Source organism: Kogia breviceps, chromosome 9, assembly GCF_026419965.1.
Source record: "Kogia breviceps isolate mKogBre1 chromosome 9, mKogBre1 haplotype 1, whole genome shotgun sequence".
Classification (NCBI taxonomy): Eukaryota; Metazoa; Chordata; class Mammalia; order Artiodactyla; family Physeteridae; genus Kogia; species Kogia breviceps.
Window position 1 is genome coordinate 84,980,542 of NC_081318.1, and position 144,179 is coordinate 85,124,720.

General features: G+C 37.9%; 1 protein-coding gene across 2 annotated transcripts; it reads right to left on the minus strand.

The window, feature by feature from the left end:
- Positions 1-8,095: 8,095 nt before the first annotated feature.
- On the minus strand, positions 8,096-100,070 carry GNAI1 (G protein subunit alpha i1). 2 transcript variants are annotated; one of them, XM_067042750.1, is made up of 9 exons: positions 99,935-100,070; positions 99,265-99,433; positions 44,046-44,088; positions 43,810-43,951; positions 34,109-34,266; positions 30,463-30,591; positions 23,874-24,003; positions 22,677-22,830; positions 8,096-10,176 (listed from the first exon to the last, which is right to left on the minus strand). In XM_067042750.1, the coding sequence occupies exons 2-9, from the start codon at positions 99,380-99,382 to the stop codon at positions 9,986-9,988; spliced, it is 1,065 nt and encodes a 354-aa protein (XP_066898851.1). In that variant the 5' UTR covers positions 99,383-99,433; positions 99,935-100,070; the 3' UTR covers positions 8,096-9,985. The 2 variants fall into 2 exon arrangements, with proteins under 2 accessions (XP_066898851.1, XP_058930743.1); XM_059074760.2 differs by lacking the exon at positions 99,935-100,070 and having other exon boundaries at positions 99,265-99,748.
- Between the last annotated feature and the right edge of the window lie 44,109 nt (positions 100,071-144,179).

The window sequence follows — 144,179 nt, forward strand, 5'->3', positions numbered from 1 at the left end:
CAATTTGTTTTAAAAACGGAATGTTGTCATTACATTTAAGTAGAGAATCGCATATGGAAATATGGTCAAGAAGGTTTTTTTTTGCTTAACTTACGTGGAACCCAAATATCAAAGCGATGAACATAACGAAGCTGGTGCAAATGATTTTCAACACTTGATTTGCATATTTTGAGCATGTCGGCTCTCTCCCGTGCGGTATAACGCTGATTGTTCTCACTTAATGTCTCAGTTTGATCGCTATCAACTTCAACTGGTCTACCCGACCGTGGAGCATTTCCAGCAAGAAACCTCCAGCATGTAACTTCACAAACCACTTTTGACATGTTCGATCAGTCACAGCACCTTCTCCATACACTGCACAAATCTTTTTTTGCATTTCGGTTGCATTCTCTTACCTTTCTTGAAATAAAAAAGCATAATATGCCGGAAGTGTTACTTTTTTTCTTCCATCTTCAGTATTAAAATAGATACACAAAAATTCACCAATTTTGATGTGTTTTTTTACGTGCACGCTGATATGACAGCTGTCGCATACAGTCTAACAAAATTGTTTCGAATGAAGCTAAAGACAACTAAGTGCTACTAGAGCCATCTTATGGAAAAAAACAAATGAACATTTTTGGCCAACCCAATATTTTTTTTTCCTTGAATGAGTACATTTCTATTCATAGACAAATAGAATTTTAAAGGTGGAAGAACATTAGGCATTTATTCCTTATTCTACTTATTTTTATTTAGATATAATTGACATTGTTTTCCACAGTGGTTGCACTTATTTACATTTCTACCAAATGAACAAGGATTCCCTTTTCTCCACGTCCTTACTAATGCTTGTTGTTTCTTGTCTTTTTTATAATACCCATTCAACAGGTATGAGGTGATAGTTCATTCTGGTTTTGACTTGAATTTCCCTGATGATTAATGACTTTGAGCACCTTTTCATGGACCTGTTGTCCATCTATATGTCTTCCTTTGAAAAATGTCTACTCAGATCCTCTGCCCATTTTAAAATCAGATCGTGTGTATTTTTTTGCTAATGACTTGTAATGAGTTCTTTATATATTTGGTCTTTATATATTTGGATATTATCCCCTTATCAGATTACATGGCTTACAAAATTTTCTCCCATTCTGTAGGTTGCCTTTCCAGTTTGTTTATGGTTTCCTTTGCCATGCAGAATCTTTTTTAGTTTGATGTAGTCCCACTTGTCTATTTTTGTTTTGTTGCCTTTGCTTTTGGTGTCAATTCTAAAATATCACCACCAAGACAGCTGTCACGTAGCTTACTGCATATGTTTTTTTCTAAGAGTTTTATGGTTTCAGTCTTATGTTCAAGTCTTTAATCTATTTGTAGTTAATTCTTTTGTTTGGTGTAAGATAGTGGTCTAGTTTCATTCTTTTGCATGTGGCTGTTCAGTTTTCCCAACACCGTTAATTGAAGAGTCTGTCCTTTTGTCACTGTATATTCTGGGATCCTCTGTCATAAATTAATTGACCATGTATGTGTAGATTTATTTCTGGACTCTCGATTGTTCCTCAGATCTATGTGTCTGTTTTTAATGCCAATATCATACTTTTTGATTACTATAGCTTTGTATTATAGTTTGAAATCAGGGAGTGTGCCTCCAGGTTTGTTCTTGCTCAAGATAGCTTTAGCTGTCTGAGGTCTTTTGTGGTTCCATACAAAATGTAGGATTGTTTGTTCTATTTCTGTGAAAGACATCATTGGAATTGTGATAGGGATTGTATTGACTCTTTAGATTGCTTTGTGTTGTATGGATACTTGAACAATATTAATTCTTCCAATCCATGAGCATGGAATATCTTTCCATTTGTGTCTTCTTCAATTTGTTTTATCAGCGTCTTGTAGTTTTTAGTGTACACCCTTTTGGTTCAATTTATTCCTAGGTATTTTATTCTTTTTTGTTAATTTCTCTTTCTGATTGTTATTAGTGATAGAAAGGCAACAGATTTTTGTTGACATTTATATTGACTTTATATCCTGCAACTTTACTGAATTTGCTTATTCTAATAGGCAGCAGCTTTTAAAATATGAAAATATACATAGTCCTGTGGGACCACAAGCATAAATCTTACTGGCCATCAGAGCCAGGCGATCTGGAGCCATCTTCTGGAAAGCAGTTGCAAAAATTGGGGCATGAGGTGTGTGCAAGCCTCTTTCCAGGAGATGCTGGCAACCTGGAGTGAGGCAGAGGGAAGCACACAGATGGTGTCTGCTTGGCCTCCCTCCCCAGAGAACACTTCAGTAGACCTCTAGATGTATGCGAAGTCAGAAGCCTGCCCCTTAGGTTGCAGCTCCAGGACAAGCAAATAGGCCTCTTTTCCATAAAGACTGGGGGTGTGTTTCAGTCTGCTGTCTGCGCTGTTCCCTGGTGGTGGTAACCAGCTAAGAACTGTCTCTCCATTTGTTACAGTCCCATGAAACCCATGAATGAAAGCCCCATTTGCTACCAGAGACAGGCAGTCAAGGGGCATCCCCTGGTTGACAGACAGAAAAACTGGGCCACCAGACACGGGTACAAGCTCCCCTCTGGCAGGTACTGTCACTCAGGAGCTCAGCAGAGGGAGAGCGAAAAGTGAGTGCCAGCTTCTGAAGTCTCTGGAGAGGATTAGAGTTGGTCCTTAGATGTGTGTTTAACAAGCAGCCTGCACCTCTGGCTGCAGCTATGAAGATGAGCTAATGTAGCACTTTCACAGAAAGACGGGGCACAGCAGTCTCTGGTCTCTTACTGGGCCCTGGGGATGGTAGCCCGTTAAGAACTCTTTCTCTGTTTGTGACAGTCTCTTGGGAATGGTTAGTGTAAGCCCCACTGGCCACCAGCACCAGGCGTTCTAGAGGTGTCCCCTGGGCAGCAGCTGCAAAAATTGGAGTACCAGATGAGGGTGAAATTTCCTTTCCAGGAGATACATGTGACCTGGAGCAAGGCAAAGGGAGCCCACTGTCCTCTGTCCCTGGAGAGTATTTCAATAGGTCCCTAGATGTTTGTTACGTTAGATGCCTGTCTCTCAGGTCCATGCTTTAAGATAAGCATAAAAGCCTCTTTCACAGAAAGTTTGGGTGCTTTTCAGTCAGCTGCCCCCGTGGATGGGCCCTGGCGTGGGTGCGTCTGTGCTCCATCCTCTGAGAAGTGTTTCTGTTTGCTATAATCTTGTGGGTCTCATGGACGTGAGCCTGTTAGCTTCAAAGCTAGATGTTTTAGGTGCTCATCTCTGAGGTGCAGGCCTTAAAAGTTGGGGTGCCCAGTGTGGGGTTCAAACCCTTTGGTCGTCAGGGAGAAGCCTGGGGTTTTGAGTTCTCTTCTGATTGTGGGTTGCCATGCCGTGGCTGGGTTTTATGACAAGATTGTGTCTCAGTTTCTCTTACCTGTTTTGATGTGGGTTTTTTTTCTCATTTGCCCAGTGTGTAGGAGTTGCTCAGCTAGTCTTTCCAGAAGAAATTTTTCCACATGGAGCTGTAAATTCAGTGTGTCCATGTGAGGCGGCAAGTTCACGACCTTCCTATATTACCCTCTTGAACCAGAACCCAGGATTATTTCATTCAATGAAAATTAAAGACAGAATTGTTTAGAAGTAGCTTTGACTTCACTCATTTTTGATTTTCAAAAGTAAGGAAAAGGATCAAAGTTGAAATGACTGTGATATTTTCACAGAAAATAAAATTCAAGAGGGCATGACAGAAAATTCCAGGTAATATCCGGTCTTCATAGTGGCTTATTTGTAAGACTAGCTTTACAATGAAATTGTACAAATATGTCAATTTAGTAAAAATTAACTGCAAAATTGTACACCTGTGTTGGAAAAGGAATTTCTTTGGCTTGGATTCTTAGGTTTTCAAGAGGCCTACTCCATGTACTTTCTTTCAGGTGAGGCACTATGCAATTCAGAAGGATATGGTACCTCCTTTTGCTAAAAGTGGCACTACCACCTGCTGAAATAGTAGTTAAAATCTGCTTTGACTTATCTTCTATGCATGGTTTCCTAAATACTAGCATCTCATTTTTAATGTTACAATGCATTCTTAATTTGAACAACTATCCCTTGGCAATGTTTCCATTCAGTTTGTTGGTATGGAGATCCAGGAAGATGGCCAGTAAATCAAAGAAGTTGAAAATATTTGATCTTATATATGGTGCTCGAGATTTATAACATGGTAGGCCTGTCCCAGTTCAGGCCTCCTCAGCCCTGGCCTGCTAGATTGCAGCAGATTCCTGCCTGGGCATATTTGGGTGTTTATGGACTTGATGAAATGTGTTTCATAACCTTTAAAGTAACTAAAAAATCCAAGTAAATAATAGAACACATCACAACAGACACCAAAGCAAGCAGTTATTGGTTAAGGGAAAAATGCCTAGGAAACAGGCCAATGGAGTTGTAAAATATAAAAGTTTTGATATCAAGCCATTTTAATTATTAAGATGGGGGTTTTCAGAAGCAAGAGAAAATTTCCCAAACTTTAAAGTAACATAAATCTCCCATATTTTTGGTTACGTTAAATAGTCATAATAAATAACGTAAATAATAAAAAAATAAAGATAACAGAAGTGTCCTGAAGTTAAGCAGATGCATTTTTTTTCTTCTCACATTTTTCCAATATCATTATCAATGTGAGACACTGAAGTTTTAACTATAAAGATGAATTATGATAGTTATCTTGTTTGGAGACATTTCATTCAAAGCTCATAACAACAGCTGCTGGTTAAGCACTTATTATGACTTTAAAGGCACCCCCAAATTAAATAGTTTTTATAGTCAAATAGCAATAATACTTACTGAATGTTTACCACATGCCAGGCTCACTTCCAAGTAATTAACATGCATGTGAACTTAATTTTAATGGTCTGATTATTTAATCCCTGTTTTTTCAGATGATAAAAAGGAGGCCAAGAAAAATTAAATAACTTGCCCAGGTTTACCCAATTAGTAAGAGATAGAGCCAGGGTTTGAACTCAGACTGAATGCCAGGGCCTAGGCCACCCCCACTACTTTCAGCTTCTCTCTAAAATAACACATTAAGCAATGACAATGCTAACATCTGTAATATAGATTACATTATTAAACTCCTTTACACAAGGCACCATGGGTGGTTCTGTAGATAATAAGTGATGTAAAAATGCCCATCACTGTTTGTCCCCTAAGTGCCTTCAAATCTATTGGGTGTTGATAACATAAATAGCTTTGATACAAGATATAAGTATCATGTATATTGTTTGAAGTTTTTATGTATTTTTATTGATATATTTGACATATAACATTATATTAGTTCAACATAATGATTTGCTATTTGTATAGATGGCAGAACGGTCACAATAAGTCTAGTTAACAGCCATCACCATATAGTTACAAATTTTTTTTCTTGTGATGGATGAGAACTTTTAAAATTTACTCTTAGCAACTCCCAAATATGCTACCCAGTGTTTAACTATAGTCACCATGCTGTACATTATATGCCCATGACTTATTTCATAGCTGGAATTTTGTAGTTTTGACTTTCTTCACACAGTTTGCCCACCCACACACCGCCTCTGGCAACCACCAATCTATTCCCTGCATCTATGAGCTGAATTTTTATTTTTGATTCATAAACAGGTGGTATTACATGATATTTTTCTTTCTCCGATTTATTTCACCTAGCATAATGTCCTCTTCAAGGTCCATCCATGTTGCCGAAAATGGCAAGATTTCATTTTGTTTTATGGCCGATATTCCTCTGTATATGTGTGTATCATGTTTTCTTTATCCATTCATCCATGGATAGACACTTAGGTTGTCTCCCTGTCTTGGTTATTGTAAATAACGCTGCCATGAACACGAGGGTTCATGTCTTTTTAAGTCAGTGTTTTTACTTTCTTTGGATAAATACCCAGAAGTACAATTTCTGAATCATATGGTAGTTCTATTTTTAATATTTTGGGGAACCTTCATCCTGTTTTCCATAGTGACTGCCCCAATTTACATTCTCACCAATAGGGCACAAGCGTTCCCGTTGCACCACATCCTTAGCAACACTTACTTCTTGTCTTTTGAGGATAGCCATTCTAACAGGTGTGAGGTGACAGTTCATTGTGGTTTTAGTTTGCAGTTCCCTGATACTTAGTGATGTTGGCCGTCTTTATATCTTTTTTGGAAAAAATACCTTCATATTCTCAGGCCGTTCTGTAATCAGGTTGTTTTTTTGCTTTTGAGTTGTATATTTTGGATATTAACTAACCCCACATAAGATACATGATTTGCAGTTTTCTCCCATTCCACAGGCTGCTTTTTCAGTTTGCTGATGGGTTCCTTTGCTGTGCAGAAGCAGCTTCTCGGTTTGATGAGGTCCCACTTACTTTTGCTTTTATTGCCTTTGGTTTTGGTGTCAAATCAATTATCACCAAGACCAATGTCAAGGAGCTTACTGCCTATGTTTTCTTCTAGGAGTTTTATGGTTTCAGGTCTTACATTCAAGCCCCTAATCCATTTTGGGTTTTATTTTTGTGTGTGGTGTAAGATAAGGATCCAGTTTCATTCTTTTGCATGTGCTGTCCAGTTCTCCCAACACCATTTGTTGAAGCGACTGTCCTTTCCCCATTGTGTATTCTTGGCTCCTTTGCCATAAATTAATAGACCACATATGCCTGGGTTTATCTTTGGGCTCTCTATTCTGTTTCTCAGATCTGTGTGTATGTTTTTATGCCAATACAACACTGCTTTACTCTCGTTTTCTAATATAGTTTCAAATTATGGAGAATGATGTGTACAGCTTTGTTCTATCTTATGTATTTTTATTCTAAAAATATTATGATTCAGATAAACTCAGAAGGTGAGAGTGGGAATGGTTAAAAGACTACTTTGCAATTTTCTGGAAATAAGGTAGCATTATTTGGAGTTCTCTGATAGACGTGAAGTCAGAAGTCATAGGTTTGAAATCTTGCTCGGTAATTAACCTCTCTGAGCCTTTTCTGATACATCTCACTGTTACGGTTGGCATTCAGTAAGAACATACGCATTTTATAGTATGGATTTTTTGGGGGGGAAAAGATTGAAACTGAATGAATGAGATGAAACATGAAAGTATTTTTTAGAAGCGTACTGAAATAGATGTAAGGGGATTTTAGAAACCAGAACAGCTTTAGGAACCTTAGGAATGGGAACTAGAACTATTGGTTCAGCTGGGGTGCTTGCCCAGTGATGGGGACGAGGAATGGTCCAGGGAGGTGAGAACTGTGATTGGCAGCCCTATCAGAACCATGCAGTTCCCAGGAGGGCAGACTGAAGAACAGATACCAGTTGATCTAAAAAAGAGACCACAAACAAAAGTGCTAAGAAATAAAAGTAACAACATTAACAGACGTGAATGAACATTTCCCATGTTCCAGGCATTGTTTTAAGCATATTTCAGGTAGTGTGTAGTACAATATTTGAAGGAAAGCCCAGGCTATGCACAAAGTATTCTTAGAATGTGAAGGAGAGAGAGGGGACGTAGTAAAGTGGGCTCAGATGATGAAGAGCATGGAATGGAAGGCTAAGTTAGATTTCACTTTATTGACAAGTCAGAGCCAATGCACAGAAAATAACACAGCCAGAGTTCTAGATTAGGATAAGTAACATGGATTAAAGAAGGGAGAAACTGGAAGTGGAGAATGTAATAAGCCATTTTAAGTGGAAGTTAAGCAAAGACCCGAATTCAGTAGGTGGTAGTGGGAATGGAAAAGAGAAATAAACAAGCAACACATGTGAGGCACTGGGAAAGTAGACTTGTGAGCAAACGGTGACTTATATGGCTGAAAAATTCCCCACTGAGGGATTAAATGAATGATGGTGCAATGGCAAAGTCAGAGGGTGAGAACTGGTTGACAGGGAAAATGATGAATTTGGTTTGCACATACTGAATTGGAGCAGGCAATCACTTCTCAGAAGGGGATATCAAACAGGCAATTCCAAATGTGGCACCACATCTCATGACGAAACTTGGGGCAGGGAAAACTCAAGCTTCTAGAGTAGATGAAATTGCAGAAGAACAACACAGATAAAGAAGAAATGAACACACAACAGACTGATACTTAAATGCTAATGCAAAACATGTATTAGCCAACAGGTTTGTAAAATTTTAAAAATTCAAATTTATTAGGTTTTATTAGTAACACAATTACACAGACTAAAGTTCAGGAATTCATCAATTATGGTCACCAATATGTGCTTCTTGTGGCATTTTAAACTTATTTCTCACGATTCAAATTGATTTACAGGATAGTTGAACTTCATACATAGCTTCATAATATGAATACAACAGTCTTCCATCCATAAAATTAATGAAAACGTATCTTTCATGAAAGGCACATAAAGAATCTAAACTAACACATTTGAAGAATTTTGTTAAGAAATTTTTGAATTGCTCTACATTACAAAGAAGAAAAACAAATCCCCAAAATGAAACAGTTATACACACACGTGCGCGCGCACACACACACACACACACACAACCACAAAGAGAGACTTCAACAAAATGACAGCACACAACTAAATTTAGAAACTACTTACCCATGAAGCTTACTGAAAGACTAACTTTTTCAAGATGAGTAAAAATGAGAAATAGGGTATGGAATGCTGTTCACTTTGCTGAAATGAGGTCATAGAGACACACCATGAATAATTAAAAATGACTATCAAAATACAGTATCTAGCAGAAATGTAACACTACTTGAGGATACACACAATCACTGAATTAAATACTGTTACTCATTTTCTAAGTGTAATTGCCCATTTCATTCTCAGAAATAATAGCACAGTTTAGAAAGAAATAATACAAACTCAAGCAAGTGGAGGAAATTTGAATAATCTAAGGGAAAAATGTAATTTTAACATAGCGTGATAATTAAATTTGAAACTAGTTACTTACATATATGTATTTAAAGCTTGCATTTTATCATCATCAGAATATTCAAAGATCTTTCTTGTTATCTTCTAAACAAGGAGCTATCATGTATAGTAGGTACAAGGGATTTCCCAAAGGAAATACGCAAATGAATGTCTCAAAATTCATTATGCTAACTTATTTTTTACCCACAAAAATGCTCTCACACCCACCTAAACTTAGTTATAAATAAAAATGTAGTTATTTAAAGTGTATAAAAATCTGGCATCACCTTTAAGGCAATGCATGAATACCATCCAAATATTAAAATTCAAAGTGAAAACAAACCAACCAAATAAAAATTAAGAATTTATAATAAGTCTGTAAGTATATCCTCGAAAATCTGAAATTTGTTTTCAAACCAAATCTAATGTAGAATCAGATTAGCATGCATTCTTAAAAGAAAAACTGAAATGCATACAATGTTTAACTGATCCAAAGGCAGGTATACTCATCCACTTCAAGAACGTTTCAATAAAACACGTTAAATTTAAAGAACAAATCATGTTATTAAAATAGTCTGTGCAATGTTTGTACAAATAACATTTTTATGATTACAAGTATACATATAATCAAGACAAGGGCTGCAATGTGTCTTAATATTAATTACCGTACTTAAAAATTTACAGGACATGAACATAAATAAAGCTGTTTAAAACTGGCAAACATAATAGTCTGTCATTCAGTACAAAGTACTTAGTATTTGTTAATTCCCAAGCCATCACGCTAAAATCATAAGTTGCCGCTCTTAATACCTAAAAGTAATGTGGAAAACTAAAGTCATAAATACATGTATACATACATTTGCATATTTACACTTACACAGAAGTCATCAATACACTAGAGTCCAGCTTTAACACTGCCCTTAGTTTGACACTGCAGGACCACCTCTCACATTTAAGAAAGGACCTTCCATTATTTTCAGTTAAAAAAAAAAAAAAGAACAATTTTGGTCAGGTCCCAGATGCATTTCCCATATACTACATTCTGTGTTGCTGCAAGACTCTAGTGTAGAGAGATCCACATATAAGTACTCATTTGGTTTGAAAATGCATTTTACCATTTACTGTAAAACTCAGAAGAGACCACAATCTTTTAGATTATTTTTTATGATGACATCTGTGACAGCATCAAAGACAAACTGCACATTCTTGGTATCTGTGGCACATGTGAAGTGGGTGTATATTTCCTTCGTGTCCTTTCTTTTATTGAGGTCTTCAAACTGACATTGAATATATGCAGCTGCCTCTTCATATGTGTTTGAGCCTGATATGGGAAAAGGAAAGAAACATAAGGCGAAGTTAAAATGAGTATACCACTAAGCAACATGGACCTTAAAATACTGAAATCAGTTTCTTATGTGTAAAGTATGTGGACTCTATCTTATTCTTGAAGGGCAAAGACGATTATAAACTATTCCTTCTAAGTGAAAAATACCCAATGTTAATCACGCTGTAATGATGATAAGTTACCATTAAAAAAGACACAAAACAACAAAAAGCACAGTATTCCATGTTCCCCATGATCTTTGTTCCTGCCTCAATCTCCAATTGTCAGAGTCTCTTTTTTTCTAACCCCTTATACTCTACATCCTAACACGGAACCACTCAGTTTCCTGATGGTGGCACGCTATTTCACTTCTAGCCTAGTGGCTGGATCAAGAAATGTTGGCCGATGCTGATCGGTATTTTTTATTGCCATTCCTATGTATACATTAATCAGCATTTCTCAATTTTTGTATTCAAAAACTGTACAAGGGTCTACAATGTGGTTTATGCCTATGAGGTTACAAAAAAGTGAATGACACACTTCTGCTTTCAAGTGACTGACTGAAGACTCCTGAGTACAACACTTTGATACTTGGCAGTATCTAAAGATAATCACACATACTCTGTGACCCAAGAGTTGTTTTCCAAGTGTGTCTTTGACAGAACTATATACATATGTTCACCAGAAGACATATAAAGACTGTTAACAGCAGAACTTCTACTTTAGGAAACAACCCAAAAGTTCATTAACTGTTGACTGGCTAATAAATCCTGGTATATATTCATACAATGAGCTGCCACAGAGAAATGAGAATAAAAAAATGACTGCTACCCACAATACTATAGATGAGCTTTATAAACATACTGTTGAACAAATGAAGGCAGACACAAAACAGTATATACTGTAACAACTGATGTTTAGAAAACAAGTTTGGAAACAATCAAAATTAACTGATGAAGACAGAAGTCATAATAGTGGTTACTCTTTGTGTGAGTAGGTGGGTGGATGGAAGTTGATCATTTACGACTGGGACGGGGCATGACAGGGTTTCTGGGGACCTGGAAATGTTCTATTTCTTGACCTGAATGGTGCATATATCAGTGTTTTCACTTTTTAAAATTCAGAAGTTTCACATTTGTGGTAAGCAAGTGATTATCTATATACTGTATCTATATAGTTTATATATGTATACATATGATATTTCAACAAAATGTTCCTTTGAAAAAAATTGTTAATTCTGTCTCTTGCAGTAAAAACACAAAATTATGTGCCTGGACTTCAAGGTCCTCTGTTACCCAGCCTGCTTGGTAAAGCCATTCTGAGACCCTCTGTTCCACATTTGAGGCTCACTCCATGTCAGGAGGAAACCTGTATTCAAAGTACCACCTGTGTTACTGCAGTGCTTCCCCTCCCCTGTACTTCACCGGTTGTTTTCATAGCTTGGCTACTCTAATGCTGGAGTGAACAGAGAGGTGCATGTATCTTTTTCAGAAAGTGTTTTCAGGGTTTCCCTGGTGGCGCAGTGGTTGAGAGTCCGCCTGCCGATGCAGGGGGCACGGCTTCGTGCCCCGGTCTGGGAAGATCCCGCATGCCGCGGAGCAGCTAGGCCTGTGAGCCATGGCCGCTGAGCCTGTGCTCTGCAACGGGAGAGGCCACAACAGTGAGAGGCCCGTGTACCGCAAAAGAAAAAAAAAAAAAGTTTCAAAGAAAGTGTTTTCATTTTCTTCAAATAAATACCCAGAAGTGGAATTGCTGAATCATATGGTAGTTTTATTTTTAATTTATTGAGGAATCTCCATATTGTTTTCCATAATGGCTGCACCAATTTAAATTCCCAGCAATAGGGTACAAGGGTCCCTGTTTTTCTACGTCTTTACCAACGTTTGGCATTTCTTTTCTTTATGATAACGGCCATTCTAACAGGTGTGAGGTGATAGCTCATTGTGGTTTTGATTTGCATTTCCCTGATAGTGATGTTGAGCACCTTTTCACGGACATGTCGGCCACTGGTATGTCTTCTTTGGAAAAATGTCTATTAGATCCTCTGCCCATTTTAATAGTGAAATTGTTTTTGTTACTGACTTGTATGAGTTCTTTATACAGCTAGCCCTCTGTATCTGTGGGTTTATAACCAGCAAATATGGAGGACCAACTGTACTATGCCATTTTATGTAAGGGACTTGAGCATCCATAGATTTTGGTATCTATGGCAGATCCTGAAACCAATCTCCCGAGGATACTGAGGGATGACTATACATTTTGGATATTAACCCGTTATCAGATAAATGTTTTGCAAATATTTTTTCCCTTTCCTTAGGCTGCATTTTTATTTTGTTGATGGTTTCCTTTGCTGTGCAGAAGCTTTTTAGTTTGATGATGTCACCCAACTTGTTTATTTTTGCTTTTTTTGCCTTTGCTTTTGGTGTCAGTCTTAAAAAACAATCACAACTGTCAAGCTTACTGCCTGTGTTTTCTTCTAGGAGTTTTATGGTTTCAGGTCTTACGTTCAAGGGTTTCAGATCTCACGTTAGAGTCTTTAATCTGTTTGGGTTTATTTTTGTGTATGGCAGAGAAAGCAGTCCAGTTTCATTCTTTAGCATGTGCCTGTCCAGTTTTCCTAACACCGTTTACCGAAGAGACTGTTCTTTCCCCATTGTATATTCTTGGGTCATGTGTCATAAATTACTTGATTATGTATATATGGGTTTACTTCTGGGCTCTCTGTTCTGTTCCTCAGATCTGTGTCTATTTTTTATGCCAATACCACACTGTTTTGATTACTGTAGCTGTGTAATATAGTTGGAAATCAGGGCGCATAGTGCCTCCAGATTTGTTCTTCTTTCTCAAGATTGCTTTAGCTTTTGGAGTCTTTTGTGATTCAGAATTTTAGGACTATTCTCTTTCTGTGAAAAATGCCATTAGAATTTTGAAAGGGATTGCACTGACTCTGTTGGACAACTTTAGGTAGTATGGACCTTTTTAACAATATTAATAGTCCTCCAATCCATGGGCATGGAATATCTTTCCATTTATCTGTGTATCTTCTTCAATTTCCTTCCTCTATGTTTTAGTTTTCAGTGTGCAGGCCTTTCCCCTCCTTGGTTAAATTTATTCCTAGAAATTTTCTTTTAATGCAACTGTAAATCTGACTGTTTTAGTTTTTCTTATAGTTCATTACTAGTGTTAGAGATTTTTGTACACTGATTTTTTATCCTGCAACTTTACTAAATTCACTGATTATGAGTTTTAAGTTTTTTTGTGAATCTGAGATTTTCTATGTATAATACCACGTCTTGTGCAAATAGTGACAGTTTTACTTCTTGCTTTCTGATTTGGATGTCTTTTCTTTTTCTTGCTTAAACTGCAGTGGTAGGACTTGTAAATACTATGTTGAATGAAAGTGGTGAGACTGGGAAACCTCGTCTTATTCCCTATCTTAGAGGAAAAGCTTTCAACTTTTTACTGTTGAGTAAAGTATCAGCTATAGGCCTTTATTATATTGAGGTACATTCCCTCTGTACCCATTTTGTTGTTTTTATCCCAAAGGGATGTTGAATTTTGTCAAATGCTTTTTTTTTTTTTTTTTTTTTTTTTTTTGCATCTGTTGAGATGATCATGTGATTTTTATTCTTCACTTTGTTTAGGTGGTGTGTTGCATTAATTGATTTGCAGACAGTGAACTATATGCTTGCATCCTTGGAATAAATCTCACATAGTTGTGGTGTAATGATCCTTTTAATGTACTGCTGAATTCAGTTTGCTAATATTTTGTTGAAGATTTTTGCATTTGTTTATCAGGGATATTGGCCTATAATTTTCTTTTCTTGTGGCATACTTGCCTGGATTTGGTAACAGGGTAATGGTGGCCTGGTAAAATGAGTTATAGAAAAGGAGAGAATGCTTCCAATTTTGGAAGAGTTTAAGAAGGACAAGGACTGCTAACAATTAATTCTTCTGTGTTTGGTAGAATTCACCAGTAAAGCCATTTGGTTATGAACTTTGTTTATTGGGAGGTTTTTGATTACTGATTCAATCTCCTTACTAACATAGGCTGTTCAGATTTTCTGTTTCTTCATGATTCAAACTTGGTAGGTTGTATGTTTCTATGAATTTTTCCATTTTCTCTAAGTTGTCAAAATAAGTTTAAATTTTATCTCAAGTTGCTAGCAGACAAACATATACTCTACAAATCAAATTTTAACTTATTAAATCATAATTAGGTTGGTACTCTGAAATTCTATAGCAATAAACAGTATCTTCTTGACTCACAGAAGCTAATACAACCTCTAAATTAAAAACATGTTTTGAGAAAACAGCTTGCCCTGAGTGCATGGCTCAATTTGCTGTATCTATTGGGGGTAGCTAGTTAGATTATTGAATCCTTAGAACTACAAGATACATTCCTCAACTTGATTTTAAGTTTTGGAAAAGAATGACTAGGGGAAAGGTGACAAATATTTTCTAACGTGATAGAACTGTCCTGAATAAAGGTTAAGTACAGATGATAATCTGGTTCAATACTGGAGAATTGGGTGCCTGGTGATATAATTCAAAGGGAGATAAAGGAGACTTGAATTTAAAAAAATAACATGAATTCAGTTGGAGTCTCAGGTGCTAAAAAACATGGATAGATTCAACAAGCAGTTGGAAATGCAAGCCTGAGTCTCAACAGAGAAATTAGAGGTGACAACTGAATTTATCATGCTGAGAATAAATATGACTATGAAAGAATGGAGTGCTAGAAGATTATAAGACTGCAGATGGAATCTGGTGAAATGCCAAAATGTAAATAGATAAGAGGAGAAGACAGGAGCAGAGAGAGGTAGGGGATAAACCAAGTGAGTAGTTTGGAGGCTACAATGGGTTCTCCTATAGCAAACAGTAGCCACAGGGATTAAGAGTTGAGGGTGCAACAAGAGGTGACAGCATCAATACTTAGCATGTGCAATGAAGTGTTTAATTATAGTCTTAACACTGGGACTGTGAAAGAATTATGTAATACTCTCTTTGCTCAAAGAGCCTGAGATCAGTCATTCTTATAAACTTGACAACATACAAAAAACATTGTGAACACAACACATACGTGGTAAAAAAAAAAAAAAAAAAAAGCTAACAACTATCTTCTTGGCTGCTCTAAAAATCCCTGTAAGTATGTAATATTTGAGGATTGATTTGGGTCCTCTGATAATATTAGCACAACAGGGCTACTTCAAAATAGAAAATGACAAAGATGAACTGAAAGACAGAGCAATGTAAAGGCCAAACTGAGCCACCTTGATTCTGGGTAACTTCAATCTTGGAATTAGAACTATAAATAATCTTATTCCTAACAAAGCACTAAAAATGTTTCTGAATAAGGTGACTTAGGACACTATGACTTTGAAAAAGAAAACAAAACTTTTAAAATAAGTTAATTCTGTGGAATTATTTCAAAGTATAACTTTGCAATACATTAAAAGGGCTGTAGTAATGAGTAGGAGGATCATACTGACTGGAGACCCTCCTGCTTTGCCTCCATTGAAAACATATAATTAAATGTATTCTGGTTGTTAATGTCCTGCATGCAGTAGTGCAACAGACTTGGGTCTGGATTTGGACTCTATTGCTTCATTAAATCACAGTGCTCTCACCTGCATAAGTGGGATGTAAAAGCACTGACATCATATGGTTGTTTTAACACTGCCTGTGAAAAGGCAGTGAATACTCACTGTACAATTTACTGAATACAAAATTGACAAATTTTGTTTATAATGAAACAACTTCTTGAGACTTGGGCAGCAGTGGGGGAAGCCAGATTCCACGACAGCAACAGCAGGGATCATGGCAAGAATCATGGCTTGAAGGCTGCCCCGGGTGGTCTCATCTTCCTGCAGCTTCTAGACCCTCAAGCTTAGCGGAGCTGTTAACAGAGGCAGCGGTCACTCGGAGCAGCAAGAGTAGCACCACCAAGCTCCTTCCCCTGGAACTACGCTCAGCATCACAGCATCAAGATGCCATATGTCTCCATGAGGCTGACAGGGACTGGGTGCCTGGGCCTCGAGTCAGGCCTGAGCTGCTGAGGTGAGAGAGCCGAGTTCAGGACACTGGACCACCAGAGACCTCCTGGCCCCATGTAATGTCAATCAGCGAGACGTCTCCCAGAGATCTCCATCTCAACTCCACCCAACGGCCAGCAAGTTCCAGTGCTGGATGACCCATGCCAATCAACTGGCAAGCCAGGAACACAACCCCACCTGTTAGCAGACAGGCTGCCTAAAATCTAAGTTCACAGATACCCCAAAACACACCACCGGATGCTGCCCCTCCCACCAGAACAAAGGCACCAGTCCCCTCCACCAGGAAGCCTACACAACCCACTGAACCAACCTTACCCAGTGGGGGCAGACACCAAAAACAACGGGAACTACGAACCTGCAGTCTGCGAAAAGGAGACCCCCTAAACACAGTAAGTTACGCAAAATGAGAAGACAGAGAAACACATAGCAGATGAAGCAGCGAGGTAAAAACCCACCAGACCAAACAAATGAAGAGGAAACAGGCAGTCTACATGAAAAAGAATTCAGAGAAATGATAGTTAAGATGATCCAAAAGCTTGGAAATAGAATGGAGAAAATACAGGAAATGTTTAACAAGGACCTAGAAGAACTAAAGAGCAAACAAACAGAGATGAACAACACAATAAATGAAATTAAAAATTCTCTGGATGGAATCAATAGCAGAATAATTGAGGCAGAAGAACAGATAAGTGACCTGGAAGATAACATAGTGGAAATAACTACTGCAGAGCAGAATAAAGAGATAAGAATGAAGAGAATTGAGGACAGTCTCAGAGACCTCTGGAACAACATTAAATGCACCAACATACAAATTACAGGGGTCCCAGAAGAAGAAAAGAAAAAGAAAGGATCTGAGAAAATATTTGAAGAGTGATATTTGAAAACTTCCCTAACGTGGGAAAGGAAATAGTCAATCAAGTCCAGGAAGCACAGAGAGTCCCATACAGGATAAATCCAAGTAGAAACATGCCAAGACACATATTAATCAAACTATATCAAAAATTAAATACAAAGAAAAAATATTGAAAGCATCAAGGGAAGAGCAACAAGTAACATACAAAGGAATCCCCATAAGTTTAACAGCTGATCTTTCAGCAGAAACTCTGCAAGCCAGAAGGGAGTGTCAAGACATATTTAAAGTGATGAAAGGGAAAAACCTACAACCAAGATTACTCTAGCCAGCTCGGATCTCATTCAGATTCCATGGAGAAATTAAAACCTTTACAGACAAGCAAAAGCTAAGAGAATTCACAACCAAACCAGCTTTAAAACAAATGCTAAAGGAACTTCTCTAAGTGGGAAACACAAGAGAAGGAAAACATCTACAATAACAAACCCAAAACAAATAACAAAATGCTAATAGGAACATACATATCAATAATTACCTTAAATGTAAGCAGATTCGATGCCCCAACCAAAAGGCACAGAATGGCTGAATGGATACAAAAACAAGACCCGTATATATGTTGTCTACAAGAGACCCACTTCAGACCTGGGGATACATACAGACTGAAAGTGAGGGGATGGAAAAGGATATTCCTTGCAAATGGAAATCAAAAGAAAGCTGGAGTAGCAATTCTCTTAACAGACAACATAGACTTTAAAATAAAGACTAATACAAGAGACAAACAAGGACACTACAGAATGACCAAGGGATCAATCCAAGAAGAAGATGTAACAATTATAAATATATATGCACCCAACATAGGAGCACCTCAATACATAAGGCAAATGCTTAACAGCCATAAAAGGGGAAATTGACGGTAACACAATCATAGTAGGGGACTTCAACACCCCACTTTCACCAATGGCCAGATCATCCAAAATGAAAATACAGAAACATAAGCTTTAAATGACACATTAAACAAGATGGACTTAATTGATATTTCTAGGACATTCCATCCAAAAACAACAGAATACATTTTCTTCTCAAGTGCTCATGGAACATTTTCCAGGATAGATCATAATCTGGGTCACAAATCAAGCCTGGGTAAATTTAAGAAAATTGAAATCGTATCAAGTATCTTTTCCAACCACATGCCATGAGACTATCAATTACAGGAAAAAATCAGTAAAAAATATAAATACATGGAGGCTAAACAGTACACTACTAAATAACCAAGAGATCACTGAAATCAAAAAACACCTAGAAACAAATGGCAGTGAAAACACGACGACCCAAAACATATGGGATGCAGCAAAAGCAGTTCTAAGAGAGAAGCTTATAGCAATACAATCCTACCTCAAGAAACAATAAACATCTCAAATAAACCTAACCTTATACCTAAAGCAATCAGAGAAAGAAGAACAAAAAAACCCCAAAGTTAGCAGAAGGAAAGAAATCATGAAGATCAGATTTAAATGAAAAAGAAATGAAACAGAAAGATCAATAAAACTAAAAGCTGGTTCTTTGAAAAGAAAAACAAAATTGATAAACCATTAGCCAGACTCATCAAGAAAACAAGGGAGAAGACAATAGAATTAGAAAGGAAAAAGGAGAAGTAACAATTGACACTGCAGAAATACAAAGGATCATGAGAGATTACTACAAGCAACTACATGCCAATAAAAGAGACAACCTAGAAGAAATGGACACATTCTTAGAAAAGCACAACCTTCTGAGACAACCAGAAAGAGAAAATAAAAACAGACCAATCACAAGCACTGAAATTGAAACTGTGATTAAAAATCTTCCAACAAACAAAAGCCCAGGATCAGATGGCTTCACAGGCAAGTTCTATTAAGCATTTAGAGAAGAGCTAACACATATCCTCTCAAACTCTTCCAAAATATAGCAAGGGGAGGACCACTCCCAAACTCATTCTATGAGGCCACCATCACCCTGATACCAAAACCAGACAAAGATGTCATGAAAAAAGTTAATTACAGGCCAATATCACTAATGAACATAAATGCAAAAATCCTCAACAAAATACTAGCAAACAGAATCGAGCAGCACATTAAAAGGATCATACACCATGATCAAGTGGGGTTTATCCCAGAGATGCAAGGATTCTTCAATATATGCAAGTCAATCAATGTGATACACCATATTAACAAATTGAAGGAGAAAAACCATATGATAATCTCTATAGATGCAGAAAAAGCTTTGGACAAAATTCAATACCCAGTTATGATAAAAACTCTCCAGAAAGTAGGCATAGTGGGAACCTACCTCAACATAATAAAAGCCATATATGACAAACCCACAGCCAACATCGTTCTCAATGGTGAAAAACTGAAACCATTTCCTCTAAGATGAGGAACAAGACAAGGTTGCCCACTCTCACCACTATTATTCAACATAGTTTTGGAAGTTTTAGCCACAGCAATCAGCGAAGAAAAAGAAATAAAAGGAATCCAGATCAGAAAAGAAGTAAAACTGTCCCTGTTTGCAGATGACATGATAATATACATAGAGAATCCTAAAGATGCTACCAGAAAACTACTAGAGCTAATCAATTAATTTGGTAAAGTAGCAGGATACAAAATTAATGCACAGAAATCTCTTGCATGCCTATACACTAATGATGAAAAATCTGAAAGAGAAATTAAGGAAACACTCCCATTTACTACTGCGACAAAAAGAATAAAATACCTAGGAATAAACCTACCTAAGGAGACAAAAGACCTGTATGCAGAAAATTATAAGACACTGATGAAAGAAATTAAAGATGATACAAACAGAGTGATATACCATGTTCGTGGATTGGAAGAATCAACACTGTGAAAATGACTACGCTACCCAAAGCAATCAAAAGATTCAGTACAATCCCTATCAAACTACCAACGGCATTTTTCACAGAAGTAGAACAAAAAATTTCACAATTTGTATGGAAACACAAAAGATCCCGAAATACCCCTTCCCTAAGTGTAAGGCTAGACACTATAAAACTCTTAGAGGAAAGCACAGGTGGAACCCTCTATTACATAAATCACAGCAAGATCCTTTTTGACCCACCTCCTAGAGAAATGGAAATAAAAACAAAAATAAACAAATGGGACCTAATGAAACTTAAAAGCTTTTTTTGCACAGCAAAGGAAACCATAACCAAGACCAAAAGACAACCCTCAGAATGGGAGAAAATATTTGCAAATGAAACAACTGACAAAGGATTAATCCCCAAAATATACAAGCAGCTCAATATCTAAAAAACAAACAACCCAATCCAAAAATGGGCAAAAGACCTAAACAGACATTTCTCCAAAGAAAATATACAGATTGCCAACAAACACATAAAAAGATGCTCAACATCACTAATCATTACAGAAACGCAAATCGAAACTACAATGAGGTATCACCTCACACTAGTCAGAATGGCCATCATCAAAAAATCTACAAACAATAAATGCTGGAGAGGGTGTGGAGAAAAGGGAACCCTCTTGCACTGTTGGTGGGAATGTAATTTGATACAGCCACTATGGAGAACAGTATGGAGGTTCCTTAAAAAACTAAAAATAGGACTACCATACGACCCAGCAATCCCACTACTGGGCATATACCCTAAGAAAACCCATAATTCAAAGAGTCATGTACCACAGTGTTCACTGCGGCTGTACTTAGAATAGCCAAGACATGGAAGCTACCTAAGTGTCCATTGACAGATGAATGGAGAAAGAAGATGTGGTACATATATACAATGGACTATTACTCAGCCATAAAAAGAAATGAAACTGAGTTATCTGTAATGAGGTGGGTGGACCTAGAGCCTGTCATGCAGAATGAAGTAAGTCAGGAAGTGAAATACAAATACTGTATACCAACACATATATATGGAATCTAAAAATTAAAAAAAGAAAAAGTGGTTCTGAAGAACCTGGGGACAGGACAGGAATAAGACGCAGATGGGGCTTCCCTGGTGGCGCAGTGGTTGAGTCTGCCTGCAGGGGATGTGGGTTCGTGCCCCAGTCCAGGAGGATCCCACATGCTGCGGAGCGGCTGGGCCTGTGAGCCATGGCCACTGAGCTTGTGCGTCCGGAGCCTGTGCTCCACAATGGGAGAGGCCACAACAGTGAGAGGCCCACGTACCGAAAAAAAAAAAAAAAAAGACACAGATGTAGAGAATGGACTAGAGGACACAGGTAGGGGGAGGGGTAAGCTTGGACAAAGTGAGAGAGTGGCATGGACATATATAGACTACCAAATGTAAAATAGGTAGCTAGTGGGAAGCAGCTGCATAGCACAGGGAGATCAGCTCGGTGCTTTGTGTCCACTAGTGGGGTGGGATAGGGAGGATTGGAAGGAGATGCAAGAGGGAGGGGATATGGGGATATATGTAACACAAATAGCTGATTCACTCTGTTACACAGCAGCAACTAACACAACATTGTAAAGCAATTATACTCCAATAAGGATGTTAAAAAAATAATGCAATAAATATAATATTTCACTTTCACATTTTTCAACCAAAAAATATTCTTGAGACTTTTTTTTTTTTTTATAACAATGAGGATGGAGTGAGGGTAACTTGTATCAATTAGCTAAATTAACCAAGCTTCATAATGTTTAGATTTAGAGATCAGATAAACTATTGGTAGTCAAACTCTTTTTTTTAGGCATCAAACTTTCTTCATTAAAATAAAATAAAGCATTATTCAGAAACCCAATATGCAAAACAGATGAAAGCTAAATTACTCTGCCTTAGGGAGGGAGATGTTGAGTGTGGAGGGGGGCGGGGGTGAGGGGTATCACTGTTCCTTGCACCCACTTTCAATAGCAGCCAAGAAAGTGTTCCAAGGAACTAAACTTAACCAATGTTTTAGCCCAACTTCTGATTTCACAGATGGGGTAGTGAGACCCCATTAACTGCCTTGTTCAAGATCAAAGAGCTAATTATGGAAAAGCCAGGACTGCACCTCAGGTCTCCTTTTCTCACTGCAGACCATTTTACACAGTAGTAAAATTAAAGTACCACTAACAGTCTCATTACCAAAGCCTGGATTTCTTGTGAAACCTTCCCTGACTCCCCTGAGGAGTTAGCTAACTCATGGACTCCTAATTTTTTCCCCCTTCCAATCACTCTCCATGTTCCTTTGTACTCACGTGCTGCACTGCTATTGTGTATTTGTTTGTTTAGGAGTACCTCTGTCTTTGAGATTAAGTCAGTGACCAGAGACACATTTTATTTATTGTGCATCACACAATACGTGACATAAGATCTGTTAACTGGATGAACCAATCAATATCGTAAGTTTATGAAGACTTGGAGTCATCACAGAAAATTATCTAACAGCTTTTCCCTAAAATGAATGTTATCTTCAATCATCTCACTCACAACTCAAGGAACTACTTGTGCTTGAATGCAGTTTGATAAATAATTTCTCTTAAAGGTTAAGAATTACTAAGCCAAAAGATTCAAATCAACAACTGAAATCTTGCCTTAGGGGAACGTTCACTTAGAAATATACGAGCTGACAAGTTATCTACAGAAAGTAAAATACCTGCATATTCTGGATAGCATATAGTGAGAGGGCTCTTTTTGATTTTTTCTTCGAAGAGATCCTTCTTGTTTAGAAAAAGTATAATAGATGTATCTGTAAACCATTTGTTGTTACATATGCTGTCAAACAACTTCATGCTTTCATGCATTCGGTTCTGTAATAGAATAGAGCCAGTTTGTCATAATGTTAAGGATTTTGAGAAATATTACCTTAAAAAAATGAGCGTGGAAAAAAAAAGTATGGTAATACAATAGAACTTAGCTGAAAAATAGGTAACGTCTCACAAAAACATATTTTTGCCATTTAAGAACAAGCACACACTTTGATTTTACACAAGATGAGTGTCTACATCACTCATCACTTTTTTGCATTCGAGCAGTACTTGCTGAGTGCTGGCAGTGTGTCACTGTGCTGCAGGACCCTGCAATCTAGAAATGCGAAGTGCAAACGTTTCAAAGGAGATCTCATTATTACAGAGTGAATTGAAGTTTCCATTCAAAGATAAATAAAGGTTTTTAAAGATTAATAAATTAAACTGAAAAAGCTGAAACACAATTAGCCCAATACCCTAAATATAATGGTATATTAGGCAAGGAAACTTCCAGTTCCTGTTTCCTGCCCTTCCAGTATTTGTGGTTTCAAAAAGGGCACTAATGTATCTTATAGTGCCAGAATGACAGGAATGAACATGTGCACTACATCTACTGCATGATAATTGTATATAACTTATTTTAATAAAATGATACTTATAGCTTTTTTCAAATTAAAAATATTTCTCCCAGATTAATGGTGCACTGAAACACATCTGAAAATTACATGACAGTAGCAAAGTATAACAGAGATCAAGGATTACTGAGCTGGCAGAAGTAATAAGTTAAGAAAAATAAGCCTTGGACTATAATGGAACTAACTTTATTTTCATTTAGTATGTAGATACCAGATCTCAGAAACGCCTAGTTAAGCAACTAGGGTTGAGGTGAGATCAACTTTTTGTCTTTTCCTTTTTTTCAGGATCCATCTGTTCTTTTTGCATTCTAAAAGGGAAATATACTAAACAGAAAAGTTAGAGAAAAGAGCCTGAACTTTCAATTAATTTAGGCATTAGCAAGAATTCAAGAATTTTTCACAGGAAAATTCTTGGCAACATCTCCAGCTCTTCATATGTCATGCTCAATCTTTAAAAGTGGTTCTACTTGCCATTTCTTCATCTTCAGCTAGAACCAGGTCATAGTCACTCAGTGCCACACAGAAGATGATGGCGGTCACTCCTTCAAAGCAATGAATCCATTTCTTCCTCTCAGATCTCTGTCCTCCCACATCAAACATTCTGTAAGAAGAAAAATAATGAGTTTGACATCACGCTGAATGTTCAGAGGCTCTGAGGAGTTCTATAAAAATCAACAAAAAAACTTCCAAATCACATAGGGAATGTGGGATGGAAAGAAAGGAGAAAAGGATTTTATGGGAGGAAAATAATGTCACAAATTGATTTTCACAAAGGAAAAAATGTCTGCTGGTTTTTAAACCATTTTGTTTTATCTCACAGTAAAACAAAACAAAAAACCCAAAATACCTTAAAAAAAAATAACACATTCATTAACATGAGAACACTTTAGAACAGAACATGAAAACAAATACAAAAGAAGGGGCAGCACTATAAGAATGCGGAGATAATAGAATATATTCAATTTGCTAAAGTCACAGAACATTAGAGGCAGAGAACATGGTCCCCTCATCCAACTACAAAATGTTTTCTCTCAGAAGCAATACAGCAGAACTTCGATGTAAAGGACAAACCATCCCAGGTAAGAAAAGCTGAGCAAGCAAGTCATATTTAAACAGGGGAAAACAGGCTGCCTAAATTAGAAAGTAAAACCATGGTATAGAAAAAAAAAAAAAAATGAGATGAGATAAATGGATGGCCTACTGAATAGTCTGAAAATTAGGATCGAAAAAACTCAATTTTTATATGATACACAACAGTAGACCATTGTAGGTTACTGTACAGGGTAGTAACACAAACAGTATAAAAACAATAATCTTTTCCTCTTTTCCTTTTAAGAGTTTAAGTTAAGCACAAGTTGAAATTCACAAAGATTACATTATGCAACCTAGAAATAACCACTTACATAATGGAAACACTATGCAAACTGGTACATTTTTAAAGGCTCCATTTATCTAGATACTGCACTAATTAAAATAGTCCCTATTTAATTCTCAGGCAAAAAGAATTTTCCCTGTAGAATAGTTCTGGCCTATAAACCAAACCCAAGTACATAAGATCTGTACTCATTACAAAAATAACTAGTATTGTTACTTTTATCATCATTTAAGTGCCCTTCTATTAGTTTAGCTAGTAAATTGTTCATTAAGTTTAAGTATGCTATATAACAAAATGATTTTACTAGACACTAAAATGGGTACGATATAAAAAGGACAGCTGGTAATAAAGATCAAACAAGAACAAAAGAAATTAAAATGATTACCCATCTGTTAAATTGCCAAGGAACACAATTTGAAGACAACTTTACCAAAAAGATAGTATATTTTATCTATCTTCTCCGATCAAATGTCACATATTTCCTGACCACTCCATGTAAAATAACAACAAAACCTACCCTGTCCCATATTATCCCTCTGTTGATGGCTGGTTTTATGTGTCAATTTGGCTAGGCTATCATACGCAGCTATTTAATCAAACACTAATCTTGGTGCCGCTGTGAAGGTATTTTTCTGGTTATGGTTAACATCCATAGTCAGTTGATTTCCAGTAAAGGAGATTATCCTTGATAATGTGCGCAGACCTCATGCAATGAGTTGAAAGGCCTTCAGAGCAAAAACTGATGTTTCCCAGAAGAAGAAAAAATTCTGCCTCAATACTGTAACATCGGGCTTCCCTGGTGGCGCAGTGGTTGAGAGCCCGCCTGCCGATGCAGGGGACACGGGTTCGTGCCCTGGTCCGGGAAGGGCCCACATGCCGCGGAGCGGCTGGGCCCGTGAGCCATGGCCGCTGAGCCTGTGCTTCGCAACGGGAGAGGCCACAACAGTGAGAGACTCGCGTACCGCAAAAAAAAAATACTGTAACATCAGTTTCTATCTGAGCCTGCTGTCCTGCACTACAAACTTCCAATTTGCTGGCACCTACAGTCACGTTAAGCCAGTTCCTTGAAATACACAGAACCTACTGGTTCTGCTGCTTGCGAGAACCCTGAATGACACAAATTTTAGTACCCAAAGTGGGGTAATGATGTAAAACAAACTCCCAAAACTGTGCAAGTATATTTGGAAGTGGGTAATAGGGAAAGGCTGGAAGAATTTTGAGTTACTTGACAGAAAAAGCCCAGAATGCCTTCAAAGATGGTTGGTTAGAAATACGGTGATTTTGATGAGACTTAGATGGAAGTGAAGAGGATGGTAGAAAAGCTTCTATCTTAGAGAATGAATACATATGATCATGAACACAATGTTGAAAGATATATGAATGTTAAAGATGTTTTTGTTGAGGTCTCAGAAGGAAATGAGAAGTATATTATTGGACACTGCAGAAAAGGTAATCTTTCTTTTAAAGTGGCAAAAACTTGGCTTAACTATTCTAGTGCTAGGTGTAAGGTAGGACTTGTAAGGGATGAACCTCGCTACTTAGATTTAGCTGAGAAAATTTTCAAGCAAAGAATGCAAGGTACAGCCTTGGATCTCCTTGCTGCTAAAGTAAAATGCAAGATGAAGGAAAGAAACTGACGAGTGAACCAATAAGCAAAGAGGAACCAGACCCACACAGGGAAGAAGGCCAAGGACTGGAGTAATATGGCCATAAGGCAGGGAACACCAAGGACTTCTGACAACCACCAGAAGCTAAAGAGGATTCTTTATTCGAGCCTTCAGAAGGAGCATAGTCCTGCTGACAAACTGATTTTAAACTTCTAGCTTCAACTATCAAAGAATAAATTTCCATTGTTATATGCCACTGGTTTGTGGTAATTTGTTACAGCAGCTTTAGGAAACTAGAATATCCCCCTCCCATCTTGCTTTATTTCTCTTTGTAGCAATTATGACCCCTTGAATACTAAATAGTTATTTCATCTCCTCTCCTCCCCCATCCCTAAAACAACATAAAGGCAAAGACTTTGTTTTGGCCATGTTATATCCCCTCCACTGGACAAACACATGCACTTCATAAACATCTGCTGAATGAAAGAATCAACTGTGTCTACAGAATATTTTAAAACACTGTCAAGCAATATGACTATTTTTTACCAATGGCATTTTTCACAGAACTAGACCAAAAAACTTTAAAATTTATCTGGAAACATGTAAGACCCCGAACTGCCAAAGCAATCTTGAGAAACAAAAACAGAGCTGGAGGAATCAGACTCCCTGACTTCAGACTATACTACAAAGCTACAGTAATCAAAACAGTATGGCACTGCCCCCCAAACAGAACTATAGATCAATGGACTAGGATAGAAAGCCCAGAGATAAACCCATGCACCTATGGTCAATTAATCGATGACAAGGGAGGTAAGAATATACAATGAAGAAAAGACTGTCTCTTCAATAAGTGACGCTGGGAAAACTGGACAGCTACATGTAAAAGAATGAAATTACAACATTGTCTAACACCATACACAAAAATAAACCCTAAATGGATCAATAACAGGTTTTACCATGTTGAAGATCTAGACCTTCCAGTTATGCTGTGGGAATGTTAAATATAAAAGTGCTTTAACTTGATAATCAAGTAATATGAATACAGAAGAAATCTTCAATTTATTTAATTTAGAAATGAATGAGGGTCATTCATATACTGGTCATAAAGAACCTTTAATCTAAGCCACTGCTTCTCAAACTTTAGTGTGCATTAGAATCACCAGGTGGGTAAGTTGATGCTGCTGATCTGGGGACCACACTTTGAGAATCACTGGCCTAATTCATAAGGAGCAAAAATGACTAAGAACTAACAAGACAAAGGATCAGACTGTGCACAGAGCATTTTCATTATTTCACAAATACAGGAGAATTATCTTCAGATTCTGAACTTCTATTTCTTTAACCCAAAACAAAGCAAGATTATAGTATCTTTTCCTTCATATGAAAAGATGAAACTTTTGACTAGTATCAAATAGGGAGTGAAATTGAGTTTTCTTAGGTTTCTCTTTTTAGAGGGAGCAGGGGGAGGGAGGGAAGATGGAAGGGGATATATTGGCTATCCTGAGCTATGCTGACTTACCCTCAGACTGTCATCTAATTCCACTGTGGCCAAGACTGAGACAATGCTAGTTGACCATATATGAATACCAACCCCATAAATGACATTCCACCCCAAAACCAATTACACATTACATTACTAAAGGAAAGGAATAGAAACATGTTATGATGATTTTCTAATAGAAGGGATGCTTTAACTCTATATTCAGCAAAAATATAACAAGATAAAACTGTTAATTCTTTAAAGCAAAATAATCCTCATAGACACTTTCCATAAATGCCCACAGAGGTGATACTATATATTAAGTTATAATGCTTCATTGCCTCATTTTGAATTTGTTAATTCCCATACAAAATAAGTGAAACAGTTAAAAATCAGACAATGAATTTATACCACGAAACACACAAAATGGTAAGCACACTTGAGTTTCCAGTAAAATTATTCTAAGTATATTTTTGCCCTCAGTCTTCTGAGGCTCACTTAACATATAAAAAGCAAAATTGGAAACATATGTTAGCAATGATAGTAATTTAACAGAATTCAAATCCAAAATAAGACAAAGTTTATTTGAAGTTCCTGACAGACCTATGTTTACCTATAAGTCAGCAAGTAAAAACAGTAACTAAAAACATCCTGTGAAATTTTACCTCACCCAAGGAGACTAAATAGAGCAAGATAAGTGGACTTCCTGGAAGGATCATGATGACAGACAACTCCTGATGCTGAAATGGCAACTTTGAGAAACCTAGGCTGGAAGTGAAGTGTATGGTCTGGAAGCGAATGTTTAGGGCACACCTACCGAAGAATGAAACTGAATTTTGCACAGTTAGATTGTCCAAAGCACCAAATAATTGATGTGACATCTACCTTTGCCGTCTCTCATCATTTACAGAGCTCACACCTCTACGTTTCCTTTTATATACAGTAACCATTTTATGTATAAACCTCTGACAATGAGCAAGATTGGAAAAGTCTGTTAAGAATCTTAAACAAGTTTGTCCTTACCTAACCAGGGGCCTACATCCAGAATCCTTACTTGCTAACCCTAACCCCATGCATTTTCTCCTGAAACTTCATGGTTAGAATAAAGTCATCATCTGAACATAACAATTTGTTTGCTATAGAATATGGTCTTAAAGCAAGGTAAATAGAAAGCAAAAAAGTCAGAATTTAAGGTATACTAGGATTAAAAAAAGACCCAATAAAGCTTAAAATCTAACAGTGAATTTCCTTATAATTAAAATCGCTTTATAATTTTTAAATACATCTGGCAATAGTTATCAAATAAGACAAATCAGATTATTTAAAATAATACTATTTTAATATTCCTGAGTTTGGTTATTTAATATTCTCCAAATAGTAAGCAAACTATAAGAAGGTAAATGATTTCAATAAGAGATCATACCAGCAGGGAAAGGAAAAAAAAAAAAAAAGTGAAAACAGAAAAAAAAACAGAAAAAACTTAAAAGCAAATGCAAAACAGTACGTTACAGTACCAAAAGTTACACGGTCAGATAAACTAATTATGATCTATATCTCTGTTTAAGAAAGCAGAGCAATGTTTGTTGTTTTGGAGGGAAACTGCCAGGGAAAACTGAAATTGAATTTTAGTTTTCCGGAAAACTTAATTACGTTTATCACTGAATGTGGGATAATGTAGTGATAAATGATAGTAACAAAAGTATTATTTTTAAAATACTTATGGAGAGAATCAGAGGTATAGTTGCATATATTTAGCTGTGCTCCCCACAACTTGTAATATTGAGCTTCTTTTGAGCTGATGAATATTTGTTTTTAATCTTTCACTAGGAGCCTTTCTTTAAGATGGTTTCAGAAATTCTGCTTTATTATCATACTGTTTCAGAGCACTGGAGTTAACTGAAGCAAAATTCAGCAGTTTTTCTCATACTTTGAAAACGGTTACTTATTGGAAAAAGAAAAACATAGTTCTGTAAATCTGAATGTGATGTTTAAGTGAACTTCCCTGAGCCCAGTTCATTACACAATGAGCTGACTAGACAAAATGAACTCCAGATTCCCTTTCATTCTAAAGGCTACCACTTAGTGCTTCTCTGTTCAGATTTCAGTAAAGTTATAGTATCACTGTAAACTAAATGAACATTTTTCATCATGAGATAGTACTAACATGAGTTTGCATAAATAAAAATCTTCGTGAAAAATTTTTAAAAGGTAACTTTAAAAAATATTTCCATAAATAAGCATATATTCTATCAGTAAAACCTAAAACTGGATGGCAACACTTTCCCCAAAATATAACATATTAGAGCAGTATTTTCTTTTAAATATAAAAGCCAAAAACTATTTTTATTTAAGTCACTGTGAAAAACATAGGCAAAAGGAATTTGCATGGCTATTTTTTCTTAAATAAAAATATAAATATTCCTTCTGAATGTTTCTTGACCTCTTTCAGCCCCAAATTCTTTTGTCCAATCAGCTGTGAAACATTTTTTGTAATTTCAAACTCTAAAAATTGTAAAACTTTTATTAGTATAACATTTTTTCCTTAAACAATGTGTTCTGTATCTAAATTCATAAATCATATGTTTTGAAGATACTCACTTAAAATGAAGATCTTTGAAAGTAAAATGGGTTTCAACAATTCCTGTAGTTTTCACTCGGGTTCTGAGAACATCTTGTTGAGTTGGGATATAATTTGGCTGTGCAATTCTGTCCAAGTCATTCAAATAGCTGAAAAAATAAACAACAGTATGCTAATAGTTAACACTGTCAATAAAGATCATCTAAACCAAAGAGTAAAACATTCTGATGCATGCAATACTCCAGATTACTGAAGTTTTTATATTTCTGTGGAATGATGTAATTTTAAGTCTATATCTTACACAACTCTCACAGAAATGAAAATGTTTATACTTCTCCAGCCACAAAGTTTCTTAAATATTTCAGTAATTCTCCTTGTTGGAAAAGAAAACAAAGTAATAACTTCATAAACGTCCAAACTCACGGCACACCATGAATTTGTCCCTTAAAACTCTTTATTACACTTCTTTGATGTAGCACTGTGTTTATGTTCCAGACATTATTCGTTTGTTGAGAAATTAGAAAGCCTTCCTAAGTAGTGAGGAAACCTCTGGCCAAAGGCTGAATTCAGTATTGTTCCTTTTCAACCAACCTTAAGTAATATACAGGAATACACGACACATGCTCCTGTACTCTACATTTTACTGCCTCTATGAATCAATATTCATATTTTACTTCTGATTTCAGTCACTCATTCAACACTTTCTGCCAATGATGCAAAATATGTGTGCTATAAAAATGTAGTGGTGTCATACCATGCAATTCTTTTATTTTGTGTCCACTTACGTAGTAGAATCACTAATGTTACAGTGCAGGTATGGAGAGATTAAGGTGAAGCTGAGTGGTTCAAGAGGGCTTCATGGATAATGAAGGGCATAAATAGAAATCTGACAGGTGCAACAGATAAAAGGGAATGTCATTCACATCAGGAAAAGCAGTAGAACAGTATGGAGGTAGGAAGAGTCACATCTTGTATCTCAGAAAGTAAGTCCACTAGTAGGCTACGCATGGAATTAATCCTAAGGTCAGTTGCATGTGGAGAGCATCAGTGAAGTGTTTTCTAATACTAGAGTGGAAGAGTCCAAGATAATTTAGACGATACATCTAGGTGTATTACAGAGAGGTACCAATTTTTGCAACTTTAATTGATGTTATCCTCTGAAACTGTTCCTTAGCCATTTAGAATGGGGTCTTACAAACAAAAGGAGCTCAATAAATATTTGATTTCTGGAGATGGGGTTGGAAAGCCATCCCATGAATTAGTAATCAAAATGTTTTTTAGACAGTTAAGTCTATGTATGTGATGCTGATACCAGAATACATGGAGAGGATAGCTTGAGTTATCTGTATTATATTTACTGAATTTAAAATAATCAATTTATTACTGCATTGGTGATAATCCCCTAGTACTTCATCTGTGTTTTCAGTTCCATATATATAACGTTCACCTTAGTGTAAGAAAACCTGACTTAAAAAACAAACAGGCCATGGCTAGATTTTACTAATTGTCCCTTTGAAATAGTGAGTTATTCTTATTTAAAATTTACTCTGATTACTCCTATATACATTTCTTTGCTTAAAACTGCTATAGTTTTATTAGCCTCTAAAAATAATGCACATTTATATTTCAACAAGACAAAAAACAAAAACAGGCATAGTGAAAAACTCCAATTGTTAAAAACAAAAACCAAAAAAACCCCAATTGTTTTAAAAGATCACAAATTTAAAATGTAAATTGGTGGTTAGATGGTCTTAATGGGCAGCTTGGCAGCATCCCCTATCTCCTGTCAAGAATTCAGAAATCAAGATAGCTTGTAACTACCACGGAGAAAAAAGATTTTGATGATTTCCTTCATGCTTGAAAAATGGCTCCATTATTGCCATCTTAAGATCAGAACTGCTCAAACGGGGAGCCAAAGCGACATGTCTTTCAGAGCGTGTCCAAGCATTGTGCACAGGACAAAGGGTCTTGGTAACTATACTGAGGGGGGTCCAGAAAAGTAGGGGGAAAGGAACTTCAATCTATTGTCCCTAAGAAGCACCCCTTAATTATTCAAATAGTTCCCCTTGCTGGGCTCCGCTCAGAGAAACCTTCTCACCGTGAGTGATTTCCACTTAGATCTTTCTTCAGGTTCTGGTGGTGCCAAAGCAAGTACAGTGGACTAAAAGCTGTGTCCTTGCCCTAAGAAGTTTTTTTCTAATTTTCTAGCTTCTGTAAAGTCTGGTTTAGTAATTTAAGGGCATATTGAGTGATGACCATGTATCAGGCAATGGAGATATAACACTGGGCAAAAACAGACCTTACTGAATTTACAGTGCAGTGGCAGAGATAAAAAAAGAATCAAACAGTCTCAATATAAGTCAAATCACCTCAAAATAAATGTAAATCTGTGTGTAGTATGGAAAAAAATACATCACGTTATGAATACCTAACAGGGAGTCAAAGGCATACTCATTGAGTCGAAGAGTATTTCCTTGTAGAAGTGAGGACACCAGTTGGAGAGATGGGCTACACAGCAATAAGATGATGTTATATATACATATATAAACTATGTATGTAATAATTTATGTTTATACACTTGTAAAACACTAAAAATACATATTGAGAAATATAGCATTATGAAAATTGTGACAGGCTACACAGTAATGTGTATTACTTATTCATTCACACTAAATCATTTACCTAACACTGAGTACTCCGACGTGCAATACATGACATGCTATACGATAATAAGGTCCTCAGGAGCCATACCCGTTGGTTTTCCACTGTGGCAAAGTATGTGTATTTACCTGGACCTTCTAATACCTGTCATCTTCTATTTAATCCTCACCTGTGTTCCTAAGAGCCAATAGCTCTGTCAAGAAAACTGAGTAATTTTGGAAAGTAGAATGAGTGCAAGGCACATGTTTCTAGTCATTATCATCTTTGACATTTCTGAGTATGTGTGCCAAGTAACGGAAACAAATCCTTGATTTTTTTTTTTTTAATTCTATGCAGATCATCAAACAGAAAGCTCCCTGATTAGGTTTTATCAAAACTTGCTTTATAGACTTTCTGGGGCCACCACCTGAAAAATCAGGGCAGATTTTTCTTCTAAAAAACTAGACTTAGAAATCTGTAAACAATGTCCAATGCAACAGGGCACATACAGTTGACAACTTTCAACTGTACAGCTATTTTATTTTCATAAGTGAGAAAATATCTTGGGATCACCATGCACCCCTTTAAACGGGGTGCCTGTCACTCAAGGTGCCTGTCACTGGACAAGTAACTTCTCAGGCACTTAGTAAACAAAAAGCACACAAATCAGTTACCCTCCCCCACTTTGGCTAGCCCCAGGTAAACTAGAGATGCACCCAAATTCAGAGTGAATTTTGGCAAGTTCCAATTACTTTCTTGGAAATATACTGGAAACAGCTCCATTCTGCATGTTTCAATTAGTTACATGAGTCCCTTGAGACAACTTTTGAACACAAGGGAAATCCGAGCCTTGCTACCTACAAACACACACAAAAAAGACAGAAAAAGTTCTGAAATACTGTCATCCTAAATATCCTGAGTTGTACAAGAATGTGTCAGCCAATTCTGCTAAAAGTGACTCGGAGGTATACCTGACTTTCAAGTAATTATCCATGATAGTGTAGTTCTGAAGTTATGATTACTTACTATGCTGCAGAATCATTAAGCTGGTACTCTCGGGATCTGTTGAAGCAGGCTTGTACACCACTGTCTTTCCACAATCTCTTTATAACTCCAGCAAGTTCTGCAGTCATAAAACCTTCCTCAGCAGCGCCAGCAAGCACAAAGAGTTGGCGGGCATCATCCTGAACATTCAAAGTCCATTTTTATTTAAAAAGTAAAAAGGCAGACAGACACTACAGACAAAGTATATTATAGATTACAAAAAGTGCAATAGTGAATTTCCTTTATGCCTTTTATTGGTGTCATAACTTGGATTTTCTCTAAAAGCACCACTTAAAAAAATGGCTTAATCAAAAAAGCATATTCTTAAATCATGAGTCCATGTTTTGTGATATTAGTAACAGCTATCAAGGCACTAAAGAGCTGAAAGAATGACGACACTTGCAGCTCATGAGAGAATATATTAACCAACTACCCACTGACAGTCTGTTGTACCCTTTTGAGAAAACAGAAGAATGTATGCTTTGCCTCTCCCTTACCAAAATGTTTCTAATCTAAAAAACACATTAACACCATTAGAGGTTATTTTTAGAATCTAATTAAATGTTAGCTTTGTGATATACTTCACAGATGCAAAATAAGTTCAGAGAAGGGAGAAATCCATGTGGAATAAAGCAAGAATAGTTCCACAGAATGGTGTGAGATTTTTTCAGAAGATCTTAAAGTATGTATACCTTAAAATCAATGGGCCAGGAGATGGGGATAGCTGTTTGCTAATCCAGGCAAGGAAACAAAGTAAGTACAGCTTTGGAGTAGAAATACTCATGACACATATAGAAGAGAGCATGCAAAGTTTTTAAATGAAGGAATACTACACATAAATTTAATTAAATTTTGCTTAAGTTTTGAGGCTACAATATTTACAGTTATTCTGATCCATAGGTAATCAAGCTCACTAGGTCAGTGTTGTCCAAAAGAGATATGAGCCACTGACGCAACTCTAAATTTTCTAATAGCACATTTTAAAAAGTGTAAAAAAAAAAAAAAAAAAGTAAAATTAACTGTAATATATTTTATTTAACCTGTATATAAAATATCATTTCAACATGTAATCAATATAAACTTATTGAGATATTTCATATTATTATAGATATTTAGTCTTTGAAATGTGTTTCTTTTATACAGACAATGCATCTCAATTCAGATTAGACACATTTCAAATACTCAGTAGCTACACATGGGTAAGTAGCTACAGTGCTCTATAACACAACTCTAGTCTTCAGGTAATAACACAGTTAATACAAAAATAAGGAATATGTGAAGTTACCATCTACGCAAAGATTCTTTCTGGCTTGAGATATGCAGCTTTATGTTAAATGATAGACAGACCATAATTTTTCTCTAGGGGCATTTTTTCCAACGTGGTGTAGTAGCTCTTTATAAAGAAATGGCACATATTATGATAAGGCATACAGAAGGGAAGCATTTGGTGACACAGGCTAGCAGAGGGTACTAGCTGACAATATAAATTCATTCTACTGCCAATTTGTGAAACATTTTCTTTTCAGATGGAACCCATCGTGAGAAATAATTAAGTCACTCAGCATGGGAACTTATTATTCAAGCATATGTTTCCCTTTTTAGTAAATCACAGGAGAAATGCATGTAAGCAAGTAACACTTGTACCATGTCCTTAATAAACCCCAACAAAACACAATTTCAAGTCGTTTTTAGCACCATTTACCTAATTCCAGTAAACAGTTATTCAATTTTCCAAATAATGACTTATATGAGAAATTTCTAAATTTGGTTATTTTTATTTTTAAGTGACATCAAACACTTTTCTCCAACCATTTTAGAAAAGTGCTTTTCACTTAAGTGAGCTTTAAAATGAGCTTTCATTATGGTATATTTATTCAATTTCCATAAAATTTGTTGACAGAAAAGACTAATGTCCTATGGCATTAGTATGGGTCATAAGATCATGTTCTCTTCAAACTTTCCAGGAAAGAAGCCTGAAGAAAAGACTTGGGAAACTGTGGAAGCTCTATTTATAAACTGTGGCATTCAGAAATGTCTCCTCTTCACAAAATGTAAAGAAGTCTCTTTTCCTTAAAAAACAAACTGGAATACTCATCTCCATGTCATTAGCAGGACATTCAGATGTCTGCAGACGAGCTTTAAGTAATAAATTTAAGCAGGAAGGTACTTTAGAAATTATTCTACCTAATTTTTTGTTTTGTTTAAAAAGTCCCTGAGACATAGAGAGATTGTGCAATTTATTTAAAGTTCCACAGGTAATTAGTCACCCAATCCCACATATTAGTCAACAATTACTAAGCAGCCACTGCCTAAGACAAGATAAATTTGACAACTGCAGAATGACAATAATCCTATCTTGTCATGAACTGAAGTCTTTTCAAGATTCATTTAAAATGTTACTTAAGAACATTTAAGAAAGAAAGACAAACTTGAGTGTACTAAAACAGTATGACATAGTGCTGGAAAAGGGTAGGGATTACTAAAGGGCTATAGGTAAGTAAAGCAGTTTACAGGAACTCTTTTTGTAGTGTTAAAAAGAAATTTATTTGCCAGGCAAGGAAAAAGATCCTTGGATGTAGCTGAGTTAATATGTTTTCAAATGACTAAGAACTAAATGAAAATAAGATGGTTTAAAGAATGTAAATTCTAGTTCATATAACTGCATGTTTGGGGAACTCAGAAAGGAGATACGAAATGCTATCCTGTCAAGAGACATAATAGCCTCTTCTCAAACAGTGATGATCAGGGAGCACCTGTTAGTTAGTGACAACACATTTTATTTGAAGCCGTCATCTATTTTGTGAGAATTGTGGGGAAGAGAGGACTTTGAGGGACCATGATGGCTGTCTTCTGATATATCAGGAATCATCAAAGGTAAGAAAGAACAGACTTTGTGCTTAGGCACAGAGCAGAGAAAGAATTCTGAGGGCAAAAGCTATCAGATTTCTTTTTTTTTTTTTTTTTTTTGTGATACGCGGGCCTCTCACTGTTGTGGCCTCTCCCGTTGTGGAGCGCAGGCTCCGAACGCGCAGGCTCAGCGGCCATGGCTCACGGGCCCAGCCGCTCCGCGGCACGTGGGATCTTCCCGGACCGGGGCACGAACCCGTATCCCCTGCATCGGCAGGCGGATTCTCAACCACTGCGCCACCAGGGAAGCCCTATCAGATTTCAATTCAATAAGAACACTCTTTCACAACCAAAGCTATCCAAAAACACAAAACAAGGAGGGAGAGTGAGAGACTGAAACTGTTAAGCAAAGGCTAGATGAGTGTTTCAACAGAAAACATCAGAAAGCCCTTCTACAATAGAGGCTAAGTAATATGATAAAGGGGTGTCAAAAAAAATAGTGCACCTTTGAATTTTTGACCACAGGGATAATATATTGATGTCATGATTGATATAGGTATAGAAATCCTTTGTTTCAATGGTTTAGGATAATTATTTCATTAATAACATTAGGCAACAATACCGAACACCACATACAATGAGAATTACTGACATATTTAATCTACCACATTTCTAGAGCATACAATCACTCCTATAAATTTAAGACAGTTATACTGCTTTCACCAAAGTTAGCGTACTGGTAAGGAAAGCTTGGGAACTTTAGTGAAGTCACCTCTCCATGGTGACTAATCCCAGATGTTAAAGAATTGCTCTAAGAAATAAACAAATGTAAAACTTTTTTTCTCTAAACACACAACCGTAACCAAAGTAAAAATGACTGAGGCAAGGAAAGAGGAAGTTGTTTTTCTTTTTTTCCCCGTAACACTGCTTAAAGGGGAAGGGGTGGGGGATAAAAGTAAAATCATCTAAATTAATTTTAACTAAATTGCAGACAGCAAAATTTTTGAATAAATTGCAGTGAGCATGAGCTTCATTATGTCAAGAAGAGAAATTATAATAAGTATGTTACACATATATAACTTATGTATACATTTATGAATCTTATAACTGTACAGCTTTAATTTTCAAATTAATAAAATAAATATTAAACTGTTCTCTGTATGCACAATAGAACCTATTGTGAAAAGATAGACAAACACGTAATAAATAATACATGAACTGAGCAAAGTGGAAAAATACTGTGCTGGAGGCATATAATACATTTCAAATGAAGGTTAATATCACTTTGTCACATATATAAATCAGTATTTCTCAGAATCAAAAACAACATAATATTATAGCTTCTTCATCTTAGTTCTCAACGATAAACCGGACTACTACTGTAAATATTTCATACATTCATCCGGAAAAATGATAAGTAGAAATAACTAGAAACATTTTGAAAAAGAATACTGGGGACAGAGGGCTGAAATGATCAGATATTTAAAGTCTATAATATGTAGAACATCTAGTATTAATGCAGATCAACAGGGGGAGAAAATCCCAAATGTGAACTTACATGACAAAGGTGGCAAGATAAATCAGTAGGAAAGAATACAATTATTTAAAAAACACTTGTGAATAATTAGATAGCCATATGAAGAAGAAAAAAAATAATGTAGATCCTTATTCCATGCATACAACAAAGTTTCAGAGGGATTAAAGAAATAACATAGAAACGATGTTGAAATTTACTCTCCTAAAAAACTTTTAAAATAGTACAAATATTCAGTAAATCTTTGGTTGAGAGAAGATTTTCTAAATTTAAACACAATGGAAGAAATAACAGGGGAAAATTTTTTAAATGACAACCTAAGATTAAAGGCAATAAGCCAAATGTGAGAGAACATTTGTATTAGTGGACAAAGGGTTACTATACAAGTACATACAAACAAGCAAATACATATTCAAAACACCAAGGCTCCAATCCGTAGATGAATAAAGGATAAAATAAGCCACTAACATAGAGAAATAAAAACAGTCAATAAAGAAATGGAGGGCTTCCCTGGTGGCGCAGTGGTTGAGAATCCTCCTGCTGATGCAGGGGACACGGGTCCGTGCCCCGGTCCGGGAAGATCCCACATGCCGCGGAGCGGCTGGGCCCGTGAGCCGTGGCCGCTGAGCCTGTGCGTCCAGAGCCCGTGCTCCGCAATGGGAGAGGCCACAACAGTGAGAGGCCCGCGTCACACACACACACACACACACACACACACACACACACACACACACACACACACAGAAATGGAAAACTGCATAGTTATATTAAAAAATTGAAAATGCAACAAGGTAAATTAAAATAAGAGTTACTAATAAATTACCCAATATTTTAAACATGTCAGACTCCAAATTTTGGCTACCCAGAGTGCTAAGAAAAGGCACTGCTGCTAGGAAAGTAAACTGACACAGCCTTTCTCAAAAGCAATCTAGCAAATCTGGCAGAGACATAATCTAACTAAATAATGAAATTAATTTTAAAATTAGAGGAAGAGAAAAGTGGCCCTTATGCAGGAGCACGCTGAGGTTTGGGGGAAAAAGGGAGCTTCAGTCAATTCAAGGCAAGGTTTTCTGTTCCTTACAGCCCAGCTTATTCCAAGGAAGTGATTTTCAAGCTTTCTGGGATGAAAGATCAGTCTTGTGTTTTACTTGTTTCATTTTCTTTTGTTTCCAATCTTTCAAAACTAATACTATTGGAAAAATGACATTTAAGTGACGTAAAATATAAATACATTTTTGTAAACTATCAGAGTTAACATATAAATTACTCCGTCAATTGCTGTAAAAGTTTGTCTAATCGCTTCCTTTACTGCTGTACTCACCTGTTGCACATGCTTGTGTGCAGGCACTGTCCATGGACCACACTCGGAGCAGCACAACTCTAAGTGATGCAGCAACATGTTGATAGGCCCCTGTTTAACACTTCCCTAACTGTACATTATCAAAAACAAAATAATCTATTTATCAATAAATTGTCATCCACAGATTGACTACACGCATTATGAGGGTTTTGAAAGGATATTAGGCACAAATTTTGATTGCTCTATGCCAGCCTTGAGAACAGTTTTGTTTCCTCTCATTTTAAATAACTAATGTGTAATCTGCTTTGCATATCTGCTAGCTGCCAAATACGAAGCAAACCACAGCAAATTGTCACTGTCTCTTAAAATTTTACATCTTTTAGGCACTTCTCACCCAGTTAACCTACATATTAAAAATGTAATTCCAATCAAGATACTGACAGGCTTTTTTTGTTTGTTTCAAAAGGGATGTGAGGAATTAAGTTGATTCCCAAGTTTATCTGGAAGAGAAATGCATTATAGCCTTTATATTTTGGTTAAAAAAGAACAATGGGATGGGTGCACTTACCCTACCAGATACCAATATCCTATGAAGCAAGAGAAACTAAAGTAATGTGACTCTGACAAAAATAATAACAGTAGTGTAATCATTATAAATAACAACAGCAATAACAAACATTTACTGAGCATCGATTATGACCAAGGCATGTAGTAAAGGCTTCTCATTATTTCTCAGAACCCCTGTAAGGTAGATGTTATTACTATTTCCATCTTATTATGAAAATAAGTGACTGAGCTAGGGAAGAAAAGAATATATCAATAAAAAACAATGGAGTTCAGAAAAATACTCAATTTAATGCTAAGGGTAGCATTTTCAAGTCACTCAGGAATGGAGTATGTAATACATGGCTGTAGGCAAGAGATGATCAGATTATAAAATATACTTAGATTCTACCTAGAAAAAGGAAGATAATTAAAAAAAAATAACTCTAAGCTGAAGAATGTCTGACAAGGCACAAAACACAGAAGTCACAAATGATTGAAGAAAATTCAAAGTTCTGTAACAAGAAAAATACTGTTTCAAAAAAGTAAAAGAAATATGCCGAATAATAACATTTGTAAAACATAAAGAAGAAATATCCCTAATATTCAAAGAGATTCAGTGTGAAAAGGACAAGGAATTTAACAGAACTGAGTAAAGAATACTAAGAGGAGTCCACAGAAGAGATACAAAAAGACAAGATTCTCAACCTCACTACAAATCAGGAAAATAAAAACTAAAAAAGAAAGATATTTTTTCACTAAGATATTAAAAAATTAAAATGTTAATATATCTAAGTTAATGACACTCTGGGAAAGATGACACTGATGCACGGTTGCTAGAAAAGATTATTCACTTCGTGTTTTTTTCTGAAAACAGAAAAAACTATGGTACCTATCAAACTTAAATCTCTGGTTATCCTTCAACTTAAAAGGCTAATACTTCCAGGAATTGATACTGTAGAAAAAGAAATATATTCAGCCTTTCTCTATACTGTTCTACTCTTAACACATGCTCCAATACCAAGCTCAAAGTCCCCTCCTCCTGTCTAGGCCATGTTTAATTCACCTTTGTATTCCTTAGTACAATTTCAATAGCCTCAAAGTATTTTAAAATTTGCAGACTTCCCTGGTGGCATAGTGGTTAAGAACCTGCCTGCCGACGCAGAGGACACGGGTTCAATCCCTGGTCTGGGAAGATCCCACATGCCGAGGAGCAACTAAGCCCGTGCGCCACAACTACTGAGCCTGCGCTCTAGAGCTTGCGCGCCACAACTACTGAGCCCACGCGCCACGACTACTGAAGCCCGCATGCCTAGAGCCTGTGCTCCACAAGAGAAGCCACCACAACGAGAAGCCTGCTCACCACAACGAAGAGTAGCCCCCACTTGCCGCAACTAGAGAAAGCCCGCAAGCAGCGACAAAGACCCAGCGCAGCCACCAATAAATAAATAAATAAATTTATTTAAAAACAGAAAAATAAGATTTGCGTAGAGGCAAGGCAACAAAGACACAGAGTAGACCAATCAGAACCAATGAGAGAGACTGAAGATGTTTATGTGAAAGAGTAACAATGGCTAAAGCTAACAGAAGTAACAGTGGGAAGGTAGGAAGAAAACAAGGGACCAGGGGACAGCTAGAGAGAGCCTAAAAAGAGTGGGTGAAACTAGCACCAGTGAAACAAAAATGAGCAGTACAGGCCCCCATGGAGATTCCAAAGCATCAGAAAACCAGTTTTAAAAAAAAGCTTGTGGTGAGAGAGCAGTTATTTCCAGTAGGTCCGGAAACAGCCCAAATCTGCCCCAAAAAGGACAGAAAATGACAATATTTCTTGAGAGAAAAATATGAAAATAAAAAGCAGCTTGCATCGACCCATCATTACCTCGTACAATGGAGGCTACAAAAACCTCTCTCTCTAACAATCACATGTAAGATCTGAACACAGAATACTGTACACGTGAATTGGAATTAGAGTACAATTTATTCAATTCTTTATCATAGGGTAGCTCTCTTTTGGGTAAGACTAAGAGCTCAAAAAAAACTTGCTGAATGAATAAAAGATAAATGAATAAGTTACAGCCTGAATGGATAGTATTGATAAGGCAAAAATTGTCTGGATATGATCAAATCTAATTTCAGATAAGATAATTTAGAAGAATGCTATGAACTATTATCAAAAATGATCTTGAAATCTATTTGAAAATTTTAATTCATTACACTAAGCTTTTTAATCTTTGTTTAAAAGGAAAAGCTTAGTAAATTAATATGGCCTAGCAACTTATAAAGAAATATTAGATTAACTTATTATAAAAAATAAACCAGATTTGCTTTACAGATTTCTCCAATGTATGTTCTCTAATGTTGCCTTCAACCATTTTTTTTTCTTGTTAAGCACAAATTGAGCCTCTATGTAAAAATAAAAACCTAGCAGAGATTGAGAAGACAAAAAGTTACAGTTCTCTATGCAAAAAATCTTCATAGTATTATCAGGGAGATAACACACACATATTGAACACATAAAAATAAAAGGGAACTATAAAAAGGGGTAACAGTAGTAGTAGTAATAATAAATCTACTTTGTACAAAAATATTAAAAATTAATCTAGAGATTCAGTTAAAGGTTTCTGGGAAGGTCAAGTTTTACATCAGTTATTAAAAAAAGAATCAGTGAAGAATAAACCATAATAAAATAATAAAACTTGACATAAACAGATTAAGCAAGCAAACTGGGACTGGGGGAAAAGGAGAAAAAGAAAAGACCCTATGGACTGGCTGGGGCTACTTCCAATCAAACTGAAAATAAGTTACACATTGGGCCAAACAAGGAAGCACAGGCACACTGCATTGGTTACCACCGTGTGGCAATCTTTCTTTCATGTAATGTCCTGGGTTCCAGTTTCTTTACTGATAAAATAAAGAGGTGAAACTAGCTTGTCTCCTAAGGTCCTAGCTGTGAAATTCTGAAAGATGTTTTCTAATAGCCAGTATTTTCTGATTCCAAAGATTAGCAAACTTGTATACTGTTTTCATTATCTGAGACTAGACTGCGTTACAGTCTGGGCATGAATGCAAATAATTAGCTCATTTCAGCACTCCAAATCATTAAAACAAATTCTGAAGAATGCCAGTGTAGGCAGTTTACTAAACTCAGTAGTAACTACTAAAAACTGCTATGGAGACACAGAGGTGCCCAATATGCCATGTTATATAGAAAACACTGCAATGGATATTGAGTGGTCCCAATCATCTTATGGATAAGGCAAGTATTCTAGCTCTAAAGGGAAGATTATGCAAACCTGTGTATTCTTACTTCACTTACTTCTAAAGCTTCAGACCTACTTCACTCACTACCATCCTTCTAGTCCTGAGACAGTTGATAAATCTATGTTATACAACATGGTGTTAATCATGCAAGTTGTTTTTTTACTCATCAGGTCTGCTCCAAGGACTTTAGTAACTTACAGCCCGGGCCGAGTCACCGAAGTCTATCTTCAACCTCCCCATGGCCCTAATGATAGCGATAATTGACTGGATGGTGTTACTGTAGACCACTGCTTTGTACTGTTTACATTCCTCTTCCGAATAACCAGCTTCATGGATAATTCTAACAAGACAAAAGAAAAAAGGTAACACTTACTTCCTTTGATGGAACAGTACACTTAAACATAAAAAAAATCTAATGTTTTAAATCTACTTACTTCATTTGCTTCACAATTGTACTTTTCCCAGATTCACCAGCACCTAAAAAAAGGGAAATAAAAGAAATGAGGGATTTCTAATTTTATCACTTACGTATATCCAACTCCCAACACACACTCTCTGTCTCTTAGTTAATTTTTTAAAAATTTTTATTGGAGTATAGTTGATTAACACTGTTGTGTTAGTTTCTGCTGTACAGCAAAGTGAATCAGTTATACATATACATACATCCACTCTTTTTTAGATTCTTTTCCCATATAGGTCACTACAGAGTATTGAGTAGAGTTAGTTCCCTGTGCTATACAGTAGGCCCTTATTTATTTTATATATAGTAGTGTGTATATATCAATCCCAATCTCCCAATCTACCCCCACTTCCCCCAAGTTTGTTTTTTACATCTGTGATTGAATTTTTTTATATCAAAATGATCTTTACTGGTTTCCAAACATACAGAAAATTTCTTAAAAGTAAGTCCCATCTGTTTATTACATCATAATTCTTAAACTCAGCTTAAAAAAATGCTTTCATCGATGTTTTTATGTATTCCCTGAAGTATTAAAAAAATTCTTTCTTCTATAGCTTACACTGAAGCAGTATAAATAAATTTTACTCAAGATTTTGCTCCCCACTGGAAGATGTTTAACTGCCTGGCCAATTATCATAATTTCAACCTTTGCCTCATGTGAAGTAGACAGCCCAGTGGTGCCAAGAAACCACAAATATTATTTTTAAATATTACGTTATAATAAAATAGCTATCTCACGCATTGTATAGTCAACCACCATTACTGAACAAGTGACACACAGCCAACATGCTTTGCTAACACTGGGATGCAGTGGTATGGCAGAAATGTCTCCCCTATGTTTTTCTTTATTCCCTGTCATAAACCCATTCTCAAAACTCTCCTTCACTCTCTACATATTCATGACCTCCTCACAATGAGTCTCTAGAATTATGCCACCGTAACACGAAAATATCACTAACAAAATGGCCCTTTATAAAATCAGAGCCCTCTAGATACTGTGAATATCTGAGCACAGGACACAAAACAAGGAAGGAATGACAAGTCTATTGTTTAGCTTCATACTGTCTTTGACCAGGGCTACAGATCATGGAGCTGTTAATTACTGTCTGAGAGACAGGGCTCAGGATTTTCATTATCTAGGCCTCATATTCCCATTTTTCCAAAGCCACTGCTACATGCTCTATGCTCCAGGGTCACTGAACTTACAGTACTGACAACACCTACTGCTGATGACGCCACCAATCTTCAAACATACTGTTCCCTCCTGCCAAAGTGTAATTTGCTCTGCTTCCTAGAGCTACACTGGTGATGCTGTATCAACCATCAAACCTACCTCCTTCCTCAGCCTTTCCTGACCCACTCCCGCTGTGATCCCTGTTGCCTCTCCCTTTGAACATTTTCTACTTGAATGCTCAGCAGCTAACTTGTGCTAGACACACAATCAACCAGAAATGTACCTGAACGTATTCAAGCTATCTGTGACGGATCAGTTAGATGGCAAACTTCTGGGCCTCATTCCCTTCTCTCCTTCCCCCTCCAGCTACACACATCCAAATCATCAGAGGCATCTGAGAATAAGTCATAGTTAAATGGCCTATTTGAAAACCTGGGGGGAAAACTGCTTAAATTTTACTTGTGATTTGATATTCAAGAAATTCTCCCAAGATAGCTGCATATTAAGTAGAAAAGCAGGCACTGAATAAACAATGAGGGCATTATTCATCTACAGACAGCCTTTGAATCCTGGCAGGGCATCTGCCAATACAAACAACTCCAAGATAAACAACCCATTATATATTAATCAATAACAATATACTTGGCTCTATGAAAAGCACAATTGTAGGCATTATGGCTCACACATTTCTCTAATTCAAGAGAAGTCCGCCCAATAACACACCCTCGGCGGTTTCCAGCAGGGCTGTCTTCAAGGGGGCCCTCTGTGCTTCTATGGCACTGCAAGTTGACTCAGCAGCAGCTGTGTTTTGCTGATAGGACATTTTAGATCCCAACATCCATTCACCGGGTGGTGATTCCACATGCACAGTGAGCTTCGATGAACAGCCAGCCACCCATGGCCCATTCTGTTTGTGAAACAACTCAGAGGTTCAGAGAAAGGCTCACATGATACAAGCTCATGAGGTCTGAGAGCCACACAAGGGGAAAATCAGAAATAGTAAAGAACAAGATGGTTGCCAGCTGAATTCTGTGTATGCAGATGAGAATTTTTAAATCTTAATGAGAAAAAAGCAAGTTTTCCTAACGACAGACATTATCTTTAAATTCTAACTCATTTCCTATCTCATACAATAGTTGGTGACATGGGGCATTGAGCTTACTCCACAATAAGCATCTAGTCAATGGCTTGCGGTTCCAAAAAATCCTGAAATACGTTTAGTACTAAAGAGTGGAGATGGCAGTGTTATTGGCTGGATTTCTACCTAATTTCTTTGCTAGTTAGACAAGGTACTCTCTGTGGACCAGATTTCCTAAAGACAGAAATACTGGCGAAATAACTTTCATAATTTAGCAGTTTATATAATTACTTTTCAATTCTTACTTCCATGCAGAGACTCCTAATAGGAAAATTAGAAAAGCTGCACGGTTATGGTTCCAGCATTCTAAATACTGGTATTCTTTCCACATAGCGTACAGGAAAGAGTTAAAGGTTGTCCTCTAGAAATCTCAGTCGGCACAGTCCTGTTTGAGAGACTGACAGGAAGCAATATTGTAACAAAACAAAACAAACAAGAAACCTCTCAGAGGTAGTGGAGGCAGGAGAAAGGAGAAAAGGGTAAATTTTCCTAGCAGTATTCGGCTAGGCAGCTATCTATTGCTTTTCAGTTCAATCTATAGGCAAGGTTAAAAGAGTGAGAGTAAACACGTATCTATGTAAACACGTATCAGTCAGGAAAGATCAAAGCGTGGGACCGCTGCGGTCACAAAGCTGAGACGGTCAAGGTGACTAGGTGGCCTGTAAAGTAACTGTTGACAAGCTGGTCGCTGTGAAATGAACGAGACTTTAGGGTAGTGAGAAGGGAGGATGTAGCTCCCCAGGGCAAGAATGTGTGTGGTGTCCCACAGCGAGCCAGGAACCATAAAGCCACTGAGGGGGATCCCCAGACCTCTCTTTAAGGAGGAAGTGGCAGATGGAAAACTGCATCTCTGAGAGTAAATATGGAGCCCAGCAGGTGTGTGAAGTGGAGCCGGGCACCTGATAATGCACTACACAGATAATGGGAGGGCAAAGGAGCATCACCGCAGTAACACAGACAGGGACTCACCTGCGGCTCCCGGCTACACACACAGGGCCGCTTATTAACAGGGCTTGGAAAAGCAAAACGTTATCAAAACGTATCAAGTGAGGACAAGGAGAAGGACGAGGGAGGGGAAAGACTAAAAAGAAATCAAGGTCTAAGTAAAGTAACCCCTTGGCTAGATTATAAGTCCTTGAACAGAATTATATAAAAATGATAACCAAATAGTGCTGACCCCTGATTTCCGTTGAGGGGCAGTCTAGAGAAATTTGGAATTTTAACTGTGGCGAGGTTTAAAAGAAAAAAAGAAAATACCTCTGACCTCGGAAAACACATACTCCCCGCCGCCCCCAAGAATATTCTTTATCCAACTTTGCTTGGGTTCACATTTATTTACTGGTTTCAGCTGCCTAACATCAAGGCTGTTCAGCATTAAAATGGTGATTGAGTCAAAGTCATCTTACACTGAATTCCTGACACCACTACTCCACTTTAAAAAACTCCCAACTTTTACATACAGTTAAACCATTTTTACATTCAATAAGACTAAATTACAATTCAGTTTAAACTGGAATAAAACCAAATTTACAAGTGCATTTGAAGTCGCTTCTGTTTATCATAATGCTATTGTAAGATTAATAAGATCAAGGTCCTTATTTTTAAGATAGAAGCAAATAAAGAGGATGCAAGGGTAAATATTAATTAAAAATAAGAGGCTTAATTATCCCCCTTGAAAGTAAAGGAAAATTTCCCTCCCTTTTTCTTAGGACATTTACTTTAGAAAAATTTTAAATGTAAGTGCTTTCTCCTCTCTTTGAAATGTTGACCTCGAACAACCTCGGTTTGAACTGCATGGGTCCACATATACGTGGATTTTTTTTTTTCCAATAAATTCATACAGCACTATGCAGTCTGAGGTTAGCTGAATCTGTGGCAGGTCCTGGAACCAATCCCCTGCAGATACCAAGGGACAACTGCATACCCTTTTGAAAACTAACCCGGCCTTTTTTGTCAGCTTTATGATCAAGAATGTCTTTCTCAAGGACCTGAGAACCATCTCTTTGAAAGGTAAACATCACAGGAGATAACACCCCTATCTTCCAGTTTCTGCAGGTAGGTAGGAGTCTAACTTGGGTGAGTGTCTTGCTCCAAGTTGCAAAACTACCTCTTGTCATAAGATAAGTTTGTTTCTCTTCTGGATAAGGTCAATGAGCTAAAAGATGGTTACCTCAATTACCAGGTAAAGTTAGGATGAACTGTGTGTGACATAAGGTGTTGTAAAGCCTCTCATTTAGGGACTAGTTGTCATTTATCTCGAAAACATGTACGTAACCTGTTGAATCAGATTGGCTGTGTTAAGTGGGTGACATACCTTTCTGTCTTGCAGTCTCTTAATGGACTGCTTGTGATGAAATCCATTCAATAAAAAAAAAAATGTTTTCCTTCTCCACTACCTTTGTGAAGATGATTTCTGGGTTGGGAGAAGACTCTGTTTTTAATTATAATTCCCCAACATGGGTAACAGTCTAGAAATGTTTATTATTTAGCCATGAGAAGGTCTGGATATATATGTATTTATAGGCTATATCTGACATTCTGGGGTATAAAAATAATGACCGTAAACAGGAGACTCTAGATTCCCCCAAATGATCCCCTTTCTCCAAAAATTAACTCCCCATAAAATTACTCCCCGAGCCATTCATGTCTGAGATAGGGATCACGCTATTACACTGCACAAGGATGATTACACACACAAGACTACTCTAGCATCCAGGAAGGACAAAAGCAAGGAGAACTGTGGGCAACACAGGAAGCTTTTTCCTGGCAGCCTAGTCAAAGAGACCACAGAAGTAACTAATTGAACTGAGAGATCAATGTTCCTACCAGTCGAGTGTCAAGACTCACACGGTGAGGGTAAGGAAGGAGAGAGGACTGGGGGCCACAAGTATACTCTTCGGGGGTCTACAAGTTTGCTGCAAGAAATTTTAATTCAGTGTTTTTATTTGTATAACAAGAATAATTTAAGAAATGCTGAGTCATCTGAATGCCTCTATCTAACTGAATTTCAGGATCTATATTTGAGTTTGGGTTTATAGGTCCTGAGATACTCAAGCAAGTGCCAAACATTGTACCTTGCTTGAGAATCTATCCATCCATCACTCTATCTGGTTTGGCTGTCAATCACTAGACCCCCTATCCAAAGGAAGGGCCGTGTGTTTCCAGCAGGCCAATCCGAGCTGTGTTTGAGAGTAAAATTCCCTGTGCTTATACATCTTATACAAACCATCAAATAGAACATTTTACAAATTAATATATGTAAACATATTTATATATAATATACTAAAAACTTAACAAAATAATCACTTTGGATACACTGATTTTTTTTTTTTTCCTCCAAGAAAGGAATGAGATCTAGGTGCCAGAGATTTTCCCTGGCCTTTTATGTGAAAATTATCAAGAAAAAAAAAAATCACAGCACTCAAAGCATAATGTGAAATCTGGCCCACAGAAGTCATTTTCCATGATCACATCATGGAAAACACCATTAAAGGATGGGGCTAAAACAGAGGGAAGCAGCACTGAGAGAAAACTAGGATAAGAGAAGCCAGACAGCACCCCTTGAGCCTTTAGACATAGTCATATTTAGGGAGTCACATTACAATTGACCATCCAGAGTGAAACACTGTTGAGAGTTAAAGGGGGCACAAGCATAAACTAGGACTGACCTGGGAAAAGGAGAAAATTTATCACTCTAGTCAGAACTGAAGACAATTTCAACTTGATTTCCAAGCTATGAGTCAGTTATGAGTTGGCTTTCTGTCACATGGACCCGAAAAGAGTTTCAGAGTAACCCTGTGCCAAACAGTATTACATTAATTATCTTCGGCTAAGGAAGGAAAAACAAAGGAGGTTAATGATGCATTTGCAGCAAGTAAAGGTCAAATGATAATTACTGCATGCTTTACAAAAGAAAGTTACAGAGGTAAGACAGAGAAAAGCTGTGGGAAAATCAGTCATTATATAGCCCACTGTAGAAGAGGGATGTCTTAAGCCAAGAGTCATACTGTAAGTACAATTTATTGTGACTTATATTGGGTTGGCCAAAAAGTTCGTTAGGTTTGTCTGTAAGATGCTAGACAAACCCGAACGAACTTTTTGGCCAACCCAACCATCATTATTTGTCTTACTAAATTCATATTAACTTTACTTTTTAAATGTTCATATACATTATGTTATAAAATTGCTTGTTTTTATAGTTCACAGAAGACCTATAAAGCATAAGGAACTTTGTTCCCAATGACAGTTACACCCATTTGTGAAAATAATTTAGAACTACACAGGGGGGAAAGGTTTTCCTTTATCAGAGGGCCATACACGGCACTGTCTAAAACTCAAGTCTAACTGCTCTCGTGTTTTTGCTCAGCTGTTTACTATTAAGGATGAGTAAATAATTAACATATACAAACTCTCAACTCTTCCTATGTTGCCCTTCAATTCTCCGTGGGTCTCTGTCACATTTCTGCACATATGTGAACAGAGGCACTGACTGCCTTTACTCTCAACCATCTTTTCAAGGATGTTTATATGGAGAATAGTCTTGGAAGACGAGAGAATGCTTCCCTCTGGAACAGAGAGCAGGTCTGTTTGTTGTCTAGCATAATAAAGATAACATGCTCTGGGACAAAGATCAGGTGGGCTTACTGAACATTATGAAAAAAAATACTGGGGATCCCTAACTTAAAGGCTCCTCTACTGCAACATAACCCATTGCCTGTGCAGCCATGGCTCTCTTTGTGTTGCCCTTAGGGAACTGGGGCTGGGTAAATCGCCATAAAGGCTGATACTCTGGCAACTGCAATTGCTGTAATAAAGTCATTTTTGTCTCTGAACCAGGACTCTCATGTCTTCTGCCAGCAACCATGAAACTGGGGTGGGAATTCTCCAGCAGTCCAGTGGTTAGGGCCCCCATGCCCTCGCTGGGTTCTATCCCTGGTTGGGGAACTAAGATCCTGTGAGCCGTGTGGTGTGTGCCCCTTCCCCCCCACCAAAAAAAAGAAAAAAGAAACTGGGGTAATCTAACTTGTTAGCTTGTAAGTAGGGTAAAGTCTCAGGTACTGAATAATTCTTGACATGCTCTTCTGCTTAATTTTTAATTAATTCCCAAATTTCTGACAACTAAGGACGCTTCCAGCCATGATCTCTACACCTGTACTACTTATCTTTCCTCAAACGGCAGCTTAATCAGGTTTGTCCAATAAACCCAAAGAAACAGCTAGAACAGTGGTTCTCAAAGCATGATCTAAGGACCAGTAGTATCAGCAACACTTGATATCAAGCTCCCAGTGGTAGGGACATGGTTTTTAAATTTCTTTTTCCTTTTTTTTGGCTTGAAAGATCAAATTTTATTATTGGCAACAAATACTGTTTGCTATTTTCCTTGAAGTGACAACCGACTAACTGCCAAATCCCCAAGTCGTATTAACCATATTTTTCTATCAGTCTTTCTTTCAAGTGAAAATGGAATGGTATTCCAGGAAAAGAGCAACTAGTTCAATTCACAACTCAATCAATCACACAGCTGCTCTTCCTCAAGACAACCAACGTGCTCTGGCATATGCAAAAGTAGTTTGGGAGTACTTCCCATTTGGTCACACAGAATATTAAAGACATATGTACTTAATGATCAAGATTTAATAAAAATAATCATGCTTATGACTTCAGCATTTTTTAAATCACAAGTGCATAGTAGTGAAGAATACAATGACTACTGGTACAATCTCATGCTACTGACATGATTCAGCAGTTTTACCATTATTACTTTGGTACCATTAGAGCAAACAACACAATAGAAAAGGCAAACAACATCTTAGTATTACTATGAAAATGCTCTCACGGCCCCCAGAGTCCACAGATCCCTCCTAAAATCAGATTTAATGTCTTTCTCACATACTGGACTATGAACTATGAGGGAAGAGAGCCCCTTTCTGTCACCATGATATTCCCAAAGCTAACTCCTATGGCAGGAGCACAAGACACTTATTCACCAGCTGGATGACAGGAAGAGAGCGAGGAGAGAGGGAGGAGAGGGGAGGAGAATATATAACACGAAGAAAGCGTAAGGAAATGTAACTGAATATTTATATGAATTGTGGAAAGGGAGAATTCTGTTAGAAGACCAGAAGAAACAAAGAAGTGGGTGGAAGCTTGTGACTGCCCCTTAAAAACAGGTTCTCACACACACACCCAAAACAAACAAACCCAACAACAGCAACAAAAAAAACAAGTTCTCTCCTTCTTCTATTGTAATAAGCGTAGTGGCTTGGAACATGGCAGCTAGAGACGACATTGCTTATCCTTCCTTGCTGCTAGGTGTAGCCACTTCGCCCCATTTCTCACCAAATCACGATGTGTGTAAAAGGAAAATGCAGCCTTGGATTCTCTCTCTCCTGTTCCTACATATGAGCCAGAAAATGGGTGTCCCTGTGGTCTTGTTCCAACCATGTGAATTAAGACAATGTCCAGGGACGGTAGGGCAATGAGAAGGCAGGAACTCAGGTCCCTGAATGGTCATGTGAGGCAGAGCACTCCAGCTCTAGTTAACCTTAGATCCGTTACACAAGAGAAATAAACACCTATCTTCTTTAGGCCATGGTCAGGTTAGGTTTCTCTGATACAGAGCTAGGCCTTCATGCTGACGATTTTTTAAAAAGTGGTCTCGATTTAAATATACAAGCAAATATAAAACAAACTAAAAAGTCCCCAAACCTACAAATGTTTTAAAAAATTACCATAAATAAAGCAGAAAGGCAAACTACAGAATAGGGAAACATATCAGTAATTAATGAGTATCAAAATGTAGATTTCTTTTTTTTTCCAGTGCACAGCAAAGTGATTCGTGTGTGTGTGTGTGTGTGTGTGTGTGTATTCTTTCTCAGATTCTTTTCCATTACAGGTTATTACAAGATATTGAATATAGTTCCCTGTGCTATACAATAGGCCCGTGTTTATTTTATATATAGTAATGTGCATATGTTAACTCCAAACTCCTAATTTATCTTCTCCCCTCCCCCACTATCCCCTTTGGTAACCATAAGTGTGTTTTCTATGTCTGTGGGTCTATTTCTGTTTTGTAAATAAGTTCATTTATATCGCTTTTTATATCATATGTGATAACATGATACCTGTCTTTCTCTATCTGACTTACTTCACTTAACATGATAATCTCTAGATCCATCCACGTTGCCATATATATATATATATATATATATATATATATACATATATATATATATATATATATATACACCACACATCTTCTTTATCCATTCATCTGTCAATGAACACTTAGGTTGCTTCCATGTCTTGGCCATTGTAAACAGCATTGCTGTGAACACTGGGGTGCATGCATCTTTTAGAATTAGAGTTTTCTCCAGATATATGCCCAGAAGTGGGATTGATGGATCATAGAGAAGCTCAATTCTCAGTTTTTTAAGGAGCCCCCATACTGTTTCCATAGTGGCAGCACCAATTTACATTCCCACCAACAGTGCAGAAGGGTTCCTTTTTCTCCAACCCTCTCCAGCATTTACTGTTTCTACACTTTTTAATGATGCCTATTCTGACTGGTGTGTAGCTGTCCAGTTTTCCCAGCACAACTTACTGAAGAGACTGCCTTTTCTCCATTGTATACTTGCCTCCTTTATCATAGATTAATTGACCATAAGTGCATGGGTTTATATCTGGGCTTCCTATCCTGTTCCACTGATCTATATGTCTGTTTTTATGCCAGAACCATACTGTTTTGATTACTGTAGCTTTATAGTATAGTCTGATACAAAACCAGAACCTATATATATGCTGCCTACAAGAGAAGGATTTCAGTTCTAGAGACACATACAGACTGAAAGGGAGGGGATGGAAAAAGGTATTTCACACACATGGAAATCAAAAGAAAGCTGGAGTAGCAATATTTATATCATACAAAATAACTTTAAAATAAAGCCTGTCACAAGAGACAAAAAAGGACACTCCATAATGATCAAGGGATCAATTCAAGAAGATGATATAACAATTGTAAATATATATGCACCCAACATAGGTGTACCTCAATATATAAGGCAAATGCTAATAGCCATAAAAGGAGAAATCGACAGTAACACAATAGTGGGAGACTTTTGCACCCCACTTACATCAATCCATAGATCATCCAGACAGAAAATCAATAAGGAAACACAGATCTTAAATGACACATTAGACCAGATGGACTTAATTGATATTTATACAGCATTCCATCCAAAAGCAACAGAATATACATTCTTCTCAAGAGCACATGGAGCATTCTCTAAGACAGATCACATGCTGGGCCACAAAGTGAGCACCACAAAGTGAACATCAGTAAATTTAAGAAAACTGAAATCATATCAAGCATCTTTTCCAACCACAGTGCTATGATATTAGAAATCAACTACAAGAAAAAAGCTGTAAAAAACACAAACACATGGAAGCTAAACAATATGCTACTTAACAACGAATGGATCACTAAAGAAATCAAAGAGGAAATTTAAAAATACCTAGAAACAAATGAAAACAAAAACATGACAATCCAAAACCTAGGGGGTGTAGCAAAAGCCGTTCTAAAAGGGGTGTTTACAGGGATACAAGCTTACGTCAGAAAACAAGGAGAATGTCAAATAAACGAACTAACCTTACACATAAAGCAACTAGAAAAAGAACAAACAAACCTTGAAATTAACAGAAATCATAAAGATCAGAGCAGAAATCAATGAAATAGAGATGAAGAAAAAAAATAGAAAAGATCAATGAACCTAAAAGCTTGTTCTTTGAAACAATAAACAAAATTGATAAACCTGTAGCCAGACTCATGAAAAACAAAGAGAGGGCCCAAATCAATAAAGTTAGAAATGAAAAAGGAGACGTTACAACGGACATTGCAGAAATACAAAGCATCATAAGAGACTACTACAGCAATAAAATGGACAACCTGGAAGAAATAGACAAATTCTTAGAAAGGTACAATCTCCTAAGACTGAACCAGGAAGAAATAGAAAATATGAGCAGACCAATCAAAAGTACTGAAATTGAAACTGTGATTAAAAAACTCCACACAAGCAAAACTCCAGGACCAGATGGCTTCACAGGCGAATTCTATCAAACATTTAGAGAAGAGTTAACACCCATCTTTCTGAAACTGTTCCAAAAATTTCAGAGGAAAGAAAACTCCCAAACTCATTCTATGAGGCCACCATCATCCTGATACCAAAACCACACAAAGATACCACAAAAAAAGAAAATGTACATTTTAAAAATTCATAATGAATTAACATTAACTGACAAGAAAAACAATACTCCAAATAACAAAAGACAAACACAATTCATAGAGGAAAAACAGATACAGTAGTTTTAAACTGTATATAGATATATATATCTTCATACTAAAAAAAGTACCTTGAAAGAAATACACTGAAAAGTGTTTGTATGTGACTAATGCAATTTTATGCCTCAAACATTTGTGTAATTCCAAATTTTTAAACTGTAAGACTGAATCAAAATTATGCAATTTATTTATAAAAATTTGGTCATATCTCTCCAATGATTAAAGCTGAATAAGATCATCTTCTTTAATCTCGTTTGTTTCAACCCACGTTCCCATCTCATCACTCATGCACATAAATCTCACATTCTGATCACAGCAAATTACTTTTACTTCCAAAGTTTCACGATCATGCCCGCCTCCATTCCTCCCCCATACTTTCTCCCAAGTGGAGCCCTTATCAACATCGGCACTACAAAGGACCACACCATGTTCAGGCAGGGAGCATCTGGGATTGAATTTTCCCAGCCAAGGCACGTCCAGTTCTCAGGGACAGTGAAAACTGAGCAGACAGACACCAGGCCTGCTATATGGCCCAGTAATGGCAGGCGGGAAAACCACACAGCCCGCAGCCATACAGAGGCTCAGGGGAGAGAGTCCGAGGCCTGCACTTTGAGGTAGCTCAAGCAGGCAGGCTCTAAGCAGGCCATGAGTTACAGCACCGGAGACTTCAACTGTGATACCAGGAGCACCTAGCTATGACCTCCACGATCAGAGGAGGAAGAGGGCATTACATCTAAGGGACTGGACCCTGTTCCCGCTGCAATGAGCTCAAGAAAGTCACTCTTCCCTCCCTTGCCACTCACAGTCCCCCACACCAATTTGGGAGAACAGCAGGAAGGAAGGATGACAAGGGATGAAACATTTTTATCTGAACACTACCTAAGTAGACTGTTTAAATAATCAGATTGGGGCTTCCCCGGTGGCGCAGTGGTTGAGAATCTGCCTGCTGATGCAGGGGACACGGGTTCGTGGCTCGGTCCGGGAAGATCCCACATGCCGCAGAGCGGCTGGGCCCGTGAGCCACGGCCGCTGAGCCTGCGCGTCTGGAGCCTGTGCTCCGTGGCGGGAGAGGCCACAACAGTGAGAGGCCCGTGTAACACACACACACACACACACACACACACACACACACAAATCAGATTGGACGAAGGCTTAAGCAACATTGAACACTTTGTAATTTTCCCTGCTAATAAGCAGGAAGTAAATTGATTTTAGGCTAAGTTAAAATTAAAATAGTGTGAATCAACTCTTGTAACCCTCACTATTAATATACAGGCAATGACTTTTAAGCATATATTTTAAAAGACAAGGATATTATACTTTCCCCTATCAAACATCCCAAATTTTACATACTACCTCCATAGCCTGTTCAGAGGAATTATTATTATTATTATTATTATTATTTTTTTGTGTGTGTGATATGCGGGCCTCTCACTGTTGTGGCCTCTCCCGTTGCGAAGCACAGGCTCTGGACGCGCAGGCTCAGTGGCCATGGCTCACGGGCCCAGCCGCTCCGCGGCATGTGGGATCTTCCCGGACCGGGGCACGAACCCGTGTCCCCTGCATCGGCAGGCGGATTCTCAACCACTGCGCCACCAGGGAAGCCCCAGAGGAATTATTAAACCAGACTTGGATGACCACATGTCTCAGATCTGACGTGAGCTGACATCATCCTTTCACCACTTTGAACACTTCCCTTCAGTACGTAATTCGATGCACATTCCCTTTTCTACTTTCACCAACTCAAAACAAATCAATTCCGTGTGGTGCCAAGCTTCTGGCAAGTATACATGTACCTTAAAGTTTTAATTCGGATTCTGGTTCAGGCAGTGGAAGTGGTTTAAACACGAGAGAAAGAATTGCATCGTTCTTTCACAAAGCAGTCCAGGGATTGCAGGACAGCTTGATACTGTGAGAGACCCAAGCACCTTCTATCTTATTGCTCTGCCACCTTCATGACATGGCTTCCAACTCAGGTTAGGTATCTGTTCAGGATCCCACTGGCACATGAACTTGCAGTCCGTGGGAGGGACAACAAGTAGAGGAAGTGAGGGATTGTGCTTTCTCTTTAAGGGGACAACCCAAAAGTTGTAACTCATTTCTCCTCATATCCCCGTGACCAGAACCTAGCTTCCTGGCTTCACTTGGCCACCAGTATAGCTGGGAAATACAGTCACTAGCTGTGTAACTATGTGTCTAGAAAATAGATATGGAGGGACCGTGCATACTGGGGAATAACCAGAAATCTCTCTGCTTCGCTAGCCCATAAGCGTATTCTTTTCTTTCTTGCGCCATCTGTTCCACCTTTAAATTTTAAAAAAAGCAAAAACTTTAAAAATGAAACAGTATGTCAGTCAATATATACAAAATGAAAGAGTTGGGTTTGTGTTTTGTTTTTTATTTGTTTTTGTTTCCTCCTGAAAACTAAGTTGGATGCCTTGGAAAAATGTAATAAAGCAAGCTATTTAAAATGGCCACTGAATTAGATAAGTGTGAGAAATTGTCCAACAGAGACAAGCAAAAAAATTAAATCTAAAAGGATTCTTCATTCATATCCCTTTGCAAGTATCTTTAATTGAAAAAAACAAACTGGACATAAGGGGTTCATTTTGGATATGCCAAAAAGACAGCTGCGAACTATAGTCAGTGATTCATACTCCCCCCCAAAAGGCCATGATCGTACATCAGAAGATTGCTGAATAGCATTATACCTATGTTTTCAACTGAAACAAAATATTCAAGTTACATTTGCAAAAGTTCTTTTTTTGGGGTTTCCCCTTAAGACAGGTAAATTCTGGTCACAGCAGCACAGAGAATTTCTACGAAGCCAACTTCCCCCTGCATATCAACATATTCAGAACTTAATTACCTTTATCTCCCCATTTTTATACTCCTCCCACAACTATTTTTCTAAAAATGTTTAAATTTGTATCAACTGTTTAACCAAAAACTTCTGAGCATGGCACTGCAAGGATGCTAAGATTTGGATCCACATGCCTTTTACCCTCACATCTTCTATACTATACACCTCCAATCATTCTCTAGCCATGTAAGTCTTCAAAATAATCTATCTAACCTATACAGCCAGAATTCTAGCATCTGTGCGTCAAGGATTATGTTAAGCAATCAACTCAAAGTTGAATAAATCACGGGTTCTGACTCTAGAAAGTTGTATCCGGAATCAAGAGATAGTCAAGAGAATGAACAATTTCAATATACTTTCTTTCATTCAAAACATATGAAGTACCCACACGATGGCAGGCACAACTCAGGGCATCGAGCGCAGATAACAGCTGGGGCCCCCATCTCATGGGCCGGGGGTGGGGGTGGGGGTGGGGGTGGCAGGAAACACTTCACACTTCAGATCTTGTGGAGAGGAAAGGCTACTTAGAGGGGGTGATTGATACATGCAGATCATTTACTTAAAATATCAACACCTGCTACTAATGTATCTCAACAAATTGATGTATCCAGTAAGTCAGTGGAAGAGCTCAATTAATGAAAGGAAGAAAATGACGGTAAAAGGTTACAAAAAAGTTAGTACAAACAAAACGTGTACAAGTATGTAATTCCAAAGTATAAGAACTACAGCCCTAATATACTTTTCACTGGTCCAATAATGTCTAAAATACCCTCTTTAACCACTCTCCTGGGAAGGACACTAATAGGATTATGTCCAGAGAGGAGGTGTAGAGGACTATAAACTCCTTCATTTGAGCAAAGGATGATGGAGGGAGGAATGTTTAGAAAAAGACCAGGAGACAACAGGATGTCTGATAAACAGCTGAAGAGCCCTCTCATGGGAAGAAAAGTTATACTGTGTGACACTCAAGGCGGCTGAATTAAGATCAATAACAAATTACACAGAAGCAAACCTGTCTCAGTAAAAGGAATAACCTATTAATAAAATGATGCCAGAATCTATAAAAACACATCATCTGTCAATAGGATTATTATTCCCCCCAATTCTTTATAGCAGGAGGCATATATAAATATATGTTTATATATATATATAAAATACAAAATTTTGTTAGATGTCATTTTACATCATTAAGATATAAGTTAAAAAGAAATGGTGCAACTCCCCATTTCCCACAGTTAAAAATATTGTACACTTAACAGTTTGTTAAGAGAGTAGATCTCATTTAAGGTATTCTTACCACAATATAAGGGTGTGTGTGTGTGGAAGGAATAGGGCAATACAGAATTCTGGATTACACTACTGGAAATCTTTAAAATTACTTGTACCACCTTGATTTATGCAGTGGTGTTTAAACTGTAGGTTTCATACAAACAACAATAATAAAAGATTATGTTGAATTCATATATTCTAGCCATAGCCAGTTTCTGTATGAGGTCAAAGTCCCATGGAGACGAATAAAAGAAAAGCCTTCACTGCCTTTTGTCATCAGCTCTCTCCACCAAACAAGAGTGAGTCTAAAAACTATCAAATGATGGGGCAGCTTTAACTAAATACCCCACTCCATGCAAAATGACACATAGAAACCTAAAGTCTATAAGTAATAGAAAAAGTCTTCAGTAAATGTCTAATAAATTAATTTTTGCAAGGAAATATTTTTAAGTAAAAATTAGAATAAACAAGGCATCAAATCCCTCATGACTGGCTAGGACATAAAACAGGTTGGCAAGTATTGGCACACTAATCAGAAAAGATTTATTTAAGCAAAGAGGCTTCACATCACTTAAAAATTTAGTCTCGTTATCTGTAAGAGAAGGAATTACTTGATGCTAATTTGAGAACCCTTTAGTTTCTAGTTGAACCGGTTGCTCTAGGACTATGGAACCAGAAACAGAAAACTTCTTAAATGCCGACTGGGTTTTCTTTTCAAATTGTCTTTATTATAGCCGTATTACACTTACTATAAGATGTGCTAATTTCTGTATGTTAAATGTGAAACACGTGTATAATTAATGAAATACATGTCTTGATTCATCCTCTCTAATGGATGTAAATGCCAGATTAGGGCTTCCATTAGGGATTTAGTATACTTAAATTTTAAGAGTTAAGTAAGAGTTAATAAACATGAAAAGATACTACTGATACATCAGTAGTCATCAGGAAAATGCAAATCAAAACCACAACAGGATACTACTTCACACCAAGATGCTTCTTGCCATATAGCACAGCAGTCCCCAACCTTTGTGGCACCAGGGACCGGTTTCATGGTAGACAATTTTTCCATGGATGGGGAGAGGGGGCTCAGGCGGTAATGTGATCAATGGGCAGCAGCAGATGAAGCTTTGCTTGCTCACCACTCACCTCCTGCTGTGCTGCCTAGTTCCTAACAAGCTGCGGACCGGTACCAGTCCATGACTCGGGGGTGGGGGACGCCTGACATAGTGGGTACCAGGATGGCTAGAATCTAAAGGTCAGATAATAACAAGTGTTGGTGAGTATGTGAAGATATCAGAACCCCCATACACTGGCAGTGGGAATATAAAATGGTGCACAGACTTTTGAAAACATGCTGACAGTTCAAAAAGTTAAACAGAGTTACCATTTGATTTAATGTTTCCACTCCTAAGTATGTACCCAAGAGAAATGAGACATAAGTCCATGCAAAAATCTGTAAATCAATGGTCAAAGCAGCATTATTCGTAACATCCAAAAGATGGAAACAACCCAAATATCCATCAATCGATTAATGGATAAACAAAATGTGGCATATCCATTCAATGGAATATTATTGGGCATATAAGGAATGAAGTACTGAAAAAGGCTACAAACATTATTATGCTAAGTGATAGAGGTCAAACAAAAGGACCACAGAGTGTATTACTCTACTTACATGAAATGCCCAGAAATGTCAAACAGAAGTAGATTAGTGGCTGCTTAAGGCTGGGGATGGGGAGTTGGGGGGAGGGAGGAAATTGGAGGTGACTGCCCAAGGATACAGGTTTCTTTTGGAGGTTATGAAAATGTTCTAAATTTGACTACAATGATGGCTGCACTACAATGTGAATATACTAAAAAACAATGAATTGTACACTTAAAAAGGGCAAATTGTATGGTTGGGGAATTATACCTCAATAAAGATATGTTAAAAGTTAGTAAAAATTTGAGGGCTTCCCTGGTGGCGCAGTGGTTGAGAGTCTGCCTGCCGATGCAGGGGACACGGGTTCATGCCCCGGTCTGGGAAGATCCCACATGCCACGGAGCGGCTGGGTCTGTGAGCCATGGCCGCTGAGCTTGCGCGTCCGGAGCCTGTGCTCCGCAACGGGAGAAGCCACGGCAGTGAGAGGCCCGCGTAACCACAAAAAATAAATAAATAAATAAATAAAATTTTAAAAGATAATAAAAAAATTGATAGTTAATAATTATAATTAAAAAGATAATTTTAAGAATACTTTAGTAGAAAACAAACTTATGACTACCAGGGGGGAAAGCTGGGGGGCGGGAAGGGGGGATTAACTGAGAGATTGGGATTGACATATACACACCACTATATATAAAATAGATAACTAATGAGAACCTACTGTATAGCACAGGGAAGTCTTCTCCATACTCTGTAATGACCTATAAGGGAAAAGAATCTAAAAGAGTGGATACATGCATAACTGATTCACTTTGCTGTACAGCAAAAACTAACAATACGTTGTAAATCAACTATACTCCGATAAAATTTTTTTAAAAAGAATATTTTAAAAACCAGATTACAGACATTCCATTTACCTCCTTCCTATGAAACTGTCTTCAAAATTGACTAACACTGGGTTCCCTGCTCATAGAAGACCAAATCCTTTCTAAATTGAAACTTTGTTGTACCTTTCCTTCTATCGCAGAGCATTTCTGACCACAGTTTGCTAAAAGACTAGTGATTTTATCTAAAGCAGAAATCCAAAGATTTTATACCTAGCAGATTCGTGGTGTCTGTTATGACAGTATGATGTATTTCTACTACTTTAGCCTTAATCTAGTACTAGCAAAATACTCCCTGAGGAGAAAATTTTAGTCTGTACAGTCTCTTGACTTGCAAAAGTTAAATGCTTTTAGACCACTCACAGTCATTTTAGAACTTCATTAAGGAGAGCCAGAGGGCTCCTACAGGGGCAAGTGGATGGAAAAAGCCACCCCAAGTGCCAGATGTAGGACAGGATATGGGATCTTCCTAAAACTGTCATCTTTAAGTCATGATTCTTGCTCCCTCTTTTAAATCCAGGAATATTTTAAAAAGAGAGAAATAATTATTTTTTCAATTCTGACAGACAAAATAGTTAAAACTACAAGAATCGGGAAAAGAACTACAGAAAGAGGGTAATGAGAAAACTATTATTTAAAATACTTAAACTAGGTAAGATGAACCCAACAAACTAATACAGAGTAAGCAACAATAAAGAAACAAAAAATAAAGTACAAGAATGGCAACAGAGGAAATACAGAAGCCCTGTAAATTTAAAAAGATAATCAATCTCACTAACCACCAAAAAGAAAAGTAATAAAATATTTTTAGCCAAATCAGTATGGTAAATTGTAAGAAATGGTGTGGGAGTGTAAGTACACTCACATACTATTCCTGTGAGTAGAACTGTTACAACCTTTTGGAGGGCAACAGACTACATATTTCGAAAGCCTCAATAAATACCCTAATCCAAAAACTATGATCCTTTTTAGAGATCTGTCCTAAACATATTTATACATTTTCACAATATGAGAAGAAGATACTCAACTTAAACGTCCAGTAGCTGATTAAACAAATCATGCTATAGCCGTATAAATTTATTTTAATAAAAGCATTAAAAACGTGATGGCTCTATATGAGTCAACATAGAAAAATGTTCAGGATGCATTATTTGAAAAAAAGCAGGATGTAAGAGTGTATGGATAGATTAAATGTGTGTGTATGAATACACACATACACAATCAGTATCTAGAAGGATATACACAAAATTGTTATTATCCCTTGAGACTAGGATTATGAATGCTTTTCATTTTCTAATTTACATATCTTTTTTGGTAATCCTTATAATAATCACATATCACTTTATAATAAAAATAATATTTGAAAAATAGCATTCAAACCAAGTAAATAATATATCAAGTGGGCGCGTGAAAAAAAGAGGTAAGACATATCACGGATAAAAATAAGAAAGACTAAAAAAGAAGGCAAAGCTGAAATAATTTCAAAATTTAAAAAGAATGTGCTTATATTTAAGAATAAAAATGACTGCATAATACAAACTAGAAAATAAGTAAAATATTTTAAAAATTAAGTAGATGGGCTTCCCTGGTGGCGCAGTGGTTGAGAGTCCGCTTGCCGATGCAGGGCACAAGGGTTCGTGCCCCGGTCCGGGAAGATCCCACATGCCGCAGAGCGGCTGGGCCCGTGGGCCATGGCTGCTGGGCCTGCGCGTCCGGAGCCTGTGCTCCGCGACGGGAGAGGCCGCAACGGTGAGAGGCCCGCGTACCGCAAAAAAAAAAAATAAAATAAAATAAAAAAATTAAGTAGAAAAATGTTATATATGAAAGGAGATGGATATTATAACGGTGAGATAGCTAACAATTCTGAAAGTGAAAAGTTTAAAATCTGGTAAATTAAGGAGTTCCCTGGTGGCCATGTGGTTAGGATTCCAGGCTTTCACTGCTGTGGCCTGGGTTCAATCCCTGGTAGAGGAACTGAGATCCCACAAGCCTTGCGGTGTGGCCAAAACCAAACAAAGCACACACACACACAAAAAACAAAAAAACATGTTAAAGAACGAAGTTGGGGGAGTTCCCTGGCAGTCCAGTGGTTACGACTGCACTCTCACTGCCAAAGGCCAGGGTTTGATCCCTAGTCAGGGAACTAAGATCCCACAAGCTGCAGGGCACAGTCAAAAAAAAAAAAAAGAATGAAGTTGGATCCTTACCTTGTACCATATAAAAAAAGTTAACTCAACATGCATAAAAGGTCCAAACATAAGGGATAAAACCATAAAACTCTTAGAAGAAAACACAGGGGAAAGCTTCATGGCATTGGCTTTGATAATGATTTCTTGGATAAGACACCAAAAGTACAAGTAACAGAAAAAATAGCTGAATGGGACTTCATCATACTTTAAAACTTGTGCATTAATAGACAGTAAAAAGAAAAGACAGCCCACAGAATGGGAGAAAATATTTTCAGATTAACTATCTGATAAAGGATTAATATATCCAGAATATATAGAGAGAACTCCTACAACTGAACAACAAAAAGACAAATAACCCAATTAAAAAATGGACAGGCTTCCCTGGTGGCGCAGTGGTTGAGAATCCGCCTGCCGATGCAGGGGACACGGGTTCGTGCCCCGGTCCGGGAAGATCCCACATGCCGCGGAGCGGCTGGGCCCGTGAGCCATGGCCACTGAGCCTGCGCATCCGGAGCCTGTGCTCCGCAATGGGAGAGGCCACAACAGTGAGAGGCCCGCAAAAAAAAAAAAAAAAAAAAAAAAGGACAAAGGAGTTGAATAGACTTTTCTCCAAAGAAGATATACAAATAGCCAATATGCACATGAAGAGATGCTCCATGTCACTAATCTTTAGAGAAATGCCAAATCAAAACAGCCATGGGATACCATCTCACACCCATTAGGACAGGTACTTATCAAAAACCCAAAATTAACAAGTGTTGGGAAGGATGTCATGGGAATATGAAATGGTGCAGCCACTACGGAAAATGTTATGGCAGTTTAAACTTAAAAAATATAATTTTTTGATTCTAAAAAATGAAAATAAAAATAGGATTACCATATGATCCAACAATTCCACTTCTGGGTATATACCCAGAAAGAATGAAAAGTAGCATCTCAAAGAGATACTTATTTATACACCCATGTTCAAAGCAGCATTATGCACAATAGACAAAAGACTCAACAGCTGAAATGTGTATCAATAGATGAATAAACTGTAGTATACACAAACAATGGAATCTTATTCAGCCTTAAATAAGAAGGAGATTCTGATACGTACAACAAAATGGATAGACCTTGAAGACACTTTGCTAAGTGAAATAACCCAGACAGAAAAGACAAATATTTCATGATTCCAATTACATAAGGTATACAGAATAGTCAAATTCATAGAGACACAAAGTAGGATAATGGCTGCCAAGCTCTGGAATGTGGAGTTATTGTTTAATAAGTACAGATTCAGTTTGGGATATGTAAAGGTTCCAAAGATGGACAGTGGTGATGGCTGAACAGTGTGACTACACTTAATGCTACCGAATTGCACACTTAAACATGGTTAAATAATGAATTTTATGCTGTGTATTTTACCATAATTTAAAAAAGAAATTTAAAAAGTAGTATCTGGTGTTCTAGGTGTGCTTTCTTATGCATGGGGGTTGTTTCTAATATATTTCTAAGTAATTTAAAAATAAAATCTAGGGCTTCCCTGGTGGCACAGTGGTTGAGAGTCCACCTGATGATGCAGGGGACACGGGTTCGTGCCCCAGTCTGGGAGGATCCCACATGCCACGGAGCGGCTGGGCCCGTGAGCCATGGCCGCTGAGCCTTGCGCGTCCGGAGCCTGTGGCCACACAGTGAGAGGCCTGCGTACTGAAGGGAAAAAAAAAAAAAAAATCTAGTAAATTAGTGAAAAGGGGTTAAATAAAGACTAAAGATTTCTATAGCACATTTTACATGCACAGGTTCATGTAAATTTTTTGACCTAAGGAAGTTCCCAGGGCTTCAAGGTGCTGGTAAAATTATACTGGAATCAGCACAGGGCAGAGATTCTCAAAAGGATGGTGCAGCCTCATAGGCATTGTAAATGAAATTTATGAGAGCATTTTTGGTTATTGGAGTAGTTGGGTGTATTACTGCAATATACAAAACAATCCTATCAATGACGCACTGTCCTGTGTTCTGCACAATTTTCTAATGAATTTCTGGACATCCCTGTTGCTCAAAAAAAAAAAAAAAACAAACTCTACTCAATACTGTGTAACGGCCTATATGGGAAAAGAATCCAAAAAAAGAGTGGATATGTATATGTATAACTGATTCACTTTGCTGTACACCTGAAACTAACATACCATTGTCAATCAACTATACTCCAATAAAAATTTAAAAAGAAAAGAAGAAAAAGAAGGCAAACAACACAATATACAAGGGCAGAAGACTGGAAAACCTCCAATAAAATGTTAAGAAAATATGTCATCATGGCCAAACAATATTTATTCTGGGGATCAATGAATGACCCAGTATTAGGAAATCTATTAATATAAATTATTATGTTGATAGTTCTGAGGCAAATAATTGTACATGTGTCTCCACTGATATATTTTCAAAATTCAACACAAAAGAGAAGTGAGCTTATCTGTATATCAACTGACAACATATCGACACAGAAAAAAATTAACCCAAGTAACTGGTATTATTTTAAATGTATACCTTTAATAAAAAAGGTACTAAGAAAAAAAGAAACACAAAGATATCTTGAACTTAAAAAAAAAAGTTCATAATCTGAGTCTAGAACCTAATCTCATTGCTCATATAAACACAAAGGCCTTTTTGCATGGTTTTAATATATACTGGATGTTTCCAGGAAAGCAACTACTGCATAAATGGAGAGGATAAGTCCTTATCATTTAGAAATTTCAGGAAAGTTGAGCTCCATTTCTGACAATCTCATGTATCAGCGGCACACATACTGCACTTTGCAAGCATAGCAAACTACAAGTGATTCTACACGCAGAAACAAGTATCTGACTTTTATAATCATTTGCAGTATGGCTGAGTCACATACTGAAAAACATAGTATAAATTACTTCGTTTCTCTTAATACAGTTATAGTTAAGAGTGTTATACGGATTGTTTTTTAATAAGTATATAAATATAAATTATTATCTACAAATTTTGTTTCAGAATATTATGAGGCACATTAAAATTATCTGCCACGAAAGGGGGCATTGGGTCTGATAAGGACGGGAACCATTGCTCTAGACCAAGTAAAACATAGACCTCTTTTCCTCTGTCAGACACCAGACTCCATCTTCACTTCAGAACACTGACCCCTGTCTCAAGTACAGAAAAGAGAAGCTAGACTCCACGTGACTCTCGCTGCTCGTTAAGGACGTTGTAAATGTCTGTTTTCCACAGAACGCCAAGCACTGCAAGGAAGAACTTTCTTTTCTCCCTTCCACATCCATCCATGTACAGTGCTCAGAGGCAGAAGGCCCACCAATCACAGATGCAGAATGATGAAGGTCATTCCTACAATAGCTGAAGGCAGGACAAGGGTCAACTCCAAGTCTCTTTCTAACTCCAAGAAGTCTGTGAAACTCCCGATGATTCTAAGGTGATTTTAGGTTACCGAACCCCAGGACACAGCAAGCCATTAACCTATCCATTCTCAATGGTTTTTGTTTATAAGATGTCAACCACTTCATCAACTCCCATGGTTAGCAGACATCCGGTCCTGTCCAAAACGTCCCTAAGACATTTGGTTCATAAGACATTTGATCCATGCCAAAACGTCCTTGATATTTGTAGGAACATTTAGCCCTAGTCCAAAAAGTCCATCACACATTTATTTGGTCCATGACAAAAGGGCCTTGATATTTGGTCCTGTCCAAAACCATGTGGCATGGACCGAATACACTCATGGATATTTTAAATAGTACCAAATGTCCTACAAAGGCTCTCACAGGCAACATACTGCCCCAGGTGATACATCCCAATGATTGCAAATAAACCTGTCATGACAACCTTTATAGATCTTGTCAACCTATAAACCAGAAGACTGAAAAGGAAAAGACCATTTGGAACCTGCTTTGGGAACTGTAGCACATCATTTTTAAAAACCACTGGTATATATTTTATAGAGGATAATGTGTAGAAGAAGATCCATTTTTATCCCCAACCAATGACATTAAGAATGGGGGGGGGGCTTCCCTGGTGGCACAGTGGTTAAGAATCTGCCTGTCAATGCAAGGGACATGGGTTCGAGCCCTGGTCTGGGAAGATCCCACATGCCGCAGAGCAGCTAAGCCCATGCATCACAACTACTGTGCCTGTGCTCTAGAGCCCGCGAGCCACAACTACTGAATCCCGCGTGCCTAGAGCCCATGCTGTGCATCAAGAGAAGCCATGGCAATGAGAAGCCCACGCACTGCAATGAAGAGTAGCCCCCCGCTCGCCACAACTAGAGAAAGCCTGCGTGCAGCAACAAAGACCCAACTCAGCCAGAAATAAAGAAATAAATAAATAATTTTTTAAAAAAAGAATGGGGAGCAGGGGGGATGAAACTAAAAATAAATTTATAAATATATATACTGTCAAACTCCCACATAGTTTGAAAAGACTAAAATTAAATTATAATAGAGGTAAAGCAACAAAATTAGAATGGAGACTCAATCCGAGGAATCATAAAGTCAACCTAGAATACTAAATTAATATCAATATGCAAATATTCACAATGGAATTATCTGTGACAAGCACTATGCTAAGCATTTTGCATTCATTTTTTCATCAATCTTAATAAGCACTGAGCCATGTTATATTATAAATGGTAAAACTGAAGCTTAACAAAGATTAAACCAACTGCCCAAGGTCACACCACTTGTAAGTAGAGATCCAGAAGTCAAAGGTTTTATATTAATTTACCTTCTCTGTCTTTAATTCTCAATGAAATACAAACTAATGAAGGTCAAGTGGGATGACACTTCTGTCTAAATGGTGCAGTAACTGTTATGGAAATATTTTATGGATTTACTCTGATATTTTGACTATATCTATTATTTATTTTATTTCCAAGCCAGAAGAAATTGGAGATATTCTCAAATAGCATTTGTTCTTTTCAGATAGATAATTTGACCAGCTTAAGAGTAATCTAGTTTCTAAAAAGTACTACAGTGAAAAATTCTTCCAGTTGTAGAATAATTTAGCTAAAAAAAACTACCTACTAATGAAATATTTGAAAGCTGAACTAAAAATAAATGTATGGCATATTCAATTTCACAACAGACAGAAAAATGTTCAGCCAAAACTCTTAAGGTGAATTGAAAACTAAAGATTGTCATTAAAAACAGTTTTCAGAGCTTCCCTGGTGGCGCAGTGGTTGAGAGTCCGCCTGCCAATGCAGGGGACACGGGTTCGTGGCTCGGTCCGGGAAGATCCCACATGCCGCGGAGCGGCTGGGCCCGTGAGCCATGGCCGCTGAGCCTGCGCGTCCGGAGCCTGTGCTCTGCAACGGGAGAGGCCACAACAGTGAGAGGCCCGCGTACCGCCAAAAAAAAAAAAAAACAGTTTTCAAGTATCTCCTGCCATTTAAATTATTGAAATATTACATGAAGCATTTATATTTTACATAAACATATTGAGTTTTATTTTTATACAGAACAGTACATTAAACTGCAGTCACTTTTCCATTAGCAGATTCATGATGCAATGTTAATAGCACTTTAATTGACAGAAAGAGAAAGAAAAGGAGTGGCTCTAAGGCATCAGATCTCTAGATGTGAGGTGAGATTTGTCAAAAGACAGAATCACTGGGCCAGAAAGGACTTGTAAACCTCAGCCAGTATCTCTGTTAGCCTTGGGAAGCACTCTAAGGCTACACCATTACTGAGAGATGAAAATCTGTTATTTTTAGAGACTTTAGAGGGGAGGAAAAAAAATCCTACTTCCTCTAAAAAGTCACTCCAGAGATGAACAATTTATTTAGAATCATAAAATCTCTATTTATACTCAATATAAATCTTTGAATAATCCAGCTTAAATCCATTTCCTTTTGTTTGGTCTTCGTGGAATGTGCAAAACAGCTGGCCATCAGACTACAAGTAGAGTTTTCAGCTTTCTCTTTTGGGGGGACAAATAAGCCACCTTTAGCTTTTTCTCATAGGCTTTATTTTCTAACCTGTTATAAACCCTTTTCTCTTAACCCTCTCCATTCCTCTTAAAAGGCCAAGTGAGGAGGTAGGTGGTTTCTCATGCTCTAAAATGTCAACCTGGGCTTCCCTGGTGGCGCAGTGGTTGAGAGTCCGCCTGCCAATGCAGGGGACACGGGTTCGTGCCCCGGTCCGGGAAGATCCCACATGCCGCGGAGCGGCTGGGCCCGTGAGCCATGGCCGCTGAGCCTGTGCGTCCGGAACCTGTGCTCCGCAACGGGAGAGGCCACAGCAGTGAGAGGCCCGCGTATCACAAAAAGTAAAAAAAATTTAAAAATAAAAATAAAATGTCAACCCGCTGTTCTTAAGCCATCATTCTTGCTCCTCCAATTGCTGGTATCTTTGTAAAGTCGTCAAATGAAAGCTGAGAAATCATGGAGAATGCTAGAGAAGAGAAGAAATGGGCAAGGAGGAGTGGAGAAATTAAAGAAGCCTGGAATCAATTTCTGACAATTTTGAAGACAACTCACTGAAAGGTAAATTGTGAGCACTCAAAACAGAAATCCCTGGCATGAGGAAGTAGCACCGGTTCACTAATAACAGTCGGTCCTGTATTGATGAGATTATTAGACAGAGAAAAAGGCATGACTACATTTGAGCCCAAGAGTAGCTTTAGTTTCAGAAAGGCGTTAACAAATGTCCAATATTCTTTTGCTCATTACAAGAATACAATGCTTGACTCTAGTTCATTTAGGTGGGTTTGTATCTGGTATCTATTTAAAGAATGTTGATTAATGAATTATTATTTGTGAATAATGTGTTATAAAAGTTATACTTTAATCATGAGGTAGGGAAAAAAAATAGAAGGAAAACCAGTGTCTCTTAGTATCTCAAAATTCAGTAACAAAGGACTAGAACAAATTGTCTTCACATATGTTAAAATGGATGTAAAATACAGAACTTAGACTCAAAATGTCCAATTTTTCAAACGTGTTACGGGTCTGAGCTAAGTAGTTACGTAATGAACTTTAGTGGAATACAATTAACGTGTTAACAGTGAAGAGTTTGCTACGCACAAAATACAGTGACGGAGAATCTACCCTAAACAGACCATATTACTGGAGGATGTACAGAGATCAAGCAGGGTCTAAGTACTTCCTATTGTACAAACATATCTGGGGTTTGCAAATAGATGTGGGCCCGCCTACAGAAGGGCTATTTGGATGCCAGTGTGTCTGGGGGTGATGTGATAATGATGATTACAGAACGAAAATTATTTAACTTAAACAAAATATTGAGAGGTTTTAGGGTAGGGACAATTCTGTCCTTTGAACATCTAAAACCCTTTCAGATGCTATATAAAAGAGAAGTGATACATATACCGCCAGAGGGAAATGAATACAAGGACCACAGACACACATGGAACCTAGATGTGTCAGCCTCCCTTGGGTCATCTCAGCGAGTCAGCTCTGAGTCTCCCATGAAACTGCAGTCAGTATGTGGCCTAAAAAACAAATCCAGGTTCACACATTATTTTTTTAAAGTTTAATAAAGATTCTGTGGGGAGACAAGGAATAAGATTTGCATCACACAATGCATACCAGAAACCATCCATTCTTCCTTCCCATTTCTCTTCACTGAAAGTCACCGCAACCCTCTCCCATTCCCTTCTCATATACCTTCTCAAAATCCAGCCACCATGCTCAGCCACCGCAAATCCGAGCGTGTGGCTGAACAAGGACCATTTATTATTTCTCCCAGTTATCTTAACATCTCTCCCCCAAACTCGAGGAGCTGTTCAAAATACTCCTTCAACCAAAGAAGGGTTTCTTTTCTAGGTGGAGAGATTTACCACTGCTACTGAAATAATAGCTCCAAGAGCAAAACCTCTTTGAAAACATGAAACTGAAGACAATTCTGCTGATTTTGCTTGTGTATCATCAAAGCCAAGTCCAGAAGAGGTAGCAGAGTTCTTTTCCTGCCTTTGGTATTAACCTTGGTATTCAGGTATGTAGTCTCAGTCTGAGATGCATGAGAAGAGTATCTGTTTCCTCATCTATAAAACGAGTGTAATAATACAAACTTCCTCAGCTAGTTGCTGTAGGATTTAATAAAATACCTTAAAGATCCAGGCAAACTACCTGGCATATTAGCAGACGCTCGATAACTATGAATGAAATAAGCTGATATTTACAGATTCCCTGGGACACTGTCTGGAAAATGCTAAGCAATGTATAAGCATCTGCTAATAAATAAAACAACTGAGCACCTTCCAGTGACTTTCAATCATGCTATACAATTCCATGATCCAGCAGGAATGTTGCAGGGATAATTTCAGCTTTTAGAAAAGGGAGATGGACTAAGGAACATCGAAAATCTCTTTGAACTCACCTTCCTATCGGTCTATGATTCAGTGTTTTGGACTGTGGGGTTCACACTTTAGAAACAAATACAGACTGCCTCAGCAAACAGTAACGTTATACATTAACATGTATTTTTAAATTTAATAAGAATCCAAAGAGTTTATATTGCAGAGCCACAATGTACTTTTAAAAACATACAACATTTAAAGAAATTCCTTCTTGTTGACACAAACGTAATTAAGGAGTGGAAATTTTCACTTGCCTGCCCTGTGGTAAATAGCTGACATTCTTAAACTCTCATTCTCTAAATCAATGTCTCCTAACAGATTTCTTTTTAATCACCAAAGCTGTACTCAATTAACTGCTAAAATACTTCTCAAAACAACACGCTATTGCTGATTTAAGATCAAATTTCCTTCTCAACATAAATCTCCAGCTAAGTAAATACATGCCTTTATAACACAGCCACAGTTTCTCCAACATTCGTGTACCTGACTAGTAAAACAATACCTAACAGGGTTGTGAAAATCAAAGGAGGTAATAATGCAACAGTACTTTTCTGAGCTTCTCACAAACCGTATCCTTGGAACACTAATATTATGAAGAATGCCCATAGGTGTTCTGTGATAAGCAGGCTGTATAGTATAAGGTGTGTACTATACCTACTTTTTGAGGATATACACAATGCACATTAGCATATTAAAGACTCAGAAGTGTCCTACATTTTAAAGTCTGTTAACTCTAACTCGGCACTTCTTAGAGGTAATCAACTGAGAAACCATTTTACTTGATTTATGGAAATTCAGAACACTGTTCCAAGATATACTGTACAATATCAACTATGATGTTAGCTATCAAAACATTTTCGTTTCTGAAAAACAGTATTATTAAATGTAAGGAATATAAAAAATATACTTCCTGTCTTCCTTAGAAAATACTCAAATTATTTTATCAAAATATCCCCTTTAATAGATTTTCACATTGCTCTCAAGAATATGCTATAACAATTCAAGGTAATATTCTTCTTTAACTGGTAAAATCACTCCAGATAATACATTGGCAAATGACTTGAAATGAAGTCTCTGATTTGCAAATGGATATCATAAGTACTATCCATTTTTAAAATTTAATGAAAACCCTCAAAGGCAACAACCAAAAGGGGTCAGATGCTGTTGGATCAATTTCCAAACTCTGACTGGCATTAGGTTTCTCCTGGATACTTCCTTATTCCAGGACGGGAACACCAGAAAACATCTTACTTACGTGCAAACCACCTGCCTAAAATACAAAGTTGAGCACAGTAGATCTTGTCTTACAGAATAAAAAAAATTTTTTTTTTTTAGCATGGAGAAGTTCTTCAAAGATCACCTGGTTCATTCCTGCCATTTTTCAAAATATCCAAGCTGAGGTCTAGAGAACTACAGAGAAGCTGGGCTCTGTGAGCTGCTGCGTTTTAATCTAGACTCTGCTGACTGTCACATGCTCACATCATGTGCAAACAGTTCTAATGTTTCCCGCCACATATGAAAGGAAAATTGGTAGCAGTGAGCTACCAACACATACTATATAAAAGTCACTTCTGGGGTGGTTGGTGGGATCATTTAAACAAGGAGCAGTCACTTTCCAGAGAAGCTGCAGGTAACTGATCTGCAATAGAGCTGCCTCCAAGCTCAGATCTATGAAGCAAAGTAACAAGAGGAATTCATTTATTTACTGATGATTAATGAGCAATCCAACCAACTCAGGAAGGTCAACATTAGTTGTCACGTAATAAGCATCCAGCATGTGCATAGCACTTGATGCATATCTAGTCCTCACAACAAACCCTATGAGACAGATAGATATTTTCTTACAATTTCACAGATGAGGAGATTATGTTCCCCAGAAATGTAGAAATGTGTCACGGTCATCTCACCAGTTAAAGTGCTGGAGTCGAGATTCAAACTGAATTCTGCTTGCTTGAAAACTAGGATCTTTTAGCACAGAAAAGTGAAATGGAGAAAATCGACCTGGAGACAATCACAGCTGAAGATCCTCAGCCACCCAAACAGGAAACAAAGCATAATTCAAAATGTTAAAACGGTTTGCTGAAAAAGAAGACAGTAAATAGAAATGTCTCAAGTGTCTATTAAGGACGACCCACTGAGTGTACTGCTTGGACTTGAGCTGTGCTCACCTAGGATTTAGACTTTTCTAGACACTAGAAGACACTATTGCAAAAGAAATCAGGGGGGTGAGGAGTCAATCCTCACAGTGTGCTTTGAAAACAAAGAACTATGGAGCCTCAGAGCTATGTTTCTTAGCATGATGTCACACAGCCAAGCCTATCTGAACTTGGGCCTGAATAGGGCACAAGGGCACTGCAGTAAACAAGCAAGTAAAACCTAAACAGAACTCCTTCACAGAAGTCTCTGTGGGCATGTGAGAGCACAAGACTCCAGAACCTGTGCCAGCAGCTGTGGCCCAGGACAGTACTCTGAACTTGACACGGGAAACATCAAAAGAGACTTGGAGAGACCTTGAGACAGACACAGCAAACGCAAGCCTGGGCACCGAAGGTACCAGCACGTCTGGGTGGGCAGTAAGCAGTGGCAAAAGCTAGGGTGCCTCTGACCTCAACAGATATTTCGACGACATCACCACGGTGAGCCACAGCAAAAGGGCTGGGCAACGACAGAGTTCACGTGGAAGCCAAGAGCAAAGACACAGCAGATTTGATTCTCCCTAACAAATCTCAGGATGGACCTGGAGGAATTTAAAAGGGATGGATTTCCTGAGGCTGGCAAGAGTAGCTTGGTGCATACTGAGAATACAGTGTTTCCCCACTTGCACTGTGACTTTTTATTTAAATGTCACTCTTAGGAAAAGAAAAGTTTAATTACATATCTAGAAACATTGTTAAATATTAGTGTACTGATTAAGCATGCAAACACCTCATTAAGAGTCCTGGAATTTGAAGGAAATGATTTCATTTCAGTACTCAAAAGCCCTTCTTTAGAATAAGTATACTTATACCTGGGGGTCTGTTTCACCTAGAAGGATATCTAAATCTCTTACCACTAGATCCAGGGTACAAGAGCCTTCTCTTCCCTTGTTTTCTTTCACTTCTGCCAACAGTATGCATGGCACATGATAAGCCCACAGTAAGTGCTTACTGACTGACACAGCATATTTATTTAAGACAGAGGGAAAGTGTTTGGGAGAATTATGCAAAGGAGCATGGCATCCTCGACAACTAAAGACTGCTCCAACAGCTCTGATTTTAAGGTCACCGGGAAAAGAGGCAAACGTGCCTGCTCATGTGTACATTCGCTTTCTGATAGTCTGCTCAGTGACACACTGGATTCTGTTCTCTTAAACATCTAGCTGAATAACTCTGTTATCATTCTTTCTGGAATGCCATTGCTACTTAAAATTTCAAAACCTCAATTATAATCACTGATCTTCAATAATAAAGACACCAGCCTACTCACTGTCTTTGACACCTTAATGACTAAGAGTGCAAAGTCTTGAAAACTAGACTACATAAAAGATATTTAAGGAAGGTAAGCACATACGAGTTTTTGTTTAACCCTGATGAAATCATATGATTCAGAAGAAAAACAATACCCCAACAACCAAATTCTGAAACCACTAAAATCTTTAACTATTATAGACCTGGCACACACCAAAAAAAAAAAAAAAAAAAAAAATCATTTTTATGCTTTATACATGCATTGTCTGATAGAAATACAGAATTAGAAATTATTTGAAATGTACAATACTAGCAAAGAAAATTTTGTTTCCTTTTTTATGCAGTAAAAAGCAATTCAATTATGATTAAGATATTCAAAAACAAAACAATTCATGTGCTTGATTAATATCAACTCTTGGAATGCTTTATCTTATTCATGTTAAGGAAATTCTATTAAAAACATTAAACTTTTCCTTTTACCAAGAAAAGCTCAATAATTCAAAAGTTGGATAATCCCACTTATTGAATCAGTAATTTTGGAAAATCTCTGCACTTTAGTTACAAATACAACATTCAGAGGCAATCCACTTAAAAATGAATTCAAAAGCAGGCTAAAACTGAATAAAGAATAACCAGCACATTATATTATTTTCCCCATAACATGTAATAATATGTATTTCTTCTGTAGCAGTACATCTCATTAAAGATGAAACAATATTTTATTAAAAATAATCTACTTTAAAAAATTTTATATCTGTAACCTAATAAATAAGTCCAAGTCTTTCACAATTAGACTCCACGTATAATTCTGGAACACAGGCCAGAAAGCTATTGCTGAGGCCAAAGCTGTAGTTACAATAATCAAAATCTTTCAAAGTTCTTGCAACTTGGAGAAAACACCACTTTCAACAGATATTTTATATTTTTTTCTTAAATGTAAAATGTACCCATCATTTGCTTTATTATAACAAAGAAAACAACCTTAATGATATAACTGAAATGTATTATTTGTCACCCATGAACCTATATAAAGTTACCGTGGTAAAGAATATAAATTATGGTACAAGATTCTTTATCTAAGAAGTACCCAAATAAAAAATGAAAGCTCAGATAACTTCAATCTGGAAATTAATGTATACAAGAGTTCACAGAATCAGGTTCTGTCACGCCATCTGCCCTTCTTTCCAGGGCAAACTCCCCAGAATTTGGGGAAGATTAGGGCTTTATTTCTCAAACCCCTGTGCACAGAATGCAATCCTAGTTTACCATAACTGCACCAAATACAAAATTCACTGTATTTGCATAGAGGCTTTAAAGTATAACCTTAACAAAACATTTACAACCCAGAACTCAAACACAAGCCATTACAACCATAAAAATAACAATTAAAATAAAGGTATACCTCACCATTTTTTCTTAAAAAATCAAATTAGTTGAGTATATAAACCTGATTTCCACAGAGACTTCGTAAGTTGGCTCCTTGAAATATTTCTAGGAATGATACTAAAGGAAACAAAACAGAAGTCACAAAAGATTGAGAGTAAGAAAACTAGACAATCTTCTAAATGCGAGGGGAAAAAAATGTATTACTTTCAGCTCATTAAAAATTTTTTCCTCTCCTGACCATGGAACAAAGGATGTATCTCTTTTTTTGATGGTTTCTGGAATAAAGTATCTAGGGCCATATTTCAGAACATTAAGGCCATTAACTAATAGGACCCCTCAAAATAAGCTCACCAGAAACACTCCTTTATATATTTACAGTATTTTAGCATTCTGGAGGGAATAAGCATCCTAGCCCTAGAACCTCTGACTTACTAATCATCTCACTGTTTTTCTTGTATAGAATCAGAGCAAAAATACCCCCAACATATTCCTGGTTAACCTGCAGAAATGGAAATGGTTTTAATTCCCATTTGATAATTAAACATACCAGTGTTCAGATATACTTACAAAGTTAGAAAAATACAAGCATGAACTACACTTACCAATTTTTAAGATATACATTTTATAACCAAAACCTTAAACCAAAAATGTAAAACTGTGTATTATGCCTATGTCAAAGAAAATAATTAAAATGAATACTTTGATTCTTCCTGAGGTGTACGTTAGACATGACAGGCTTGATTTAATTCAATCTGCCCTCTTAGAGTCTCCATCATTGTCAAGCAGGGGCCACTGTGTCAATGAGATGGGTATTTTTACATTGTGGCATATTCTTAAAAATTAAGTATTTTAGTTACCTTGGTTAATGGGAAAGTCACTGATTTAGAAAAAAGTCGTTCTAAAATAAAATAGCCCATAATTTTTCTATGGTATAGTAAAATTAGTAAATATAGTATAGTAAGTATAATTAACTCTTTCTTCAAAGATTCAGTTTTATCAGTTTTTTAAAAATAATAAATTTCATTTGAAATACTTCAGCTCTAGATTTGGAGATGGAAGGGATGAGACTGAATCTGCGCTAACCCGAGATTAGATCCAGAGGTTGGTTTCTCATACTCAACAGTGACACTATTTTAATGAACAAATATGATTTAGTCTCCCCTTAACAAATATCTAGCTAAAACATCTCATTTTGCATATCAGTTAATATTGGTGTTTTAAATTATAGTTATTAATTCTTTCAACATAAGACATAATTGTTAATTTATTCAACCAACATTTACTAAATGTCTGCTCTTTACCAAGCCCTGTCCCCCTAATATACCCTTTAATTTCACAAATGCAAAAACCCACATGAAATAACAGAATAGTAGTTTACTTTAGATCTAAGCTAAGAAAGTACTGACAGGCAGTATATGAAGAGTGTTAAGAACCTGGAATGTGATCAAGAGATATCCAAGACCCAGCCTGGCTACTTACTAGTTGTATATCCTTGGGCAGATTACATACGAGTACAAGCCTCAATTTCCTACTTTGTAACATGAGGTTAAAATTACCTTCCTTAGCTCTAGGAAACTGAAGGAAATAGGTCCATGAAAAAGAAATGAAGAGTGGCAATGAAAGGAGAATGAAGAACATAAATATGAAAGTAGAGAAATCAACTCAAAATAAACACATCGACCTAATATTTTTGTTTGTATCCTTTAATAGCTTAAGGGCTATTAAATGAACAGCTCTGAATTTGAAATCCAGGTGTCTCCCTATATATGTTCAGATACCCAGCATTTATTCCTCCTATAAATAATGTTTCCTTTTGCTTTATATTACCAATAAACTCCTTAAGGGCAGGATCCCCCCCATACACACGTCTGATGTGTGTATGGATCGATACACTTGACACAGCCCATAGCTGATAGCAGCTAATTTAATATTTATTGGTGATACCTGGATTTAAGTCTAGATATACTTCTTTTCACATACAAAATTAGGCCACTTGGTGGGAACACTACTGAGCCTTATGATTCACGATATCACAGATGATGCCTCAACGAAGCATTTATACCAATGAAGGTGGGAGCACCACAGAAATGAGGGTTTTCCAATAATTCAATTACAAAAAGGGGAGGAGAGAATTGGGACATTTTGTGGCATCTGGTAGCATAGGCATGCCAAATGCAAAGGCAATATATACCTGACTCATACCACAACCAGCACAGAATAATGTTAATGACAATTGTATACGTAGTTTTGTTTGTAATTTTTTTGGCTTTGTGGTTGCTCAAGAGTAAGAAACATGATTTTTTTTTTTTTTTTTTTTTTTTTTTTTTTTTTTTTTGCGGTACGCGGGCCTCTCACTGCCGTGGCCTCTCCCGTTGCGGAGCACAGGGCTCCGGACGCGCAGGCCCAGCGGCCATGGCTCACGGGCCCAGCCGCTCCGCGGCATGTGGGATTTTCCCGGACCAGGGCACGAACCCGGGTCCCCCGCATCGGCAGGAGGAGTCTCAAGCACTGCGCCACCAGGGAAGCCCCAAAACATGATTTTTTACACCTAATTACATGTTTGCACAATTGTATATATTTAAATGATATTGCAATACATTTAAATCAGGAATCTATAAGAACTGTTAGGAATCTATAAGAATATAGAATTAGTAATATTAGAAATCTATAAGAATTGTTTCCTCTTTGTTAAGGATCCAGATATTATTCAATTTTGACAAAAGTTGTCCCAAACTCTACTCATGAACATACATGGGCAGGACTGGAAATAGGTAAGGATGGAAGGGTATTCCTAGAAAGAAGAATAGCATGAGGAAGGGTATCATCATGGGAAAGCATGTGAAGTGCTCAGAGACTGGCAAGAGAGCATCATGGGAAATACGGAAAGGCAGGGTGGAAGTCAAACCACAGAGGGTCTGGATTACCAAAGTAATAAACAGGGGGATACTCTGTAAGTAATCACAAATACTTAAGACTTCTGAGCAGTTACTGATAAGATGAAAGCTGTCATTCACGAGGATTAATTTAGAATGAAGGACAGAAAGTGTGTGAGTAGGAAGTCCAGGTAGAAAGGAATTACAACAGATTAATTTATATGAAAATGTAAAAAAGAAGATGATGGACAAGGCAATGGAAATGAGAGTAAACAAGGCTTGGGAAATAACAGATGTGAAAGCACAAAAAAAGAGGATTCCAAAATTGACATCAATTAGCCTACAGTAACAAAACTTCTGTGTACTTATGAAATATTTCAGTCATACAGAAATAGCCAGAAAATAAGAGAATCAACACCTGTGTGTAGTGCATCCAGCATACTGCTTGAGACATAAAGCACTACATACCTCTCTTACATCCACTTCTCTCTCTCTCTTCTCAGAAATCACCAGCACTCTGAATTTGATATTTACCTTCCCCATGCATTTCTTCATACTGTGCTATATACGTGTGTACCTACAAACATATGGTATAGTTCTGAAGATTTTTTTTAACTTTACATGGATGTGCCATACAGCATATTATTTTACAAACTGTATATGTAACTTAACATTATCACTGAGATTCATCATATGTTCCCTTTCTCTGGAGAGTATTTCATTTGTATAGTTGTATACATTTCATTTTTAATATATACTCGCATTTATTCATTCCTGATTATTCACTCCTGAAGATGAGTAAATTCTGGTATTTCCAAATTTTGCTTTTACTACTAACAATATTGCAGAAAATATTTTTCTTGGTATAAGTATACTTATACTAAGTATAGTATAAGAAAAAGTTTTTAGGTTGTATATCCTGAAGGCATATATAACTAAGTGAATATAAAACTATCAAGGCATAGTTATATGGTCTAACAATTTAAACACTTCCCAATCTTTTTATTTAACTTGAAGTAAGACAAGCAATGTATGTCAAAAAGCAAATTCGAGAAAGAAGCACACAGTGGGGAAAAATATATGCAAAAGTATGCAGAGTATTACAGGACAGGTTCTGATGAATCTCAAAATGGACCAGATTAACTTGAACAGAAAGCCCTTCTACTGCGCTTTAGTAAATCCAAGATTGCAGATTAAAGTAACAACGTGAAGCCATTTTTATTCAATTTAGTACTTTAGTATTTATGAGAATACTCAATGCTAATGAATGTGAGGTGAAACAGCAGCCTCACATACCACGTGTAGGGGTACAAACCTGAACAACTGGGGAAAGCACTTTACCTGTACACATAAAGCCTTTAAGCAGTTCAAACCTTTTAAGCCAGTAACTTAAGGAAATAATCAGGAATACAGGCAATGATACATGCAAAAAATATGATCATCTCGGCATAATATCTGATCATAAAACTCAAAGATCTCTATTTTCAAGATTAGTGTGATTAAATAAATCATAGCAGATCTATAAAATGGATTATTATGTAGCCAGTGCACTTGAAATTCACAGAAAACATTTAATGACAGGTAAACAATTAAGACAAAACAGTTTTACACACACACACACACACACACACACACACACACACACAATTATGTCAGCTGTTTAAAATCCATCAAGAGGACTTCCCTGGTGGCACAACGGTTAAGAATCCACGCCTGCCATTGCAGGGGACACGGGTTCGAGCCCTGGTCCGGGAAGATCCCACATGCCGCGGAGCAATTAAGCCCATGCACCACAACTACTGAGCCTGTGCTCTAGAGCCCATGAGCCACAACTACTGAGCCCACACGCCACAAATACTGAAGCCCGCATGCCCTAGAGCCTGTGCTCTGCATCACTAGAAGCCACCGCGATGAGAAGCCCGCACACTGCAACAGAGAGCAGCACCCGCTCGCTGCAAGTAGAGAAAGCCTGCACACAGCAACAAAGACCCAATGCAGCCAATTAATTAATTAATTAATTAAATTAAAAAGTGCACCAAGAGAAGAAACTTACTCAAAGGTTTATTTCCCCAAATGTCCAAAGAAACTTTCCAAAGAAACTTACTCAAAGGTTTATTTTCCCATATGTCCAAAGTGCACATATAAAGGATTTGGAAGCACACACCATGCTTCTTTTTTTTTTTAGAGAGTCTGACAGCCCTTTCCTTGGCTTTACTGAGAAGCAGGCTGAATAACCCTACACTACTCTCACACCACAGCTGCCTAGACCAGAGAAGAGTGAGCACTTGACTGAAAGGTAGCCCAGTATTCACCTACCAAAGACCTATGAATCCATAGCTTGGGGCAAAAGTTGAAATGCGCAGGTGATTTGTCTGATTTTGGAAAGCTAATTAAGGGTTTGAGGCAGTGAGTGGTGTGAGCTGAACTTAAAGCTCATGGAATGAGAAAACCAAAGGCTGGATGGAATTCACTCCACTGCAATGTCATGCAGCTCCAGAACCAAGGGCACCAGTCTTGGTTCCTGACACACCAGCTTTCAAGAGTTTGAGCCTTGGGCTGCCTCTGAGTCTTCCGTGATAATGATGCCTTCTCTGCTGCAAGAGCTAGTTTGAGGAGTATCACTTCCTAGCCCATAAAGAGCCCCATCTAAAAACAGAAGTATTCTTCACACACTTATCATGTCAGATATTTACTATACCTATCAGCACAGATGCCAATTTATTTTTAAGAGAATGATATATAAACATTAAATATAACATTAGAGAAACAGCTAGGAAGGAAGAAAAACACTTTATGGATGTTTTACGCCCAAGAAAGTTGAAGAATGAATCTTTTATAAAATCTCAATACTGAAATTGTAAAAGTAGACTGCATTAAAGTACGAAACAATCTTGTATCTAAATTATATAATCCATTATTAGCAGAAGAAATGTATTCAAAGAGTACTTTTAATAACTCAAGTACTCTGGCTGACTGCTTCAATTTAAGACATATACTTCAAGTTTTAGAAACTTTAGAGTACACTAAACTGAAAATGCAACAAATGTAAATGATATATACATTACTAAAAACCAACTTTTCTTCAATCACAGACTACTTATATGGGAAACACATGACAAGTAATTATACCTCTATATTTGTACTCAAAACGTTCTATCAAATAAGGTGACTTTCTTGGTTGCAAACTTATCCACATAATATTTAACGATTAAAACTGTCATAAAATCTAAATACCTAATCTTAACTTTCAGAATCCAGATGAAACCATTATATCAAATTATTTTTTAGAATACCATATGATTCTTTTTTTTTGAATAGAAAAACAATGTAAATAAAGTATTTATTAGCAGAGGAATGGTTAGATAAATTATTTTTGCCATACATTATAATATTATACTTGAAAATATCTGCAATTATTTTTTTTTCTATATGATTCTTAAAATACTAAAGTTCAACTCCCAACTTACTCCCCCATGTACATGGATCCATTCTAGAAATTCCTCATGGCATTTGCTATCTTTATTCAGAAAAAATAAGTTGCATATCTGCCAGACTCATTCTCTTTGAATTTTCTAATGTTTCTGTTCTTTAAAATAACATTTGTCCACAACGAACAAAAAAATCCACACACCCCCAAACAAATTCAAAATCTACACAAGTCTATGAATTATAAAGCATAAGTTCAGCTGACTCTCAAAAGGTAGCCACTAGGAAGAGTCTGTTTAGAGTTCCATATTTTTCAGAATCACTCCTCATATACTTCTTAGATTAGAGCTTAAGCTATTTCAGATGTGACTGCTAAAACTACAATGGGCTACATTTGTTGACTGATAACTTTTCAGGAAGTTTGTTCTGAAATTATACTAAGCATCACTATGTGCACAGTACAAGTTACTGTGGAGCTCATTACTTATTCTCTGCTCTGAAAGTTTTTTAATAGCTTTTGGCAAAAAGCAATAAAATTCAACTTGACGTATAAAATGCAATCATCCAAAGCGAAGTTAAAATGATCTACCACAAAGGCTTAGTAAGACAAACGGTAGAGTGGAAGAAACCCAGAACCCATTTTTTTATACTTAAACTTATAACTAAACAAGCCAAAATAACCATACTGTTTTTATCTAATGGTAAAATGCTTAAAGAATACTTTCTCTAATTAATTTCCGCTTCCCAAAGATTTTTCCATTCCCAGATACCTAAATGCAGGCCATAGGGTTGGCATTCCATAAATATTTGTTGAATGAATTTACACATTTCATAAGAACCAGATGTCATAACTAACTTAAAGTAAGCCCAACCAACTAAAGATACTATGATGAAAGCAGAAGTTATAGAACATTTATGCTATATTTAATCACATTTTGTAGGTACCTGTCAGTAAATATTAATGTGACGGATAGTTTTCAAAGATCAGAATTCCCTTTCAAGGGCAGTGGAAAATGTGTTGTATGTGCATATAGATTAGGAGAGCTGAGATTATATACAAATAGCCATGGCTATAAACTTGCTCAGAATTTGCAACCATATTTTACTTACTTCTAACAAAGGAATTTCATCATGAACTTTACCAGATGAAAATGTCCATAAAAACATTATTATAAGGTCACATTCAACCTGACCTGAATAATCATATCATCACAAGAAGCAATCCACTGTAAAAATTCTTACTAAATACACAGAAGATTCATTATCACTAATTATAGTTTTTGATCACTTTCCAAGAAGTGCATGTTTCCATGCAAGAAAACATCAATTAGTTTTTCTCAAAATGCACTACTAAAACAAGGTTCCAGGTTAACATCAGAAGTTAACTATATAATACTAAGTGGGTAGGCATTATATATGTGTGTACATACATATGAATGTATAAAACATAATGAGTGCTTACTTCGTGCAAGGCACTGTTTTAAATACGTTCTTAATAAGGTTATGGGAGGCTTCATGAATGTGCAAAGACCAGATAAGTCTTGAAAAATGCTTACAAAATGGATAAATGGAAAAGATCCAGGAGGATCACCTCTAGGACGCTGCTTCTTGACGTATGGACTGGACTGTGGATCAGCAGCCAAGGCATCCCCTCTGAGCTTGTGAGGAATGCAGAAACTCAGACCCCATCCCAGACCTACTGAATGAGAACCTGCATTTTAAAAATTCCAACTTAGGGCTTCCCTGGTGGTGCACTGGTTGAGAGTCCGCCTGCCGATGCAGGGGACACGGGTTCGTGCCCCGGTCCGGGAAGATCCCACATGCCGCGGAGCGGCTGGGCCCGTGAGCCATGGCCGCTGAGCCTGCGCGTCCGGAGCCTGTGCTCCGCAACGGGAGAGGCCACAACAGTGAGAGGCCCGCGAACCGCAAAACAAAAAAAACAAACAAACAAACAAAAAAAAGATTCCAACTTATTTCTATATGTATTTAAGTTTAAGAAGAGCTGCTTTAGGAAAATGAGGTGAGCACATACGGAGCAGCAAGAACATAAAACTGTGGAGAAAACCAACTTCGGAGCAGGAATGTAAAGGATAAAAGAGAATGTAATGCGAGAAATGCTTGGAAAATTACTGCGTTTTTTAAAATCTTTTGCATGTACATGAATAAGGGGAAAGAGGCAGACAGGGTACCTTAGTGTCATCTAGATACAAATGGAAGAATACAAGTGGTGTACTCTCCAGACGTCACATGGCAAGACTGTAACCCTGGCAGCCACAAGGGGCCCAGTGGCCTAGGAGCAAACTGCAGGACGCAGATGGGGATAAAGGAGGCAGGGAGTCACCTCTATCCTGATCTCCTCTTTGGGCCAAAGTTTCAGGGGTGAATGGTATGTGAGAGAGGATGAGGAGATGGCTAAAGGCAGAGGGGCCTATTTGGGATCCTGGGAGCAGAAAGTCGCCTAGGCAGCAACACATCCACGCAGCCTGGCAGAGACGTGCTGTTCTGCCAAGAGAACACGTGAGCTCATCTCCCCCAGCACCGTGGCACCATCCTAGAATCGATGCAACTCAGAACCCGCAACGTGCTTGAGGTGGCTGGAGAGCGCAGAGTACTCAGGGGGCTAAGAGCCTGGCTAACACGCACCGGCTCTGCAGCAAAGGACCGCCTGGGGAGGAGCGAGATCAGGGGGCCCACAGCGTCCGCGCGAGACCAAGGAGGGCCACGCCAGTGAGACAGATGGTCCTGGCTACGATCAAAACGAGACATCATGGACCAACAAGGATGTCCACACTTAAGCAGTAGGTGCCAGGAGACAAGAAAGAAGCTGGCTGCCAGGGTCACGGGCACGACGCAAGTAATCGAGGATCCCCAGAAGACCCTCCCCACGGTGCTCGCACCCGGACACACACACCCGGACACACACACACACACCCGAACGGACACGGACACACACACACCCTTCTCAACCTAAGCACAGACCATGTGAGCAAAGGGTGGAGGGAGGCAAAAAAACAACACAGGAATAAATAAGTTCAGTGCTGCTGGATGATAAGAAGTAAGGCAGGAAAATAACTAAAATATTTAGAAAATAAAGTCAGTGGAGATTTTGATGAATGGGGTGTGAAGACAAATAAGAAGTCAAGGGCTGGTGGTGCCGGGAGCTAAGAAGAAAACAGGAAGAAGGAGGAAGTGTAAATAAGTGGGTGAGAGATGATGCTTTCAATTTTGGAACACCATGTTACATAAATGAGAAATAAACCTGCCCTCCACCCTCCACCGCAAGACTGAAAGGAAAACTGCAGCCAGTCCAGGGTGCCCAGGATTCACACGGGCCACGTGTTGGTTAATATATGCTCACAAAAAACATTACAAGAGGATGCAATCTACTTACCATGAGATACAGTCAAGACCCTACAAGTCGCTGAACAGCAAAATTTTTTTTCAAAAAATCAATTTTTTGCAAAGAGACTATGAAGTGTAGTATTAATGAAAGTTACTTTTTTAAAAAGAAAATACAATGAACTATTTTTAAAAGATTAGAAATAGTTTCTAAAAATAAAAATGTCACCATTAAAAATAAAGACTCAATTATGTTAAAAGGCACATTAGTTGATTAATGAAGAGAGAAAGTAAATTAGGAGATATCTAAGTGGCACACAAAAAATAGGGAGATAAAAAACAGGAGAGAGGAGAGAGGTTGAGAGAGAAGCTAGAATGAGAAGCCCAAACTAATTAAAAAAGAAACTCCAGTGGACAGAGAAAAGTCACAAGATACTACCTCTTTAAAAAAATATAGTGATGTGTGTTCCATGAGTGTCTGTGATATTTCCCAAAACTTCTGTACCACTGGAAAAGCCCACAATTTTAAAATAAAAAGCAGTTTAAAGACTGAATGGAAGGTGAAAAAGACGGGAATGCAGCCTAATATTTTGAAAAGTTCAGATGACAAAATGTGGGAATGAAAAGTTATTTAAGGAGGGTATGAACAGTTTTGTCTGGATTTTATTACTTTTAATGCTGGGCATGACTTGAGAATGCTTACAGAGCAGGACACAGGAGTCTTTAAAGAAGCGTGAAGATGGTAGAGAGAATCATGGAGGATGGGAAGGTCCTGAGGGTGAGAAGGGATGGAAGAGTGGGGGAGAGCACGGAGCGCTGGCCTAGAGTTGGCGGGGCACCTTCTCATCAGTTCCAGCAACTCAACTGACCGGCATCACCGCTTTGTACTGTCACAACACATCTCTTGCAGGCATGTCTTGATCTGGTTGCTGATGACATTGATGTGCTCAGTTTGTGAAAACTCAGTGGATCAATTTTCAAACTGCATAGAAATGTTATGCTTCAAAAGATTAGCTTCAGAACTACCGATCAGAAGGCAGTTTTCTTCTAACTCCTATTATATTATATTAATCTTAAATGTGGTTTCCTTACAGGCTGCATGCTTCTTAAATACATGAAAGGCTATCAAATAAAAGGCATGTGCCCAAACAAGAAAAAATATAATGTACATTAGATAAGTATATTAACAGGAAAAAAAAAAAAAAAGAATCTGGAGGGTACCTTAGAAAGACAAGGTAAACAGAGGAATTCAGGTAATTCAAGGCTAAGTCTTAAGTGACTCCTTTGAAAAATTATTAAAAGGCATAAATACTGTCACAGATTCAATGCTTGTTTCTATTTCAAGGTTACAAACACTTTTCAAGAGATGTTGCTCCTCTTTTAAAAGTAAATTCAGGGCTTCCCTGGTGGCGCAGCGGTTGAGAATCCGCCTGCCGATGCAGGAGACACGGGTTCGTGCCCTGGTCCGGGAAGATCCCACATGCCGCGAAGCAACTGAGCCCGTGAGCCATGGCCGCTGAGCCTGCGCGTCCGGAGCCTGTGCTCCGCAATGGGAGAGGCCACAACAGTGAGAGGCCCGCATACCGCAAAAAAAAAAAAAAAAAAAAAGTAAATTCATTGTAATTCTGGAGTTTTATTAGTAATCTCTTTGAGTTATCAGTACAGGGAGTTTCAGAAAAGTTTTAAAATTTGTAGGAAATAATCATAAACTCCCCTGATAAATGGCACATTTATTTGAGTCAACTCAATGTTTCGTAATTTATATTAACAGCTGTGTTTTATTTTCAAGAAAGATAAAAGTAAAGTTTACAGGAAATTACTGCATTTATTCTAAAAATGGGTAATAAAATGGAGAGAAATTACTTTAAAATCATTTGTAAAGTTTTCTAATTACTCAAAATTCATGTCTATAGAATTCCTAACCTAGCACAGATATTTACCTGGGCTACTCCCAGTGGGGAGTCTGTTAACAGAAATCCAAGCCCCAGAAGGAAGCTGTGGTGGGGTCAGAAACTAGTAATTACAATTGATTTTATACTTCTTGAAATCTTTGCTATGTGCACACCCTCTGCTAAGAAGAGCCAACAAAAGGATTTAATGTCTATGACCATAAATGGATCTATCCACAAGGAGGCAGGGAGGGAGGGCTGATCGCAAAGTCTCTAAAATATTTATAATAAAATATCTAAAATATATAATAATATTTATAATCGCAGAGAGTCTCTAAAATATTTATAATGTGCCCTCCTACTGTATTCTAGGGGCAGGTAATGTGTTTTCTAGCTTCACAGGTTCACAGAGAGAAAGAAATTTGGTCCCAGTATGGACCAAATAAAAACTTGTGCCATGTACAACTGCTCTAAGTACTGTAGATGCATTAGCTTACCTTGTCCCCAGCCCTATAGGGTAGGTACATTTATCATCTGGAATTTATAGAAAACTGAGTCTTAAAGAACTGGATAACTTGCCCAAGGTCTTAAGGAAAACATTTTACAGCCCAAGTTCCTTATACATGGAAAAAGAAAGAAAACTAAACTATAGATGTCAAAATCTCCTCTAGATTGCAGGTTTCTGTATAATACAGAGCCTACAGCCAATCAGAATCCAAAAGTCTGCTCAGAAATACATGAAGGGGTTTCCCTGGTGGTCCAGTGGTTAAGACTCCACTCTCCCACTGCAGGAGGTGTGGGTTGGATCCCTGGTCGGGGAGCTAAGATCCCGCATGCCGTGAGGCACAGCCAAAAAAAAAAAAAAGAGAGAGAGAAATACATGAAGGCAATGGCCAGATCCTTAACTGCTGTAATTTCTGAGAGGCATGCTATCTACACCCTCATCCCGCAAGATCAACAATGCACACTCCCATATTAAAGTGCATGTCCCCGGGTATCTGTTTATACCACTTCTTCCCCATTTTCCCTGATAAGTAGTTATCTTTATGTACACATTTTCTTTCCCTAAGTAGACTGTAAATTCTCCTAAGGATTTAGTAAACTTAAGGCATAACTGGATACCAAAAACATGCAAGACACTTTACAAATGCCATCAATGACAATTCTCACCACACAAGGACAGGCAAGGACCTCCCTGGTGGGGCAGTGGTTAAGAATCCGCCTGCCAATGCAGGGGACACAGGTTCGAGCCCTGGTCCGGGAAGATTCCACATGCCATGGAGCAACTAAGCCCATGCGCCAGAACTACTGAGCCTGCACGCCACAACTTCTGAAGCCCACGTGCTACAACTACTGAAGCCCGCACGCCTAGAGCCCGTGCTCCGCGACAAGAGAAGCCACCACAATGAGAAGCCCACATACCGCAATGAACAGTAGCCCTGGCTTGCTACAACTCGAAAAGCCCACGCGCAGCAACAAAGACCCAGTATAGCCAAAAATATAAATAAATAAATTTATTTTTTTAAAAAAGGACAGGCAAGACGTAAACAGACCATGGTGAGTTTTGAGTGCCCTGCTGGCTCCCGAAACCCAGAGTTAAACATAATCTCATCATCCTGTAGGACAGATACGGTTGTGAGAATATATTTAATGCCTTGTTATTAAGAAAGCATTCAAAACAACAAAGCATTCAAATAACATGTGGAGTAGCAATGTAACAATCCTGTTAAAAACAATGTGTTCAGAATATACAAATATAAAAATCACATTTCACTCCACCACTTAATTTACCAAGAGTCAAAATATTTTTCTGATCATGCAACAAGAATTTGGTCCTCCAAATTAATTTTATTTTTCAGAACTGTTAGGAATAATGTGGTAGGCTTTAGTTACTCTAAGTAGCAAGCTAAGAAACATATAAATGGGGATACAATGGGCCTAAATTTACTAAAATTACCCAAAGCACAAGGAAAATGTATCAACTTTTTCCCCTTTAAAAGACTATTACTCAAGGGGCTTCCCTGGTGGCACAGTGGTTAAGAGTCTGCCTGCCAATGCAGGGGACATGGGTTCAAGCCCTGATCCGGGAAGAACCCACATGCTGCGGAACAACTAAGCCCGTGCACCACAACTACTGAGCCTGTGCTCTAGAGCCCACGAGCCACAACTACTGAGCCTGCGTGCCACAACTACTGAGGCCCGTGTGCCTGAAGCCCGTGCTCCGCAACAAGAGAAGCCACCGCCATGAGAAGCCCGCACAATGCAATGAAGAATAGCCCCTGCTCTCTGCAACTAGAGAAAGCCTGCACACAGCAGCCAAGAGCCAATGCAGCCAAAAATAAACATAAATTAAATAAATTTAAAAAAACAAAATTAAAAAAAAAAGACTATTACTCAAAATGAATCATTTAACTAGTCACTCATTTAATTAACATTTATGAAAAGACTAGTACGTGCCACCTCATTAGGTGATAAACAAGTTGGACAGGATTCGTGCTCTGATGAGCCAATTCCCATGGAGAGATGCAACAGACAATAAAAAAGTAAACGCACAAGATGATTTCAAAACGGACTAATTTGGAAGGCAGAGCAAAGAAGACTAATTTAGACTGGATGGTCAGGAAAAACTTCACTGAAGAGGAGGCAAACAAAGGAAAGTCTTATTCGTTCACACTAATCCTCAAGTGAAATAACCATGAGTTCAATAAGAAACACCAGAAACTGGTGGTTTTGCTATTTCCATAACAGTCACATAAATTATAAGGGACCAAAGAATATAAAATTACCATCATTATGCATTCCCTAAAGTTATACATGAGGTATCAATGAGGATATCTGGAAGTAGGGTGTTGCCACAACAAACACTAAAAACGTGGAAATGGCTTTAGAATTAGGCAATGGGGAGAAGCTGAAAGAATTTTGAGGACCATGATAGAAAAAGCCTAGATTGCCTTGACACGCTGTTAAAAACACAGATGTTAACGGCTCCCCTGGTGAGAGCTCAAAAGAAAGTGAGGAACGTGGTAGAGAAAACTAAATACGGTCATGAACAGACTGTTGATAGATATGTGGACTTTACATGTGCTGCTGGTGAGGACTTGGATGGAAAGGAGGAACATATTATTAGAAACTAGAGGAAACAGGATCCTTGTTATTTTGTGGCAAAGCATAAGTGAATTATGTCCGGCAGTTATGTGGAAAGCAGAACTTGTAAACTATAAATTTGAATATTTAGACAAGGAGATTTCCAAGCAAATTGTTGAAGCTGTGACCTGTTTTCTTACCAGTTATAGTAAAATGGGAGAGGAAAAGATAAATTAAAAGAGTACATAATGCGGTGGTGGTGGTGGGATGAATTGGGAGATTGGGATAGACATATATACACTAATATGTATAAAATAGATAACTAATAAAAAACCTGCTGTATAAAAAATAAAATAAAATGCAAAAAAAAAGGTACAAAATTAAAGAATGCTGTCAGATCACCATCATACAGGCATCTAAAGAGGCTGATAATATAACTCCGCTGCAAACGTGTGCTACCTTTGATTGAAAAGGAAGGATGACTTGAAGGGCAGAGTTCAGAGGCCAGAAAGTCAAGCAGAGTCACCAAGATTATTTGTAGGCCTTGAAACCAAAAGCAGTTTGGAAAGTGCATGGGACTGAATACTCACTTCTTTTTCTTTCCACTTTCTCCCTTTCTGAACGAGAGTGCCTATAACTGGTATCCTATGCCTGCTCTATCATTGTGCCCTCCTGCTGTATTCTAGGAGCAGGTAATGTGTTTTCTAGCTTCACAGGTTCACAGAGAGAAAACACTTTGGTCCCAGTATGGATTATATGGAGAATCTCACCCATACCAGAGTTAGATTCTGAGATCTGGATGAGATTTTGGATGTTGAGTTGATGCTGTAAGGGGTTGAGGCTTTGGGAGATGTTGGGACAGGATAAGTGCATTTTGCATGTGGGGTGGACATGAATCTTTGGGAGCCGGAGGGCAGACAGAATAATAGCACCCAAAGACACCCATGCCCCCAGTCCCTGGAACCTGTGGGCATGTTATCCTACATGGCAAAGGAACTGTGCCGGATGTGATTAAGATAAGGATCCTGAAATGAGTCTGTTATCCTGGATTATCTGGGTGTGCCCAATGTAATGACAAAGGCCCTTGGAAGTGAAGGAGGGAGACAGGAGAGTAATGCTACATGAGAAAGACGCCACTAGCCATTGCTAGCTTTGAAGATGAAGAAGAGGCCAGGAGCCAATGAAAGCAGGTAGCCTCTAGACCAGGGGTCCCCAACCCCCAGGCCACAGACCGAGAGCCGTCTGAGGCCTGTCAGGAACCTGGCCGCACAGCAGGAGGTGAGCGGCAGGCAAACGAGTGAAGCTTCACGTGCTGCTCCCCACTGCTCACGTTACCGCTGGAATCACCTCCCCCCCCCCCGCCACGCCCGTGGAAAAACTGTCTTCCACAAAACCGCTCCCTGGTTCCAAAGAGGTGGGGGACCGCTGCTCTAGACAGAGGTTGGAAAAAGCAAATATACGGATTCTCTTCTACAACCAGCAAAAGAAAAGCGGCCCGGCTGACACCTTAATTTTAGCTTGGTGTAACCTTCTGACCTACAGAAATGTGAAGTTAATAAATTGTGCATTGTTTTAAGCCACTAAGTTATGGTAATGAACATTCGTTTTAAAATTATTTTTGCCCCATTTCTGTTAAGATTTTAAACCCTATTTCTGTTAAAGTTTTTAATTAGTATTTAACAAATTATGACAGAAAGCAGCCTAAGCGCTACAAGATTAGGTGCAGTTGACCTTAGCTCATTCAACTCAAATGCCATCTGAGATCTGAGCTTCACCAATGTCACACACTCCGGGAAGTCAGACATTGGGTAACTGCGTGCCTGAACATGTGACCAAGAAATTTATGCGTCCTAGAAATGTGACAGATACATCAGGTCCTCCCATGTGAATCTGTGGTATCTTGAATTTTCCAAGACAGAGAGAAATGCATAAGAAAATACAAATTAAGATTGTGGTTGGATACACAATTTTTGTCTTAAAAATTACAGTGATCTTTTTCAGGTTTAAATAACATCTTCGACTAAATCCTATAATATAGGTATTGTATTTCCTATCATTGATAAGTTAACAAGATTCATGCTCTTTATAGCTAAGAGGCCAAAAATAAAGAGTAAAAAAACCTGAGACCTATCCTTACCAAAAGAAATTATTTTAAGGACTAACACTACACTATAACACTATAACAACATAGAAGACCGTCCTCCAATGAATATCCATTGTCATTTTCTTGAATTTATCTAACCTGTCAAATAAATATAACGACTGTGAAAAGTTCTTATAAATATGAAAAAAATTCTTAAACCAAACAACTTACTTTTAGATACCGTGCGCTTACTTTGGTTGTCATTTACTTTTACTGTTCCCTTTTTGTTTACATTCCTATCAATACTGGAAATGGCAAAGTATAAGGTTTATATTCTAGGTAAATCCTAATCCTACACAAGATATTAACATAATTAAGAACTAAATATGCTCATGACAAAAGGAAAGGGTTGTTATGATGACCTACAAAGATCCTGCCCCTGAAGTCTCACACTAGTGGGCGAAGCAGGCGGGGCATAAAACTAAATCACACTAGAAACCAGAGTGCAAATGTGCTCTGCCATATGCCGACTATTCCTGTTTGGAGAAGAACGGGGCCCTGAGGAAAAGAGTATGAGGCTAGAGGGAAGCCAGGTCTAGAAGAAAGTTTTTATTCTGCAGGCAATGGAGAAGTCAAGAATGGTTTACCAAGCAAGGCGTTTAGCATGATACCTGCTGCAGGCTAGAGGCAAACACCGGAAGCAGGAAAGTCTACTGGAACTAGGCTGCCAGAGGAGAGGAGAACTTGGACTATAAAAGTGAGAAGGAAAAACAAAAGATACAGAAAAATCAGCACTTTCAAAACATATGTTAACACCACCTGTGGCTTCTAGTAAAGTAATTGCTAATACAAAGTAGGTGAGGGAGAGAGAAGCACATAACCCCTGTAGAAATACCATATCCATTCACTCACTAAGGAAAGGGGCTTTCTGACATCTAAGATCCTGAGCCAACTCTAAGGAAACGGCTGAAGCAATGCAAAATTAAAAGTTCTGCAATGCCAGAATTTCTCAACTAGGAAAGTCACAGGGCAAGTTTAAAGAAAGCCAAAAAGATGAACGGTTTGGTTTCTCAAACAGCTAGTGGGTGGTAGCAATGTAAAAATATTTACCAAGCAGAAGAGATCCAGTCCCTCACCTCATTTTAAGAAGTTAAAGAGATAAAGGGTATGGATTTGTGTTTGTTTGTTTGTTTGTGGGGATGAGTTCAGTGGAGGGAAGGCTAATGGGAGGAGGGAAGGATAATGGGAGGAGTGAAGGAGAATACAAGCTCAAAACTTCAAAGTGAAGGGACTTCCCTGGTGGCGCAGTGGTTAAGAATCCGCCTGCCAATGCAGGGGACACGGGTTTGAGCCCCGGCCCGGGAAGATCCCACATGCCGCGGAGTACCTAAGCCCGTGTGCCACAACTACAGAACCCGCTTGCCACAACCACTGAAGCCCGCACACCTAGAGCCCGTGCTCTGCAACAAGAGAAGCCACTGCAATGAGAAGCCTGTGAGCCACGACGAAGAGTAGCCCCTGTTTGCAGCAACTAGAGAAATAAATTAATTAAATAAATTTCAAAAATTAAAAAAGAAAATTCCAGATTGAAATAATTTAAGAACAATTAATTCATAAAAATTTTACTTGTATATACTCTACCCTCATATATCTTTGAAAATTACCATAAGATATTTAATAAGTAACCATATGTACAATGTAGTCACTGAAACAACCTAGGCCTAATGCTATACCCTTAAAAGGATAAGCTGTAACATCCTCAAAGATATAACAATGAATGATGTTTTCCCTTGAGACAATCAGCCATATACAATGGAAAGAAAACTTTAATTATTAAAATAAGTTTCATTATTTAGGATTATTATTCTAATACTAAAGCCTGAAAGCTAAATCTTTAGAACCACTCAAACCCTGACCTGATTTCCTTTAGGTCAAGGATTAGACTAGGTCCTCTTTTTTTTTAAGGCCTAATTCACTGCTCCTAATAAGGATGGTGAAATACCTCTGCGTTTAAAAAAGAAACAACTATATATATATATATATATACACACACTATATATATATATATATATATATATATACACATAGTATATATACACATACATGTATAAAATAGACATCCAGTGCCCAAATCTTTGTATGTGTCTTATACCCGAATCTCTCAACCCAAATATCTAAAATGACAACACATGCCTTAAGAAAAATGAAATACAATGAACTATTTACTATACCATCTTAAATGTGCTGTATACCTTAAATGAAAAAAAAAATCATTTGATTAGAAAAACAAAGTAAGTGAAGAGGAGGAAAATCTGATGTAAACAGAATTGACACTGGTTATAGGTTACCTAGAGACCATTTCACATTTCTAACTGATTCAGTTGCCGTGTTTTACATGGACTGATTTCACTGAGCTCCTTACACGTATAACTTTAAACATCCAAAAAGGAACCAAAGGTCAACCCTCCACTGCTAAAGTCAAACTAGGAAAAAGAAAAATGTTTTCAAACATTCCAAGAATAAGCCAACATTCTGTTTATAGGAACTAGAATGCTGGAACTCTGGGCAAAAGGGTAGAACAGAATGGGAGTAAGACAGACAAAGAAGAGGAGTGCTGGGCCAACAAGACAGGGATCCTGTGACGGGGATTTCTACAGAGAAAAGGTGTAGGGAACAGCAAGAGACTAAAGCCAGAAAAGAGAGCTAAAGAAATTCAGTTACCTAAAGATTTTTAAATCATTGTGAAAGCTTTCTAATGTTACTGGTATGGAGAAACAAAAATTCCCTAACTTCTGAAAATCGCAACTCCGCTACACTTTTCTCAGGCTCTCTCACTATAGTTCGTGGTAGAGATGCAACTCTGGGTTCTATGTTACACATTGAAGTATATTTAATTGTTAGTCTAAAAGAGTGATTCTCAGCCAAGATTAAATTTTGCCCCCAGGGGATGTTTGGGGGATATCTGGAGACTTTTCTGGGTCACGAGTGGAGGGGGGCTGCTATCTAAAAGGTGGGTGCCAAAGATTCTGCTTAACATCCTACAATGCACAAGAAGCCTGCACAACAAAGAATTATTCCACCCGAAACGTCAACTGTGCTGAAGCTGAGAAACACTGATCTCTTCTGAATATAAGCAAAAGCCAACTTGTCGGACCTTGATCCTAGCCCATCTCTCTCTAACAGACATCTATTTAAAGCATAAAACAACACCAGAGGACTCATTTTCCAATGCTTTAAACATGGTGGATGGCTGACTCAAACTCAAGAGTCACACAATACACTGAAATAATATAACAGAGCAGGAGTGCAGGAACTGCAGGAAAAGAACTTCTCAAACCTTTTTCCATTTTTGTCGCAAGCACATTGAATTCGAAAGAGGAGGACCTACACGTTTCCATACAAAGGTGTGTCTCTTCTGTGCTCAATACACTAAAATACACTGACTTCCTCAAAAGACAATATTCCTCATTAATGTAAAAACCTAAGTAAACAGTATTAACTGAGAAAGATTTACGTTGGGGCGCGGGGGTGCAGAAAACCACCAGGTCTTTAAAATGCAAAGTTATTTCACAGTTACTTGCAGAATGACTCAGATCATTATTACTTTTAGTCATGCCAAGTTTGCTGCTTCTAAGCCTACTAGTAATGGAGAAAAAACCCACCATTTTTCCTGCAGTCATTAAATCAGTGAAACGGAAGCTTACCGAAAACAGGTTTGTGCGATAGTATTTCTGTTTTATTGTAACTGTTACAAAAATAAAAGCAGTCGCTGGGAGTGCAAATGATGATTCTGAGAGATCTTTCACCTACTTCACTGCCTACAGGGTGTGTGTTTGGGGGGGTACGGGGATGCAAACAAAAGAAAACCCTAACTCACACATCAACAAATCTTAAGCTGCGAGTATTTTCCTAATGCATCCCTTAATCAAAATCCTGGCTTAGTCTTTTTACGTTCCCTCCCTTCAAACTGCAAAAGACCTCCACAGAGCGTTTCACCAGGAGAACAATACTAAACAAATAAGAGCCTTGCGTGTACCTGGCAAATCTCATTCATCTGAAGCCGTGGCAGCAGAGAAGAGAATCTTGTTGTCCAATGTGACCCACTCACACCTTTCACATCGGTTTTCACTGCTCGAGTATCTTTCTGAAGCCAGTGTTACCTAACTTTGATGGTTTCCATGTCCCCACCGTAATAAAAAACCAGCGTCCAGCATAGCCTACTTCCTTACGCAAGATAAATATAATCAGTGCTCCCCTAACGCTTACTGAGTCGCCACAGGAAGTTCAACAGAAAGACACAATTCAACCCTACGGAGACCCCACAAAAGGTGCAGTGATTTCACAAAACGTGGCACTCGTGACATGAGAAAACCACAACCGCGATACGACACCTTGTAGGAAGGGTTTTCGCGCGGGGGAGGGGTGGAGGGTGGGATGTGCTTCTATTTCCCTGTAGCCAGTGCCCTTTCATCTTCACAAAGCTAACTTCAGAGAAAAGGGGTTCCTCGCGATCCGCTCCTCGGCTCCTGGCGGGATTCACACCGAGGCACGGGAGTGAAGCCCCTGCACCGCCGCGGGCGAGTTCCCCCACGGCCAAGGGAACAGAGAGGAAGGGGACCGGGGAGAGGGGCACCCGCCTCGGCTCTGCGCCGCGCCGCACAAGCTCGCGCTCCGAAAGCATCCTCGGGCGCTGCAAGACGCGCCCTCAGCCGCTTTGGCACGTCCCCTCCGGGCTTCTCAAAGCCGAGGAGCCCGCGCCCAGCACACCCGCCAGACCCTGGCCCCAGGCCCGCCGGGGGCCCCCGCCCGCCAACCCGGCCCGGCCGCCCTTTACCGAGCAGCAGCAGCTTGACCTCGCGCGCCGCCTTCTCGCCATCCTCGCGGAGGTTCCGGTCGATCATCTTACTCCGCTCCACCGCCGCCTTGTCCTCGGCGCTCAGCGTACAGCCCATTGTGCCAGGAGCAAGAGCCGGCCGCCGCTCCCTTCAAGTCCGGCGCGCTGCCTCGAAACACAGGTGAATTCTTTCTTCCTGGATGCGGGCGTTCGAATTCCTCCCGACGCCGGCCACGCCACCCCCACCCACTTCCGAAACGGACCTAGGGAAGCGCTGTCTGCAAAGGAGCTAGCAGCACCGTGCGGCTCTTGCCTACGGCCGGGCTCCGCGCCTCGCCTCCCTCCGCGGCCCCGAAGTCTTGGGTTTCCAGGCTCTTGGGTACAGCTACCGGTGGCCTCCTGCTGGTGGCCGCGCCGCAACCTCTAGAAGCCCGGCGCTGCTCGGCGTCCGCGCGCCGCCGCGGCCCCGCCCCTGCTCGCCCCTCCCGCCGCCCCGCGACCACTCCCAGAGCGCGCGCCCGAGCACGAGCCCTCGGACATCACCCCCTCGGACGGGTGCGCGCGCCCACGCTGCCGCGGACGCTGGCGCCCCACAGCCCGAGAGCCGGCCACCGCGCGCACCGTTGGGGAGCGCCCCCGGAAGGCCGAACGTCGCGGCGAGCTCCCCTACCTTGCTTCCTCCGCGGGAGTGTGATAATTTCTTCCCGTTTACTCAGACCCAGGGATGTGTTCGGACCTGCCCCTTAGGGGTGCGGGTGGGAGAGCTGCCAAAGTTGGAAACCGAAAAAAGCCAGTCCTGGGCGTTTGAGCATGCCCAGCTCGGGCAGGCGCGCAAGGGTTTTCCAAATGTAAACGCGTGTCAGCTGGCCTTCAAGGGTGAGGGAAATAGAGGGAGCTGGGGCCGGGAATGGAACGGTGGAGAAAGCAGAGAGGGTAAAGTGGGGAACAGAAAAGTCTGGGGAGGATAGGAGGTCAACTTTCTTCCGCTTTTTTCTTTTTCCCTTCTCTCCTCCCTCCTTCCTTCCACTCTCACGTCCCTTTCCACAAGCAAAGAACATTTTGAAGGATTTCCTCAAACCTGAGAAAATGTAAGATAAAGAATCAAAGAGCATTTTTTTTCTCCTATCCATGCAATTTTATGTGCCATAAATTTTATTCAGAAAGTCTTTTCCATACTGTGTCCATTCATCCCACTTTCAAAATTATCCGCAAAATGTCCAGGGATTGCCAAAATGATGGGATACTCTACAGCATTAAAAGTTTATTATAGAATAATATTAATGATATAGGAGAGATATTTATATTTTAAATGAAATAGAATTTTTAAAGCAGTGTGAAAAGTACGATAAATTTTTTCTTAAATAACAGATACATGTTGATAAAGTATTTGGAAGAACGCCACTTAACATTAGAAGAGATCATAATCGTCACTTAGCCCAACCTCTCCATACTACGCAGATTTCACAGCTGCTACCTATTCCCTCCTGCCACAGATTCAGACATATTCCTGGCTTAAGTGTTTTCATTGACTGAGAATTCAGAAACGCAGGGGCATCAAAGTCTACTGCTAGACTGCTCTCGGATATTTCTTACTTGCATTAAACAAAATCAACCCTTAAAGGACTGAAACAATAGAAACGTTTTATTTTCTCTACAGTACCAGGGTAATTATATTTTCAAATGGATAAGCTTTAAAAAAAGAGCATATTTTAAAGTAAGACCAAGCAACACACCCACACAAACAAACCTCCACACCTTAACTGACCTCCTCTGGGATGACATGGAAGCTTCCAGGCCAAGTTCTGAACCAATATTTATGACCATGTTAGTAAATCATAAGCCACTGGGCATGTCATTCCTTATTGCAGGCCTTGGCTTCCTCACCCATGAAGTGAGATGGAGTTGATCCAGACCATCCTCCATCCTTCCAGCTCTACCTGGTCTGGGGGGAAATAGCTTCTGTGGCCCTGGGAGGCATTTCACCCAGCACGGTATGAATGAGCATAGGTTTAAGGTCTGGTCTCTCCCTGTCACTTCTACGACTACACTTTTCCCTTATAGACATCGCAGGAAATGTTGACTGATTATAAGATCGGGTTGGTAGCAAAGAAAAACATCTTTGATGTGTTCAAAAATTAGGAAATTGCTCCGATGGAAACCAAAGAGCAACCATCTGGAAGTCTTATTTTCTGAAAAACATTTGTAAAAACTGGGCTTGAGTTTTCCAAGAAGGTAAGGCTGAGCTGATGCTACAGGAAGAACAGCCTTAGAGTGGGTCTCCTAAGCAAGGCCTGTGGACTCGCAGAGGTTGCCAGTTTCCTCCTTATTGGACATGCCCTTTCCTGTTCTCCTGCAATAGTCAAACCTGCTGGGCTTAAGAGCAGCAATTTCAAGAACTGCCTCAACTTTTCCTATGGCCTTTTGTAATATACCAACAAAAACGAACAAGCTATAAATTGTATTTAATCACCTCCTACCCTCTTTGTATTTCTTGGCAGTCTAAATGCTGATGTTCATCAGAAACTCTAGAATTAAACTTGACAGAGTGAGCTTTCAACATAGTGTTTACATATTACCACTTTGGATTATCTGTGAGTCTTTCCTATAAGCTTTCACGCCATATGGAGTATGGGACCACCAATTGCAAGAAAAGAGGAAGCAATCATGACTGAGTACTAGTGGAAATGACTACAAAACTTGTGTTTTGGAGAAAAGAAAGCTGAGCAGAATGATACACATTACCCCTCTCATTTGTCAAGTAGGTGAGGAGTTAAAATACAATATATGGATGAATAAGAACTGAAAATTAGCTTTATTATGAAGCTAAACTTCTGAGAGGATGCAGAATAATGGAGTGAGCAGTATGAGGGGAAATTCCAAGAGGAGAAAGTTTTGAAAAAAACTTTAGAAGGAAGCCATGACTGGGGATTGATGGGGATTTTCCAGGGCTTTCTGTTGGTCAACTCAGGCTGCCATAACAAAGTACCACAGGCTGGGTGACTTAAACAATACGAATTTATTTCTCACAGTTCTAGATGCTGAGAAGTCCAAGATCAAAGTACCAGCCAATTTAGTTTCCCCGTGAGGACTCTCCTGGCTTTCAGATGGCTACCTTCTCGCTGTGCTCTCACTGTGTGGAGAGAAAGAGCTCTAATCTCTCTCTCACTCTTCTTATAAGGACACTAATCCCATCATGGGGTCCCCACCCTCATAACCTCATCCAAACCTAATTACCTGCCAAAGGCCCCACCTCCAAATTCCATCATACTGGAGTGAGGGCTTCAACAAATGAATGGGGTCTGGAGGGGGGCACAAACATTCACTTCATAACAGGGTATATTTTAAGAGGAATAACCAGCTAAAAGGGTTAAATGCAAAGTACATGATGGAAATAACAGTTGTTTTATAATCAAAATGTAGTTTGGTTGTAAAGAATGATAGGAAGTATGGCACAAAGTTGAAAGAGAGCTTTAAATGTTAAGGTGAAGAGGTGGACTTTTTTACAATGGGTACTAAGTATTCCCTACATTCTCCTGAGCTGGGTAATAGGTGTTAAAAAAAAAAAAAAAAAGCTTTTACCCAACAAAACAAGTGGTGTTACCAGCAAGTGGATTGTGTTAATAGTCCAGATATGAGGTGGTGAGAATCATTCAAATTAACAATTTACATAATTATGATTTTGAAAAATATGATTCAACAACCTTGTCAAGCAGGTGGAAAAAGTAGTGTTAACTCAACTATTTTATAGAGAGTGAAATTGATACACAGATGTTGAAGCAATCTACCTCAGAGTACTGTTTTCCCTTCTGGACATCATATGTTTTAAGCAAACATATTGAGATATAATTCACATACCATATTATTTATCCATTGAAAGTACAAAATTCAATGGTTTCTAGCATATTCACAGAGTTGTGTGACCATCACAACAATCAATTCTCGAACATTTTCATTACCTGAAAAAGAAACCCCATACCCTATAGCCATTATTCCCCCAATCTTTCCACCTTCCCTGCTACGCCCAGTCCTAGGCAACCAGTAATCTACTTTCTGTCTCTATAGATTTACGCATTCTGGACATTTTATATAAAAGGAACCACGTATGTGGTCTTTTGTCTATACCTTCTTTCACTTAGCATAAAATTTTCAAGGTTCATCCATGTTGTAACACGTATAGTACTTCATTTCTTTTTGTTGCTGAATAATACGGAGCATCATATGTTAAGAAAGTTAGAGACATATGTTAAAAGACAAATTGAGACACATTCAGCTGAGAGCATCTAGGTCTTAAAGTAACTCCAAACCATGTCATAAGGAATAATTGAAGAAGCTAGGGATATTTAATGCAGGAATGAGAAGATACAAAGTGACATGATAGCTATTTATAAATGGTTGAATAGATATCATAAATCAGAGGGAATAGACTTCTTCTGTCTGGATTCAAGGTGGTGGATTTAAGACCTATTGGAAGAATGCCATAGCCAACAAATTTCACCTTGAAGTGAACAAAAAAAGTGTACAATTTCCCCCGAAGGAAATAGGGAACCTCAGAAACTCGTTTATTCTTGACTAAGATGTAAAACTCTAGACTGGATGATCATATATTGGGAAAGATCTAAAGATCATTGAACTTTTGGGATCCCTTACAACCTTGAGATTCTATATCCGTCAGAAGTCAAATGGGATTAGTGTGAGACATGATATTAAAATCCAGAAACTCCTTCTGGTCTTCAACCATTTTCTTACTCATCCTGCCATGAGATATACAAGCAGAAGTGGGAAAGGAGAGTTTACATGAGACATGTTGGCTTGGTGTATTGATGGATTAGTGTGGGGATAAGGATGAACCAGAGAAGAGAGAGTCAGGACAACCAGACGTGTACACACACACACACACACACACACACACACACACACACACACACAACCGAAGGGCAGTGTGTGTCTTTGGCTAAGTTGGGAGTAGACGTGACATGCAGACACCTTGCCATTGTCTACATTGACAGTTTTGCTCTCTAAGTAAGAAGGAGAGAGTCTGGTTTGGGGAGAGGCTATAAATAATTGGAGGATAGCGGGGCTAGCATGGCATCCGTACCTGTCTATACTTAGAAAGGCCCCAAACCAACACTATTTTTATTAGAGATGTGAGATTCTGGGCAAAGGTTGAAATACAAAAGTTCATTGAATTATTACTGAAAGACTTTAAAAGACAAGCAGCACCCTTCGGTTTGCAAGTTACAACACTGTGGAGCAGAGATAACATAAAGGCCATCGTCTCTGCATGGAGCATACCACCACCCAGGCACCAGCACGTTGGTGGACTGAAAGCATACAGAGACAGCCCTTGAGTATGGACATTTACATGCTACTGATGGGTACTGCATCACTGGCAATGCTCAGTCTCCCTCATTTAGCTTCAGAAACAGCAGCCATGACAGAAGAGAACTGGAAAAGAAGAGGAAAAACATGTAAGGTATTAAGCAGTGACTTCAACCATCAGACTGGTTTGCGAGCACATGTGAATATGATGCCAATTTCCTGCTGAAACAGGTAAATCTTGAAGTCATTGTCCATGAGGCCAGGGGGTATTGAGGAATATAACAGTACATAAGTAAAGGAGGGAGATGTTTAAGAAAAAAAAAAAGTAATATATTATTTCAAAGGCATCAAAAATACTCCCAGGGACAAGTATAAACAAAAGAGAATTGGAAATAGTATTATGGTAGAAGAAGCTCTAAGCAGGTAATCAGATAAGATAACCTTGGAGCAATTCAAAGCTCTATTTTCAACTGCATATCTGTCTTTGAAAGTCCCTTAACTTATATAAACTGCAATATCCCTACCTATAAAAGTGTGTTGAATTAGATCATCGGCAAGATCCCAATAATTCTGAATTCCTTTGAGTCTGTCATTTCAACAGTAGATAGTTGGTACAGATGAACCAGTTTGCAGGGCAGAAATTGAGACACAGATGTAGAGAACAAACGTATGGACACCAAGGGGGGAAAGCCGCGCTGTGTGTGTGTGTGTGTGTGTGTGTGCTGAATTGGGCGATTGGGATTGACGTGTATACACTGATGTGTATAAAATTGATGACTAATAAGAACCTGCTGTATAAAAAAAAAGTGCCTTCTTGATAAAAATGTTTAAAATAAAAAAACCACTTTGCTCTATGTATTTATTAAGAACTTTGGGGGAAAAAAAGAAAAAGAAAAAACAGTAGATGGTTGGCAAATGTACCAAAGTACTGTGATGTACTGCTGTGAATGGAAGTCATACTATGTAAAATTAAGGAGTAAGTAAGTGCTGAGAATGAAGAGATTAATGAGGAAATTTTCCAGAATTTTTAACCATGGAAAGTGGTAGACACATGGGATGGTAGACGGAGAGGTGGGTTTGGGATTTGTTGTTGTTTCATTTAAGCCATGACTCTTCTTCCCAAGTATTAGGCAGGGGTAGAAGAGGAAATTGTTACTATGCTAAGGAAAGAACATGGCTGCCCCACTCTCTGACCTCTACCTCTGATTTTTCCATCTCATGCCCTCTGAAACCTCATCACCATCAATTCTTCAATCCACAGAGACCTTCCATCCATTGACCATATGCCTTTTCCCTGTCCCTCATGCCCTGTCATGTGATCATTTCTCTCCTTAAGCAACGTATGCATCTTGTACCAGGATAATCATTCCTTTGCAGAAACCCTCAAAATATCCTCACCATTGTATTCAACAGGAAAACCTCAAATTTGGTTAAATCAACTCTTGGCCTATCTGTGTCTGTACAACTGAGCTTGACTGGAGGAAAACACAGTACTCAGCAATTCTATCCTTCCATTCGCTCAGGCCAAAAAGCTGGCATCATCTATGATTCCTCCCTTTCCCTCAACCCCCTGAGGAAATCCTGTTTACTCTGCCTTCAGATGTATTCAGAATTTGGCCAAATATCACCATCCATTGATATATCCTAGTTTGAGATATTGATGGAATATCACAATAGCCTGCTTTCTTGTCCCTCTGTCTCCACCATTATCCCCTCCTATTTTCTATCTAGCAACCAGAGTCATCCTTTTAGAATTGTCACTCCTTTACTAAGAACTACCCATCCATTTACTTTCCATCTTCCTTAGAGAAAAATCCCACCTAAAGTTCTTATGATGACATACAAGGATTTACCTGGTTTATCAAGTTCACTTCTTTCACCCTAAATACTACTTCCTACCAGTCTCCTTGCTCTTAGTGGTTCAACCTCACTGACCTGCATGCTATTCTTTGAACTTGCCAAGCATGCTTGTCATGGGACATTTGTACTTATGTTCTCCCTGCCTGGAACACTCTTCCTCCAGATAGCTGCTTGGCTGACTCTCTTACATCATCTCAGTTAAACGCCACCTTATCAGGGAGATACATTGCTTAACCACCCACATGTCACGCTTCATTCCCTTACTATGCACTGCCATTTCTTTATAACTCTTATCACATCACACTTATTTTTGTGATTTGTTTACTGCCTGTCTTCGCTCACTTGAACATAAATTCAAAAGAGCAGAGAATTTGTCTCTTTTGTTTACTGTTTTATCTCCAATCACTAGCACAGTCAATACCCATATTAAATAAATAAAGGGAAGGAGCTGGATTTAGAATATAAATCTAGTCTTCTAGACCATTCATTCATTCATTCAACAATATTAATTAAAGACCTGACATGAGTCAGGCAATGTTCTCAGCACTGGAAATGAGGGGGTGAAGAAGACTTATTTTGTTGGGACAGAGCAGTGGTAGAAGAGAGATGTTAAATAAGTAGGTAAGTGGATCAATTAAACAGGATACAATTAAAAATAGTTGTAAGTGCTATGAAGATAAAGAGTTTTACAAAAAGAGTATACCAGTTCAGGTCTTCCGAGAAGCAAACGCCAAGACAGAATTAGACGTGCAAGAGGTTTATTGGGGGAAATGCCTGTGAAGGATAAATGAGAGCAGGGAGTAGGAAGAGATGGGGAGAACCTTCAAATGGGATGCATTTCTGACACCTGGGGCAGGAGAGAAAGAAAGAAGAATTGGGTAAGAAGAGTCTCAGACTATGGTACGACTCTGAGAAAGTCTTGGCCAGGCCAATCGGGCTCCCTTCTCCCTGACTCCAGAGGAAATACTGCTCATTAGAGGGGTCCTGCCTTGGGCAGAAACAGCCTGGGTCTAGTAACCCCGTGATGCTCAGTGCTGGACTCCTAGCAGCTTCAGATGTGAACACTGCAGTGGATCTAAAGATGGGGCAGTTGAAAGTGGTCAGCCAACTACACTCCCCTGAAGTGGGATCTTAGCGAAACACTTTCATGGCTACAACAGGGAGTTACTTTGAGGGAAGAATTGCTTTCCACTGAGGGTTCAGGGAGGTCAGTCTGAGGAGGTGACACTTTGGAACTGAGAACTGGAGGAGAAGAAGGAACCAGATGTGGGCGAAGAGGATTCCAATCTCTCTCATTGCAAAGTGTCGGGGCCAGGTCCCCAGGATAGAACTGAGGTTGGCCTAATCAAGGAACACACAGATCGGTTTGGCTGAAGCATAATAGTGAAAGAGAGTGGTAGGAATGAGAGAGGAGAGGGCTGCAAGGGAGGTGGGGCAGATCCTGTAGAGCTGGGCAGGCCATTCTCAGGTGCTCAGAATTTATTCTACCTTCATTCTAAATTGGAAGTTGTAAGCCTCAGTTTCTTCTACAAAACTGGATATATCAGCAGATGTGTTTTCATGGTTAAATAACATCAAGTGTAACACAGTTCCTGGCACATCATGTGCTCCTAATTATAGTTCTTTTTCTTTCTGCTTTGTCAGATCCAAGAGTTTAAGTATTTTACTTTTACACAAAATAGGAGAGAGAAGAGATTAAGGTGATTTAATTAAGAGATTAAGAGGACAACTAAGAGCATTGAGGGCCAAGAGGAACGGTTTGGATAAGATCCAGAGAGGAGAAATTATATAATAGTCAAATTCATGATATACTATCTATTTGTATCGTGATTGACAATGCTAAAAATTTTGAATGTTTTTGTGATTCCTATTTGCCTTCTCTTTTCCTGGTTCTTAAACATCCTGCCTCTCTTTGTGAGAGAATAAGCCTAAGAATAAGGTCATGTCTTTTTTTTTCCCCTCCCATTTATTTGTTTGACCTTGCCAAAATTTCAAAACGCTGTTCTAAAAAAGGATCAAGCAAAGCTTGGGCCGAGCTTGAATCATAAGCTAACTTCTCAAGGAAAGAGCTACCTGGCTTTATTAAAGTCTATGTGTTTATTTACTACACTGGATTAGAAAAAATAGGTATGTTGACACCTTCCTCGCAGTTTATGCTTCCTGCTGGCTCAGCTGTTCTTCTGTAGCTCTCTCTTTAAACTGTGAAACTGGCATGTGTGTCTCTTGTTCGGCTCAGCAGGAACTGCAACAGAAGGGTTGATAAGGACTGGAATTAGGAACCAGGCCAAGGGAATTCAGGGAAGCGCTTACTGCTTTTCTGTCCTAATTACCAGTATTGGCAATATTATTCCAAATCGTGGTAGTAAGGAGTTTAGCAAGCATTCATTGACTATCAACACCTTATTAGGCTATGTATGGATTACGGGCTAAAAGGGACAAAATTATGTTTCATATTAAGTTATTAAGAAATGAGTTCTTTGTAAGAGTTCAAGGTCACTGAATGGGGAAAAAAACCACGTATGAGGAACTTCAAGGCATGAAATTGTCAAGGTTTTCCTTGAAAAAGAACCACAGTACTCAACCACTAATTGACTATTTTACTCAACCACAGGAAAATAGAGTCAATCAGTCAAATGCTGAAGATCAGACCTTAAACCTTCTATGAGAATAGCGACTGGGGTAAAATTTATGTATTGGCAGAAAATCTCTGGTCACCCCGCCCTGGGCCGGGCCTATCCTTGATCCCTCTACTCCCAGCTCACTGTTACTCTACCCTTAACACCCAGGAAGAGAAATTCAATAACTCAGGAATATGGCATGGGTGCTGGTACGTACATTGGTTTCCGCCTGGGATCCATGCTCTCCTTGCATATCCTGCTTCTAATTCCCGTGGGGTGGGCAGATGAAGGCCTGGCCTCGGCAGAGCTTCTCTCTGCCCCTTGATGAGCTCTCGGTAGGTGCATGGGCTCAAGGCCTGCCTGGGGTACACTGTTTTTCACAAGCACGCTGAGTGTGTTGGCCCACAAATGTTTAATATGTGTTGACTGGGAAGTGCTGCTTAGCCCTCAGGCTTCAGCCACAAGTTCACCCTCATCCTTTTACCAAAGCTCTGCTTCAGACACCTGGTGCTGCACAGGTGCCGACAGACTGGTGCTCTGATTCACAATGTGCTCCTGCTCCTTTCCTAAACAGCTCCTTTCGAACACCTGGGTGAGCAAGAGTGTCTACGTTGGCGGAGCACATTCCAAGCCCTTCTTGGTCCTAGAAAGTAAAATTTTAAATAATTATCAAAGCTTTACCCTTAGCTTCTAAAATTCTCAAAGCAGAGAGACAACTGATCTATCCTATGTTGAGTCACTAGCAATTGCTTTTTCAACAACAAGAAGAAGTTTATGCTGAGAACAGTATCTACAAATCACAAAACAGAGCCAGAATATTGAGAAAGGTAAGGTACAAAAGGGCATTGGCTCTTTTTTAGAAGTTCATCAGATTATTCAGACTCCTTTTTAATATATAGTGGTTGAGGGAATTTTGGCGAGCATAGGAAAACAATGAAAAGGAAAATGTAGCAATGGAAGTAGCGATTGCAGTGGAGTTAGTGTTCATTTTCAGAATCATTTTATTATCCTTAATTTATACACAATTAGAAATGTGATGTTAGTTTTTTTTAATTGGGATATAATCCATGTATAAAATCCACCATTTTAAAGTGTACAAGTCAATGATTTTTAATAAATTTATAAGATTCTGCAACCATTACCACTAATTCCAAGACGCTTTTATCACTCCAAAAGAGATCTCATACCCTTTAGCAAGCATTCCCAATTCCCTACCCACCCCAGCCCTTGGCAACTAATCTACTTTTTGACTCTATGGATTTGCCTATTCTAGACAGTTCATGTAAATGGAATCATACTATATATGGCCCTTTGTGTCTGGCTTCTTTTATTTAGCATATTGTTTTTAAGTTTCATCCATGGTGTAGCCTGTATGAGTCTTCATTTCTTTTTATTGCTCATAATATTATTCCATTGTATGGATATGCCACATTTTGTTTTTCCATTCATCAGTTGGTAGACATTTGGGTTGTTTCCACTTTGGGGCTATTGTGAATAGTGCTGATATGAACATTTGTGCTTAAGTATTTGTTTGAATACATGTTTTCATTTATCTTGGGCATATATTAGGAGTGGAACTGCTGGGTCATATGGTAACTCTATGTTTAATTTTTTGAGGATCTGACAAGCTGTTTTCCAAAGTGTCTGCACCATTACATTCCCACCAGCAATGATTGAGGGTTGATGAGGTTAGTTTCAGAATCTTAACTGTTCAGTTCTGCTGCTGAAACTGGATCAGGCTTTGTGTGACACTGCGATTTCAAAGAGTACTTAAAAAAAATCAAGAACACTGTGAACTGCATGGTCCTCCATTACTATTTAGTCTTTTTGTTTTACAATTTTAAGATTCACTTTGGTCAAACTATTCTTGCTCAGAAGCAAGGGGCTGTCACCTACTATAGAGCTGGTCACAGAATAGGAATTCAACAGATATATATTTAATGAGTAGATGAATGAATAAGAGGTAATCTTAGTGGTTTCATTAAAAGCATTTAAAAAACATTAAAAGCATTTTGTGAAAAGTAATGTCTTCTTGATTCTTGCCACTAAGGTATGCTACCCCTGTTCTGTTGGTGTCATAACATTTGAAGGAAAAAAAGAAAATTCAGTGCAGTAACATGAGCCCAGGAGTGAGGAAACATAGAGGCTTCGGTCCTGCTCTGAGACTAATTGGCCATAAGACACTGGGCAAATGATTTTTAGTTTCCTCATCTGTCAAACACTAATGATGTGTTTCAATTACTTGACAAGTTGTTGGGCAGATCATAGGGAATAATACATGTATAGCCCTGACTCAGCTGCTGCCTCGCTGCCCTTGAGACCCTGGGTGGTGTATGCTCTGCCTCTCATAAGCAAGGGGCTTTTTCGTTCTGCATACATTTCTTCTCTTCCTTACTGATTTGGTCCAGATGAACGTAAGTTACACACACACGCGTGCGCGCGCGCGCGCACACACACACACACACACACTTACCTCATTTACATAATGTCTACAGAGCAGACATATAATCCAAATTACACAGAATCAATTAAAAACCACATTGAGTTATTTTCCTCCTTAAAAGACTTTTTTAGCTTAGATGGAGGCTGAGGCTTATTCTACCACCAGGGAGATTTTTACAACTTCTTTACTCCACGCAGCTTTGATGCACAGCATTGCTTGGACTCTTGGCCTCCCTGTCTCCTTTCTTCCTTTTCCTCCCCAGTTGTCTTAAGAGCTGAATCTGATGCCTTTCATTTTCTGGAACAGAGAACACTCAAGCACTCTTTTGTTCTTGGGACTCAGGTGGTACCCACACGCTCAAGATCTCACATTTCTTTCGAATAGCTTGCCAAAGTATTTTTTCTCTTCAACAAAAATAGTTTCATCCCTCAGAGAATTCTATCTGTTGTGTATTAAGACATTTTTTCACCTCACTCACATGCGAAAATGCTTTCGAAAGTAAAGGGGAATAGTGGATACCTAAGGGATTTGATGTCTGACAGCCCCTTTTCTAGGGAAGGAAAAAGGGTCTATCTTTCCAGTCTATTGGAGAATAGCAGTATTCACTGAACAGCTGTTTCATTTGTCTTGTCCTTGATCATTGCTCACAATATAGGGCATGGGTGGGCATGTCATCCAAACATAACCAGATTCCCCGTGAATTTGTAGTTGGAAATGAAAGAGATCAGTGTCTTTAGGTGGCTGGATCTGTAAAATATATGCTCTGGATCTGTGGGTAGCCACATTTTCATTCATGGAAAAGCAGAAGAAATCTATCTTTAGATTAAAAATAAAAAAGCTTCAGGCAAATAGAAGAGAAGAGAGAAGTAACTGGTTCCAGTTTTTTTCCTAAGATCTTGATGTGCTCCTGGTTTCATATACCAAGAGATGATTTTGCATCCTTATATTACAAACCTCTCTCCATGTTTTGCCCCCCTTAAGCTTCCTTGAGTTGATTTCTTTTGCTTGAAATCAGAAGATTCCTAATAAAAGAAATACTTACAAAATGAGGACTTGTCATTGTTATTACTAATGAAATTTTTCTAAGCTTCAGAGAATAATCTCTCTTTTTGTTTACAAAATGTATTTATATGTTTTACCTCATTTGATTCTCATGACAACCCTGTGAAGTAGGTAGCACAGGATGTACTGTCCCCATATTATATACAAGGAAATTAATTTTCAGAGATTAACTGACATACCTTGCTAAAAATCAGTAACTGGCAGAGCCAGAAATAGAGGACAGACCTTTTTTCTGGTGCTTCTATGACACTGTAGGAATGATGCAGAGAGGAGTGGCTTCTAACTGAATTACAATGTGTTTATATAAAAGGTGTAACTGTTAGAAATTTAACAGTGCCTCGGTCCTACTTATTATCTATTTAACTTGAGTGAAATGTGGGACATAGGAGGTAAAACCCTTACTGCTGAAATAAATGGATGAAAAAGACTCAACTATACTGCTCTTAACCAAGAAAGTCATATGATTTTATTTATGGGGTAAGTAGCATAACTGGTTCAAATTTTAAAAGACTTTTTCTACCAATGCTAAATATGATATTATATTTTATTTCCATATAATACCATAAAATATTTTTTCTTCTGTATCTGTAATTTTTTCTATATTAGATTTCAATCTTTTCTGTCTAGGAACCTACCAGTGGCCTGACAACACTGGAATTTGTAATTCACACAATACTGAAACACTGAGCATATACTGGACTCAAACCTCTGGGCAAATCAAGACAGTCTTACTCTGTTTATCTCCCCTAATGTGGAATGTATTAGAAGTTCTCTGGAGACAATACTGTTACCTATTCTGGACACCTGGAGCAGAGCTGACATTTTGGAGCACAAAGGATAAAGGCCTCCCTGAATTGGTCTGAGAACCATTCCATTCCACATCCCTTGGCAAACCCCTGAGGTTGGCCTAGATGGGTTAATTCTGATGTGTTCTCAGGAGGGCTGGACCAGAGTACCTGTCCATGCAGGCTCTTTGTCTTCTGACATTGTACTCACAGCATCTTCTAGAGTCAGGCAAAAATGATAGATATCGGCCAGAGCATTCAGCCTCTTATATCCATGAGCTTGTATTCTGTTTTTAAAAATAGCAGTATTTCATTTATCTAAAATTATTTTTTAAAGTGTTCTCAGAGAGATGAAATCATCATATAACATATTTTCCCAGAAAATTAGAACTGTCTTAAATAGAATTTAAAAAAAGCATTTAACTGTTGTTGATAGAAATCTTCATGATATGTTATTTACTTTCTGTCTTAATAAGCAGAAGGTATGAAACATATAAAATCTCTTATTTATTATTCATAGGGACGTGATTCTATTAGAACAATACATGTAGGAGTTGGGTAAGGTTATTTGGACCAAATGTCTTCAGATAACCTTGATGCCCTTGATTTTAGCCACTTCTGTCTTCTGCTTGATACTGCTCCCATTGTCATTGAAAACTCATCTTGCCACCACTTGTGTTCCTCCTGGGACCCACTGTGACTGATTCTCTATCCATTCTTTCACCATTATGCATAGTAATCCACTACTTTTGCTTTCCATTACTCTCATTACTTCAATGATAATTGAAAAATTTCTCCTTGCCTTCTTTAATTGCTTTAAAATTTAGCACTGAAGGTGTTTGGCCTTTATAACCATCGCTCATGCATAAACATCCCTTAAATTATGTCCCTAGCATTGTATTTAAAGTGAAAATTTAGAAATCATCTAAATGTTCAGTAACAAAGAATATATCTAATATTCCACACAGTGAAATACTAAACAATCATTCAAATAAGCTAAATATAGATCTGTATTTATTGACTTCAAAGGATGTTTGGACAATATCATTAAGTCAAGGAAGTAGTTTATAAAAGAATATGTTTTATAAAAACCTATAATGTGTAAGTATATGCATATATAAATATAGATGTATATGTATAAAGTGATATTCAATAGAAGTATGACGTAAGCCACATATGTAATTGAAATTTTGTGGTAGCCACTTTAGAAAAAATAAAAATAGATTAGATTAAAAATATTCTATTTAATCCATTATATCCAAAATATTAACATTTCAACATGTAATCCATAAAAGAGTTATTACTAAGATTTTTTGGATTTTTTATATTGTCTTTAAAATGCAGTGTATATTTCACACTTATAGCACAACTCAATTCAGACATTGTATTTTCAGTAAAGCAAAATGTAGTCATGCCAAACAATTAAGTGGTGTTTGGAAAAAAGATATTTTATACTGCCTCAATTTTAATTTTAGTTTTATTAAAAATAAATAAGTAAGCTAAAAATTCATTTCCTCATTTGCACTAGCCATGTTTCAAGTGCTCAATGACCATATGTAGATCTCCATGGGAAAAATCTGGAAATTATATAATAAAACATTATTTCAGGTTTTGACCAGTTGATAGGATAGCAGGTATTCCTAGATTATTTTTCCTTATAATATTTTCTAAGATTTCTGCAATTATATATACATTTATTTGTAACTTTTCAAAAAGGAAAAATGTGTCCCCTTAAACTTAGTATGTTTATTTTTTGTTCTCTCAGCTGTACTGTTGCTCCATATGTTCTTGGATTATTTACATTTTCTGAATTTTCTAGACAATTGAGGGTATTGACCACTTAGTTTGGGTTAGATTGTGATGTCATCCAATTTCACACTCCTTGACCTTTTTCATGTAATAAACATACTTTATAAATAATCTATTCATTTAGTCATATATTTATTCAACAATTACCTGTCAAGCACTATACGGGGCAGACATTGGCCTGGGCTTTAAAAAAAACAAAAACTGATCCAGAGAGATAATGTCCCTGTTCTCCAGAAGCTTCCATTCAAGTGAACATTCAAATGGATAAAGAGTGAACAAGAAACCAAATCAGGGGACTTCCCTGGTGGTCCAGTGGTTAAGACTCCACACTCCCAATGCAGGGGGCACAGATCTGATCTCTAGTCAGGGAACTAAGATCCTGCATGCTGTACAGGGTGGCCAAAAAGTTGGATGTTTTCAGGTGGTGTTATACAGGTGTAGGGCAAGGTAAACAGAGTGAGAAGATAAAGAGTCGTAGGCAGAAGCTACTTTAAATGGTTTGGGTAGAGAGGAGGACTCTGCAAAAAGGAGACATTTGAGCTGAAATAGAAAGGATGAGAATGAGCCAGATGACGGTTAGGTGTGGGAGGAAGATCATTTCAAGCAGGGAAAGGCAACGTGGATACTGGAAGGGCAGTGTGAAGGCCAGGTGGCTGGAGAATGGAAGGTAAGCAAGAGGTGACACAGAGGACCTGTATTTGCAGAGGTAAATAGGAGCTTGATCATGGAAAGACTCCATGGGGAACAATTAGACGAGAATAAACAGATAAGTGATATGATCTTATTTATTTTAGAACATCACTCTTAATACAGTTTGGAGAATGGAAGAATTGTTCATGAGAGCAGGGATTATAATTAAGAAGTTTTTGTAATATTTGAGGCAACACAGGGATGATAACTTAGAACAGGGCTGGTGCAGCTCAGAATCACAATTGACATCTTTTAGATAAGTTCAAGACATATTTTAGAATTAATTAGACCAGGAGGACTTGATGATCAATTGGACTTAGGGATGATGGTGTAGAACAGAAGGGAATCAAGTATGATTTTTAGATTTGTTTGTTTGTTTTTGTCTTGAGTAACTGGCAGAGCCATTGTACAACATGGGAAAATAGAGAAAGAAATAGGTTAGTGGAGAGAATCATCAGCTACGTTTGAACATGTCTTACCAATTAGGTATCTAAGAGATGATGGCAGATAGGCAGGAGAATACATAGTCTCGACTTCATGAACCAGGATTCAGACCTAGAGGATAGGTCTGACATGGAAAAATAGATATGGAATGTGGGAGAACAGGAATAGTATCTAAAGCTATGAGAAAGAAAAGGCAACCTCGGAAGAAGATGTGGATAATAAAGAGAAGGAGGGGGCTTCCCTGGTGGCGCAGTGGTTGAGAATCCGCCTGCCGATGCAGGAGACACGGGTTCGTGCCCTGGTCCGGGAAGATCCCACATGCCGCGGAGCAACTAAGCCCGTGAGCTATGGCCGCTGAGCCTGTGCGTCCGGAGCCTGTGCTCCGCAACGGGAGAGGCCACAACAGTGAGAGGCCCGCATACCGCAAAAAAAAAAAAAAAAAAAAGAGAAGGAGGCATACTAGGAAGGCATTTAGGAAGATCTAAATCAAAAACAGACTGAGGAGACTGTGAGGTAGGAGGAAAAGCCTGAACTATTAGGTGAAGGAAGTCAGGAGGGAAGGTTTCCAGAGGACCAGCATTTCCAACATGTTGAATACCGTCAAGAGACCAAGTAGGTTAAACACAGAGAAATTCCTCTTGGAATTGGCAGCTCGGAAGTAGTTGGTGACCTTGAAAAGAATAGAGTGAGTTAAGGAGAATCAAGTCATATATGTGTAGTTTGATGTATGAGTTGGAGAAATGAAGTCAGGGAGAGTAAGTAAAGCCGCTAAATAAAGAATGTTTTCTGGGAAGAGGAGTAGGAAAATAGAACAGTAACAGGAGGAAATGAGGGGTTACAGAAGGGATTTTAAAATAGAACTAGTAGAGAATATCTGTATGCTGATAGAATTATGCCAATACAGAGGAAGAGACTGATGATGGAGAGATGAACAGATTGAGGAGGTAGGGGAGGGGAGGCATGGCTGAGGAGTGAAGTTCTTGATAAGGCAAGAGGGTATGGAGGCCAGTGCATGCAAGAATAGACTTGATAGGACACTCGTTCCTACTCTAAGTAGGAGTGCAGAGGAAATGAATAGATTTGCTGCTGGGAATGTGAGGGAGTTCCCCTGCAGTAACTTTTCTCAGTGAATGATGAGGTGGGGTGTGCATCAGTTGAGAGTTAAAGACTGTGGGAGAGGGAAGGCAAGTACCAAGGAAATGGACAATGTGAGGAACAGTGAACTGGAGGTGGGGTGGGGAGGCAGCATTCTCACTAAGAAGGAGGGGATGTTTCTGTTGCATTTTAATGTCATGATGAATGGGTTACTTTTTAAGACATGAAGGATGAGTGCATCAAGTAATATGACTGACATATTTTTAAAGGTTCAGGAAAATAAGGTCCCATGTAAATTTTAGCATTAGCTTTCTAATATCTGTTAGAATCAATTAATTCTAATTCCATTTAGGTCACTTATTTTCTGTTCCATTTTTAGTGATCTGGGAAGCACTTGATTATCTGTATTTACTGACACCTGACCAGACTAAACGTCTGTCTTCAATAAAGTGATGTTAAATAGAGTTCCTGAGATGTAATGACAAGTCTTAGAACTACCATTTAGTGTAGTATTATTGAAGGATTCTACATCATATTTTATATTATTGAAGAATTCTATATCCTGTTTTCCACAAGGATTTTCTAAAATATGTACATATGCACACACATGAAAATTCCTTTAAAAATATTCAAATAAATTAATAATAGAAACTATAAAATAATCTGAGATCCTAAAGGACAGAAATCACAAAAACATGGATTTTAGTAACCATAATAAGATTACATAAATAAAAAATCTAATACAAACTAAAGCAATATCTAGTGTCTTAATAAATTAACCAGATTAAAATTTAAAATAGTCTTTTTTACCACTTTAAAACACCAAATTGCCCCATCTTTTTATGTATCTGTACATTTTCAACTGGGGTAGTATATGAGCTGTGATTCAGTACATGTATGTGCATGTACATTTGTACATAGCAAAACTATTTTTTTCATGAGTAGTAAAATAAATCAATAGAGAATGTACATATATTAATTTTTAATTTCCTTAGTGCACTGAATTCTAATAGATTTATTTTTTGTTGAATCATGCATTATGTTTACTGGGTAAATGAAAATATAAAATTACCTTTCTCTATATTTTCTTACTGGACTCAATTGATTTGACTAGGTCTCACACAAAATTAATATGTAACAACAGTATTTTTTTCTTTCATGTTTATTAACTTGTTAGTAGTCTGTCATACCAACATAAATACAGAAAGTGTATTTTTTTATCCTAATACTGTTTTAAAACAACTACATTCAGAAGTTTCAAAGGAACAAAACTCAGTACCTTTGGTAGGAGACATGCCTTTGATATGGTCATTAGGAAAGATGTTGCCCTTCACTTTGTATCAAAACCTCATCTCTGGGCTTCCCTGGTGGCGCAGTGGTTGAGAGTCTGCCTGCCGATGCAGGGGACACGGGTTCGTGCCCCGGTCTGGGAAGATCCCACATGCCACAGAGCGGCTGGGCCCGTGAGCCATGGCCGCTGAGCCTGTGGGTCCAGAGCCTATGCTCCGCAATGGGAGAGGCCACAACAGTAAGAGGCCCGCGTACTGCAAAAACAACAACAACAACAAAAAAAACCCAAAAACACCTCATCTCCGAGGCTTCAGCCCACCATCAAGAAACCCAATGTCTCTTGATCCTCCCCACTTGAAAACAGTCTCCTACCAAACTGTATCTTCTTTATCTTTTCTTTTTTTTTTAATGCCATGAAGGTCAATACCATCTAATAACAGATGACTTCCACTAACCAACTAATTATACTACTTATACTAACTAGTTCCACTAATCACAATATACAATCTAGAGATATCTACTTCAGCTCCTATTAATTTATTTTTTTTGTGGTATGTGGGCCTCTGTTGTGGCCACTGTTGTGGCCTCTCCCGTTGTGGAGCACAGGCTCCGGACCCGCAGGTTCAGCGTCCACGGCTCACAGGCCCAGCCGCTCTGCAACATGTGGGATCTTCACGGACCAGGGCACGAACCCATATCCCCTGCATTGGCAGGCAGACTCTCAACCACTGTGCCACCAGGGAAGCCCAGCTCCTATTAATTTTAATTAAATATAATTAAACTCTATCCACATTTCTCTCTGACAACTACCATCTATGTAGTTCAGACTACTATCATGTCATACCTATACTACTGACATATAGTTTTGACTATTCGCTTTAAATTTCAGTCTGGGATAATTTTGAGAATGAAAGAGTCAAATTACATTACATAGTTTAAATGAGAAGACAACCCACAGAATGGGAGAAAATATTTGCAAATGAAGTGACCGACAAGGGATTAATCTCCAAAATATACAAAGAGCTCATGCAGCTATGTCAAAAAACCAAACAACTCTATCAAAAAACAGGCAGAAGGTCTAAATATACATTTCTCCAAAGAAGACATACAGATGGCGAAAAAGCACATGAAAAGATGCTCAACATCACTAATTATCAGAGAAATGCAAATCAAGACTACAATGAGGTATCACCTTACAGGGGTCAGAATGGCCACCACCAAAAAGTCTACAAACAATAAATGCTGGAGCAGGTGTGGAGAAAAGGGAACCCTCTTGCACTGTTGGTGGGAATGTAAATTGGTGACAGCCACTATGGAGAAGAGTAGGGAAGTTCCTTAAAAAACTAAGAATAGATCTACCATATGATGCAGCAATCCTACTCCTAGGCATATATCCGGAGAAAACCATTATTCAAAAAGATACATGGACCCCAATGTTCCTTGCAGCACTATTTACAGTAGCCAAGACATGGAAGCAACCTAAATGTCTATCAACCCCAGAATGAATAAAGAAGATGTGGTACATATATACAATGGAATATTACTCAGCCATAGAAAAGAATGAAATAATGCTATTTGTAGCAACAAGGATGGACCTGGAGATGATCATACTAAGTGAAGTAAGTCAAAGACAAATATCATACAATATCACTCATATGTGGAATCTAATTTTTTAAAATGATAAAAATGAACTATTTACAAAACAGAAACAGACTCACAGATATCAAAAACAAACTTATGGTTAACAAAGGGGAAACATGGCAGGGAGGGATAAATCAGGAGTTTGGGATTAACACACACGCACTACTATATATAAAATAGATAACCAACAAGGACCTACTGTATAGCACAGGGAACACTACTCAATACTCCATAATAACTTATATGAGAAAAAAAAATCTGAAAGAGAATGAATACATGTAGATGTGTAACTGAATCACTTTGCTATAAAAACCTGAAACTAATGTGACATTGTAAATCAACTATACGCCAATAAAATTTTTTTAAAAAGAATTTAACTAAAGACATGAAAAAAAATTACATTGTTTTTTGAAATGTTTATCTCTTTACTCCCCAAATTATTTTATTATAATGTTGAAACTATACAAAGATTTCTAAAAATAAAAATAGCATATATCCATGTTCATCAAAGCAAAAATTTTAACAATTATTTATATTGATTATATAAACGTTAAAAAATATAAGCAGAATCATTAATTTTGGCACATATTCATGTTCTTTAATCAGTTTTTTACATAATGTCACTGGTGCTTTTCTTAAGAATGTATTTTTTCAACATCTTTTCTTAAAAATGTCTTAATTATTTTATTTTCATACAATTACCTGCAATATTCTTTGAGGTTGTATTTTATGTTTCCTAAATTTGAAATTGTTGACAATTTATATAAATATTTCTCTGTGGACCATTTTTTTAAATTAAATAAACAATCTCTTTATAGATGTTACAATGCCTGGTAAGATCTGAGCAAATTTTGCTAAATGGAGGATATTGTCAGTTCTTCTTTTTGCCATTCAGCTGTGCAAATACTTCACCTAAATATTTTGACAGGCTTTCTTTTTGCCTCTGTTCAGGAAACCTTTCTTTGATGTATATTTCATAAGAAAAAAACTTGTCAGTTATCTCTTTCTATTATTTTCTGATGTTTTACCATATTTATAATTGTAGGTCTTTTATTCAGTTTTTGTGGAAATTATAAATTTATCCATTAAAAATAAGGCCTCTGTCAAAAGATTCATCCCACAACTTGCGATATTCCAAAGCTCAATTTTAGAATTCAAAAATTAGATTGTGTACCCCGTTTGAGCTCTCATCCTTTAATTTATTCAGTTTCTCCTTTGTTTTTAAACAGATATATTTTAATGCCTTCCTGATTTTAACATTGTTTTAAATAATTTTTCTTTTCTAAAAGTAAGTTTTTTATTGTTTCATTTGCAGAAAATTTTGGTTAAATATTTTCAACTTTAATTTTGAACAAGGACTTCCCTGGTGGCACAGTGGTTAAGAATCTGCCTGCTAATGCTGGGGACATGGGTTCGATCCCTGGTCTGGGAAGATCCCACATGCCGCGGAGCAACTAAGCCAGTGCGCCACAACTACTGAGCCCACGTGCTGCAACTACTGAAGCCTGCGCGCCTAAAACCTGTGCTCCACAACGAAAGAAGCCACCGCAATGAGAAGCCCACTCACTGCAACGAAGAATAGCCCCCAGTCACTGAAACTAGGGAAAGCCAGCGTGCAGCAACAAAGACCCAACACAGCCTAAAACACATAAATTAAAAAAAAAATTTTTTTAACAAAATGCAACCACAATTTAGAAGCTTTTTATTTTTTTTAAGAAGTTCAATTCCACTGTAGGCCTTTTAGGTTGTTTTACAAAATTGTGTCTTCCAAGTCTCAGATATTTTTAAAAATCAAATTGATGATGAGCAGCAAAGAGAGAAAGCACATACTTCAAAGCCGAAGTGTGTTTGTTTATTTAACATCAGCTTTATTCTTCCAAATTTTGTAGTTTACTCTGTGAACATATTAAAAAATGTAAATTTTGACATCTACAGCCTCTGTTTTGACTATAGAGCACAGTACTTTATGGGATGCAGTCAATTATGTATGAGCACAGCCAATTCCAAGTTTAACTGTTTAAGAGCTTATTGCTTCCAAAAGGGTTTGTAGATTGAATGACTGGCCCAAATCTTTGCATCCTTTTTTGTATCTACACCCTTGTCATCCTGAGCAGAATCTACTTCCCACCCCTTGGCTTATTTTGGCCAGCGGCATGTGGATAGATTTGATAGTGTGCTAGTACTGACCTCTGGCTTTGAGAAGTCTGCAGCATTTCTGCTTGCTCTCCAGAGCCTTTGCCGTAACCATGGGAAGAACAGGTCCTTGTCTATCCCATTGGGTCCACAGGAAGGATGAGACAGACATAGAATAAAGTGGCAGCTGAATATAGCCCAGATCAGTTGACGCAGAGCTGACCCATGTATTTAAATTCAGTCACTTCTTATCACTCCCCAAGTCATCACTCCTATCATCCTAGCCTGAGCCACCATCATCTCACTTTTGATTACTGAATTCATCTATTAGCTGGTCTTCTTACAGTAAGCTAATCATATATCCATGCAAATAAATAATTTTTGTTTTAAGCCACTGAATTTTGGGAAAATTTATTAAGCGGCATTAATGTGGCAATAGCCAATTGATAAAATAGGTTTCTTAAATTAGCCACAACATTGTTTCTATCACAATGCTTGCTCCACCAAAATCTGTATTCATTTTATCATTGTACAAATAAATAATTGTATCTTAAATGTTGAACTTTTTCATTGAATTTACAACTTTTATGTAATGTTGTAAATGTCAGATGTTTCACCTTCAAAATTTTTCCCTTGCTTGCATGAGCTGGTGGAAAAAATCTGAAGCATTATTGGAATTAACTTAAATGAATTCTTATTTGAAGCATATAATGACACATATAAAACTGATATCAGAGCTACTGCTTCACTTTATACATGTGTCCAAGAAGAATTGGGATTGAAAATAAATTAAGCTTTTTAGAAGGACACTCGGGCTTCCCTGGTGGCGCAGTGGTTGAGAATCCGCCTGCTGATGCAGGGGACATGGGTTCATGCCCTGGTCCGGGAAGATCCCACATGCCGCGGAGCAGCTGGGCCCGTGAGCCATGGCCGCTGAGCCTGTGCGTCCGGAGCCTGTACTCTGCAACAGGAGAGGCCACAACAGTGAGAGGCCAGCGTACCACAAAAAAAAAAAAAAAAAAGAAGGACACTCATTTGATCCAAATGAAAACTCATGTTTCTCAAGAACGAAATGTATCAACTGTATATATTAAATTGTTGTCTTTGGGAACATTCTTCTTAAAATAAGTATTAACTTTTCAAATAGATGATGTTTCTTCAGAGATTTATTTTCTCGCTTTGTAGTGAGTATTAGCTTTACTCTGGCTCCTTGGATGAATGGTATCCATTGATAAGCTTTCTGTGCAAATTCACATTATAGCTACTTGTTTGAAAAGTAGATGTTTAGTACTAAAGTTTTCATTAAACATGCTTTTCATATTTTGAGTTCATTGTTGCCCAGAGTCTATTGCAAAATTTAAAAAGCTTTACCAAGCAATAAAATAAATATTTGTAATTTACAGCATTTGATAAATGACCAAACTACTACATCAAGAGATTTTAAAGTACACTATACTGCAGAAGTACCGTATGCATCTAACCTTTAATATTCCATATTTCCCATTGACCCTATTGACTGGTGGCTTCATGCATCTGCCAGACTGGGACACGTGCCACCAAACAGTTGACTAGTTTACCAAATGTCTGGCAGAGGCTGCAACTTCAAAACCATCTCCTATCAGCACCTGAAACTGCAAAGTTAACTATCCCTAGCCTTTCATGTCCAAGTGTACTTGGTTGTATCAGTGTGCATACTGTATGCTCTTCTTGAAAGGGAGGGGCTTGTTATACTGAATCTGAACAGACTCAGGAAAAGGTAGGTGGTTATTAAAGGTTATTTTAAAGGTATAACCGTGTTCCTGACAGACAATGACAGACCTGGAAACACAAAGAGTAGATCTAACAAACTCATCCCTGATTATTTTAATATAAATACTAAGAAAAATAAAAAGTTCTGAAAAATGCTAAGTAGGTGTAAATGAGGCCTGTTCTAGCTAAGCTGGGACAAAGATACACACATACACACGTAAACACACATACAGTGGGGTCGATGGGCTCTTAATAGGATCGGGTTCCTTCAATCCACTCTTCCTGCCATTCAAAGCATTTCTCCAAAAGAAAGAAAAGAAGAAAAGGAAGAACAGGTAGGGCAAATAGTAAGAAAATGTCTCTTGTACTAATCAGATGACGATTTAACCTGAACCCAGACAATCATATATCCATTCTGTGGGTTTAGTATATTCTAATGGTAAAAAACTATGTATCAGTTTTTCAGGCTTGATGGCACAAGCCACTATAATCACCCATCTAATGTCTTTGGCTCACAATAACTTTCTGATTATAATATTGCTTCCCACACAAAGTTGCCCAGGAAGAGAATGTGCTAATCAGCAAACATGGGTATCCTTTCTTCTTGATAATGTAATTCTCATCTTTAACAAATTGCCTATCTGGTTTTACAAACAGTCAAACAAAAGCACTTTAAATGTATCTTCCTTTTGGATACTGCCCTATATCTTTCTCTGGTACAATCTATTCTTGAAAGAATAGTCTTTGTCTCTAACATTGATTCATTCACTCAACAAATGTTTGTAGAGGACTCAGTGTGAAAGGAGGAAACCTAGCTATCCATCTAGCGAATTGCTAAAACAGGACCAAGTCATGTGCACTTTCCCTATTACAGCTTGTTTAGATTTGGAAATCTTTTCAAGTCATGCAAGGAATGTGAACAGAATGCTCAATCATTTGACTATTTAAGGATATTTATATTTAGTTCAGTGACATATTAAATATTATTGAAATTATGATTTAAAATAATGAAGAAATTAGCCAGAAAAATATATCACTAATAATTACTTGATATATTTTTCTATTTTAAAAAAAATTTTCCAACTTAGAGTACTATGCAAATAAAATCTCTTGTTTCTGCTCAATTCTGAACTATACCCATGTGTTTAAACTGACTCATTTAAACGGCTCACTTATAATTTATTGATTATAAAGAAAACCCAAGATGTGAAAAAGTAAAGTTGAATATGATTTGAGCTACATGTCTTTGAAATGTATTTTCTTTCCACACCACTTGGGACCTTTAAACCCCAGCATACTAGGTTTTTACTCCCTCAAGCATTTCTGCTCAAATTCTAATGTGCGTGCAAAGCATCTGAGAATCTCATTAAATTAAAATTCTGATTCAGCAGGTCTGGGGTGGAGCCTGAGAGTCTACATTTTTTTTTTTCTTTTTTCTTTTTTTTTTTGCGGTACGCGGGCCTCTCACTGTTGTGGCCTCTCCCGTTGCGGAGCACAGGCTCAGCGGCCATGGCTCACGGGCCCAGCCGCTCCGCGGCATGTGGGATCCTCCCGGACCGGGGCACGAACCCGTGTCCCCTGAATCGGCAGGCGGACTCTCAACCACTGCGCCACCAGGGAAGCCCGAGAGTCTACATTTCTGACAAGCTTCCAGGAGATGTGGATACTGCTGACCCCAGGGACCACATTTGAATAATAAGGCCCTCAAAGACAGACCAAGATACAAATAACTTGGAATGTTTTATAAACAGAATTCTTACAAATAAAAACATATGCAAATTATGATAAATAATCTTGGTAATATACACTGGTGTGTCCTGAGGGTCTAAGCCTTAGGCCCAGCAACGTCCAGAGATGCAGAAACAGAGAAATGAGGTTTTTGTTTTAAAAACTGAGAGTTCACCCAAATTACTACAAACCAGTAAGTTAATCATTCTCTGTATTATTAGATATTTAGGCATGTACAATTTAGGTTAATATTTAGGTATGCACTAATTTAGGTTAATCAGTAAAACTGACAAATTTATAGCTTGTTTCGGTTTCTTAGCTGCCAACACAAAACTCAGTTTGCACACCATACTTGTGGAAGCTTTTTGAAACATGAAAAATAATCAAGAACTTGAGAACAACAGCATTATTCACATCCTATGTGTGTGCTCTTATTCTTTTACAAACTATTTAACATATCATTATTAATATTTGTTACTTTCCCCTTGGTTGAATTATCATATATTTAAAAGAAAATTTCTATTGTATAACATGAATGTTTTTTAAAAAATAACTGTTTCATCGTTTCATAGGAAAATAACAAATCCAGTATACAAGTACAAAATATAAAATATCATGAATGTAATGTTTTATTATCAATTAATTATATGTTGAATGAAGTATATATAAGATCTTTCTGACGACATACTGTTTCTTCTACCTCTCAGTAAACCTTGAAATGACTTGCTGTATTAAGAAAAGAGGCATTAAACAAACTCAGTTATTCTATATTTCTATGGTAATCAGAACTCTCAATTTCTATCTGATTTTTGACTTAAAGCAGTCTCATTTACATGAGTACAATAAACGTTTTTAAGTGTGGCTAGGACCATTTCCATACTTCTATATTTTTTCTCTTTCCTTAATCTTCTTGAACCCGACAGTATACTATAATTTGCAAAACTAAAATCCATTCAGAAAAAAAAATGTTTGGTAGAAAAGTAAAAACCAAGAAGACAGGCACCACATTCAATGCTGCTCTGCTCTTTCATCATTAACCTAATGGGCAGGAAGAAAAGCATTACAAAGTAGTTCACCATAAGGGCAGGATTAATTAATTTGCTAGAAAGAGACATCATTTTCATCCAAGTTTCAATTGGCTCACACCAAATACTGTGTGATTTCACTTGGAAGTGGAACCAGCTACAAGCAGCCATGTGCCCGAGCTGAATACAGAAAGTATACCTGTGCTATTACTCTCCTTTTTGGTCTAGATTATATAAACATAATGATAAAAGCAAAGAGAAAAGGCACGAATGTGAACAGCAATACTAAAATACTTATACAATTTTTCCTTGAGTTTGTGTGTTCACAAATATCTCTATACAACTTTTTTTTTCAAACAAGAGTCTTTCTGCATGTCTCTTGGCATTCTAGCAAACATTTGTGTCATGTTTAATTATGAATGTGTTCATTTAATTGAGAGGATTGAATAAATTATATGCTTAGCTGATGAAATCACTTTCTTTTCTAAATAAGCAGATTGAGATAAAATACTTCAGTCAGTCACTTATCTATATTTGACTGATTTTGAAATTTATGTCAGGAACTTACAGTTTATCTATAGGAGTTACATATTTAATTAACAGATTTTTTTTCCTAAAATAAGGAACTGTTACCAGATGAAGTCAAATAAAATTTCCATGCAGCTTTTCCTTATATCCTGAAAAGCAAGCACTTAGGCAAATAAAGTAAAAGTCTGTCATAAAGCCACATCCTCGGTGGATGTTTCTTAAAGGAAGCACTTTTTAAAAAAAATCGAACCAGGACATTTAGAGCCTTCAGAGATAAAATAGCAGAACCTACCCGTCTCTTAGCATCTGAAACCACAGTCTGTACTTGTCATTTATTGTTTTGTAAATCAACTAAATATACAAGGTTGATGGGCTATGTGAAATCCATAATTTCTGTTAATGGCCTAAGAAGGCATGTGTTTAGGACTCTTGTTATTCAGTGATCCTCCTTCCACGTTGTTTTAAAGAGAGCTCTCAGAGCACTTGTGTAGTCATTTTTTGCTATTTCAACTTTGAAATAAAATAATAATTTTAGCTTATTCAATTTAGTTTTTTTCTATAAATATTTTTAGCATGTGATATTGCTTTCTAACTTCACAGAAAGTCAAGAGCTCTCAATTTCCTGTTCCCTCCCCATTTAACTCCCTGAAAACAAATTATTTTTCTTTCTAGTCTCAGGGGCTGTGCTTATGTCCAAAGCTAGTGCTAATATATATCGTTGTCTGGTTATTAGTGTCTCCTTCTGCTCAAGAAAATATACTAATTATCTTCCTCCCCAACCTCTCATTCTACCTCTCTCCTTCTCTCTCTCTCCCTCTCTCTTTCACTCTCTCTCTCTCTCTCTCTCTCTCTCTCTCTCTCTCTCGCTCTCGCTCTCGCTCTCGCTCGCTGTCTCTCTGTCTCTGTCTGTCTGTCTGTCTGTCTCTCTCTCTCTTGCTCTCGCTCTCGCTCTTGCTCTCGCTCTCGCTCTTGCTCTCTCTCCCTCTCTCTCCCTCTCTCTAGTATTTCAACTTCTTCAGCTCCAGCTGCTTTTCCTTTCAAACTCTTTCCCTTCTAAATATACACTCCGAGTCTCTTGTTCTAAAAATAATATCCTATAACTGCCCTCCTTTTTCCTTCCTTGCAAAACCAAACTTTTCCATAGAAAAGAAGAGCACTCCCTACTTCATTTCCTTACCTCTAATTCAATCACAAGCTTACTGCAATTTGGTCTCTGCTCAGAGAACCCCTCAAGGCACCAAAGATGTCAATAACTTTCTCCGTACAAAACAGTTTCCCGACTGTATTTTCTTGGAGTCTGTGGCATTCGATAGAGTTGACTCTTCTCTTCTTGAACACATCCCTTTCTTGGCTTGTCGTTTTGTTTATACATTTCCTTCTATCTCTCACTAGTCTTGAACCAAATATATTTAAATAAAACTATGTGTAGGGGCTTCCCTGGTGGTGCAGTGGTTGAGAGTCCGCCTGCCGATGCAGGGGACGCGGGTTCGTGCCCCGGTCCGGGAGGATCCCGCATGCCGTGGAGCGGCTGGGCCCGTGAGCCATGGCCGCTGAGCCTGCGCGTCCGGAGCCTGTGCTCCGCAATGGGAGAGGCCACGGCAGTGAGAGGCCCGCGTGCCGCAAAAAAAAAAAAAAAAAAAAAAAAAAAAAAAAAAAACTATGTGTAGAGCTTAAAAAATTCTTAGGTATAAAAGAAAAAAAAAAGCCAATCTCATTGTACAGAAAAAGGCATCAAATTGCCCAGGCCCTAAAATTATATATGGAAAGCAGTTGTCATCTACACTTCTAATTAGCTAAATGTATAAAACTGGAATTTTATCTTCAGTTATCAGCATAGGAAAAACTGTTTTATTCTATGCACTTACCACTGGGTGCTTGAGCTGACCCGACCAGGAGAAACCACTAAGGACAAAAAATCAACACTAAGTCCTGGAACATTGTATGATTATAGGGAAGAAGTTTTAGATTCTCAACTGTCTGCATTTTCTGTTTCTCAAAAAGGAAGGTTTAAAAGGTACTAATCGGAGACAAGTTTTTCAAAAGCAACTTAATCTATTTTTGCTAAATTATAAATTCATCTTAATGGGGAAAGATGTTTCTAGGGCTGCTGTAACAAAGTACAAAAACCAGATGACTTAACAGAAATTTATTCTCTCATAATTCTAGAGGCTAGTATCAATAGTTCCAAATCAGGGGGTCAGCAAGCCATACTCCCTCTGAAGCCTCTAGGGAAGAATCCTTTCTTTCTTATCTCTTCCAGCTTCTGGTGGTTGCCAGCAATCCTTGGTGGTGCCTAGCTCATACATGTATCAGTCCAATATCTGCCTCTGTCTTCACATCCCTTCTCTCCTGTGTGTGTCTCTGTGCTCAAATGTTCCTCTTCTTATAAGGACACCAGACATATTGGATTTAGGACCCACGCTACCCAGTATGACCTCATCTTAAGTTGATTACATCTACAAAGACCCTATTTCCAAATAAGGCCACGTTCACTGGTTCAACATGTGTTTTGGAGAGACACTATTCAACCCAATACAAATAAAAAACCAAAAATTCGTATTCTGGAAAATTAAAAAGGAATTTTGTTTTTTAACCAAATGACTGATCACATGTTGTTATTTTTCTTCCTTTGCAAACCTTACTAAAATAATAGTAAAGGAATAAAGCAATAAAAAAAATACCATAAGAGATAAAATCCACTGGAAACAGAGATAACATAGAGAATACTATTTTTCAATGTGGAAATACTATTTTTCAACGTGTATATTTTTCAATAGATATACTAATAGGATGCTATGAAAAGGAAAAAAATCAGAGCACAAAAATAATAGAAATAAATAACATTCTAAAATAATTGAAAGATAAATCGAGGACCAAAAGTAAAACAAAACACAAAGAAGTGAAAAACAGGAAGTAGAGAAAAGAAAATAAATAGATAAGTCTATGGGGGTTTAGAATCCACTTGTTAAGACACTTTGGAGCAATGTCTTCAAAAGTTTTAAAAAAATGGTATTTAGTGAACAGTTCTATACTCAAGACAAGTTAATGTTCAAGAATGAGAGTAAAGGGAATTCCCTGACAGTCCAGTGGTTAGGACTCCATACTCTCACTGCCCAGGGCATGGGTTCAATACGTGGCTGGGAAAGTAAGATCCTGCAAACCGCATGGTGCGGCAAAAGAGAAAGAGAGTAAAATGAGGACATTTTTAGGAATGCAAGGATAAATATATACACACAAACACATATATACATATATATATATATACACATATATATATACATACACACCGTTCAGTCATTCATTAATGGGAAGCTACTACTAGAGGATAACTCTGAACAAAAGCAAATGCAAATTAAGCAAAGAGACAGATATACTATAAACAGTGGATAAAACCTAGAAAAATGACTGAATTTTTTAGGATGACAATGAAGGGAAGTACCAGTAATGTGCAGCTAGCCTGCAGGGCAACCAGTCCACACTGGATGAGGATAATGGACACTTACTGTCAGGGGTTCTTGGTTCAAAGGAAAAGTCAGAACAGCATAAATTATTAAGGAATAGAGGAATGTTCAGATGAATTGCAAATGGAGAAAAAATTAGTTTTCCACAGAGGGAAGGAAGTCAGTTAAATCACTACCAGACAAGACAATTTACTTATCTCTCAGTTACCTACAACCTATAGAGTTCCAAATTAGCTCAAAGAAAAGTAACAGGGCTGGAATATGATAACCTAGAAGGGTATACTACAAAAGATGCACAGTTTTCCATGGAAGCACACGGAAAAAGTATTATACAATGTCTATAAAATAAAATAAAATATGAAACAATATATAAGGTAACTTTGTGAGGCAGGCATTCTTCATTGAGGAAGAAACTGAAGCTTACAAATTGGTTACTCAATTTATATTCCCATAGTCAGCAACAGCATAATTAGGACTGTAAATTATATGTGTTTGTATGTGTGTGTTTTCAGGAATCACCCTTGATACTGCTAACTGTGTTTTTTTTCTAATTTTAAAAAATAATGAAGAGAATGATATCAGTTTCTTCAGTGGCTTCTTATTTTTTTCAAAGCTGATATTGTCAGTTTATCACCTGGGACCCAGTCAAAGTAAAATAATTTTACTTTTCAGAGTCTTTACCTACCGTGAATAGTGACATAATCTTTTTCTAGTTGCTTCTAAGAAGAAGAGGCAACTTCAGGACAGCCAGGGAAGGAACATGTACCTCTGTCAGTCTTTGAAGTGGCTGTGAAACGACACAAAGATTCCACCTTCTTCCCCAAAGAATGGTAGCCCTGGAGAGGCAGGAACGTGCAGTGACTTTTTCTGGGGACACAAAGGCCGGTGCGCATTATTTTTGGAGCCCTCCCTCTAGCCTGCTAGCACCAGTGGGCATTCTCTGCACACCACCCACCCACGCAGCTACCGAGAACCCACTCTTAAAGGGCTCAACCACAGACCAACTTGCCCTGAGATCCATCAAAAAGCAACAGTTTGAAAAACACCCAGACAGTATGTGAGGGAGACCCAGTTACTAATCTCAAAGTGTCTGCCAGACTTTCTCCAGGGATGAAAATGCTGGTGGGTACCATTTTTACAATCTCATTCTAACTTGCTGTTGACAGAGCTGGCGGGAGCCATTTTTGGTGCCTCCCTCTAACCTGCTGGCATGGTAGGCATCCTCCATGCCCCACCCACCCCACACAGCAGCCATGACACAACCAAACTGGGCAAGTGCACCATGTCCTACCCTCCCCACACACTAGCAGGGCTGCATCTGGGCAAACTCCCTGCACCCAACCCACCTGGCACAGCAGCCATACCACAACCAGGCCAGGTATGCGGGCTGTACTCTAACTTCCCTGTGCCACAGCCATGCCACATCTGCACAGGGAAACTGCATCACACCCTGCCCTCCCTATGCAGCAGCTGAGGCCCCAGGACAGTCCACAAAGGAATTCCTCTTGAGCACCTGGCTCTGGAGGGCAGGGAAGACAGCACTTCTGGGCATCACAGATCATCTCCTACACTCCTACACTTCAAGATTACTCCTTCAAGACTCAGAAAGGTAGATGTTTTGCCTAATACATATAGAAAAACACAGAGAGTCAGACAAAATGAGGAGATGGAGGAATATAAAAAATTTGATAATAACCTACTTGATAAAGAGTTCAAATTAATGTCGTAAACATGCTCACCTATCATAGGAGAAGAACAGATGAACATAGTGAGAACTTCAATAGAGACAGAAAATATAATAAAGTACCAAACAGAGAATATAAATGAACTGAAAAATACACTAGAGGGGGTTCAAAAGCAGAAGGGATGAAGTAGGAAAACAAATCATCAAACTCGAAGACAAAGAAATAGATCTCAACCAGTCAGATAGAGAAAGACAAATACCATATGATTTCACTCATATATGGAATCAAACAAAAGAAAACAAAGGAACAAATAAAATAAAACAAAAACAAACACATAGATACACAGAACAGATTAGTGGTTACCAGAAGGGAAGAGGGTTGGAGGTGAGCAAAATGGATAAAATTCAAATGTGTGGTGATGGATGGTAACTAGATTTATGGTGTTGATCACTCTGGAGTATACACAGATGTTGACCTGTAATGCTTTATACCTGAAACTTACACATACACACACACAAAAGTAGGGCAGCCCTCTTTATGTGTACATGTTTTTCCTATGTATAATTAGCACAGCTTCATTCATATCCCCCCCGCCACCCGCCACCTCCTACTTTAAAAATTTGTCTTTGTAAATTCTGCCTCTTCCACTGTGTTTTGCCTCACTAGTCTGATTCTGATATCCTAGCTCTGGTCTGAACCTGGCTAGAATTTGCTAACTTTGTGTACAAACCTGCCATAACTGGCTTAGACAAAGGCAGCAAGGACCACAGGGACAGCGCTGGTCTCTCTCACCCTTAACCAGTTTAGTTCTTATGACATTTATAACCACCAGGCAACAGTTACATTATCTAGTAGGTTCAAATGTCATCCCTTTAGGCCTATACCTCTCCTTGGGAAGCCACAAAACTGCCCCCCCGCACCTCCCATATTCATACTGTGTGCTAGAAGGGCTACTGGGAAAACTAGATATTTAAAATAAGATATCCTTGAGAGGGCAGACAGCAGAAGCAAGAAGAACTACAATCCTGCAGCCTGTGGAACAAAAACCACATTCACAGAAAGACAAGATGAAAAGGCAGAGGGCTATGTACCAGATGAAGGAACAAGATTAAACCCCAGGAAAAAAACTAAATGAAATGCAGATAGGCAATCCTCCAGAAAAAGAATTCAGAATAATTATAGTGAAGATGAGCCAGGACCTCGGAAAAAGAATGGAGGCAAAGATTGAGAAGATGCAATAAATGTTTAACAAAGACCTAGAAGAAATAAAGAACAAACAAACAAAGATGAAAAATACAATAACAGAAATGAAAACTACACTACAAGGAATCAATAGCAGAATAACTGAGGCAGAAGAACAAATAAGTGACCTGGAAGACAGAATGGTGGAATTCACTGCCATGGAACAGAATAAAGAAAAAAGAATAAAAAGAAATGAAGACAGCCTAAGAGACTTCTGGGAAAACATTAAACACAACAACATTCACATTATAGGGGTCCCAGAAGGAGAAGAGAGAGAGAAAGGACCAGAGAAAATATTTGAAGAGAATATAGTCGACAACTTCCCTAATATGGGAAAGGAAATAGCCACCCAAGTCCAGGAAGCACAGAGAGTCCCATACAGGTTAAACCCAAGTAGAAACACGCCAAGATACATAATAATCAAATTGGCAAAAATTAAGAGAAAGAAAAATTATTGAAAGCAGAAAGGGAAAAATGACAAATAATATACAAGGGAACTCGCATAAGGTTAACAGCTAATTTCTCAGCAGAAACACTACAAGCCAGAAGGAGAGGCATGATATAATTAAAGTGATGAAAGGGAAGAACCTACAACCAAGATTACTGTACCCGGCAAGGATCTCATTCAGACATGATGGAGAAATCAAAAGCTTTACAGACAAGCAAAAGCTAAGAGAATTCAGGACCACCAAACCAGCTCTACAACAAATGCTAAAGGAGCTACTCTAAGTGGGAAACACAAGAGAAGAAAAGGATCTACAAAAACAAACTCAAAACAATTAAGAAAATGGTCATAGGAACATACATATCGATAATTACCTTAAATGTGAAGGGATTAAAGGCTCCAACCAAAAGACACAGGCTTGCTGTATGGATACAAAAACAAGACCCATATATATGCTGTCTACAACAGACCCACTTCAGACCTAGGGACACATACAGACTGAAAGTGAGGAGATGGAAAAAGATATTCCATGCAAATGGAAATCAAAAGAAAGCTGGAGTAGCAATACTCATATCAGATAAAATAGACTTTAAAATAAAGAATGTTATAAGAGACAAGGAAGGACACTACATAATGATCAAGGGATCAATCTAAGAAGAAGATATAACAATTATAAATATATATGCACCCAACATAGGAGCACCTCAATACATAAGGCAACTGCTAACATCTATAAAAGAGGAAATCGACAGTAACACAATAATAGTGGGGGACTTTAACACCTCACTTACACCAATGGACAGATCATCCAAAATGAAAATAAATAAGGAAACAGAAGCTTTAAATGACACAATAGACCAGATAGATTTAATTGATATTTATAGGACATTCCATCCAAAAACAGGAGATTACACTTTCTTCTCAAGTGTTCATGGAACATTCTCCAAGATAGATCACATCTTGTGCAACAAATCAAGCCTCAGTAAATTTAAGAAAATTTAAATCATATCAAGCATCTTCTCTGACAATGCTATGAGATTAGAAATCAATTACAGGGAGAAAAATGTAAAAAACACAAATACATGGAGGCTAAACAATACGTTACTAAATAACCAAGAGATCAGTGAGGAAATCAAAGAGGAAATCAAAAAATACCTAGAGACAAATGACAATGAAAACACAACCATCCAAAACCTATGGGATGCAGCAAAAGCAGTTCTAAGAGGGAAGTTTATAGCTATACAGCCTACCTCAAGAAACAAGAAAAATCTCAAATAAACAATAAACCTTACACCTCAAGGAGCTAGAGAAAGAAGAACAAACAAAACCCAAAGTTAGCAGAAGGAAAGAAATCATAAAGATCAGAGCAGAAATAAATGAAATAGAAACAAAGGAAACAATAGCAAAGATCAATACAACTAAAAGCTGGTTCTTTGAGAAGATAAACAAAATTGATAAACCATTAGCCAGACTCATCAAGAAAAAGAGGGAGAGGACCCAAATCAATACAATTAAAAATGAAAAAGAAGTCACAAAAGACACCACAGAAATACAAAGCATCCTAAGAGACTACTAAAAGCAATGCTATGCCAATAAAATGCACAACCTGGAAGAAATAGACAAATTCTTAGAAAGGTGTAACCTTCCAAGACTGAACCAGGAAGAAATAGAAAATATGAACAGACCAATCACAAGTAATGACATTGAAACCGTGATTAAAAATCTTCCAACAAACAAAAGGCCAGGACCAGATGGTTTCACAGGTGAATTTTATCAAACATTTAGAGAAAATCTAACACCCATCCTTCTCAAACTCTTCCAAAAAATTGCAGAGGAAGGAACACTCCCAAACTCATTCTATGAGGCCACCATCACCCTGATACCAAAACCAAACAAAGTTACTACAAAAAAAGAAAATTACAGACCAATATCACTGATGAATATAGATGCAAAAATCCTCAACATACTAGCAAACAGAATCCAACAACACATTAAAAGGATTATGATCCTTGGACCATGATCAAGTGGGATTTATCCCAGGGATGCAAGGATTCTTCAATATATGCAAATCAATCAATGTGATACACCATATTAACAAACTGAAGAATGAAAAGCATATGATCATCTCAATAGATGCAGAAAAATCTTCTGACACAATTCAACACCCATTTATGATAAAAACTCTCCAGAAAGTGGGCATAGAGGGAACCTACCTCAACATGAGAAAGGTCATATACGACAAACCCATAGCAAACATCATTCTCAATGGTGAAAAACTGAAAACATTTCCTCTGAGATCAGGAACAAGACAATGATGTCCACTCTCACCACGTTTATTCAACATAGTTTTGGAAGTCCTAGCCATGGCAATCACAGAAGAAAAAGAAATAAAAGGAATACAGATTGGAAAAGAAGAAGTAAAACTGTCACCATTTGCAGATGACCTGATACTATACATAGAGAATCCTGAAGATGCCACCAGAAAACTACTAGAGCTAATCAATGAATTTGGTAAAGTTGCAGGATACAAAATTAAGGCACAGAAATCTCTTGCATTCCTATATACTAATGAAGAAAAATCTGAAAGAGGAAATTAAGGAAACACTCCCATTTACCATTGCAACAAATAGAATAAAATACCTAGGAATAAACCTACCTAGGGAGACAAAAGACCTGTATGCAGAAAACTATAAGACACTGATGAAAGAAATTAAAGATGATACCAACAGATGGAGAGATATACCATGTTCTTGGATTGGAAGAATCAATATTGTGGAAATGACTATACTACCCAAAGCAATCTACAGATTCAGTGCAATCCCTATCAAATTACCAATGGCATTTTTTATGGAACTAGAACAAAAAATCTTAAAATTTGTATGGAGACACAAAAGACCCCGAATAGCCAAAGCAGTCTTGAGGGAAAAAATCGAAGCTGGAGGAATCAGACTCCCTCACTTAAGACTATACTACAAAGCTACAGTAATCAAGACAACATGGTACTGGCACAAAACCAGAAACATCGATCAATGGAACAAGATAGAAAGCCCAGAGATAAACCCACACACCTATGGTCAGCTAATCTATGACAAAGTAGGCAAGGATATACAATGGAGAAAAGACAGTCTCTTCAGTAAGTGGTGCTGGGAAAACGGGACAGCTACATTTAAAAGAATGAAATTAGAACACTCCCTAACACCATACACAAAAATAAACTCAAAATGGATTAGAGACCTAAACATAAGACCGGACAGTATAAAACTCTTAGAGGAAAACATAGGAAGAATACTCTTTGACATAAATCATAGCAAGATATTTTTTGATCCATCTCCTAGAGTAATGGAAATAAAAACAAAAACAAACAAGTGGGACCTAATGAAACTTAAAAGCTTTTGCAGAGCAAAGGAAACCATAAACAAGATGAAAAGACAACCCTCAGAATGGGAGAAAATATTTGCAAACGAATCAATGGACAAAGGATTAGTTTCCAAAATATATAAACAGTTCATGCAGCACAATATTAAAAAAAACAAACAATCCAATCCAAAAATGGGCAGAAGACCTAAGTAGACATTTCTCCAAAGAAGACATACAGATAGTCAAGAAGCACGTGAAAAGCTGCTCAACATCACTAATTATTAGAGAAATGCAAATCAAAACTACAATGAGGTTATCACCTCACACCAGTTAGAATGGACATCATCAGAAAATCTACAAACAACAAATGCTGGAGAGGGTGTGGAGAAAAGGGAATCCTCTTGCATTGTTGGTGGGAATGTAAATTGACACAGCCATTATGGAGAACAGTATAGAGGTTCCTTAAAAAACTAAAAATAGAATTACCATATGATCCAGCCATCCCACTACTGGTCATATACTCAGAGAAAACCATAATTCAAAAAGGCACATGCACCCCAATGTTCATTGCAGCACTATTTATCACAGCCAGGTCATGGAAGCAACCTAAATGCCCATCGACAGACAAATGGATAAAGAAGATGTGGTACATATATACAGTAGAATATTACTCACCCCTATAAAGGAAAGAAATTGGGTTATTTGTTGAGACGTGGATGGATCTAGAGACTGTCATACAGAGTGAAGTAAGTGAGAAAGAGAAAAACGAATATTGTATATTAACACATATATGTGGAATCTAGAAAAATGGTACAGATGAACCGGTTTGCAGGGCAGAAATAGAGACACAGATGTAGAAAACAAACGTATGGACACCAAGGGGGGAAAGCGGCGGGATAGTGGTGGTGTGGTTTGATGAATTGGGCAATTGGGATTGACATGTGTACACTGCTGTGTATAAAACTGATGACTGGGCTTCCCTGGTGGCGCAGTGGTTGAGAGTCCGCCTGCCGGTGCAGGAGACGCGGGTTCGTGCGTGCCCCGGTCCGGGAAGATCCCACATGCCGCGGAGCAACTGAGCCCGTGAGCCATGGCCGCTGGGCCTGCGCGTCCGGAGACTGTGCTCCGCAGCGGGAGAGGCCACAACAGTGAGAGGCCCGCATACCGCAAAAAAAAAAACAAAAAACAAAAAACAAAAAAAAAAAACTGATGACTAATAAGAGCCTGCTGTATTAAATAAATAAATAAAGATATCTTCTAAAACTATAGCAACTCTCAAACAAACAAAAAGCATAGAGGATGTTTTTAAAAGGATGTTAAAGGTCTTTTAAAAGATAGGGAAGCAGGGTACGTAAGGTCAAATTTGTCCTCAGGTTTGCATGTTTAGTCAGTCATTCCACAGAGTTATTGTGTATCTATTATATGCCAAAGTCACAATTTTATCAGTTTACTCAGAGATTATTAGGATTTGGGGAAATTATTTCATATGAATAACCAGAGAAGAATAAAATAGAAGTTTTAATTGGCACATTCTGGAAATATTATCTGCTTCCATCCAGGTTATAGCTTGGGAAGGGTGAAAGGGTGAAAGGGTGAAAACCATTCCAATCAATGGAATTAATCACAAAACAAAGGATAACACAGCCAGATCTCCCTCACATTCTAGTTTACTAAGAAATAAAGCTGATAAACACTCATTTTAAGAGCTTTCAGTAGGAATTATAGTATTATTCAGATAAAAGGCATATATTTAGATAGAGGCTTGAAATAGACCATCACTTTGCCAAGATTATTATTTGTATGTAATACAGAGTCATGGTAGAGAGAGTTGAGTGATTTCGGAAACAATGTCATCAAGCTATTACATCTTAAGTCACCTATTTACTTCTGTTAGTAAAGGAAACTGCCTGAATAGTATGAACATACAATGACAGAGTCAACTCACTGTTTCTATTTATAGACTCCATGAAATCATCATCCTTGCCCTATGACAATATTACCTTGAATATTCAAAAATTAAATTAGTTGTCTAATAATCAGATGATAGCTTAATAGTCAACATCAGTTTTGGAAAACCTTTTAGTAACTTTAAGTCACACTTGATCTATATCTTAGACTGGACTTTAGAGTTATTTGGAAAGTATAAAAAACTCATCTATTTACAACTTTCCACCAAACTTCCATATATATTCAAATACCATGTTCTATGCCAAAGCAAAGGGGCACCAACTCTACCTGACACTAAGGGATTACAGTAGTGATTTTATTTTGAGGAACAAATAGAATCAGCCCTTATAACTTAGCATATTTATAAGAAAAAGGTCTTCTGTATTTGGCTATCAATGAGTTGGTTACGTCTGAAGATAATCTCTACCTTTTTTAGTTTTGATGTGGGCCTATTTATATCCAACTTTGGGTCAATGCCAATTGATAGATTAAGGAGAGTTTTCTTAAAAATCATTTTCCTACATTAACTTATATGTGATCCCATTTCTAATTTTCCGTAAGCTATCATGTAGGAAAAGAAAGTATTTTGGAACCAAGCAATATGTCTCAGTTTAAAAATGCTTATGCAGCTATCTTATCACATATATTCAAATTACTTAAGTTTTCAGCTCATAAAACCTTTGATTATTGATCAATGATGATTCAGCTCTAACAGCCAAAGATTTATATTGATAATGGTAATTTTTTTGGCTTTATCACTTCTTTCAAATATTGCATTATTTTATTTTGGTGTGAGTTTGAATAATCCAAGACAAAGAAATATACTCATTTTAGAAATATGATATGCCAATAACCCAATTCAATATGTGACTTTAAGAAGAGAAAAGAATAAATTAGAAATCAGTTATATCATTTAATGAGTTTTCCACAAAACACTGGCACCTAGTGGCTATACAAGTGCTCCCCATAGCTGCTTCTAACTTGTCTTTGTTATTAGTTTACATCTCATATTAGTTGCCTAATGGTTCAATTGCCATTGAGGTTTACTGAAGATCACCTGCTTTACAGATTCAAACCTTTGCAATATTAAATCAGTCTTTTATTTAGCAGTTGGGTGCTTAGCCTAATGTCCACAGTGCTATTTTTCTTACTAAAGAAGTTATTCTAATATAGAGCTTTATATGTAGATGGTGGTAATGACTTACTGCTACTTAAAACAGATAAATTACTTTTGAAACATCAAACAAAAGACTACCTTATTACAAAGAGCTATAAAAAGAGATTCACCTTTGGAAGTTATAAAATTTGCCTCTCTATTTCTATAGCAGAAAAGAGTAATGTAAGCTATTTTATCACTACTTTGTATTAATAGTATAATAAATATTCTTTCAGGTATTGCCTAGCAGTCTGTAAACCTGATCACAACATGTCTGTGTTTTGAACTTTCTCGAATATTGTTCAGAAGATGTCATTATCTTTTATTTATTATGACCAAGTATGGTGTACACCCAGTTGATTTAGAAAAGACAAATAAAATACTGTCTTCTTTACATAAATAAATCGATGAATAAGAATAGTATATGTTTTTCTATCAAAGTGACACACACACACACGCACACATACACACATATATGCTCTTAAATACAGGTGTTTCATTTTTGTTTGAGAACGTCTGTTCACTCATATGACCATTACATGTGAAACTCAGATCTCACTATCACTGTGCTCTAACTATAAAAATGATTTTAAATAATTCTGACTGGAAATAAACTAAGAAGCAGTTAGATGGCAACTATTAATTTAAACAAATTCATATTTGCATCTAGTTTCACATTTACAAAACAAGGAGGGACTCTGTAATATTCTCTTTCTTGATCTGGAGGCTAGTTACACTTGGTGTAAATTCATTGAGCTCTATACTTATGATTTGTATATGCAATTATGTATAACACATATATACAAATAAAATTTACATTAAAAAAACTAAGGGAGGCGAAAATGGATCATGTTTTTTAAGAAAGTTCTTGACAGTGTGAGCACTGTTTGGAACTTGCAGGCCTAATGGAGGCCAATTTTTTTAATTAAAAGAATTATTTCAATCTCTTTTAAAAATTAATATCAAATTTTCCCTATCAATATAATTTAAACAGATATTTAATGTTTATTTTTATACATTACTTAAGGAGAATAACTCAATTATTTATATGGAAAATAACTTATAGATCTTTTAACATTAACCCATCCCTAGGATTTAGAATTATTTATTTAGTTAACACTAGATTGTGCCAAAGTTTGAGGTTTTAAATTACTTAGATAGGTTCATTTATTCTTGAGGTACCTTTAAGGCAAGTTAATATTACCACTCAGTAGTAGCCTACAATATTTAATGCCAACATAAGGTTTTTTAATAGTGATATTTTATTTGTAAATCTGCAGATCTCACAACTAATTCATATAAAAATATTATTTTTTGCAGGTGGTACCAGAAATAGAAAAGATAGAAATGAAAAGAATCCTTGCTGAAGGAGTTCAAACTGAAAACTTTATGAGGAAAATATTGCTTTATGATTAAATATTAAAAAGTCACGTAACTCATTTTAGTCATCAACATTCTAAACATCAGATTGAGAGGTATAATTAGAAGAAAATATAGTAATTTGGGAAAAATATTTTAGGAAATAATTTGAAAACTCTTAGCTGTAAATATTCATAAATTATAAGCTGATGATCTGAAATGCCTATTTATTTTCAAACTATTTCACAATTATAAGCCACATATAAATTTGTCAGTCATTTTGAAAATAACTAAGAGATAGTACTGCTATATGGCTTACCCTCTTTTATTTAAAAAATTACCTAAAATTATTCTAAAGTACTGAAGCATAGATGGTACGTGTGTTTAGGAGACATTAACTATCAGATCTACTGATGCAGTTATATGGGGTTTATCAAACACTTTTCACACTTCTCTGAGTTTCCTGGCCTTAACAAGCTTTCACAGCCTGGGCTGCTTGCCCCACCCACAGCCAGCACTGCAAAATACGGGATCTGCCTGCCCTAGAGGCCATCATAGAGACCAGGTGACACAACACAGAAGTGCAGGGTAAAATCTTCTCATGGGGAAAATTTTGACCAATGGTTGGCAAGAGACACAGAGACAACAGTAGATAAATTTGCTCTCTATTCTTCCTGTAAATGGACTATTTCATTACACAGGCTTTCCATGCATGTCTTTTCAAGGCTTGTCAAACAGTGATGGCCAGCAGAGCACCACATCACCTGCATTTCCTTTCCAACTCTCTCTACCTCACTTCCGTTCCCTCTCACTCTTGGTGCCCTGGGATTGTACTCCTAACTAATTAACATGAGGGTATCCTCTCAGGCTTTTTTTGTTTTCTTCTCTAAAGGACCCAAACTTAGACAGGGGTTCCTTGAGTTCAAGTTATATAAGGAAATAATATATTATTAAATTTAATCCATAAAAATGATATCTTTAATAGTGAAATTGAATAGCTATAGCTTTAATATTTAACTACATCTACAAGGCAACCTCCACATTCTCCAAATTATCTTCATAGAGTTAGCATTTGGGGGGATAGAAAGTCTGTGGAAAACATTTTTGTTTTGGTGGTGATGGAGGAGAAATATTAGTAGTTTAGTTTTGAACATTTAAACTGGAGGTGACTATTGGATACCCAAGTAGGGATAAAGAGAAGGCTGTTGGTCATAAGTCTGGAATTTGGAAGAGAGGTCCAGGATGGAGGTATAAATGTGGGAATTATAGCATATAGACGGTATATCATATGATGAGATCGGATGAGGTTTCCTAAGGATTGAATATTGATATAGGCAGATGATCCCAAAGGACCAAACCCTAGAAAATTCCTACATCTGGAGGTCAGGAAATAAAGAGGGAACAGCAAAGAGACTGAGAAATTGTCCAGAGAGGTAGGAGAAAAACTCAGAGAGTGTGATGTTTTGGATGTTAAGAGAGAAAAAGAATGTTTCAAGGGGGAGAAAGTCAGCTAATGGGTTAAATTATATTGACAAGTCAAGGGGAAAAAAAAAGAACTGAGAATATAGATTGGATACAGCGAAGAGAATGAAAAGTTGATTAGAATAGATTCAAGAGGATATGGGATGAGGAAAAGTGAGTGTATACACAGCTCATTGAAGAGATTTTGATATAGAGGAAAAGAAGGAAATGAGATGTCAGCGGAAGGAGACAATGAGGTTACGGGAGAATTTTTTTTCCAAAGATAATTTTGAAAGAATAGTATGGTTTTATACTGAAGCGAATGATCCAGAAGAGAAGGAAACATGGATGATTCAGGGAGAAAGAGGAGAACTGTCAGTGCAATACCCTTGAGGGCATGATAAGAGATGGCATCCAGTGGACAATTGAAAACTGGCCCATAATAACAAACTGAACAGTTCACCCATAATAATAGGAATGCATTCAAAGATTCAGATGGCTTTATACTTTAGTCTTGTGAACCCACGCTCCATCTTTTCTGGTTGCTTCTATTTTCTTAATTAAATAGGAAGTCAAATCAATA

Coding starts and splice junctions, on each gene's coding strand:
- GNAI1 (XM_067042750.1), bottom strand. CDS start 99,382: ATGGGCTGTACGCTGAGCGCCGAGGACAAGGCGGCGGTGGAGCGGAGT. Junction 44,089..99,264: donor GGTCAAGCTGCTGCTGCTCG/GTAAAGGGCGGC, acceptor CCCTTTTTTTAG/GTGCTGGTGAATCTGGGAAA. Junction 30,592..34,108: donor CTTAATGATTCTGCAGCATA/GTAAGTAATCAT, acceptor TTATTTTTTCAG/CTATTTGAATGACTTGGACA.